This window comes from Nuphar pumila, chromosome 11, assembly GCF_984573655.1.
Source record: "Nuphar pumila chromosome 11, dmNupPumi1.hap1.1, whole genome shotgun sequence".
Taxonomy (NCBI): domain Eukaryota; kingdom Viridiplantae; phylum Streptophyta; class Magnoliopsida; order Nymphaeales; family Nymphaeaceae; genus Nuphar; species Nuphar pumila.
Genome location: NC_143259.1, coordinates 19524062 through 19668240, shown reverse-complemented (window position 1 = coordinate 19668240; position 144179 = coordinate 19524062). Strand labels below are relative to the sequence as shown.

At 37.8% G+C, this 144179-nt stretch overlaps 3 protein-coding genes across 4 annotated transcripts; 1 reads left to right on the top strand and 2 right to left on the bottom strand.

The window, feature by feature from the left end:
* The first annotated feature begins 24509 nt into the window (after positions 1 to 24509).
* On the top strand, positions 24510 to 68296 carry LOC149822151 (dihydroorotate dehydrogenase (DUF3598)). Its single transcript, XM_089980137.1, has 5 exons — positions 24510 to 24930; positions 25718 to 26161; positions 27128 to 27220; positions 67173 to 67312; positions 67701 to 68296. Exons 1-5 carry the CDS (start codon positions 24538 to 24540, stop codon positions 68155 to 68157), a joined length of 1527 nt encoding a protein of 508 aa, XP_089836263.1. The 5' UTR covers positions 24510 to 24537; the 3' UTR covers positions 68158 to 68296.
* An 11502-nt stretch (positions 68297 to 79798) lies between these two features.
* LOC149822150 (vesicle-associated protein 2-1-like) lies at positions 79799 to 104030 on the bottom strand. Of its 2 annotated transcripts, XM_089980136.1 has the most exons (8): positions 103543 to 104030; positions 101919 to 101989; positions 98828 to 98909; positions 98599 to 98714; positions 98363 to 98512; positions 98243 to 98272; positions 80423 to 80497; positions 79799 to 80235 (listed from the first exon to the last, which is right to left on the bottom strand). In XM_089980136.1, the coding sequence occupies exons 1-8, from the start codon at positions 103589 to 103591 to the stop codon at positions 80083 to 80085; spliced, it is 726 nt and encodes a 241-aa protein (XP_089836262.1). In that variant the 5' UTR covers positions 103592 to 104030; the 3' UTR covers positions 79799 to 80082. The 2 variants fall into 2 exon arrangements, with proteins under 2 accessions (XP_089836262.1, XP_089836261.1); XM_089980135.1 differs by lacking the exon at positions 103543 to 104030 and having other exon boundaries at positions 101919 to 102357.
* Positions 104031 to 107932: 3902 nt separating this feature from the next.
* On the bottom strand, positions 107933 to 127448 carry LOC149822149 (large ribosomal subunit protein bL19cz-like). Its single transcript, XM_089980050.1, has 5 exons — positions 127237 to 127448; positions 126491 to 126838; positions 126253 to 126339; positions 126002 to 126135; positions 107933 to 108324 (listed from the first exon to the last, which is right to left on the bottom strand). Exons 1-5 carry the CDS (start codon positions 127258 to 127260, stop codon positions 108216 to 108218), a joined length of 702 nt encoding a protein of 233 aa, XP_089836176.1. The 5' UTR covers positions 127261 to 127448; the 3' UTR covers positions 107933 to 108215.
* Positions 127449 to 144179: the final 16731 nt, after the last annotated feature.

Below are 144179 nucleotides of genomic sequence, written 5' to 3'. Positions count from 1 at the left end.
CTTATCTGGTAGGAGCAGCTAGTGCATGTTACCTTGTGTTGGGACGTTGTAGGTTCAAAACCCAATGGTATAGTTGTATAACTGGTAGGGTATGACTAACCCCAGCTTGCCTTTAAAAAAAAAAGGAAAAAACACCATTTCTGACCAACTGGGGGCTCTACTTTTTTGGTAGGAGCTGTTAGTGCATGTCACCATGTGGTGTGAGGTTGCAAGTTTAAAACCCAGTGGTATGTTGTCTTACTGGTGGGGGTCTCCCTACCCCAGCTTGCCTATAAAAAAAAAACACCATTTGTGTTGAAGATGAGAGTTATGGAAAAATCTTGTTGTGAAAGGTATTAAAATGTGTTGGGGCTGTCAATTCCATTCTCAATGAAGTGTTTTGGCAACACCACTTCTCCCAAAGAGCCGAGAAAGATGAAAAAAATGGCCACTCTCTTTGGTCTGCCTAACCCCAGCTTGCCTTTCCAATAAAAAAATGGTCACTCTCTTTGGTTCTTCACAGACAAAAAGTTTGGATTTTGATTTGTGATTCGGAAAATTTATACGATGTTGGAGATAGCCATTTTTACATTTATGCCCTTCAGTTTCGCTGAAAAAGAAGCCTCAGTGAGTATCATACATGAATGAGAGGGAAATTGCTATACTGCCACCGAATCTGTCGCAGAGGAGCAGGGGTAATGATTGGGATCCGGTCCGGATCATGGCTGATCCATACTTAGCAAAACTCCATTTAATGCTCCCATTTTTCGCTAACCAAAAGAGTGATGGGGTCCAAACCCATACTCTGGTGCATTGTGTAAGAGGTAGGGTCCAAACCTGGTAAATTGAGCTCATTGAAATGGTGCCTTTGCATAAAAAAAAGGGGTGCGTGCGATGGGTTATCTCACACTCTTAATTAAACATGTGAGATAAGATCCAAACAAGTAAATGAATATAAAACGATCCTCTTATCGATTCAAATCCCATTAATTTGGATCCCAGTAATATGGAACCTACTAGAGTGGACTTGGTTATAATACCAGATCATTTCTACTTCCTTTCATGAGCCCCCTCTGCTTTGGTGCTTGTGATAATTGTGTAATTTCTCTTTGGACGATGGGCTCCCTCAGCTAACAATGGGTTCAATTCGGGATGCAATTGGATCAGATGTAGGATGGAGGTTTTGCAATTTTTGGCGGTCTTGAATCCAATCTGAATCTGACTCTCCATGTATTTAGCTGTTCTCAATCCCAACAGTTGCATTCCCAGGTTCAATGGGTAAAAGGATTGAGACTGGGATGTTTTTTTAGGCGTGTGTTTGCCTGATGCAGACACGGCATGGATGCCGTAGAGAGTGTCGGCCAAAAGCAAATGGGAAACATTTTTGCTGAAAGGGGGGTATGACATTGATTTTGGGGCTCCCTTTTTGCAAGAAAAGGAAGACCTAGGTTTGCGTTGCTGCGGTGGGTCTAGTGAAAATGCGTGGAATGCTGCATTTTCACTGCAGCATGCAATCGGGCCCTTAGATCCACTCACAGTTTCATTTTTTAGGGCACGTTTGGAAGAGATAAAAACTCTCGTAGGAAAAGAAAGTTTTGGTTACGAGTGCTTTTTATATGAGAAGTTTTTCAAAAGAAAGCTTTTCGCTTGTTTGTGTAGCACGAGAAAAATAGAGTGAGAAAATATGAAAAAATAAGAGAGGAGGAGGAGGATGGTGTTGATGATGGTGAGATGGATGGTGGTGGTAGTAGTGAGATGGCGGTGGTGGTGGTGGTGAGATGGGTCATGGTGGTGGGAGTGTAAAATTAAATTTTCTCTTGGTAGGAAACATTCCTCCATCACCCCCATGTAAGAATGTTTTATATCTACTTTTCAGAAAAACTCGTAAAAAAAGTCTCTCTTGTTTGGAAGGGTCAGAAAATTCATAAATTTTTTTTTATTTTGCATCACTTTTCCTACATCTTTCTCTCTTCCAAATATGCCCTTAGTGAGCGTGGTGCTTATTTTGGTTCAATCTATTTTCTTCAAGTGAAAGGGAGAAACATGCTACTGTTTTATGGGATTCGAAACGTCGAGACTCTGGATACCAGTTATACAACTATACAATTGGGTTTTGAACTTGCAACGTCCCACTAGCTGCTCCTACCAGACAAGCCCCATTGGTGGATGACATCCAAAACTTGGTTAACTAAAAGAAGCCCCCAAGTTTGCAACATGATTCACTCTCTCTTTCTTTCTCTCCTCCCCCTACCTCCTTGCACACTTGCTCCAAGTCTTTCTGTAACAACTCCAACTGACCCTCATAAAAATAGTAAATTTTTTATTTAAACAATTGTGGAAACTCACCCAAGGATTCGGGGCATCACAGATTTAATATACCAAACCACAAACCAATATCGTGCATTGAATGAACTGAAGAAATAAATCAAACTGTATTAATTTAATCAAAAGTCGAAGAGTCTAGAAACACAAAAATTGACTATATCTAATCAAGTCATCATGTCAGAAACCAGAACACCAGTCACACAACTCACAATCTTCAGTCTGCTAGTCCAAGACATTACTAAGCATTTGTGCCTGTAAAACAGTTTTAAGAAAACAGATAAGAACCGAAGTACTTTGTACGAATTCTTCTAAAAATTCAAATAGTAAAGGAAATAACATAAACAAATTCATGCATAAATTTTAGAGTAATCACAAACAATAACTTACCACAATTATTCTACTATTCAAGCAATTAACCAAATATCATGTAGAAACAAATATAATGCGAAACCAAATAAGCATGAATGCATGAATTAATGCTGAAAAATAAAATATGCATGATTCAATGCACATGCATGAATAACTTATTAAGTTATTTATCAGAGTTTTTTTTGCATGCACGTCCCTATTAAATTCACATAAGTTTAATGTTTATTTTTTTTAAAGTTGCGGATACTCAAAATAGGCATAAATTTTTAAAATCTAAGTTAGGTTCTCAGTTGTAGCTTAACACACAATTTGTATTTTATTACTAGGCTCTACACTTGTTCATCGACTGATATTAAGAATCAACATTATCCATCGAAACATTAAAAATCAACATCTAATGTCAAAATATCAGAAAAATCAACATCCACTAACACCACTTTCTTATTATACCAATAACTACAGTTAAGTCAACAACACCACCCCCAGGCAAAATGACTGCATCTCTTTAAAATCGTGGCTGAGAGGTGAACTACCATATCAGGTTTAAGAGCATAATTATACACAAAGTTTCAGTATCCTCATGGTCTCCCATAATTGCCATCAAAGATTCTCACATTATGAAAGGGACATCAATGAAGAGATTAATTACATGGTTTGGTATCTTTTACCATTCAAATAAATTTTTAAGTTTTTTAACTGTTTTGCAAATCAATATGCAAAAATAACTTTGAGCCCTAACCCTCACAATTTAACAGTATAATTAAATTTAGAAAATCAATATTTTTCAAAAATATATTTTTGCAATGCATAAATAAAATTAATAATAGTTGAAGCAACACACGCTCCTGGCCTACACGGCCCGCAGTAGTTCACATATGACCACCAATACAATCTTAAAATTAATTTATGTAACTTGCGAAATTTCAGTGAACATGCAATAAACACATTGGTTTTAAACATGTTCATAATGCACATTCAAAACACAAAAATATGAATGCACATTAAGCTAAGTACATACACATGCAAATAGATACTTGTAGAGTACACCATTCATGATAAATTCCATGCATAATCAATCAAACATGCATGTGATCACAGTTATGCAAACATTAAATGAATTTCAAGTTCATGCGTATGACATACATAATTGCAAATTGACCAAATCAAGATCAGGTTTATGCATCATCTAAAAAAGAATACATATATCAATCTTACACGTATATATGACTAATTTCATGTACTCAATCAACTATGCAGAAATTTTACCTATGCTAGTCTGATTAACATGCTAACAGTTGGGTTGATCTATGTATATGATCAAAATCATGTATATGGGTCGGCTAAGATGAAAAATACATATTTTCAGTATGCTGGCTGATCTATGTACATGATCATAATCATGTACATGGGTCGGTCAGACCATAAGTAACTATGTACCAGCTTGTTGGCTGGGTCGACTAGATCAAAGATATACATTTAATAGCTTGTTGGGTGATCCATGTACATGTTCATAAACATATACATGGGTCGGCCAAACCTGTGTACACTCATAGATAGCATGTCTGCTCCATGTACATGATAGTAATCATGTACATGGGTCGGCCAGACCTGTGTATACAACTATACATGTGGGTCTGCATACATATATATTTGCTAAACTCGATAAAATTGAACATAAAACATATGCAAATGCATGATCATATAATTTGACTAATATAAATCAAAACAATGCATTCAAAAGCATGAGCATATAATTGGACATATCTGAATCAAAATAAAGCATTCATATGCATAAACATGCCACTTGACAGATCTGAACCAAAACAATACGTATATTCAAATATATAAGCATGCAACCAAACAAGTCTGAATTAAAATGATATGAGCGTGAACTCGACAGATCTGATCCAAATCAACATATATATATATATATATATATATATATATATATATATTCGACAGATCTGAATTAAAATGATATGAGCACTAACTCGACAGATCTGATCCAAATCAGCATGTATATATGCTCTGCAGATCTGGACCAAATTAGCACACACACACACACACACACACACACACACACACACACACACATATATATATATATATATATATTCGACAGATTTGAACTAGATCTACATAAGCATATACTTGGTAGATCTGCGTGAGCATATACTCGGCAGATCTGATCCAAATCTGTATGCATGCAACTTGATAACTCTGAATCAAGATAAAATATTTTGATGCATAAACATGTAATTGGACAGATCTGAAATCAAAATAATATGTACATATGTAAATCTGATTCAAAGAATATATTTTTAGATGCATATTTTTTGATGCATGTGTATGCAACTCGTTAAGTCTGAAATAGTAAAACATATTTAGATGCTTGCATACTAACTTGTTAATTTTGAATCACACGTATATATCTAGATTTATGGAAATCGACCAACCTAAAATATATATGTATATACATATATATCCAAGTTTGCGTGAACAAGAAAACTCGTCATGCCTGAATATATATATATATATATATATATATATATATATATATATATATATATATATATATATATATATATATATATATATTGAAATTTGCATGAGCTTGACAAATAAAATTGATAATCTGACAACATGCATATTCAAATGCGAATAAAAAAATTGATGACCTGATTTACATGTATATGAGCATGAAGAGTCGATAATCAATCTACATGCATCTTTTCATGTGCACAATCATTAAATCGATAAATCCGGAATATGTTTACATATATATTTCAGATTTGTATATATAAGGAAAATTGACAAACACAAAGAAATAAACATATATATATATATATATATATATATATATTAGAATCAGATTTTCTTTTTCGGAAAAAGATAAGAAATCATGAATGTTTAGAAAAAAACTATTTTCTTCTTCTTCTCCTTCTTCTTCTTTTCTTTTCTTTCTTTTTGGTTTTTCCCTATCTCACTCTCTCACTCTCTAGAACACGAGTTCTAAAGAGAGGAAGACCATGGCTCCTTTTTATATTGTTTTAATGTCTCTAGAATAGGGGGTGACATCCCCTCTAGAATTCCTTAGTTGGGTAGAGTTCTACTTCATGTAGAACTCTACTCTATCTTTTAGATATTTTAATTAAAAAATTATTTTAACTAATATTCTAAAGAATATTCTAGAGGGTTATGCCCCCTCTAGAAGACACTTTATGGGGTAGAGTTCTACCCTAGGTAGAACTCTACCTCATCCTATCTTTAATTTAAAAATTGATTTTAAAGTTTTAAAATGGCCATGGATGGATTTCGAATCCAGATCTAGATCCAAGATCTAAATTAATATCCAAATCTACATGGATCCTACCTGGGTCAAATCCTAGTCAATATGGATCTTAGACTGGGTCCAAATCTATATTAACTTGGATCAAATGGAGTGGATGCAGTCCGATCCAATCTAGAAAAATGTTGAAAATAGAAGACAGTCATTTTTGAAAAATGCAATTTTCAGGCCAACTGCAATCTGATTTTGGAAAAACAGATCGCTAACGCGATCTACATTTCAAAGCAGATCTAACGATGGTCATACTTGATTTTTGCCTCAGAATTTTGCCTGAATTTAACCTGAATTTTGCTCGATTTTGTTCAAATTTAAAGGTTAAAAATGATTTTTTTAAAATCATAAATAGCTTAAATAACTTATGTCAAAGGGCTTTGGGCCATGCTTAGACCTTGCTAATGTCACCTATAGTTTACATATTTTCCCATGATTTTATCAATTTTAAATAATATATAATTTAAAATAATATTTTTTGGCTTTAAAAATCATAGAAAAATACACAATGTTACACTTTCATCATTGGTGGCTGGTTGACTGGCCAACTCCTTTTTATTTTTTATTTTACTTGGTTGGTCATTTTTTGGTCAACCACCTGCTGAGAAATGAAAAGCCAAACTAGGTTTTGGTTACTCAAATAACCCATGTTGGGTTAGTTTTTGACAAACCAACATTGCTGAAAATTTGGTTTGATGTGAAACCTGACCAGGTTTTGCTCCCCTGTCATCCAAACAAGACCTTAGTCCTCATTTGAATGCACAAAGCAAAACTAAGTTTTTAAAACCAAGTTTAGTTCAAGGCAAATGTGTTGGTGCTGAACAGATAATGTAACAACTGCAATTTTTGTACCTTTTTCAATAAATAAATAAAGTTTTTTTTCAGAATAAGGTGGACACTCCTAGTTAAATTTTTATGCATGGCATGTCTACTATGACTAGTTGCAAAGATAGAAAGATGGTTAAATGAAAAATCATAATTTTAAGGCCTATTTTTAAAATTTTGACCACATGGTTGTGTTTGTATCAAAATTTTGAGAAGAACGGTTTTTATTTTCTCAAAAACAGAGTTAAAACACATTCAAAATGTGACTGACATGTATTAGAGGCAAATTGGTTATTTTCGAGAAAGTTTCAGAGACAATTATGACCTAAGGGTCATAATCGTTCAAGATGGTGTTGACCGACTTAGGGCTAGGCTTGTCGTCACCTTTTTTTACTTAAGAGCATGTTGGTACATTCTTATTTTAGTTAGGATTTAATTAAACTAAAGTAACTAGATGTGACTTGGTTACATTAACTAGATTAGGGTCTAGTTAATGCAGCTAAAGACCTTAACCATAACCATAACTAGCTGGATTTGAATTTGATCACTTAGGACCCAAATCAGATCCAAAACCCCACACCCCAAAAGCAAAATACATATTCAACCTTCTTTTGCACTTGAAAATTCATTTTTACCAAGTGTTTAGATCCCCTTTCCATGTGTTAGCTTGACCGCATCCACGTGTGGGTCTCCCTAAACCCTCTCTCCTCCTATAAATACCCATTTTCCTTCCCTTTGTTTCACTCATCTTTTCCTCACTAACTTCTAATCTTTCAGTCCTGCTCCACCACTACTGGTGGTGTTGCCTAACACACACTCCAACTCATTATCTAGGTCGAACCACCACCACCATCAACTTGATGTTGCTCTACTACCACAACCTGCACTAGATGTTTTCAGCCAACACACATGCACTAATTACCATCATTGCACACACAAGGTAGGATTTTGTACCAAATGCTCATAAATTTGCATGTTATTTTATGAACTATCTTAATTTACATTTGCAAAATAACTAGACTTTGCCTTGCTCGAGGGTCGACTCATGCTTTGCAATGGGTTGACTCCTGTTTGTAGCAAGGGTCAACCCCTACTAAGTATGTTTTTTTCCTTGTATGCTCTGGCAAGGTTGACTCATATTCTGATGAGTTGACCCCTGCATTTATTTCTTGTAGTCTGGGAGGGTTGGCTCATGTTCTGCAGAGACTCGATCCCCGCCTGTGTGCAGCCATTGATATGGCATGCAGGGTAGACTTCTGGAAAGAAGACATCGACCCTTGCTTACTCAGATGCTGCAAGGGTTGACCCTTGGATAAAAGAGTTGACCCCTGCTTATTTTTAAATGGTGCAAGGATCGACTCCTAGAAAGATGAGTTGACTCCTGCTCAAATAATGCATAGCAAGGGCCGACTCTTGGCTAAGTAAGTCGATTCATGCTATGGTTGGGTTTGGATTATGGACAAGGTCGACTCATGTCATGCTAGGGTCGACTCTTGAGACCTCAGGGTCGACTCTTGCACTGCAAGAGTCAACTCCTGACTTTGGCAAGTGACTTTGTTTAGTAAGGGTCTCATGTTTGTAAAAGTTAACTCATACTTATTTGACCTCATTTTTGGAGAATTTATGTGAATGAAATATTAGTGCTGCATATTTTTTTTTTCTAAAAATCTAGCATAGTGACTCATATGTCTTATTTTATGCATGCATGTGATAGCCTACATAAAATCATGAATTCACATGTAATATCCCATGCTTGCATGCAATCATTTACAAGTTTCATACGTATGATTTTATGCTTGTATAAATGATTAGATCAACCATAGAGCTAGGGTTCGTGAAACCCTATGGGCCATATGAATGCGTAAATACGTAAAGCCCAAGAATTTTGATGTGCATTCATAAGTTCAGCTCAAGACAGAGCCAAGGTTCAAGAAAACCACAGTGATGTAAATAGAATATCATATTGTGTGTAGCATGTGATCTTTATTTTGTAATGTTCACTCGTATGCATGATATGTGTGATACTTGGATCTGCCTTCATAGGCAAAGTGCTTATAAAAGCCTAATGACGTCAGGGCAATTTTGAAGAATGATGCATGCATACATACACACACTTAAAGGAATCTGCCTTCACAGGCGAAGTGCTCATAAGTGCCAGAATAATTATTGAATGGGTAGGTACAAATATCATAAAACTTTTGTCTACCTATAAGGAGTACACGACAATCCATCCATGGATGCTCACAGAAGATACATACATTGATAAATCTCCTTTAATAAAGAAAATCCACGTTACCCATTTAGAACTATGCTTACTTTGGAGAGGGTAAATGATACACCTTCGATGAACATTGTTGTTAATGAAACATGCTCTTCGAGTGGTAATAACTCGACATCCCTGGTCATCAAAGGTAGGGATTAGATCTATCACAAGTTTGTCCTAAGTTGATAGTTTTCACACTTCTGCAGAAGAATGGGGTGCATCTTTACTAAAACACGCACTGGAGAAAGCTCTTTGTCATTATACCATTCCATGTTGGCTTTTGTGGCTGGCTAGTCATATGTGTTACTAAAATCCATAAAATAATAAACCCTCGTGCGGTCTCGGTCCTGTCTCACAGCTGCCCCTGTGAGTACCTAAAAGAAGTTAAATATCAAAACAAAGACCTTCATGCTCACACTGATTGCATGAAAAAACACCTTAATAATAATACCACATAATCTTTTGTATATACTTGAAAGCATGTGTTTTCTACTAAATAATGTGACATTTGAATTGCACATTCATAGCTGGACTGTAACATCTAGCCTTACACATTCATGCTATAAATTTGAATATCTAGTTCTATGTAATCATGCTTGTGAGTTATATAATTATATTTTGTGTTATCATGCATTTACCTCGAATTGGGATAATGATATACTAGGCTTTAAGTCTGATCCTTTAAAGAAAATTTCAGGTGATTAGTATACAGATAGTGGATGGTGTGAGACAGTGGCAACAGACTTCCACATATCAGGGACCAACTTAGGGGTGTTTTGTTCATATATTGTTTTGATCCTAAATTTTTGTATCATGATCTCTGATATAAATACAATTGTTTTGGCTTTTATACTTCTCTATTTTTTTGTGGATGATTCTCACTTGTGACTCGTTTGGAGTTTGTTTAACCACAAGGTTAGAAAAATCATTTTTCATTGTTATATATATATATATATATATATGATAAATTTTCATGTTAGAAATTTCAGGACGTCACATATAATGAGCATAAATAGTCGAGATGTATACACTTGATGTTATAGCCATATTATTCACATTGTACTTTTCTAAAAATATATATTTACATTTAACAAAGCAATGAAAGTAATGTGAACATGAAAATAAAACAATTGAATAAGAACAGTTCCTTGAATTTTATGACATAAAATTTGATGATGACATTCATGAACAAAATCCAACTCTCAAAATGAATCTAGTGATTGACACAATCTAAAAAATGGTTGAAATCTTGCCAACAAAAATTTAAAAGGAAAAGGTTTTGGGAGTTTATGAAGCAAAGCTTTAAATTCATATAAGTCTGACACTTGTTTGGCCACATAACCATTGAAAAAAGAGTTAACCATGAACAACTTTTTTCTGTATGTTGTGTGTAGTTTATTCAACAGATTTGCCAATTGTGGAAGGAAAGCTTGACCATATGTAAATAGTGAGTTTTTTTCTTGCAATTGATGAGTTTGCCATCAACTCTTGAAACTGATGAACAAACATTTTTTTTCAATATTTACATGATAATTACCAACCCTAGGCATGACTTGTGTCTTTTCATACGATCATTAGAGAGATTTGAGAACAAAGGAATCATATCATATTTAATGATTCTCAAGTTCTCAACCTTCTGAACAACACATTTCTATAAATGCCATTCGACAACTTTTGGCCCTGTTTGGAAACTAGTAGCTAGGATGGAAAGTGACGTTTTAGGAAGTGGCAGCAGCCAAATCCTGGATTTGGCAGTTACCACCATGTGATAACTGTCAATTCCATGCTTTAGTGTAAATACAATGTCACTTCCCATTCCAAATGCATTAACTCCCATCCCAACTACCAGTTTCCAAACAGCCACCCGGTGGTAGTTTGACCAACTTTTTGCCAAATGCAATAAGTCCTATCCCAGTTTCTAGATTTCAAACAGGCCCTTAATATCTTTGGTAACTCCACTTGTCCATTTGCACTCAGTTGGTTATATGCTGACAGATGGAGAAATCCCCCACTAAGGGTCTGTTTGCATAGCGTAGGAAGTTGGGGGTTTCTTCAAAAATGCAAGGTGCAAGGTATCCCATGTGTGTTTCACGGAGCCCACATTAGCTATGCAAATGGGGGAACCTCCTTCCGCGCAGAAGGAAGCCCCAAATTCAATGCCCCCTCTCTCTTTCCACGGTAACGCTTCCTGTGGGGGAGGAGGGGTCGAACTCTATTTCCGCATATGAGAAATCCACAGTAACGGCAGGGGTGGAGGACATGGGAAATGAGAGATTGAATTGATGGTTGGGCTGAAGGGCAAAATCACTCTAGTAAAACATGTCTTGGCCACAATTGTACAATACCTTATGATGGTCTTTTCCATGCCAAAAAAGACAGCAAGAAGATTGCAAGGATTCTTTAAATCATTTCTTTGGGCAGGCAAGAAGGAAAGAACCTCTCATAATATCGTATGTTGGGAGACAATCACTATGCCTTTGGAATGTGGGGGTTTGCGTATTAGAGACATACATCATAATGGTGGTGGATCATAGGTACAAAGGACAACATGGTAGCAAGGTGCCTTTGGGAGAAATATGGTTTGCAAAGATGGCCATTACAATGGATATATGACTCCAAGTAGAAGAACGATTAGGGTTTTAGGAAAGACCTCTCCATAGTTCAATCAGTTTTCTTATATTTTATCAAAGTAGAGTTGGGAGATGGAAGCACAAGTTTTTGGTGAGATATTGGGGGGGGGACAACCTTTAAGGCATAGATTCCTGAACTTATTTCACATTGTGGCTAGTTTTAACTGTACTGTGGCTACCATGTGGTAGGATGATATAGGATGGTGTTTTGATTTCCAAAGAACTCCCTATGTTGAGGCTGCCTGCAAACACCAAGTTTTTCTCTCTCTTTCCCAGCCCACCATTCAGCCAAAGGGAGGGCATTAAGTTGGAGGCTCTCGTCAGATGGTAAGTTCTCGGTGAGGTCTTGCTATCAGGCCCTCTGCCCAGCCGCCGTTGGTCCCTTCCCACACGGCCACCCTTTGGAGAGGGGGCATACCTCCATGAGGATCTTCCTTTGCTTGGCTTTTGCTTCAAGGAAAAATTAAAACAGACTCATTTTTTAAAACCAAGGGGTTTTATTTAACGAGCAAATGTTGAATGTGCGGGCTTGTAGAAAAGACCAATGCACACTTATTTTAATGTTTGTGGTTTTATGAGTAATTTAATCTTCTTGTATGGGGTGCTCAGAATCAGCACTTGGATTCAACCTTCACGTTCAGGGATGTACTTTTGGCATCCAAGTTGCAAAGGAAAGGTAGCAAATGGGCTTTTGTGAGGTGGTGTTGACTTCTTATCGCTTGGCGATCTGTTTGGCTGGAACGAAATGCGATAAATGCAAAAGCTTGGGCATCATTCTCGACATGATTTTGTGGGAGCTTCATCAAAGATGCAAATTAAAATGGCCAGATTCAGAACTATCTTGGATCGACATTCCATAGTTCCAAGGTCGATGATTTTCATGTTTGGACTATATTTTTCCTATCTTGTATTCCCTCTTTCTTTTGCATTAGGGTGACACCTCATCCCTGCTCAGATGTTTCATTCTATTTCAATGCCAATGATTATTGTTTAAAAAAAAGAAAAAGAAATCCACAGTAATGATTTCAATTGAACCCTCTTCCATAACACATGCATGCCCTAAAGATTGATTTAAAATCTCTATTTACAACCTTTGTAGGTAATGGTTTAGTGTAAACTGACACACATGTTACTTGGGTCAAGTTAGAGTCAACCCAAATGATATTCCGGTCGACATTTTTTATGTGAAAAAATGATCGTACTGTACGACAAAAATGACACATTTCTTGAAAAGCCATAAAAAATTTTAAATTTGTTTGTTGTCCAAAATCGTAAATATTTTTATTTTTATGACCTTTTTAGCCCTCACACATATCATTTTCGGTGCAAATTTCTTTCATATGCGATATTTTGATGTTCAAGTTTAAAAGAAATTTCACAAATTTTTTATGCGAAGTTATTACATTTTTTATGCAAAGTAACTCAAGTATTTGCACAATTTGTTGAATCAAGTTTGAAAGAAATTTTGCATGTTTTTTATGTGTTTTTTTGGAATCTTTAATGTGAAGTAACTCAAGTATTTTCAAGGTTTTGAAGTTCGAGTTTAAAATAAATTTTACAAATTTTTTATGTGATGTTATTATATTTTTTATGCAAAGTAACTTAGGTATTTGTGTAGTTTATCGGTTTGAGTTTAAAAGAAAATTCATAGATTTTTTATGTGAATTTAAGAAATTTTTATGTGAAGTAACTATGGTATTTGGGATGTTTGAGTTTTAAAGTTTTAAAGTTTATCAAACAGATCTAGGTTAAGTATTTTCAAAGGAATCTTCAATGCCCTAGGTGAACGTGCACAAGGAGATTGAGCCTCTTGGGACTTTGCAATGCCCTAACCAAAATTAGGGTTGAACCTCTTGGGACTTTACAATTTCATTTACGAAATATTTTATAATTTGTGAAGCTTTTATGGAGCCTCTCTTGGCCTATAAAAGGGGCTCTTATTGTTAGCATAAGACAAGAAATTAAAACGATTGGAATGCTCGTCGTTCTCTCTCTAGTTGGATGTCACCTGTATACAAGTTTGTGAGGAGGATGAAGGGGAGGCTACCATGTATTGGAGTGAAGGGCGGTGTCAAATACTGGGAGTGATGTGCTTGTGAGGTGTTGCTGCCACCTTTGAACTTGCATCGACAAGTTTAGAAGAAGTTAAGTTGTCATGCGACTCTTCTTATACACTGTTTGATTTTCAAAGTGCATTAGAGTGAATACTCCCCCAATTTTCAGAGTGAGTTAGTTTGAACTATGTAGACGGTCTGCGGCAAAAGAAGAAGAAGAAAGGTAACAAAAACGCACCAACACATTACAAGCAAAGGGCTAGTTTGAGTAGTTAGTTTCATTACAACTATTCTCAAACTAGGCCTTTGCCTGGAATATGTTGGTATTTTTTTGTTAACTTTCTTCTTTTACCACAGACCGTTTACACAGTTCAAAGCAACTCGCTCTAAAAATTGGAGGAGTATCTAATGCTAACGCACTGTGAAAATAAAACTTTGTATGAGAAAAGTCCAGGACAACGCAAGTCGATGCAAGTTCAAAGGAGACAACATCACCTCACTAGGTCATTGGAATGAATGATTGTTTGAGCATGTTCATTTGTTAATGAATGGAATCAATTTGATTCATTGTAAATTTGGTTCATTGACAAATTAATGGAATGAATGATTATATGAGCAAGTTCATTTGTTAATGAATGAAATCAATTTGATTCACTATGAATTTTTTGATTCATTATAAATTTGATTCATTGTCATTTTTTTATTCATTATAAATTTGATTCACTGTTAATTCGATCCATTTGTAAATTGGATTCATTGTCATTTTTTTATTCGCATAAACTATTAAAAGGTAAAAATTGCAAACCTACAAAGTCTACATAAACTGTGTAAATACGTAATTTACTTCGTGAATAAAATTTATGAAATTTGCATAAAAAATATGCGAACTTGCATAAAAAAGTAGTGAACTTTCTTTTAAACTCAAACTTCAAAACTTTGCAAATATTTGAGTTACTTTGCATAAAAAATTTACTAAATTTGCATAAATAATCTACGAACTTTCTTTTAAACTCGAACCTCAAAACATCACAAATACCTAAGTTACTTTATATAAAAAATTTACTAAATTCACATAATAAATCTGCAAACTTTCTTTTAAACTCGAACCATGAAACTTTGCAAATGTCTGAGTTACTTCGCATAAAAAAGATACTAAATTCACATAAATAATCTGTGAACTTTCTTTTAAACTTGAACCTTGAAACATCGAAAATACTTGAGTTATTTTGCATAAAAAAAATACTAAATTCACATAATAAATCTGCAAACTTTATTTTAAACTTAAATAGAAAAATAACCCAAATACCTGAGTTACTTCGCATAAAAAATATAATAACATCATATAAAAAATCTATCAAATGTCTTTCAAACTCAAACCTCCAAACTATGCAAATACCTTAGTTGGCATAAAAAATTAAAAAATACACATTACGAAATTTCTTTTAAACTTGAACCTCCAAACCTTGCAAATAGTTGAGTTACCTCGCATAAAAATTTACTAAATTTGCATAAAATATATGCGAGAAAACTTTTTTTTATTCTTTTAAACTCAAACCTCCCAACATCACAAATACCTATTTGACTTCACATAAAAATATATATGCAATTTACATAAAAATTATGTGAGCTGTCATTTAAACTCGAACCGACTCTTGGGCTCCTCCATGTTATATAAATAGTATCTGAGCTGTCATTTAAACTTCCAATTTGGAGATATGGAGATGGCCATAACGTTGAAGGATGTGGCACAAATTGCTGGATTAAAGTGTCACAGAGTGCTAGTGAGTGGTCAAAAGTGAAGAAATCACAAGTAGTTGGCTACCATGGTTTTAGGATCAACAGATGATGCCTTCGAAGGAGAAAGGCTGAAGTTAGCATGGTTGAGGAATTATCATGACCCCACAACAGCGAGGAGGATGAAGGACAAACTACTGTGTGTTGGAGGGAAGGCCGGTAGTAACTGGGAGAAGGATCTGAGAGCATTCTTGCTTTACTTCTTTGGTACATACCTATTCATTGACGGTGGTGGAAAGTCGATCCATAGTTCCTATATTAATCTGGTGACAATCTTGGATCACGTCGACAAATACACATGGGGCCTAGCTGCGCTTGCACACCTTTATGCCTCTTTGACTAGCGTGAAGGCTAAAAAAGTAAACTTGACCAGCATGTTGGTCTTGTTGGAGGTAGTTACTCCTTCATTGCACTTAAATTATTGATTTAAGCTAAAATATTAATTATTTAGTTATATTTTGTATTTTTATGCAATTTATTGTGTTTTTATGTGTTAATCCTTGTAGGTTTAGTTATGGGAAGGCCCCTAAAAGGTTAGGTTGTCCATGAATTTCCACTTTTCGCAATGTGAAGACAAAATATCAACGAAGGTGCACCTCGTGGAAGAAAGTCTGGTCATCATATTGGGTTGTGACCAGTACTTCAAGAAATTGCAAAAGTTGACCAGAGTAGATATAAGTATATTTTTTTGTTAACATGTCATACATGTTTTTAAATAATGCAATATAAGACTAACCATGAATAAAACTTCATTATGTAGGTAAAGTGGTACCCCTATGAAGATGTGGGTGAAGAGGAGAAGAACTGGGATGCCATTGTACAAGCAAAGGCTATGGCAAGGATGAACATTTGGTTGCACAACATAAATGAAGTGGAACGCCAAATGGTCAACCGAGTAGTACAACAATTTGGCTATGTTCAACAACAAATTGATCGCCCTGCCACTGTTAGCAAAATTGTCCTGATGACAATCAAGGATAAGTCAAAGAATTACCCCACCCTATTCTAATTGGAACTTGCAGACTGGTGCAAGTGCAGCCAAGACATCTGCTTGTCCTCCATGGTAGTTGCTGGTGATGACGAAGATATAGCTTTTCATCATGATGCAGGTAGTCCCTCTGAAAGGAGAGTCGAGGAGGAGGAGGAGTATGGCCAAAAGCACAGAAAAAATGCAAGTGGAGTAGATACTTAGTTGGCTCTTGCGCTGGCAAATATCAGGCAACTAAAGGATACACTAGCTGCAAAGGGGGCCGAAATGAGTGTGCTGAAGGAAACACTTACTGCAATGGAAACCAAAATGAGTGTGCTAAAAGAAACAATTATTAAAATATCTTTTGCCATTATACAACATCAAGTTCTGCTCATAGAAAACTATGCTAAGGTGAACTAGTAGCTACAAGCATGACTGAGGGATCTAGGGCAGTAATTTATGTTTTTAATTATTTTGTAAATCATTAAAATGAAGTTATAATTGATCTCTCGCACCTATTATTTTGAGGTTCGAGTTAAAAAAAAATTATAGTTTACATTTTATGCGAAGTTGTTATATTTTTCATGCAAAGTAACTCAAGTATTTGTGAGGTTTTGATGTTCAAGTTTAAAAGAAATTTCATAGTTTTTTATGCAAAGTTATTATATTTTTTATGCGAAGTAGTTTTTTTTTATGCGAAGTAACTCAAGTATTTGCAAGGTTTTGAGGTTCAAGTTTAAAAAAAGCTTCACAATTTTTATGCGGAGTAACTCAAGTATTTGCAAGGTTTTGAGATTCGAGTCAAAAAAAATTTGTAGCTTTTTTATGCGAAGTAATTCAAATATTTGTGAAGTTTTGAGGTTTGAGTTTAAAAGAAAGTTCACATATTTTTTATGCAAATTTTATAGTTTTTTTTATGCGAAGTAACTCAAGTATTTGTAAGGTTTTGAGGTTCGAGTTTAAAAGAAACTTCATAATTTTTTTATGCAAAGTTATTATATTTTTTATGCGAAGTAACTCAAGTATTTGTGAGGTTTTGATGTTCAAGTCCAAAAGAAATTTTGTAGCTTTTTTATGTGAAGTTATTATGGTTTTTATGCCAAGTAACTCAAGTATTTGCAAAGTTTTGACGTTCAAGTTTGAAAGAAAGTTCACACTTTCTTTATGCAAATTTCACAGTTTTTTTATGCGAAGTAACTCAAGTATTTACGAGGCTTTGAGGTTTGAGTTTAAAAGAAACTTCATTGTTTCTTTATACAAAATTATTATATTTTTTATGCGGAATAACTCAAGTATTTGCGAGGTTTTGAGGTTTAAGTTTAAAAAAAAAATACAATTTTTTTTATGTGAAGTTATTACATTTTTATGCGAACTAACTCAAGTATTTGTGAGGTTTTGAGATTCAAGTTTAAAAGAAGTTTCACAGTTTTTTTATGCGAAGTAACTTAAGTATTTACAAAGTTTTGAGGTTCGAGTATGATAAAAGTTCACATTTTTATGTAAATTTTGTCATTTTTTTATGCAAAGTAACTCAAGTATTTGCAAGGTTTTGAGGTTCCAGTCTAAAAGAAAATTTTGTAGATTTATCATAAAATTTGTCAAATTTAAATTTAAAACATCATCGAGAAATTAAATAACATCCATACATTCATCTCAATATCCCCATATGAAAATATTATCAAATTTTCCCCACAGTTCATCATTATCCTCCTCCTTAGTCGTCAGCTTTTTCTTTTTTCTTTTTTTTTTGAACATTGTCGCTCCCTTTTATATGAATATTACTATTGGAGCATCAAATTTTACTTTCTTTGCCTTTGCTGATCGCGGAGCTTTCGTTCGCACTGCCTTTGCTACCAGTGAAGTATGTTCTTTTAGTGATGCCAATAGCCCTACCTTTCTCGCTGGTTGCTCTATTGTGGTTTCCTATAGTGAAGCAATGTTCAATCCTGCTAGCTGCATTATTTTGGTTCACACTGTATTTTTTGCTTCAGCTACCTTTGCCAACTCAATTTTTTTAACTTGCTTATAGTAAGCGATCATTTATTTTTTGTCATCCATAATATCAACCTAACAAAAGAGTTTATGTTCGTTATAAAAATAACTACTAGCCTTCTGATGCTCATCATAAAAAAGAACATTTAAACACGCACTTAGGTGAAATTCTCTCATGCTCTTGCCCTAAGAGTGACATGTAGGCGATCACAAAAAGACCATAGTCTTTCCTATAATAATCATAATCCAAGTCAACATGTAAAAAAACTTTATTGAATTAACAAACATATAAGCAAGTACTTACTCGTTATCATGCCGAGGGATATCATACACAAGTGTGACCATCCAATTAGTGAAACAGTTGTAGCCTATACATCCTGTAAAAAAATGGCCTTGCAACAAAATATTAAACCTACTGAGTACGAGAAAGCAATCTTATTATTGTTAACTAGGTAACAATAACTTACTATTCTGATAACGTTATCAACTGTGCAAGTTGTGGTGTAAAGTGAATTGTACAGTGTAAAGTCCTTCGCCAAAGAACCCAATGATTGTTGTTTCAGTTGGCAAAAAATAAGAATGGTAAAATAAATCGAGATTAAAAAACAACTTGGTCCCCTAGAATTTCAGTTTAGAGATACCCTGTCAGCTTCAAACCAAATATAAGGCAAAGATTCATCATCCAAGCATGTAATTGCCCCCTTTTCATGCTCAGGAGTTGTGAGCAATTGTTGTGACCAGTCAACGTATACAAATTAGTTTTTTTTTTCAATAGTAATACAACAGAAACAAAAGGTTGCGCTTACTCACAAAGAAATAAGGAGTAAGGTAAATCACCGTTGGCAGATTTTCGCCCTTTCTCATGAGGCAATTGTGTTTTACTTGAAGTCTTTATATGAATCTTACTAAATACAACATGTATGGTACATGCATGTTATATTCAAAAGAATACACGTACAAATGAACATAAAAACTTCACACTTACATACTTGCCATCCAAGTTTCTTCGTCAAAAACAAATTATTTTTTCTCCCTGCTAGTTTCCTGCACATCTTGTACCTCAGGCACAATAGTTGTCGCTAGGGATGGGGCTTTGTAGGGTTGATGTCCACTACATCTTCATTTTCCTTTTGTTGTCCTTGTACTCATTGTAAACTACCTAAGATATACATACAACACATAAGACATTTGAGTTGTTCATTAAGAAAGACTACATAAATACAAAGAAACAAAATTCATTAAAAAAAATTTAACGACTACAGATGATACAATAAACTAATGAATAAACATAAGATTTAATATGATTCTGCCTGTTATGGCCAAGTTCACCATAAATACTGCACTTGTATGACATAACATCCTTGTTTGTTATCCATTTCTTCTTTTTAAGGCACTCTGGTTAGGACCCATATTTAGTGGTAAGAGGGGAGTAGGGTTCAGAGGAGTGACGTGTGACATATTATCTGTCATCGGCATGAATGGATAGCTATTATATGCAACATAATACGAATCAACAATGTATCACTTCTCGCAATATTCATCTGGTTTGTTGTCATCATACATAATGCACGTGATTGCATGTTTGCACATAATCTAGCTAACTTGCCACTCTTTACAATTGCACTCTTAACCCTCGAGATTAACAACATAACCACAATCTCAGTTGCGAGCTTCATATCAACGCTCGAGGCAATACACTATTTGCACATGTAGCCTTTGTGCATCTTTCTTACATTTCTCAAGCTTTTCTTTTACGTTGGGCACCACAATAATTCTTAACATGTTCTGCCCATCATTCCTTCTTTGCTCGTAAAGTTTTATCAACATGAGATAAAACTTTTCAATAAGAAGAATCAGAGGCTTGTCAAGTATTATGAGAATCTATGTATTGAAGCTCTCCTCTACATTAGAGGTTAAGCACTCATACCTCTTAGCTGGAAACTCATTGTTAGCCTAATATTTTTTTGCAACATCTTTTGTGACATATATGTATGTGTCTCCACGATGCTCATTGATCTTGTCAAGAAAGTATGTGCATTGAGTTGTTGTGGCTGCACTCTACCAATGTGATACAAGTGATAGACCAAAAGCAATTTTAAAGTTGTTTGTCAAGTATTTCATGCAATATCTAACATGACAATTAGGCCATATGAGGGGGATACCATATTGTAGCCCTAGGTGCCTATCTGAGCTGACTGCTAATCGTTGTTTAGCTCTAGGGTTCTCAACGTCGTAGTGATCCAATTATCGCTTTACGTGTGACAAAAACCATGCCCATGAATCCTTTGACTCCTTATCCACAACTGTAAAGGCAACCGAAAACATCTAATTGCAAAGATCAATATTATGGACCGACAACAATATACACATGTATATTTTTTTTTTAGGAATGAGTCATCTAGTAGAAGAATTGGAAGGCATCCTTTAATAAACCTATCAATTCATGGATGAAAAGATAAGAACGAGTACATATCGGTTTCTATGACTGCCCTCGATCCTTGTTTAATCATCTTTAAATGATGGCAATAGGCGAAAATCAACCTGAAGGAGTCTTCGAATGAACCATATATCTCCACCCTACCTACTTTCAGTATACGCCATGCTTGTTTGTAACTAAGCTCCACACCTTCCTCGTGACTTATGTCATTCATGATTTTTTATGGAGTCATCTTCGGGTTATCGTGCAATTGTCCATGAATAACACGTGAAACCCACTGGGAATATGTTTTTCGCTACTAGGTTGTCAAATGATCCACTGTATGTATGCTTGCTTTGATACTTCTTCACTTGAAAGAACGTTGCTCCCTGCACCTTTGTGCAATGGATCCTCCAGGTGCAATCAATCTTAGTGTATAGGTTCTTTTGTGTGCATGCGGCAATTAATCTGTTGTTGCAACTCGTCTTGAATTTTGTTTTATAATTGTTTATGATCACATGATCTTTCAGAAATTTACGACAATGATCGACATCATTAAACCTTTTGTCGATAGCAACCTCTCGATCATTGGACTCTGTTGATAGCCATTGGAATTGTTTGCAATTGTCAAGTCTTTCCTTACACAGTTGTTCATTTAACTGAGATGCCTCCACATCAAAGATTGCCAATTGTTCTTCCACGAAAGAGAGTCCATCCAACGAGAACCTAGTAAACAATAAACATTAGCGTATAAACCTAAAATATTTCTAAAGCCCAATAAATGCTCATAAAACTCACACAACATACCAACGTTTAGGCTTCTGAGAGGTCATTTATGCATCATTGTTGGGATGCAGATTACTATAACTGGGGTACCCAAGTGGGTCTACATCCTTTCTAGTGATCCTCTATTGATGTATACCATCAATTATTTGTGGAATTTCTTCGTTGTCTATAGGTCCAACATCTATATTCCTAATTGGTTCATGCAACTGCATGTTCTCAACTTGTACAACATTACTATCATTTATTATTTGAGACAGCTGCATATTTTGTTCATCAACATCATTTACTACTTGAGACAGTTTGATGTTCGACAACACACTGACCTCGATAGATTGTTTTACATCCCTTTCAACTGCTTCTTGTTGCACTATGCAAAACACTAAGTAAACGTCACCACTAAATAACATTCCTTCTACATCATCGTCGTCAAAAACATCTGCCCACCCTGGCTCATCACATATGAATAACAAATATGTATACTGGAGGCTGATTAACTCTTCACTCAGTCCTATTTTTTAAGACAACCTAGATATTAATTCATTAAAGCTAATACTTTTTTTGGACTACTAAACAACTCCAACTATGATCATCAACAACACAATAGTGCATTTTAGTAGATACTAAAGACATCTTAACTACCTACACCAACCACATAAAATATACAATATCTATTGAGAATAGAATATATACAACAACTATTCTGCAAAACCAACTAACTACATTAACACCTTGTGCACAGTCAACCCAAGCTCCATTATGATACACAAAAAAATAAAAATTTATATAATAATGGGCAAGCATCTTCAAAGAAGCGAAAATATTAATTTATTTATGTGATAAAGCATCTTTAAAGCAAACACAAATCTTCAAAATAAACATATTATATTCTTTTCGAAAAAAATCTTAAACTATATATGCAAAAGGGATTTTGGGATCCACAGAACTCACCTTTCAATCTAACAAAAGAAGTCAATGGGAAGAATGTCATAGCCTTGTCAGAATCATCGAAAAAGTCATTAGAGAAACTCAAAAATTATGCAGAGGTGATTTTGGGAACCACAGGTTGAGGATTACGAAAAACCCAAGATTTTGTTTTTAAAAAGAAGCAAAAATTTTGAGATGCTGGTACCGGGTCGAAAATAACCCTAAGCAAAAACAACCCTGATCTAGACCCGGTATCAGCATCTCAAACATAGAAAAAAGGTGCGCATTTTAAATTTTAAAAGACATTCACAAATTTTTTATGTGACATTATTTCATTTTTTATGCGAAGTAGTTCAGGTATTTGAGTAGTTTCTCGAAATTTTGCAATTTTTTTATGCAAATTTAAGAAATTTTATGTAAAGTAACTCATGTATGTGTGAAGTTTCAAAGTTCGAGTTTGAAAGAAAGTTTGCGCACACATAATTTATTTGACATTATTACATTTCTTATGCGAGGTAACTCAATTATTTATGATGTTTGTCAGTTAAAAAAAACTACAGAATTTTTATGCGATATTATTATATTTTTTATGCGAGGTAACTCATTTATTTGCAATGTTTGTTAGTTAGAGTTAAAAAAAAATTGCATATTTTTTATGTAACATTATTATATTTTTTATGCATGGTAATTCAATTATTTACAATGTTTGTCGGCTAGAGTTAAAAAAAAAATTTGCATATTTTTTTATGCGATGTTATTACATTTTTTATGCGAGGTAACTCAAATATTTGCAATGTTTGTCGGTTTGAGTTAAAAAAAATCATAGATTTTTTATGCGATGTTATTACATTTTTTATGCGAGGTAACTCAAGTATTTGCGATGTTTGTTTGTTCAAATTAAAAAAAATAACAGATTTTTTATGCTAATTTAGAAAAAAATTATGCAAAGTAACTCAAGTATTTGCTATGTTTGTCAGCTTCGGTTTAAAAGAAAATTCTATCGCACTTATTTTATGCAAATTTGGTAAATTTTTAATGCGAGGTTGGAGTTTTCGGTGAAGACTAAGAAATTTTGCATATGGAGGAAATTTGCATTGAAAACGATAGGTGCGAGAGCTAAAAATATCATAAAAATAACAGTATTTACTATTTTAGACAGAAGACAGATTTGAAAATTTTTAAGGCTTTTCAAGAAACATGTCATTTTTGTTCTACATTACGATCATTTTTCATTTTTTATGCTCATACTCAGAATTTTGAGTTTCGATCAAATTGACTACTTAAATACAAATAGGATCCGTTGAAAGCTTAGTATAAAACCATTAATCAAATTCAGATTCAATCTCAATTGAGTGTTTCTCCATCCCAATCCAAATTTGATACCTACTTAAAAGGTATGTCACAGGGACACGCCATTTTGGTGGCAATGTCCTTAGTGATAAGAGTGGAACGTGCTCAGACAATATTTTAATGTTTTAAGGTTTTATTTCAATAAAAATATATTTTTTAACATTAAAATATCAAAAGATTAGTTTTAATCATTTTTTTTTTTAAATATTATGAACTCGTATCTTATTTTCCAAAAAAATAAAAAATCTGACTTGCAAGTTGAACCCGTGTCGTCGTGTCTACGTGTCTTTGTGACATAGTTATAAGGTATAAATCCAGGTTTCGTAGGGCACCTTGCATCGAGTTCGAGTCCGAAATAGCATAAATCCGATCATATCCGACCCGTTTACATCCTGCATCACACGTGTGGTGGATGTAGCACGTGCGAGCAGAGAAGGCAGGGAGAGGGATTACACAAACGAGAAGTGAGAACAGAAACCCAACGTTCATATTCGAGGGAGAGAGAGAGTGAGAGAGAGAGATGCAGGCCCAGCAGCAGAGCCTCTGCAGAGGGTTGAGGGATCTCCGACCCTTCTCGAACCCCAACCAACAGTTGGCTCTCTTCTCCCCATGGAAGACGTCTCCGGAGTCGTTCAGGTGCGTCGCCGGCGGCAGCTCGCGCGGCGGGAGGGCGGCAAGGGGCAGCAGAGGCCGGACGGTAGGTGGCGGCGCTGCCGCCCGGACCCCGAGGCTCAGGAGAAAGGACAACGTCTGGAGCGTCGACAACGAGCTCGCCGAACGGACGGCGAAGAACGGGGCGGGCTCGCCGCGGCGGAGGAGAATTAACAAGAGAGTTCGGAAGAGGAGCAAGAACTCGAGAGTGATTGTCTCTGGTTCGATGCTCATGGAGATCGAAACCGTTCTACAGACGCAGGTGGGTCGATCTCCTTTTAGCTCCCCACTTGAAATTTTGATGGGTTTCTGTATGTGGGGTGTGTCAGAAACCTGTCTTCCGTGATTGCCGTTTCGTTTGGTCTTGAAGAAAATGCTTTAGCATCGGTGGTATGGAAGATTTGAGCTTAACTAGAAGGATTTTCGCGAAGAAAATGATGAGAAAGTCGTTAATGAGAGTTTCCATTTGCTAAAACTGCACGAAGCTTCTTGTTTTTTGAATGCCTTGCGTGTATCTTAATAAAAAATTGAAAAGGTGATACCAATTTTACTGCACTTTGGGTTTATGACATTCTTGTGTTTTATATTGCTAAGATTGAGTGGTTAACATTGCAAGAACTGCATGTTTCTTCTTTAGTTGGTTTATTTACGGAAAGATTGGAGAGTGCCTAATTAATTGTGCCATACATTTGTTTTTTACCCAAGCAATTGCTATTTCCACCAAACTTAAGCGTGCCCAATAAATTCCATCAGCTTACAGTAAAGCTTCTTTTATAGCTTGTTGCAATAAAACAAAAGAAATTGTGTGGATACATTTTCGCCTAACAATCATGTGTGTGAAGCGTTCCTTTTTATAAGGAAAAATAGGACTGGTAGTAATTGGTACATAGCTGCAACACACAACTAAGTGACTTGATTAATAGATGAGCCTTTTCAAAGTGAGCATTAGTTTTTTTTTTTCTCCATCTGTGCTATGGGTGGTTTTTCTTGGTGAACATCTGTATGATTCTGATTTTTCCCATCTTCAACTTTCATTTTTTGATTTTCAGGAACCTGTTATAAAACCAGCATGGAATACATTTCTAAGCAGTGTCAGTGGGATATGGAAAGGTGTTGGTGCAGTATTCTCACCACTTACTGCTGAGATGGAGCCTATTGGAATCGGAAACAAAAACGAGAGTCTTTATGACTGCTATACTCTTTCCCACCTTGAGAAGGTTTCATCTTATGATGGCATTAGCTCTCAACTACAGAGAAAAATAAGTTGGGTGACTTTAAATCCTTATGGTGAGATGCGTCAGCCGATGCATGGCAACGACCAGAAAAAGGAAGATTCAGCGACAAATAGAGATGGATTTTTACATGAAAGCAGTAGTCATCACTCCACTGATAAAAATCAAACGGTACCTAGTTTTGAATCTTTTGACCTTACAACAAGTGAGGTTATGGACGAAGATCTTATGGCCATGGAGCCGGGGCTTGTTTTCTTTGAGGTAAATAGCTCTTCTTATATCCTCTGTGTGTTCAAAATTTACTTTTCTGGTATCTTTTGTCATCTTAATTTTTTTACTATCTCTATTCTTCTTGGGCTGTGGGACGTAGAAAAGGGATGATGATGATGATGATAATGATTTTAATCTTATCTATCATGGCGGTTCCGTTGTCAATAATTGCTTCAATTGCTTTGTGTAATTTGAAGAACAATGTTCTGGTAGTCATCTTATCATTATTGTCTCTGCTTACATTAGTCATGATTGAAAAGGTAGTACCTGTAGTAAGAGGCTTCCCTGGGCAATATTTTGAGTACATAGGTTAAACTTCATTGCCATTTTTAGTATTATATTCAAGAAAACTGAATATATGATGGAATAATGTCTTCCATAAGTAAATGAATTCCACCCATTGTGAGTTTGTGAAATAATTCTGTCAGCTTTCTTCTGCCACCTGTATGAATCAAAGCTTTTTATGTATAGTAGGTTCTCCAGTTTTCTCATTAACTTCAAATATGTCTATCATTTTGTATCACTAGCAGCATGACAAGTTGGTTGCATGACCTGGTTGACCTTTGAGCTCTGTTTTGGGTCAATGTATCCCTACTCTGTGGAGTTCTCCAACACCAGGATTGGGGTACTCTATTCAATCAAGCAACATTGTGTTTAGGGTGTTCTCAATTTCCATTTATCATTAGAACAGAATTCTAAATAATTATGTTCTTCAAATTTAAAATAGCTGTCTCGGCTATTTATGCTTGGATGTCAAACAGTTGCTAGTATTGGTCGTTGCCATATTCTGCTTTTAAATATTATTGAATTAATAATGTAATGATTTGAAGTCTGATAACTATGGTTGTGTATAGAGCATTTCATGATACATTACATTTTAGTTCCTTTTGGTGGCATAAAATTTGATGTCATATTTATATCTACCACCAATATACATGCAAGTTTATGTATTTTCAGGATGGATCATACTCTAGAGGACCGGTTAATATACCAGTTGGAGCAGTTGATGGTTCAGAGTATTTTCTTTCTCCAACTTTCAAGTTTGAACAGGTAAGATATATACATATCGGTTTTTGGATGCTTCTACATTCTTTTCAAAGTATTCTTGCTGCACCAGGAACACAATATTGTTTCTTGGCTAATTATTTAGGTCAAAGGTTCTTTTGACTTTAATTGAATGGTGGATCTTGATAGAATAGTGATGCTTCTCCTGTGATTCTATCCATGACTTTGATGTATTTGTTAAAATATATATGTTGTCACATATATATATATACTTATATATATATGTGTGAAATACCCGATAGGGGTATTTTTGTTATTTTACATAGTTGTTTTTAGAAACAACTATTTTATGTAAATAATTTTTTTTAGTTTTTTTATTTTTTCCTTTTTTTTAAATAAGGGATCCACGCATAAGGGGCCCCACATACAGTCGTTGGGGCCCCAACAACGGTCACAAATGTGACCGTTGGGGCTCTCAACGACTCTATGGGGAGCTCCCAATGGCTCCCCTTTTTCAGCCCTCTTTCTTGTATAAATAGGAGTCTCTACCCCATGTATTTCTATGGCCTTTTAGGCCTTCATTCAATGAAGTATGTGCAACTTATGCCTCTTCGTAGGCTTCTTGTGGTGTCCCTTAGTAGACCATTTTGTTATTCCCCATTATGGGGTTGTGTTTGTCCAATATTGGACCTTATGAATGCATTATGCATTCTTGTAATTCATTTCTGCATACTTTATAACAATATTTAGCTTAAGGCTTAATGCCATGTTGGGTGGACAATTTTCATGAATTATCTTCAAGTTATCTTTCTCAAGATAAAGTAATTTTTAGAAAGTTAAGGAAAAGTGAAGCAAGATGAAAATGAAATCGTACAAAGTTGGTAATGTGTTTGACACTTTTGCAAGAAAACAACGATAAGAAAATCTTGAGAATCACTAGACATTTAGCATGAAAAATATTGTTATGCCAGGCAAAAAAGAATTCAGAGAACTATCACTACAGTTTAAATTCATAGAGCTATCACTACAATTTAAAGTGAATACTGGACTGTATGTGTTCCTTTGTTAAGTCTTCTTCCCTTTTCATCTCTATACGGTAAAATGGTGATGATTTTCTAGAACTTTGCAGCTCAAGTTATCAAATCCATGGGGGATTGATCAATGTAAAGGTTAGATGACATAAACATGGCTAAACTTGCTCCTGTAAGAATTTAACTGTAACGCTCCAAAATTTCAAACTTGCGAACCTTTCAGAAAACATGCAAGAGACTAGAAAAAATCTCTTTCCTCCAGAGTTTGTTCATAAAATCAGCGAAAGAGTATTCTTTTGTTAATTCAGAAGGCAAGCTAACAACTTTGGGCACGTTAGCTAAAAGAACCAAAACTCACAAAATTTGGATATCCCAAGGAAAATCCGTTACAAACCCAAAACGTCAAGGATGCGAGATAAGAGCAGGAAGAAGAAGTCTTGAAGTCATCTTGCAATCGCGCCATCGCCCGTAGTGTACCTAATCATCACCTGTACCCATAGAATGAGTTAGTTTCGCGAAAAACTAGTAGGTGTACAAGAGAGACTACATGATACTGAATTAAGTACATTTAATTCAGTATGCTAAGCAATTTAAAGCAGATATACAGTTAAACAGGGAAACAATGTAACAGGGTAAGCAGTGCAATAAGGTAAGCGGTTCAAAGCAAGCAAGCAGTGCAAGCGGTAAGCGGTGCAAGTGGGTAAGTAAGCAGTGCAAATGCGTAAGTAGTGCAAACGCGTAAGTATTGCAAGCGAGTAAGTAAGCAGTGCAAATGCGCAAGTAGTGCAAACGCGCAAGTAATGCAATCGAGTAAGTAAGCAGTGCAAATGGCAAAACGTAGCAAGACGATTCATTTGATCATAGGTTGTGAACCACCATGCAACTAGCTTGTTCTCGTTTCTAGAACGGGGTCTCTACATTTAATCATTATCAGGACATCGTTTGTCGCTCTCACTATTTCTAACAAACTCAACGGGGTCTCTACATTTAATCATTATCAGGACATCGTTTGTCGCTCTCACTATTTCTAACAAACTCTTTGTCCTGAACAACCTTAAACTATTCTCATCTCTCAAGGCCTTACGTGGCCACCTGTCACCGGTTATGACTCACTAAGGCGTCATACTTTCTCAGAAAAGCCCACCCTTTCGTAGAAGGTCCAAAACATGATCATTATCTCAAATCGATAATGATTTGATTCTCACATCTGAGTCCTGCTTGTAATCATGATAAAAAAGAAAGCCGAAACTATAAATTCATAAGTGGCTATCTCAAACAATCTCAGAAGATCATCACAGCTCACCATAACTTTTTATGGTAAGCAAAAACACAAGATCCACGTCGGATCGCTCGGTCCGGGAGATATACGACCTGACAAGGAATTACCGCCCTAGAGGGTATACCTGGTCTTGGACCATACACTTCCTCACAGGAGTTCACCGTCTTTGCGGCTACCCGTTCGTGGACAATGTACATCCTCACAGAGATTCTACCGCTTTAACCGGATTACCCGATCTGGGAAATGTACAACCTCACAAGGAATTCTGACCTAGATGGTATACCTGGTCTTGGACCATACACTTTCTCACAGGAGTTCATCGTCTTTGCGGCTACTCGTTCGTGGACAGTGTACATCCTCACAGAGATTCTACCACTCTAGCCGGGTCACCTGGTCTTGATCATATATACCCTCACAGTGAAACCTTTAGGAAGCCGGTCCCCAACAAATGTCATATACAATGAAAATCATTGTAATACACACATCAACACAAACGACTGCTTTTAGGGTCGATAGCCACTATAATAATCAACAAGATCAACGCCAGATCACCTGGTCTGGGAAATGTATAACCTCAGAAGGAATTCTGCCCTAGATGGTATACCTGGTCTTGGACCATACACCTCCTCACAGGAGTTCACCGTCTTTGCGGCTACCCGTTGGTGGACAATGTACATCCTCACAGAGAATCTACCACTCTAGCCGGTTACCTGGTCTTGATCATACACGCCCTCGCAGATAATCCTTTGGAGATCAGGTCCTCAACAAACACCCACTCAGTGATACATGCATCAATACAATCGACTGCTCTGAAGAATTGACCGCCTTTGAGGTCAGCAACCACCAATATGGGCACAAGCATGTATATCAGCAATATGCATCGTATCACTCCACATGATAAAACAAAAGACACGATCACCCATTCCTCTAATAAGGTTCCATGAACCATGAACATATTATCGAATACTTTCAACATTTCTTATCACGTGGCATATCAAATAGAAGCATATAATACTACGCATCGTATTATTGCCACAAGGAACATTGCAATCCTCAAATAGAATCTCAAAGTATGCGTAAACGATACATAAGAACACACAAATATGGCAATCCAGCTGATTCTATAGGCGGAGAGTAACTAACTCTATCTGTCAGCCAAACAAAACAACTGAATACGACAAATACTTATAACAATGCTCGCGATATATACAATTACCATCAAATGGCTCAGTCCATCAGCAAGTAATTAAATTAATCGTAAGCCATAAACCATTGCATCACAAGCCATTCATAAGCTATACATGATAAGCAATCATCCAACAACAATTATATCACAATATGTAAGCAGCTTATAAGACAAGCAGCCACATCAATCCTAGTTGCCACCAGTTCGTAGATTACGAGTTGTATGCAATCACATCAATCATAAGAGATACAAGCCAACAAGTGCTACGTTACAACAAGCACCAAGCAGTTCGACCAAGGGGTAAAGCAAGTCACATGCTAATATGTAGCAAGTGACATAATGTTATTATTATAAGCACTTAACTAGTATGAGAAACTAGTTATTACTCAGCAAAGAACTGCGTAAGCAGTTTAACAAACTGGAGTAACGCCTCGACAAGTGGGTACAACTCAACGAGTAACATACTAAACTACCGAGTAAGCAAGCAATCAACCAGTGTGAATAAACTTTATGTTTCGATATTATTGGCCTGCGGGTACGCGCAGGCAAAACGTAAAAACAACTGAGACTAGTTCGAGCGTCTGTTATTCTATGTATTTTCAATAACTCGAATAGCTAGTTGAGTCCACTCCTAAAGGGACGACTTTAGCCGAGAGAGGATTCCCCAAAAGCTCATAAGCAGTGCCACCGATGCATCCAACTTCTGCAGAAGTGTTGAGCTAACTATTGTAGCCCCTTTCCCCTAACTCCAATGACTGGGGAGGCCGGATCAATGCTCGTGGGGTGGTTGTTAACAACCTGTCCATTGGAGTTTTGTACCGCTATGTCCTCTCTCTTGACAGACAACAAGAAGCGAATGTGTGTGTTAGGGGTTGCTTAACTAACGACCCATCCTATGCTGTGGTCTTTAAACCACTCGAGCATCTTGCCCGTGAAGGCGAATGTGAGGCCATTTTATGTGATTACAACATTGTGCATTTAACACTATTTGACGTCGCACGACCGACTCATCCGATCATCGCAGTACTAGCGTTTAGTGCACGACTACAAGTACTCTAGAATGAAAGAGGTATAGTTCCTCAATAGGAACCTCAACAAGAGTGTTTCACAAAGATGTAATATTTCTCAAGCTTTACTTTGAATATTATTTATCTTTTGAAACAGTCAGCAGCTTGTGCCAACATTTGGCATGTGATTATCTCGAATCTCATCTGCTATCGGGGTATCTATATGCCTCGCATGACTCGATACCGACCTCGATAGACAAGATACAGGTTTTTCAACAGAACCAACCAATCACCTCCTTCCAAATGCTTTGATTTGGGCAGTCTTTGATGCTTTTGTGCAGCTCCCTAAAATTTCAAGTCGACTCTGTAGGACTGCGCACACGAAGAGCCAGGATCCTTGCGAGGTATCCCTCTCCTTCGACGAGGATGTATCGCTCGCTCCCGACTGAACTCTTGTCGCAAGAGTGAGAGTGGTAGATGTCTCTTGCATCCTTCACGAGGATGCCTTAAAAGCCTATGCAATGAGCGAGAACCTCAGTGTCTTCTGCAATAGCAAGGCAGTAACAACACATACAAAAGCAAGAGCCTGGGCGCAAAGCGCGACGGCAAAGTAAAGACTGTGAGCAGGGGTGCAACGCAAAACCTTTGTGCGATATGCGACGACAAAGTAAAGACTGTAAGCAGGAGTGCAACGCAAAACCTTTGCGCAATGCGCGATGGCAAAATAAAGGTTATAAGCAGGAGTGCAACGCAAAACCTTTGCGCGATGCGCGACGTCAAAGTAAAGGACTGTAAGCATGAGTGCAACGCAAAACCCTTTCCGCGATGCGCGACGGCAAAGTAAAGGACTGTAAGCAGTAGTGCAACGCAAAACCTTTGCAGGATGCGCAACGATAAAGTAAAGGACAAGGATCGCAAAACCGTGTCCTTAAGTTAAATGCGTACTCGTATAAATATATATATTTATTTAATGGTCCCTTTTTAGTTAATTGAACTTAATTCAATTGTCCAAGTCTTCCGTGCAATCTTCCCCTACCTTTGGGAGTTGCAAGCTTGCTGGCGTCTGTGAGTGTAAGCGATGGACGGCTCGGGTCGCGGAGCGCGAGCAAGATCCATCGCACGAGCTGCAAAAGCGGCAATCTTAGCAAGCTAACGCAAAAAACAGAAGGTCGGGGGCACTGCCACTGACCTAACGCGAAGGAAGCAAAGGCAAGGGCATCGCACCCTTGCGCACTTGCTATAGCGCAAGAAGTAGGGGCAGGGGCTGCGAGCCCTTGCTGACCTGCTATCAGCAAACTACGATGAGGCATGGGGCTGCACCCCTACCTGAAGAAGGCAACGAGGGAGGCCTTGACATCGCCCTGCCTGCCAAAAGAGCAAAGAAAGGCGACCAAGCCCCTACCCGTTACCATAAAGGGGGAGGCAGGAGGCTTCGCCCCTGCCTGCTGAATACGCAAAGAGGCAGGGGCTTGGCCCCTGCTTGCCGAACACGTAAACAAGCAGGGGGCAAAGCCTCTGCCTGACGCCCAAAAAGAGGGAGCAGGGAGGGGGCTTGCCCCCTCCTCTGAACAACGGGGGTGCAGGGAGGTGGCAGGGGGTGAGAGAGAACGAGAGAGGAAGAAGGGGACAGAGGTTCTCTTTGAAACCCCTGCCTCGCTGTCTTCAAAAGACAGGGGAGGCGGTGCCTACTATGTCACATGGGTGCGGGTGCGGGGATTCGACATTTCCAAAAAACCTGGGTGCGGGGGTGCGGCAGGGGCAAAAGTGTAAAAATATATATATATATATATATATATATATATATATATATCATGTATAGTGTATATGTATGAGGTCCATGACATTTATGCCCAACTTACTTTTTACCATTTTTTTATCTTATATGGTTGTCCCCAAAGATGATTGTGGAGCCTGATTTATTGTTTTTGCCCTTGTAGGAAGGGGGGTCTGGGGGCTCCCCCCGGCGGTCCAGGGGGGGCCGCCCCTGGCGGGGGGTTATAGGGGGGCAGCCCCCCCCCCCCCAAAGATTTTTTTTAAAAATTTTGCAGCCCATTTCATAGGGCAAAAAAAAAAAAATCCAAAAAAAGGGACAAAAATGACACTGGGTGAGGTCAACGCACCCAGGGTCGGGTTGACCGCACCCGGTGCCACACACGCGTTGAGTCGCGTCGATGCGGGTGCGGCACCCTGCTAGCCGAATCCCTGTGACATAGTGCCTATATTGGGTTCGGGTCGGGTCTGGGTTCGGATCCGACCCGAATCCAAGCTTAATTTTTTTTTTCGATTATTACATCCTACCCTCCATAAAAAAATTTCGTCCATGAAATTTCTATTGCATATATTGGTCAAAACATAAGTCAGAGTATTTTTTCCTGACATTTGACCATACTTCAGCAGAATATTCGTTTTTTCCTGACATTTGACCATACTTCAGCAGAATCTTCGTTCGAGTTCCTTACCATCCTTGAAGTAAACAAAGGATACCCAAGATAAAAAATCTCAGAAAGCTCGAAAAAGAAGCCAAAAACATATGTACTATTCATGCGTAACATGAATAGTTTACAAAAAACCCAGCAATGCTGGTACATAAGTAGAACGTGTCAAGCCACATAGCTTAACAATGCTAAAAACATCTATAAAACAAGAAAAAGTGTATACTTACAGTGCGATGCGGATGCTCAATGGTTAAGAATCCTTACTTCCCTTAGCTTTGATACCAAAACTATAACGCCCCAAAATTTCAAACTTGCGAACCTTTCAGAAAACAGGCAGGAGACTAGAAAAAATCTCTTTCCTCCGGAGTTTGTTCATAAAATCAGCGGAAGACTATTCTTTTGTTAATTCAGAAGGCAAGCTGACGACTTTGGGCACGTTAGCTAAAAGAACCAAAACTCACAAAATTTGGATATCCCAAAGAAAATCCGTTACAAACCCAAAACGTCCAGGACGCGAGCTAAGAGCAGGAAGAAGTCTTGAAGCCATCTTGCAATCGCGCCATCGCCCGTAATGTACCTAATCATCACCTGTACCTATAGAATGGGTTAGTTTCGCGACAAACTAGTAGGTGCACAAGAGAGACTACAGGAAACTGAATTAAGTACATTTAATTAAGTATGCTAAGCAGTTTAAAGCAGATATGCAGTGCAACAGGGTAAGTAGTGCAACAAGGTAAGCGGTTCAAAGCAAGCAAGCAGTATAAGCGGTGCAAGCGGGTAAGTAAGCAGTGCAAATGCGTAAGTAGTGCAAACGCGTAAGTAATGCAAGCGAGTAAGTAAGCAGTGCAAATGCGCAAGTAGTGCAAGCGAGTAAGTAAGCAGTGCAAATGGCAAAACGTAGCAAGACGATTCATTTGATCGTAGGTTGTGAACCACTACGCAACTAGCTTGTTCTCGTTCCTAGAACGGGGTCTCTACATTTAATCATTATCAGGACATCGTTTGATTCTCACATCTGAGTCCTGCTTGTAATCATGATAAAAAAGAAAGCCGAAACTATAAATTCATAAGTGGCTATCTCAAACAATCTCAGAAGATCATCACAGCTCACCATAACTTTTTATGGTAAGCAAAAACACAAGATCCACGTCGGATCGCTCGGTCCGGGAGATATACGACCTGACAAGGAATTACCGCCCTAGAGGGTATACCTGGTCTTGGACCATACACTTCCTCACAGGAGTTCACCGTCTTTGCGGCTACCCGTTCGTGGACAATGTACATCCTCACAGAGATTCTACCGCTTTAACCGGATTACCCGATCTGGGAAATGTACAACCTCACAAGGAATTCTGACCTAGATGGTATACCTGGTCTTGGACCATACACTTTCTCACAGGAGTTCGTCTTTGCGGCTACCCGTTCGTGGACAATGTACATCCTCACAGAGATTCTACCACTCTAGCCGGGTCACTTGGTCTTGATCATACATACCCTCACAGTGAAACCTTTAGGAAGCCGGTCCCCAACAAATGTCATATACTGTAAAACCCCATTTAAAAAAAAAAAATCTGTTTGGACCCGGGCCGGGTCGGGTCCGGACCCGACCCGGCCCCCTTTTTATTTTAGGGTTTTCAAAAACCCGAGCATTCGGGCGCCGCAACCCCCCCTTTCTTTCCCCTTCGCGTGCGGGCAAGTTTGGGAAACCCACTAGGGGTTTCCCCTTTCGATTGCCCCCTGCGCCTTTATGAGGGAGGTTGGAGGGCGAGGGGAGTCACGCCTCCCTCTCGCAGCCCTCGCTCCCCCCTCTGCGCCGGTCTCCTCCCTGCTGCGCACGCCGCCGACGCCGGCCACCACTCCCAGGTACGCCGCTCTCTTCTCCTCTCTCTTCTCTTCTCCTCCCTCTTCTCTTCTTCACCCCCCCTTCTGTCACCTCGCCGGGAGGCCGACAGGCGGCGCACGGCCCCTGCCGCGCCCTCCCACGTCCCCTGATGCCTTTCGGAGGGTCGGCAGGGGTCCAGTCACCCCTGCGGCACCCCTTTTTTTGCCTGTCATCTTTGGGATCGCCGTGGCTCGGTCTGGCAGTGGCTGGGGCCCCTGCCATTCGTTGACTCTTTCGGGCAGGGGCCGAGGCCCTGCCACCTCACCGCCATCGGCAGGGGCTCAGCCCCTGCCGATTCGATGTTTCTGGCAGGGGCTCAGCCCCTGCCACTTGACGTTTCTGGCAGGGGCTCAACCCCTGCCACTCTTCTTTTGCCGGCAGGGGCTCAACCTCTGCCACATAATTGTTGCTGGCAGGGGCTGAGCCCCTGCCACTTTCATTTTTGCCGGCAGGGGCTCAGCCCCTGCCACCTTCATTTTCGCAGGCAGGGGCCCAGCCCCTGCCACCTAATCGGTTCTGGCAGGGGCTCAGCCCCTGCCACTTTCATTTTCGCAGGCAGGGGCCCAGCCCCTGCCACCTAATCGGTTCTGGCAGGGGCTCAGCCCCTGCCACCTTCATTTTCGCAGGCAGTGGCCCAGCCCCTGCCACCTAATCGGTTCTGGCAGGGGCTCAGCCCCTGCCACCTAATCGGTTCTGGCAGGGGCTCAGCCCCTGCCACTTTCATTTTCGCAGGCAGGGGCTGAGCCCCTGCCACTTGGTTGCTGCTGGAGCCCCTGCCACTTGATTGTTTCTGGCAGGGGCTCAGCCCCTGCCGCTTCTTTGCGTTTGGCAGGGGCTGACCCCCCTGCCGCCTCAGTAGTTTTTCGACAGGGGCTCATCCCCTGTCGCCCCGCTGCCGTCTGCAGGCAAAAAGGCTTGTCCTTAACGTTCTTCTGATTTCGGCCAGCAGGGGCACACCCCTGCTGCCTCTCTTTTTTTCCTATAGGCAGGCTTGTTTTTCTATTTCTCCGCATTATAATTAACATAGCACTGTTGCAGACCTCGCATCGGACCCCCGCTCTGGCTCCGCGGCCCGAGCCTCGTATCATCTACACGCGTAGACGCACGCAGCTGCACGACATCCCGAGGTAGGGGAAAGTCGCACGAATAGTGTGTATGAACAAAATAAAATAAGACTTCTGAGATAGAATAATTATTTTGCATATTTGCGTATCTGAAGAAGTATTGGTTCATCAATGTTTTACTCTTTGTGATTCTTTTGAAATTGCATAATGTAAATTCTTTGGGTAGACTCATTCTAGAAAGAATCAAGTAGTTTACTTGGCATGCCTGTTTACGTGTACGATTACTTAACTCATAATTGTCTATTATGCATGCTTATTCCTTTGAAACTGCATACTTAAGATAGACTTTGTGAAGAGACTCAAAACCACTGCAATTGCTATTATAACCGAACCTTAAGGCAGGTACGGTATGAATTTTATGTAAGATCATGGAGGGTATTGAAGTGTGAAATCTATACTTTACTGATTTTGATGTGGTAATATCGGCCTCTACAGGCCAATTGCTCAGAAAAGCAAAACATGTCATGTAGGAACCAAAAGAATCATAAACCATTATGTTGCCCTCTCATCGTAGTTGTACTTTTAGGAAGGTACGATCGTACTTTTGGACAAGTACGTCCCATGTGGGTTACGATGGTGGGATGATGAGGTTGTGGCAACCTCGATGAGTGCAATTAGCAAAATGCTGAGATCACATAAAAATGTGACCATTCGCCTTCACAGGCAAGATGCTCGAGTGGGTCTAATGGACCAGAGCCTGTAGGATGGGGCGGCGGTTAAGAAACCCCCGTCGTACCCATCCGATCTTCACGGTTCATCAAGGGAGAGGATGGATGGTACAAAGACTCCGATGGACAGGTTGTTAACAACCACCCCACGGGCAAAAGACTCGGTTTTCCCTAGTCATCGGAGTTAGGGGAATTGGGATTACCATAAATTATTCTAGGTGGTAACTCCCAGGCACTTCTGCAGAAGTTGGATGCATCCATGGGCCACGAATGCCTTTGGGGATTTACTCTCTTGGTCACTGACCGTCCCCTTAGGAGCGGACTCAGTCAGCAATCCGGGTTAATGAAAACACCTGACATAATAAACCCTCGGATCGGTCTCGGCTGTTTCTACGTTTCGCGTCTGTGCGTACCCACAGGCCAGCTAATATCAGAACTTAAAGAATATATTCATGAATAGATGTAGATGACTGAGACTTACACTGCTTCAACTAACCACTCTTTGCACTTATTACATTTGTTAGAATAGACTACAACTGCTTTAATTGCTTAAATATCATAACTGCTTATCTCATGAATGTCCTGTTTTATTTTCATTCTACTTATCTGTTCGTGCACCTACTGGTTTGTTATGAAACTGACCCATTTCATGGGCAGGTGAGGAGTAGGACTTCACTGGCGGCCGATGGCGTGGTGCAACGTGGATCAAGATTCATCTTCTTTCTGCTGGCGGCTTGGCTCTGGGACTTTTTGGAGTTTTCTTAGATTTATTGAACTTTGGAATAAAATGCTCATTTTGTAATAAACTGCAGATTTTAATCGATTGCCTTAGTTCTTAAATTCCTTTAAGTTGTTGTACATGTGAATGATGGTTTTTCAGCTAACGTACCCAGAATTGTTGACTTGTGTTCCTTTCTAAATGTCTTCCGCTGTCATTTTTAAAAGTTAAAACTTTAAATCTTTGAAAGGTTTTTCGATAAAGTTTTCGAAATCACAAGTCGAAATTTTCGGGCGTTACATATACAATGAAAATCATTGTAATACACGCATCAACACAAAAGACCGCTTTTAGGGTCGATAGCCACTCTAATAATCAACAAGATCAACGCCGGATCACCTGGTCTGGGAAATGTATAACCTCAGACGGAATTCTGCCCTAGATGGTATACCTGGTCTTGGACCATACACCTCCTCACAGGAGTTCACCATCTTTGCGGTTACCCGTTCGTAGACAGTGTACATCGTCACATAGAATCTACCACTCTAGCCGGTTACCTGGTCTTGATCATACAGGCTCTCACATATAATCCTTTAGAGATCAGGTCCTCAACAAACACCCCACTCAGTGATACATGCATCAATACAATCGACTGCTCCGAATAATTGACTGCCTTTGGGGTCAGTAGCCACCAATATGGGCACAAGCATGCATATCAACAATATGCATCGTATCACTCCACATGGTAAAACAAAACACACGATCACCCATTCCTCTAATAATGTTCCATGAACGATGAACATATTATCGCATACTTCCAACATTTCTTATCACGTGGCATATCAATCACATCACACAGAAGCATATAATACTACGCATCGTGTTATTGCCACAAGAAACATTGCAATCCTCAAATAGAACCTCAAAGTATGCGTAAACGATACATAAGAACACACAAATATGGCAATCCAGCTGATTCTATAGGCGAAGAGTAACTAACTTTATCTGTCAGCCAAATAAAACAACTGAATAAGACAAATACTTATAACAATGCTCACGATACATACAATTACCATCAAATGACTCAGTCCATCAGCAAGTAATTAAATTAATCGTAAGGCATAAACCATTGCATCGCAAGCCATTCATAAGCTATACATGATAAGCAATCATACAACAACAATTATATCACATTCACAATATGTAAGCAGCTTATAAGACAAGCGGCCACATCAATCCTAGTTGCCACCAGTTCGTAGATTACGAGCTGTATGCAATCACATCAATCATAAGGGACGACTTTAGCCGAGAGAGGATTCCCCAAAAGCTCATAAGCAGTGCCACCGATGCATCCAACTTCTGCAGAAGTGTTGAGCTAACTATTGTAGCCCCTTTCCCCTAACTCCAATGACTGGGGAGGCCAGATCAATGCTCGTGGGGTGATTGTTAACAACCTGTCCATTAGAGTTTTGTACCGCTATGTCCTCTCTCTTGACAGACAACAAGAAGCGAATGTGTGCGTTAGGGGTTGCTTAAGTAACGACCCATCCTATGCTGTGGTCTTTAAACCACTCGAGCATCTTGCCTGTGAAGGCGAATGTGAGGCCATTTTATGTGATTACAACATTGTGCATTTAACACTATTCGAGGTCGCACGACCGACTCATCCGATCATCGCAGTACTAGCGTTTAGTGCACGACTACAAGTACTCTAGAATGAAAGGGGTATAGTTCCTCAATAGGAACCTCAACAGGAGTGTTTCATAAAGATGTAATGTTTCTCAAGCTTTACTTCGGATATTATTTATCTTTTGAAACAGTCAGCAGCTTGTGCCAACATTTGGCATGTGATTATCTCGAATCTCATCTGCTATCGGGGTATCTATATGCCTCGCATGACTCGATACCGACCTCGATAGACGAGATACGGGTTTTTCAACAGAACCAGCCAATCACCTCCTTCCAAATGCTTTGATTTGGGCAGTCTTTGTTGCTTTTGCGCAGCTTCCTAAAATCTCAAGTCAGCTCTGCAGGACTGCGCACACGAACAGTCAGGATCCTTGCGAGGTATCCCTCTCCTTAGACGAGGATGTATCGCTCGCTCCCGACTGAACTCTTGTCGCAAGAGGGAGAGTGATAGATGTCTCTTGCATCCTCCACGAGGATGCCTCAAAAGCTTATGAAATGAGCAATAACCTGAGCGTCATTTGCAATAGCAAGACAGTAACAATACATGTAAAAGCAAGAGCCTGGACGCAAAGCGCGACGACAAAGTAAAGACTGTGAGCAGGGATGCAACACAAAACCTTTGTGCGATGCGCGACGGCAAAGTAAGGACTGTAAGCAGGAGTGCAACGCAAAACCTTTACGCGATGCGCGACGACAAAGTAAAGGACTGTAAGCAGGAGTACAACGCAAAACCTTTGCACAATGCGCGACAACAAAGTAAATGTTATAAGCATGAGTGCAACGCAAAACCCTTTGCGCGATGCGCGACGACAAAGTAAAGGACTGTAAGCAGGAGTGCAACGCAAAACCTTTGCGGGATGCGCAACGACAAAGTAAAGGACTGTAAGCAGGAGTGCAACGCAAAACCTTTGCAGGATGCGCAATGACAAAGTAAAGGACAAGGATCGCAAAACCGCGTCCTTGAGTTAAATGCGTACTCGTATTAATATATATATTTCTATATATATATTTATTTAATGGTCCATTTTTAGTTAATTGAACTTAATTCAATTGTCCAAGTCTTCCGTGCAATCTTCCCCTACCTTTGGGAGTTGCAAGCTTGCTGGCGTTTGCAATTGACCTAACGCAAAGGAAGCAGAGGCAAGGGCATCGCACCCTTGCGCACTTGCTATAGCGCAAGAAGTAGGGGCAGGGGCTGCGAGCCCCTGCTGACCTGATGTCAGCAAACTACGACGAGGCAGGGGGCTGCACCCCTACTTGAAGAAGGCAACGAGGGAGGCCGAGGCGTCGCCCTGCCTGCCAGAAGAGCAACGAGACAGGGGACCAAGCCCCTACCCGTTACCATAAAGGGGGAGGCAGGAGGCTTCGCCCTTGCCTGCTGAATACGCAAAGAGGCAGGGGCTTGGCCCCTGCTTGTCGAACACGTAAACAAGCAGGGGGCAAAGCCCCTGCCTGACGCCCAAAAAGAGGGAGCAGGGAGGGGGCTTGGCCCCTCCTCTGAACAACGGGGGTGCAGGGAGGTGGCAGGGGCTCAACCCCTGCCCACCCAATCAAGAAAAAGAGAGGGAGACATGTGAGGAGGGGTGCTCGGCACCACCCTCCTGGTAGACCCAGAGAGAGAGGCAAGGGGGGAGTCCCCCTACCGACGAGAGGCGATGACAGGGGGCTCTGCCCCCCTGTCAGTCGACCCAAAGAGAGAGGCAGGGGGTAACCCCCTGTCGATGAAAGGCGACGGCTGGGGGGTCTGCCCCTCTGTCGGTCGACCCCTCACGGAGAAGAAGAAGAGGAGGCAGAAGGAAAAGAAAAGAAGAGGGGAGGTGGGTGCGTACCTGGGGGTCGCCGGAGCGAAAGGCGGTGGCGGTGGGTCGCCGGCGCCTTCGCAGCAGAGAGAAGGAGGTGGCCGACAGCAGGGCGAGAATGAGGGTGCCGGCCGAGAGGCCATTGACGAGCCCTCAGGATGTTGGTGGCAAAGGTTGGCGAGGCGCAACCGACAGCGAGTTTGGGGGGTCGTCGGGTAGAGAGGCGTCGCCGGTGAGGTCCCAGAGGGGAGGCTGTCGCCGGCGAGGGTGGGCTCCGGTGGTGCTGTCGCCGGTGGCGGCGGCTTGACATAATTTTCCGACAAATCACAGAAGACGAGAGAGAGTCGAGGGGGTATCGGGGAGAGAGAAGGAGAGAGGAAGAAGGGGGCGGGGATTCTCTTTGAAACCCCTGCCTCGCTGTCTTCAAAAGACACGGGAGGCGGTGCCTCTATTTTGTCCGGGTCGGGTCCGGCTCCGGATCCGACCCGAATCCAAGCTTAAATTTTTTTCCCAGTTATTACATTAACAGTACACTAAATGTACAGATAAAGTATAGCTCTCTCTCTCTCTCTCTCTCTCCTTAAACACTAGATAAGGGAATAGATAGCACCGTGAGTGCATCCGTCCTGCTACTTCTGCTAAACATAATTACTGCCCACTTTCAATATCTTTGTTTTTTTTTGGAACAGGGCTTTTTTAGATAATGATGCTCAAAGAAACTTCCATCATCATATCATGAAATATGCTAGGTGCAAACACCCAAATCTTACCAAGTAATGGAGTGGCAGTGCTGCTTAATATTCAACTTTGGTACTAGTCCTTTTACTTCAGTTACTTTTCCAATGAATTAGGGGGTTCCAAGAAAGATAGAGATGCTTGTGATTGATTGATCCTGAAATATACTTACCTAACCAAACATAATGCACGTACCATGTGTAATCAAATACAAAAAGAATAAAAGAGTGCCTCTTATGGGCTTACAAACACACTAGAATGTGTGCAACCAAGGACCACTTATGGGTCAAATACAAAAGCACAAGTACAAGAGCCACTTTGGGGCTAGAACATATCAAGCAGCACAAGAGCCTCTTAGAGGCAAGAACACAACATAAAAAAATATATGCTTTATTGAGGTTAAATTGCTTGAGACAAGCATAACCCATCTAAGGAAAAGCACCCCTATATATACACAAAGGAGAGCCAATATAGTCATTGGGATCTCCCAAAACTTATATTTGGGCAATAACAATATTTCTCATCACAAAAATAGGAATTTACAAAACATAAAAAAATAAAATAAAATATACAAAGACACTAGTGGCCCTACTTAGCACATCCTATATAGTGAAAAGACTGAAATACCCCTATTAGGTATTACCTATTATATATATATACACAACTTAACACTCTTCCTCAAATTTGCGGTGTAATCACTGAAAGTTTGTCAAACAAAAAATGAAATCGAGGAGAAAGAAGAGCTTTATGTCGGTCAACAGAAATTTCAATGCTACACAAGGCAGGATGATGTTCTTCATGTACTCTTCACGAACATAGTGGCAATCCATCTCAATATGCTTGGTGCACTCATGAAACGTGTGATTGCCAGTTATGTAGATGACGCTTTTATTATCACAATATAACCTTGATGAGGGCGATTGCATATGCACCTTCATGTCTTCCAATAGTCTTCTCAACCACACAATTTCAGATGTTGTTTTGGTCATGGCGCGATACTCAGCTTTGGTTGATGATAACAACACTTTCTACTACTTCTTGCATTTTCAGGACACCAACGAGTCACCTATAAACACTAGTTGAGCGTCTATTATTAGGATCTCCTCCCTAGTCAAAGTCAGTATAAGCAATTAATTTAAGTGGGGAGGAGGAAGATAAAATGATCTCTTTAGAAACAAAATTTTGTAAATATCTAATAATGCTCATAACGACACTCATGTGCACAGTGGTAGGGGAATGCTAGAATTGATTGACTATGTGGATTGCATGAGTGATGTCTGGTTTGGTGATGGTCAAATATGTGATGGCCCCAATCATTTGGTGGTAAGGAGTAGGATCGTCTAGAGGTGTGCCATCATCTATTTTCATTTTGACATTTATCACTTCAGGAGTGTCCACCCTTTTCTCATTTGTAATTTTAGACCTATCAATGATGTGAGAAACAAACTTGGATTGAGTTAAAAAATAGGCACAAGCAGATTATACAACCTCAATTCTTAAAAAATATCTAAGAATACCTAAATCTGTCATTTTAAAACTTTGTTTTAAAACATTTTTAATGAAACTAACTCCCTGTTTGTCTCCCCTAGTGATGATCTTATCGTCAACATAGAGAAAAAGAATAACAGTACATGCATCAGATCTCTTAACAAACATACCGATATCAGTATAACAGGGAGTAAAACTAAGTTTAACCATAACATAACTAAATCGACCATACTAGGTTTTAGGCGCCTGTTTAAGACCATAAAGTGCTTTCCTTAAGTGAAACACTTTTTCAACAAGAACCTCATATTCAGGTGGTAGATCCATATAAACTTCTTCCTTTAATTCACTATTGAGGAAGGCATTCTTGACATACATTTGATAGATAGGCCAACATATAACAACTACAACTAAAGAGTTTTAACGGAAGTCATCCTAGCTAATGAAACAAAAGTTTTATCATAATATATTTCATACTATTGTATATAATCTTTGGCCACTAATCTAGCCTTAAGCCTTTCTAAAGTTTCATGATTTTAAACACCCATCTACAACCTATGGTTTTATTTTCATGATGAAGACTTTTTATATCCTAAGTTTTAGACTTTTCTAAGGCTTGTATTTCATCATTCATAGCACTCATTCATTCAGGATAATTCTTGACATGGTTGTATGAGGAGAGTTCAAAGTAAAAAAAATTCTTGGCTAGACAAACTCTATATTGAGGAGTAAAATTTTCGTAGGATACAAATCTATCTGGAGGCCTATGTATTCTTTCTGATTTTAGAGTGTTTGATTCTTGATTTTTTGTGCTAGAATATTGTTCTAGGGCATTTGGATGTCTATCACCAGTTCTTCTATATTGGATAACTAGAGGTCCACTATCAATGTCATTAGACTCACCACTCTAGATGTTGGATTGAAGTTCAACATTAACAACATCATTATTGTTAAATACATCATTACATTTAGGAAATAATTCAAGAAAAGAATAATCATCATTTTCTTTAATAGGTACATTTAAATCAAAGAAACTTTCTTGCTTTGTAAAGGTGACATTACTTGATATATAAAGCTTGTCATGTTTGAAATTATAACATCTAAATCCTTTTTTGCTTTCTCCATAACCAAGAAAAACACAATGAATGACTTTGGGTGAAAGTTTGTCATTTTTATTTGAAGGCACAAAATATTTACATCCCAAGGTTCTTATATAAAGTTTCTCGTAGGGCAAAATATTTTAAAGTTTGGTCGAAGGAAGTCTGTTTATAAGGTGTACCGAAGTAAACGCAACTTCAACCAAAAATGTTTTGGAACATGTTTGGAAATAAGAAAGGTTCTAGTTGTTTCTACTATAGGCGTGTTTCCTTTCAGCCAAACCATTTTGTTGAGGCGTGTTTGCACAAGATTTTTTATGCAAAATGTTGTGATTTTTCAAATAATTTTCAAGTTATTTGACATATATTCTCCTCTTGAATCAGAACGAAATATAGAAATATTAGTTTTAAGAAGATTTCTAACAAGGCTATGAAAGGTTTTGAAAGTTTCAAAAACTTCATATTTGTGCCTAAGAAAGGAAATCCAAGTGAAACGAGAATAATCATCCACAAAAATCACATAATAAGTAAATCCTCTTTTAGAGGCAACATGAGCAGGACCCCAAACATCTAAGTGTATTAATTCAAGTGGTTTGGAAGCAAAAAAAATTCTCTTGATAATGAGTGACTTTCATTTTCCCAAGAATACAAGTACATTGAATTTTTCATTACAATTTTTTCTAAAATGAGATACATTGGATAATTTATAAATACTAGGATGACCTAGTCTTTGATGCAAAAAAAAGCATTCAATTTTTGTATATTGAAACAAAAAGTATCTTTGGGAATGATCATCCGGTCTATGTAGTAGAGATATCCTTCTCTATGCCCTTCCCCAATCTGCTTGCCTTAATGGAAATCCTGTATTAAACAATGATTACATGCGAAGGAGATATTATAACCATGGTTGATAATTTGGGAAACCGAAAGAAGATTTAAATTAAGTTTTGAAACAATTTTGACTTTTGGAATAGAAAAGTTTGAAGAATTTATAAAATTTTCAGTTCCTTTAATTTCAAGAGAGGATTCATCCACAGTAAAAACATTAGATTTACTTGAATTAATACTACAACCGGAGAGTATAATATTATTAGGGGTCATATGAAATGAATCACCAGAATCTATGAGCCAAAAAATCTTTTTGAGAGGTGAGGAACAGGAGACCACGACACCGGTTAAGGTGAATGAACCTTTGAGGAGCGGTTGTAGAGCTTCTGCGAGTTGGGACAAAAACATGTTTTTGTAACTGGAATTGGTGATATCTTGTCTTCTTGAGAAGCTTCTAAGATATCTATTATTTTTCTTATCCTTTTTGAATTCTGAGCAATATGGGTTTGATGTGCCTTGGTTCTCTATAGTTATGACAAATAATTTTCTCTTTTCTACCATTGTTTATCCTATCATATTTTTCATCATTGCCTCTTGGCCTCCCAAAATTATTCGTGTTGAAATGAGGAGGCTTATATAAGTATTGGCACCGGGTCTAAATACCGCCAATACATTGTCTTTGGTCTCCTTGGATTCGGTCATGGATTTTAGCCTTGTTTCTTTCGTGCATACTTGGGCTAAATGTAAAAATTAGGGCATCAATATGTATTGAACCCTAACTCAATCATCCAAGAGAGAAAGAGGTTTTTAGAGAGAAGAGGGGAACTTTTCCTTCAAAAGAATAGAGGCTACACCCAATGAAAGTTGTGCCCTCTTAACATTTTGTTTATTCATAATAAAGATTTACAAAATCCACGCCGGATCACCTGGTCTGGGAAATGTACAACCTCACAAGGAGTTACCGCCCTAGACGGATGGTCTTTTTGGTATTGGACAATGCACTTTCTCACAGGAATATACTGTCTTTGCGGGCTACCCGCTCTTGGACAATGCACTCCCTCACAGAGACTTACCGCTCTAGCGGGATTACCTGATCTGGTCATGCACACCCCCACAGAGAATCCTTTGGGAACAGTTCCTCAACGGGTACCATATCCAGTGAAAACTATTGTGATACATGCATAAATACAATTGACCACTCTTATGGTCGATAGCCATCAACACGGGCATAAGCATGTATACAATCAAAGCATCACACCATACATTACTTCATATGACATTAAAATTATAAACTCACACATTTAACCAATAAGGCTTCATGAACCAAAGTTACTATTGAACTTAAACATTTATCGCATGCATTCATAATTTCATTTCACGTGGCATTTAAATCATATCATACATAAGCATACTATCATACACATCATATCATCACCACAAAGAACATAGCCCTTCGTAAATTGAACCTTGAAGCATGCGTAAACAAAACATCAGTTCTATGCATGTATACGTGAACATGCACATTTCATAATACGAAGCAACTAAACCTCAACATCCATAACTGTAACGCCTCGAAATTTTAACCCAAAATTTGAAGATTTTTTTTTTATAACAGCGGAAACAAGAAATAAAATAAGGTTAAGCATTTCGAGACATTACGGTGGAGAGAAACCCAAGACATTTATTTCATTTCAATATTAATGAAAATCATCAGAGTTTAAATGATATGAACTGTTAAAATTTACAATAAACTCAAGCGATCCCTGGAACAATAAATCCAAAAATCTCGATTCGATGCCTCATCCCGCAGCCGCTCATAAACCCTATTCTTTACCTGAAAAATAGTAAATTGATTGGAATTAGACTACCACGTCTAAGTAGGAATTACTGTAAATTTGGCAAATATACTAAGTAACAAGTATGCAAGGGATTTGTTTAATTACGGACAATAAAACATAGCATGAGAATATGAACATTATTAAACTACTGCGCATTGTTAATTTAAGTTTCTAGCTAGAATATATGAACACTACCAAGACCAAATCAACCATTTCAGGAGTACAGAATTCATTTCAGGATGAGGTAATATCATTGGCAACATTTAAATATAACATGGCCACTGATTCCATTGAATGCTTAAAAGTGAAGCAGACTATGCAACAACTATAATAGACATATACATAAGCAAGTAAAGTGGATTATGCAACAGCAACAACATGCATAACAGTCATGTAACAACCACAATATGAATTCAATTATCTCATATCTACACCTTTCAGTATTTCATTTCATCACAAGCTCAGAACATGCTGGAAGAATATAAACATGCCTCCCTAGAACTTCACTTACTGTGATACCTAGAATGTTCTAATTGATGTTTATCTTTTCTTATCCTGCGGGTACACACGGGCCGAGGCAACCATCACAGAAGAGAGCGTTCGGGGGTATATTATTCAAAGTTATTTTATTAACCCGAATATTCTAACTGTGACTGAAATCCCAAGGAAGCGGCCAGTGACCGAGAGAAACTCCCAAAGGCCAAACCAAAACAGGATGCATCCCTAACTGTTCTAGTTGATGTTTATCTTTTCTTATCCCGCGGGTACACACAGGCCAAGGCAACCATCACAGAAGAGAACATTCGGGGGTATATTATTCAAAGTTGTTTTATTAACCCGAACATTCTAACTGTGACTGAAATCCCAAGGGAGCGGCCAGTGACCGAGAGAACCTCCCAAAGGCCTAAACCAAAACAGGATGCATCCTTAACTTCTGCAGAAGAACAAAAGAGCTACCACCTAGGATATATTGGTAGTCTGGGTCCCCCAACTCTGAGGACTGGGACCAACGAGTCGCTTTACGCTCGAAACCAAAACACGAGTCCCCAGAGTTTTGTACCACCTACCCTCTCCAAGGTAAGCCCGAAATTTGAGTGGGTTAATCTTTTCATTTAATAAATTTCCCGAAGTACAAGGCATTTCCCCAACTTCCTTCTACTACCTCAGCAGTAGAATTCCCAACCTTAGTCATTTTACCAAGGGTATAGAACAGTTCCCATCCTTTGTCGTATTGATTGCATAACCCACTCAAAGTGCTCTGGTGCCTTTAAACCAGTCAAGCAATAATATTTTATTTTCATTTTCATGTGGATTCACATCATAACTTCGATGGCCTATGCAAGACCCTCAATACCCTAGCTAGACATCCATATGTCCACAACAAACCGACCCATATGTTCGGTTATCAAATCCTCATTTATCATCCTTATTATCATTTATTTATTCTTTAATAGCAAATTGCTACAACGCCTCCATGTATTATGAAGGGTGGCATGTAATAAAAACTCTGCCAACAAGCAAAAACACGGTTGGTGTCCTTTATTGAACGTGCAGTATAGTCCTAGAGATTTGGTAATACTACTATATGCATTTCTCCCAACATCCTCTCATTCTAACATTCCACAAGATATGCAGCTTAGTTGGCATTTGATACTTTCAGCAATTATGTAGTGTTAGACAATAGTACTTCAGAAAATATACAATTTAACATGCCTATGAACATTGGAGAATAAACATCTTAATGGCCATTTGAATCTTCTAGATGATGTACACGTAATGAACATTGAAACCTTTTAAGGAATATGCAGTTGACCCACATAAATTAGGCAGCTTAATATGCAGCTAAACATCAATTTAAATTGCTAGTTACTATGCAGTGAACACCAAATTTACATGCAGCCTAATATACAACTAATCATCTATTTAAATTTACAAGTTACTATGCAGTTTAATATGCAACTAACTAAGCATTTAAACATAAAGTGAATACGAAATTAAATACTAGATTGAATCTCAACCTAATATGCAACTAAATCGACATTGAGCAACAGTTTAATATGTTATTTCATATGAACCGAATATGATCATAGCATGCAACTAACTAGGCATCTAGCAGTTGAATAACATGCAACTTCATATAACATGGAAGACCATTATAACAGACAGCTAATTAGTCATTGCACCCTTTGGAATACATACAACTAACTTTGATTAATTAGGTAACAATCATTATCACTAGACAGATACAAGACTCAAATATTGGCAGTACCTTGGTTTATCATAAGTAATTCAAACTAAAAACATAGAAATTAAACATGCATTCACATTGATTAATCATATGAAAAACAAAAGTCCAGACCTTTACAACACTCAAGCATGGTCATACGTGCACAGACTCTGTGTCAGTCTACTAGAATGCATCAATTCTGTTACAGGAAATTTTCCAAAAACATAAAGCACCAAATCGCAGGAGCTTAATATGCTACTAACTACCACTTCAATATACAAGGTACACAATCTATCGTTTTAGTTCTTTAGTTGGCACACAGTCCCTAAAACCCAAAGCCGCAGGTAAATCATAGATCAACCTCTCACGAGTTAGATCAGCCTCTCACGAGTTTGGTATAGACACTTTCATATTCAGCACAAAAGATTTGCACAGAGTAAATCCTAAATTCAAGAGAATATAGTCCCAGCCAAGTCATGCAGTCCCAAAGGTTATATACGATGCTAAATCATAAAATTTACAGGAATGTATATATATTTATAGGTATATATACATACATAAGAAATTTCAGAGGAAGGTGTATACAACTTAAATCACAAATTTCAATAAAGTAGATCAAATTAAATCATGAAATCCAAAGAGACATACACAGGTATAACCCATAAATGACAAATTTTGGGACAGGAATCAGATCATGATTTCAAAAAAAAAAGAGAAGCATCCGAAACCCCAAATCGTTGATTTGGAGTTTTCGGTTTGGGATGGACAGACAACCCCAAACTGGAGATTTTTCCCCCATTGCAACTCGACCGTTTGGGTTTTGGACAACCCACATCCCACCCGATCCATGATCGACCTGAAATTTTTTTTACAGAAACCCTACCATTATCCGGCGAGGGTGTTGCGGCATCCACGAGAGTGCAGGAGGAGAAGGAAGACTAAGAGAGAGAAAAAGAATGGGATAGTGAGAGAGAGGAAGGAGGGTTCGGGGGTTCCTCCCTTTGTAGGAGAATGGCCATCCGAAAAGGAAGGAAGCCGCAACTCCTACGTAGTTCGAGATTTGCACACGCGATAAAAGTCATATGCATTTTTCGCCACATGAATCGATATATCACCTTAGATATAATTGTGTAAGGGTTGGTCAAAATCTCATTGACCATCCTACCGTACATTATACATATATATTTCTCAAGCAAACAAGACATACAAGTTCAAAACAATTTATAACATTCGCATGCTTTCTTCTATACAAGAATAAATGAATCCATCATATGACAAGACAATATATATAACATTCACAATATGCATTGAACACGACTTATACATATCCATAGTAGTTATATGTGCACCATGTATCAAATTCATACAAACACACAAAGCAACATAGTATGCGCAAACCAAAGTATGATGACACACATTGCGTATATATTATACATTCATAAGTGCACAAACATTAAAACCCACACACGGGTGTACCTACAGCAAACACACTCCATATTCTGCTAACTACAATAATGACAAGCATGATCTCCGAACCACAATCACAAGAGTCCTAGATATCCACAACTAAGTGAAGTGTATGAGCATAACTTGTATTTGCAATTCATTTAGATATTCAGTGCAACATCATGCTTACACAATTAATGCCTAAACATGCTCTCTATAAGTTCAGTTAAGGTATCTTACCTTAATAATGTGAAGAACAATGAATCGAAACTCAAAAGATCGAGGAGTTTCGAAGTCCGCAAATACCACTACTCGAGCAATACAACGAACCCTTATTGTGCGATCGCAAATGCCAAAAACTCAAAAAATGTCAATTCTAATAAGATTAGCCAAAAATAGTAAATTACCCTATAAATCATTACCAAGAGCCAAATAACACACAAATACACTACAATAATTTAAAAACTCCATCAAAAATATATTTAAATATATATATATATATATATATATATATATAAATAGTGATTTATAGCCCAAAATAGTTCTATAAATGCAAATTATACCCTGATTGGCTTCAATGAACAAATTAATATGTAATAAATAAATAAATGAACTTCAAAAGTTAGAAATACATTTCTAATTTAAAGATAAAAAAATGAGTTTTTTATTTATTAATAATCCTTAAAAATTACAGGTTTTACATCCTACCACCCTTAAAAGAAATTTCGTCCTTGAAATTTATACAATCATTTAAAAAGGTGAGAGTATTCATCAGGTCATTGACCCTTCTTACCCAAACCATCTGGCGAAGAAAAGATCACAAAATAAATATTAGTCTTAAGCATATTTAACATCAACAACATTTCAAACATCACAAATCATACAGGTCTTTCACATTTAATATTGACACCTTTCATACATGTGCATCTAAAGGATTTAGAAACGAATACCTTACTTGCGACGGTCGTCTTACTCGCATCTCGTGGCCACTGTTACCAAACTGCTCTGATACCATTTATAACGCCTCAAAATTTTTAACCTTAATTATAGTTCAAATATTGAAATTTCGAGACCATATTTTTTTATAAGTATAAGTAAATCGGATCTTATAATGCAGAAATTATTTTTAAAAACGGTTAAGACTTTGGACGCGGTTACAGTAAAGATAACAATTAAATAAAAATGTTCAGGATATACACATTTCAAACCACGTACAATATAAGACTGAAATATGAAGAGTTTTAATTTCATTTTAAATCAGAGTATGAAAACAATACTTCAGTCTCTATATGATCAAGTACTTAAAACAAAAAGATCATGAATATCAAGATCGCAAGGTAAGAGTGGACCATCGAGGATGCGGCTCGACCAACCCTTCGCTCCAACTACTCATCATATTTCACTAAAGTCTGGTAGAGCAACCCAAACTCAAACTTAAAGAAAACATATCAAGCATTTAAAGGTAAAGATATATTATTCATCCATCGTCAAGTGACAGATAAGGGAACGTCCTATGAGTCATTCATTTCAAGCATTCGAACATAAAACATTTAAAAACATTTCATCACTTAATATTCTATTCAACCTTAACTCATGTAATAAAGCATAATCTATATGCATCTAAGACATTCAGATCATTGCATCATTTTCATATGCATTCATAATTCTTATAAACAATAAGTTAAATCACATTTGACCATTCCAACGTGAAACACTCGCACAAACCTATAAGTAATTTAGTTTGATATTTATGATACACATCAATCATGATACACATGTGTGATATATTTACTCAGACAATCATTTGCAATGAAACTATGTAGGCGTGATGTATTATTCACCTAATAAGTCAAAACTAGTCATTTGTAGGCATGATGTGTCATTCACCTATACGCTAACATAAGCGTCACAATCATAACCTCATATAAAGATCTAAAATCAATAATGATCTGATTATCATATCTGAGTTCAATATATAATCATGCTATAATAGAAAAGTGAAATCTATAGATTCATAACTGGCTATCTCAATCAACTCAGAAGATCATCACAATTCATTATAACATTTCATTTATTCATAATAAAGATTTACAAAATCCACGCCGGATCACCTGGTCTGAGAAATGTACAACCTCACAAGGAGTTACCGCCCTAGACAAATGGTTTGCCTGGTCTTGGATAATGCACTTTCTCACAGGAATATACCGTCTTCGCGGGCTACTTGCTCTTGAACAATGCCCTTCCTCACAGAGACTTACCGCTCTAGTCGGATTACCTGATCTGGTCATGCACACCTCCATAGAGAATCCTTTGGAAACAGTTCCTCAACGGGTACCATATCCAGTGAAAACTATTGTGATACATGCATAAATACAATTGACCACTCTCAGGGTCGATAGCCATCAACACAGGCATAAACATGTATACAATCAAAGCATCACACCATACATCACTTTATATGGCATTAAAATTATACATTCACACATTTAACCAATAAGGCTTCATAAACCAAAGTTCATTATTGAACTTAAACATTTATCGCATGCATTCATAATTTCATTTCACTTGATATTTAAATCATATCATACATAAGCGTATTATCCTACGCATCATATCATCGCCACAAAGAACATAGCCCTTCGTCAATTAAACCTTAAAGAATGCGTAAACAAAACATGAGTTCTATGCATGCATACGGGAACATGCACATTCCATAATACGAAGCAACTAAACCTCAACATACATAACTCCTACGTAGTTCGAGATTTGCACACACGATAAAAGTCGTATGCATTTTTCGCCACATGAATCAATATATCACCTTAGATATAATTGTGTAAGGGTTGGTCAAAATCTCATTGACCATCCTATCGTACATCATACACATATATTTCTCAAGCAAACAAGACATACAAGTTCAAAACAATTTATAACATTCACATGCTTTCTTCTATACAAGAATAAATAAATCCATCATATGACAAGACAATATATATAACATTCATAATATGCATTGAACACGACTTATACATATCCATAGTAGTTATATGTGCACCATGTATCAAATTCATACAAACACACAAAGCAACATAGTATGCACAAACCAAAGTATGATGACACACATTGCGTACATTTTATACATTCATAAGTGCACAGGCATTCAAACCTACACACAGGTGTACCTACAACAAACACACTCCATATTTCGCTAACTACAATAATGACAAGTATGATCTCCGAACTACAATCACAAGAGTTCTAGATATCCACAACTAAGTGAAGTGTGTGAGCATAACTTGTATTTGCAATTCATTTAGATATTCAGTGCAACATCATGCTTACACAATTAATGCCTAAACATGCTCTCTATAAATTCAGTTAAGGTATCTTACCTTAATAATGTGAAGAACAATGAATCGAAACTCAAAAGATCGAGGAGTTTCGAAGTCCGCAAATACCACTACTCGAGCAATACAACGAACCCTTATTGTGCGATCGCAAATGCCAAAAACTCAAAAAATGTCAATTCTAATAAGATTAGCCAAAAATAGTAAATTACCCTATAAATCATTACCAAGAGCCAAATAACACACAAATACACTACAATAATTTAAAAACTCCATCAAAAATATATTTAAATATATATATATATATATATATATATAAATAGTGATTTATAGCCCAAAATAGTTCTATAAATGCAAATTATACCCTGATTGGCTTCAATGAACAAATTAATATGTAATAAATAAATAAATAAATGAAATTCAAAAGCTAGAAACACATTTCTAATTTGGAGATAAAAAAATAAGTTCTTTATTTATTAATAATCTTTAAAAATTATGGGTTTTACATAAATAGAAAGGAACTTGTCCTGTATGCATCATAGACAAGGCGCTCTCAACAATGTGCCGATGCTTTCTCTCTACAATGCCATTTTGTTGGGGCGTATGAGGATAAGATAATCTACGTTTAATTTCATTTTCTTGCAAGAAATCAGAAAATTCTTTTGACGTATACTCACCACCCCTATCACTTTGGAACTTAACTATCGAGGATGAAAATTGAGTTTGAACCATGATATGGAAATTTGAGAATAACCCAAAGACTTCAGATTTATTTTTCATAAAATAAATCAAAGTGTATCGAGAGTAATCATCAATGAAAGAAACATAATATCGACTTCCAGATAACGAAGGTACAGGCGCAAACCCCAGACATTAGAATGAATAATCTCAAAGTGTTTGAAAGCTTTGTTATTCCAAGAAATGAAAAGCAATACATTACTCTTGCAGACTTGACAACATGGACATAAGGCCGAATCCGTATTTAATTTGGATATCAAGCCTTCAAACTCTAGATGACGAAGAAAATTTTGATTACAATGACCAAGTCTAAGATGCCACAAACTTGGCTTATTACAACCCAAAACATTATGATCACTATGAAGCAAAGACTGACTCTGAAAGACTAGATGATGACTCTTCATATGGAGCTTCTTGGTTCCCTCGAGTAGCAGCCGACGGATCCTCATTGAAGACATACATCCTCTCACATCACTCACCCTTAGCAAATGTCTTCTTCATATGAAGATCCTTCACAAAAACAAAAGCAAGTGTAAATACAACGTAGGAGTTCATGTCATCAATAAGTTGAGAGACAAAAATAAGATTTTTCTTGATATTGGGAACACATAGAACATTGTTCAAATTTAGTGATAGAATTTGACAAGGGAACAAAAACAATCCTAGTGTGAGATATAGGGTGATGAGCACCATCTCCACTAATGATCCGACTTTGCCCAGACTATGGAATCAAAATAGAAAACTTACCTGCATCACCTTTATTATGGTTGGCTACCCCTGAGTCCACATACCACGTGCCATCTTCAGTTTTTTCAAAACTCAAATTGGATAATGCAACAAGCAATAATTCATTTTCATCTGATCCTTTAGATGAGCTGGCTGGATTCTTCGCCTAATTGGTGTTCTTGGCATCTGAATTATATCTGGGATCGTCCTTAAACCATCAGTTCAACTTGATGTGCCCTTTCTTTTACAAATGAAACAGGTGGGCACATTCCAATTTCCAACCTTAAAGGACTAAGCATTAGAGGAAAGAAGAAAAATGCCTCTCTCCTCTACCTCTACCATAGGTACCACTGTTATTCCCACGATAATTTCGTGCAATCAATACCTGCTGATTTTCTCTAGAACTATCTCCAATATTCTCAGTTAGACCCTTGATGTTCATCTCATACTTAAGCAGTTTAGGCCTGTGTAATATTGTGTATTTTTTTATAATGTTAAATTCTGATATTTCAGAAAATTTGGCTAAGTGTTTTGGTAAAGTTGATAAAATCCTCGATTTTAGGTGGCGTTAGCTGAGTCTAGGCATGGCCCAGGACCCATTGACAAGGCCTAAACATGCCAATTAAGATTTAGTAAAACTTTTTATTTGTGACCTTTAAAATCAAGCAAAATTAAAGCAAAATTTGGAGGCGAAATTCAGGTAATATATCATTAGATGCGTCTCAAAATTCTAAAAATATTGATATTTTGTTTTTCTGAATTCGAGCTACAGTTGGCCCAAAAATCACATTTTTTCAAAAATGACCCGCCTCGATGTGACCAGTTCTGGATTGGATCCATTTGATCCAAGTTGATATGGATTTGGACCCAGTCCAAGACCCATATTAATTAGGATCTAGCCCAGTTTGTGATCCATATGAATATGAATTTTGGATCCAGATCTAGATCCAAAATCCAAGTCCAACTAATTTAAAGTTTTAAATTCAATATAAATGTTAGATTGAGTGAAATTCCATGTTAAGAAGACTCCCAGAGGGGGGAGATACCCTCTAGAACATTCTGGAAATTTGTTATTTAATAAATAAATAATAAATTATTAATTATTAATAAATTACGAATTTTAATTATTCGGATAAGAGGGGAATTCCACATTTGGTAGAACTCTACCTAGATAGAAGTTCTAGATAGATCCCAAATTAGTTAAAAAACAAAATAAAATAAGCGATAATAAAAGAATAAATAGTAGTAGTTATAGAGAGATAGAATTCTACATTTTGCAGAACTCTGTCCTCTATAGAAGGACTTTAGAAGGGACGTCACCCTATCTCTAAAAGACCCCAAAAAAAAAAATTATAAAGGGGTCTAACTCACCCCTCTCTCTAGATTTTGTTTTCTAGAGACAGAGAGAGAGGGAGAGAGAGAAGGAAGAAGGGAAAAGAAAGAAAAGAAAGAGAGAAAAAAAGAGAGGAAAAGGAAAGGAAACGAGGATCCATTTTCGTTCTGATCGTCCGATGAACACTTTTTCGATCTTTTTTTATCTCCGATCGAAGGTACGGGTTTCTCTCTTGATTCGAACGGGGAGAAATAGTCTAAATACAGTTTATGTGAGATTTTAGTGGACAAAGGGGGAAATCTGAACTGGAATACATATATATATATATGTGTGTGTGTGTGTGTGTATATATACATAACGTTGTTTATGTATATATATACATATACGTGGGTTAATTTTCTCTTTCTTTTTTTTCAGCCTGTGTGTGTGTCTATATATATATATATATATTGTTAAATCAGCCATTGATTTCCTTTAGCATGTACACGATTTCTGATTTCGTGCTTATAGTTTTCATGTTTTAAAGCTGAATCTGTCCTGAGTTATTTTTCTGCATAGTTCTTAGTTGTAAATATGTTCTGCATATTTTAAAAACTCTAAAATCTGATCTGCCACTATACCTGTGGACAGATCTGTCCGACTGTGCATATGGACAGATCTGCCGATTTTCATAGGTGCGGAGATCTGGTCCAGATCTGCTGAAAATCTGTCTTATGCAAATCAAACCAAACCTGTCGCAGGTTCCTGTATGCTGTTTTATAAACTATTGTATTGACTGTGTTATAAAACCACCATTAAGGCATATGTACATGCGCTGAAATTTCTGAAGTTAATGCAATTTTTGTTGTATGTATATTCTTGTTATGTATGAATGAATGTTCATTGTGGACATGTTTGAATAATTGTGTGGTTACATGTTCACTGAGGATTTTTGCATAAGATGCATCGGTGGTTAGATATGAACCATTGTAGGCCATGTGGGCTAGGAGCATGTGTTGCTCTAAGATTTGTGTATGCATTGCAAAATTCATTCTGAAATTATTGGTTTTCTAATTTAATTGCATTGTTAAATTTGTAACGGGCAAGGTCCCGTGTTGGGTTTTGCATATTGATTTGAAAAACGGTTCTTCTGTAAAGAACTTACTTTTGTTAAAATGATAAAAGAGATAAAGAGTGTAATTATTTTTTTTTTCTTTCTGGATGTTCCTTCCACAATGTAGGAATCCTAGATGACAGTTTTGGGAAAACTGTGATGATACTAAAACTCCGTGTGCGATTGTGCCCTTGAACCCGATATGGTGGTTCGCCTCCCGGTCATGGTTTTAGGGAGTTTTTAGTCACTTTTTTTCTTCCTTGATGTTCCTTCCACAATGTGGAAATCGTAGATGGTGGTTTTGGAAAAACTGTGTGGATACTAAAACTCCGTGTGCGATTGTGCCCCTGAATCTGATACGGTGGTTTGCCTTTCAGCCACGATTTTAGGGAATTTTCAGTCACTTTGCCTGGAAGTGATGTAATACAACTGTTGTTATTGGTATACCAAGAAAGTGACATTAGTAGATGTTGATTTCTCTAGGGTCCCGACATTAGATGTTGATTTCTAATATTCTGATGGATGGTGTTGATTCCTGATATCGATCGAGGAACAAACATGAAATTCAGTAATAAAATACAAATTGTGTGTTAATATACAACTGAGAACCTATCTTGGACTTCGAAAATTGTGGTGCCCGTTTTGAGTATCCGCGGTTTTAATGAAAAAGTGGAACTAAACTTGTGTGCATTTAATAGGAACATACATGTAAAAGAAAACTTTAATAATAACTTAATAAATTGTTTATGCATGTACATTGTAATCATGCATATTTACTGTTCTGCATTAGTTTTCTGTTTCATGTGAGAAATTGTCATTGCATGATAATTGTTTTCAATGCTTGAATAGTAAATGGTTTATGAGATTGTTGTTATTATATTTTCCTCTGAATACTGTGAATATTTGCATGAATTTGATTTATGTTTTTTCTTGCCTATTTGGATTTTTAGAGGAATTTGTACAAAAAGATTTTGATTCTTACCCAGTACTTCGTATGTTTTTCACAGGACCTGGGGCTCAGTGATGAGGATGACTGCATTAGGGAGTCTAGTGTGACTCTGGGATTTTATGCTTTAATTTAATTATGTTCTCAGACTTTAAATTTTTATTAATAAAGTTAGTTATTTTGATTGGTTGGTTCAATGTAGAGATTCCTTGTGGTTTGGAATCTTGTTAAGTATGTGAGGCCCCGAATCCTTGGGTTTTGATTTCCGCAATTGTAAAAAAAAAATCTACTTTTCAACGTGGATGAGTTGGGGTCGTTACAACCTGAGTGCATCAAAAGTAAGAAGCTTAGACTGACATGAAAGAGTAGTAGTTAAAACATGGAACTTGGCACCCAACCCATTCAGAGTATGCAATACTTTATCCTTACCAAACACTTCATGCCCGATCATGGCCAGTTGATCCGTCATATTCTTCTTCTTGTTAAGATACTACATTACACTTAGGGCCCCTTTCTTCAGATTTTGGTACTCTCTCTTCAAAAACAACTATTGACTCGTAAATATGAGAGTATGTGAGTGCAAGCTAGTTCCACAGTTGACTGGTGGTGGAGATAACGTACGCCACCAAGGCTTGGTCGCGTCGCATCCAAGACACATAATCCGGATTCTTGACTATAGAAGAAGTTATCACCCCTTTATCATCTTTTTGTTCATGGACAGTGAGTTCAGGAGGGATAGAAATTGTCTAGATGTCCTTCAAGGTCTTGACTCCTCATAAAAGGTATAATTTGTCTTTTCCAAATCAGATAATTGGAGTTAGAAAGCTTTTCAGACACTAATTGGGGGAAGAAAGCTGGAAGATAAGGTTGGATTTGCATTAGGATCCATCTATTGAATGTTAATTTTAATGCAAAAGGGAAAGATGCCAAAGTGGAAGTAGGTTCAAAATGAAAAGAATGCTTTGATTTTTTAAGATCAGCGATTTTTGGAAGGTAAGATGAAAATTAACTCTGCAATATAAACAAATTTTTTTTGCAGACTGAGTACTTTTAGCCGATCTGATGGAACGTGTCAGATCTGAGATCTGAACTCAATATCACGTTTTTAAGGAAAACAATGGCCCAAAATATGTTCAGGTCAATTAGGATGCATTTCCCAAGGTGGTAAAGAAAAGATGCAGACTAGGTGTTTCTGCAGTAAATCAGGATTTTACTACAGATAAGGAAATATTTTCAGAAACTAAGATTGGGTTTTCAAGAAATAAATATTGGGGGAGAAAGATTATCTAGAAAACAAGGGGCAGAAATAGATAGAGGAAAGAAATAGGTGCATATCTGATTTAAAGAAATACTTTTAGATTGGAGAAGAAGATCTTGAGTGTAACGCCCCAAAATTTCGACTTGTGATTTCGAAAACCTTATCGAAAAACCTTTCAAAGATTTAAAGTTTAATATTTAAAAACAACAGCGGAAGACATTTAGAAAGGGACACAAGTCAACAATCCTGGGTACGTTAGCTGAAAAACCATCATTCACATGTACAACATCTTAAAGGAATTTAAGAAATAAGGCAATCGATTAAAATCTGCAGTTTATTACAAAATGGGTCTTTTATTCCAAAGTTCAATAAATCTAAGAAAAACTCCAAAAAGTCCCAGAGCCAAGCCGCCAGCAGAAAGAAGATGAATCTTGATCCATGTTGCACCACGCCATCGGCTGCCCGTAAGGTCCTACTCCTCACCTGCCCATGAAGTGGGTCAGTTTTACAACAAACCAGTAGGTGCACGAACAGATAAGTAGAATGAAAATAAAACAAGATATTCATTAGATAAGCAGTTATGATATTTAAGCAATTAAAACAATTGTAGTCTATTCTAACAAATGTAATAAGTGCAAAGAGAAGCAGTGTGAGTCTCAGTCATCTATATCTATTCATGAATATATTATTTAAGTTCTGATATTAACTGGCCTGTGGGTACGCACAGACGCGAAACGTAGAAACAGCCGAGACCGATCCGGGGGTTTATTATGTCAGGTGTTTTCATTAACCCGGATGGCTGACTGAGTCCGCTCCTAAGGGGACGGTCAGTGACCAAGAGAGTAAATCCCCAAAGGCATTCGTGGCCCAAGGATGCATCCAACTTCTGCAGAAGTGCCTGGGAATTACCACCTAGGATAATTTATGGTAATCCCAATTCCCCTAACTCCGATGACTGGGGAAAACCGAGTCTTTTGCTCGTGGGGTGGTTGTTAACAACCTGTTCATCGGAGTCTTTGTACCATCCATCCTTTCCCTTGATGAACCGTGAAGATCAGATGGGTACGACGGGGGTTTCTTAACCGCCGCCCCATCCTATATGCTCTGGTCCATTAGACCCACTCGAGCATCTTGCCTGTGAAGGCGAAAATGGTCATCGGAGTCTTTGTACCATCCATCCTTTCCCTTGATGAACCGTGAAGATCAGATGGGTACGACGGGGGTTTCTTAACCGCCGCCCCATCCTATATGCTCTGGTCCATTAGACCCACTCGAGCATCTTGCCTGTGAAGGCGAAAATGGTCATCTTTTATGTGATCTCAGCAATGTGCTAATTGCACTCATCGAGGTTGCTACAACCTCCTTAACCTACCATCGTAACCCACATGGGACGTACTTGTCCAAAAGTACGATCATACCTTCCTAGAGGTACAACTACGATAAGGTTTTATGATTTCTTTGGTTCCTACATGACATGTTTTGCTTTTCTGAGCATTTGGCCCGTGGAGGCCGATATTATTACATCCAAAACAATAAAGTGCAAATTTCACACTTCAATACACTCCATGATCTTACATAAAATTCATACCGTACTTGCCTTAAGGTTCGATTACAATAGCAATTGCAGTGCATTCGGAATCTATTCACAAAGTCTACCTTAAGTATGCAGTTCCAGAGGAGTAATCATGCAAGATAGACAATCATCAGTTAAGTAATCTTGCACGTAAACAGGCATGCCAATTAAACTACTTGATGAGTCTACTAAAAGAATTTACATTATGCAATTTCAAATGAATCACAAAGAGTAAACTTTGACCAGTCAATATTTCTTCAGATACACAAGTATGCAAATTAACTATTCTACCTCAGAAGTCTTATTTTATTTTGTTCATACATACTATTCGTGCGACTTTCCCCTACCTCGGGATGTCTTGCAGCTGCGTGCGTCTACGCGTGTAGATGATACGAGGCTCGGGCCGCGGAGCCAGAGCGAGGGTCCGATGCGAGGTCTGCAACAGTGCTATGTTAATAATAATGCGGAGCAAAAGAAAGACAAACCTGCCTATAGGAAAAAGAGAGGCAGCCGGAGTGTGCCCCTACTGGCCGAAAACCGAAAAACGACAAGGGGCGGGCCCTTGCCTGCAGACAGCAACGGGGCGACAAGGAATGAGCCCCTGTCGACAACTACAGAGGCGGCAGGGGGGTCAGCCCCTGCCAATCGCAAAGAAGCGGCAGGAGCTGAGCCCCTGCCGGCAAAATAAATGTGGCAGGGGCTGAGCCCCTGCCAGAAACAAACAAGTGACAGGGGCTGAGCCCCTGCCAGCAACAGCTAAGTGGCAGGGGCTGAGCCCCTGCCTGAAATAATGAAAGTGGCAGGGGCTGAGCCCCTGCCTGCGAAAATGAAAGTGGCAGGGGCTTAGCCCCTGCCAGCAACAATGAAAGTGGCAGGGGCTCAGCCCCTACCATCAACAATGAAAGTGGCAGGGGCTGAGCCCCTGCCAGAATCGATTAGGTGGCAGGGGCTGAGCCCCTGCCTGCGCAAATGAAAGTGGCAGGGGCTCAGCCCCTGCCAGAACCGATTAGGTGGCAGGAGCTGAGCCCCTGCCTGCGCAAATGAAAGTGGCAGGGGCTCAGCCCCTGCCAGCAACAATGAAAGTGGCAGGGGCTGAGCCCCTGCCAGAACCGATTAGGTGGCAGGGGCTGGGCCCCTGCCTGCGCGAATGAAAGTGGCAGGGGTTGAGCCCCTGCCAGAAACGTCAAGTGGCAGGGGCTGAGCCCCTGCCGACTGATACGAGACGGCAGGCAAAGAGGTGCCGCAGGGGGTGACTGGACCCCCCCGCCGGCCCTTCGACAGCCCTACAAGAAAAAAAAAGGGTGAAGAAAGGTGACAGGGGCCTGAGGGCACCCTGTCGACCCTCCGAAGGGCACAGGGGACGTGGGAGGGCACGACAGGGGCCATGCGCCGCCTGTCGGCCTCCCGGCGAGGAGACAGAGGGGGGGGGGGAAAGGAAGGAGAAGAGAAGAGGGAGGAGCGTACCTGGGAGCGGTGGCCGGCGTCGGCGACAGGGCGCAGCGAGGGAGGTGACCGGCGCGGAGGGGGGGAAAGCTCGAGAGGGCTGCGAGAGGGGGGCGAGACTCCCCTCGTCCTCCAACCTCTCTCTTAAAGGCGAAGGGGGGCACCGGAAGGGGAAACCCCTGGTGGGTTTCCCAAATCTTCCCGCAAGAGAAGGGGGAGAAGGGGGGTGGGTAGCGGCGCCCGAATGCTCGGGTTTTTCTTAAAACCCTAACATAAAAAGGGGCCCGGGTCGGGTCCGGACCCGACCCGGCCCGGGTCCAAACAGATTTTTTTTTATCTGATTTTACATTGAGGGACACTCGTGGCTGAATCAATCCCTTAACCGGCTTTGATACCATGTAAAAATTAAAGCATCAATATGTATTGAACCCTAACTCATCCAAGAGAGAAGAAGGGAATTTTTTCTTCAATAGAATAGAGGCTACACCCAATGAGAGTGGTGCCCTCTTGTTTTTATAATTCTTTACTTTATATTGAACAAATATGCCCCTCATTGGTTACAACAATATTACAGATAAAAGGTAAAAAGGGCAAGAAATTTTACAACTTAAAAACATAACATAACATGTGGATCTTGGATCCTAATGATGCAAAATCCATTGTCTTAACACTAAAATCTCATGCAAAGAAGGAAGCTCTTCTTGCTCACAGTGGATGATACAAACCCAAACATGTTCAAATTCAAGCCTAAACCCTCTTATAAATTGAAAAAATTGCTCACTAAGGATTTATTTTTTTCTATGACTAGCATTATCAAGGGTATCCCAAATAGGCTCCATTTTAGCTATTTGGTTCCAAGGTCTTTTTGAGAGTTTCATAATACTAACACTTTTTTCTTCTTGCTTGCAATTATGAATCTTATCTTGCAATTCTCATTTGTGAGCGACATCACTTTGGGTGTAGGTTTGTTTGATAAAAACTCACGCTTCATCGGTCCTCTCAAATTCCAATATATTTTCACAAGGTTCTTCACACATGCTTCTCATAAATAGGGACAAAACCTTGACATGTCCAACATCTCATGCTTTAATGACCTTTTTATATTCTAAAAGAGCATTTTCTCTCTCATTGTCTTTAAAAGATTCCTCTTTGGTTATTCTGCAAATAGATTTAGTGAGAATAGGTTGAGGTTTCGATATGGAACCATAAACATAGTCTCACAAGTCTTTGCCAACTAAGATTCTTTTCATAGTGGTGGCCCACATGTTATAGTTTTTTCCATCAAACTTAACGGGAACAATCGTAACTACTTTATTTTCAACCATCATACAAAGAGAAGATAAAGTAAGAGAAGAGAATAGATAGAGAGGGAGGAGAGAAAAATTGTTGATGATGAGCTTTTTTCGAAATGATGAAGTTCATGAACACTCGTTCCTCCTTCGTGCACCTTGGAATGAATGCTTCTTCACTTCAACGTCACCTCACGCTCTAATACCATATAATCAAATACAAAAAATAAAAGAGTGCCTCTTATGGGCTTTTATAAACACAATAGAATGTGTGCAACCGAGGACCCCTTATGGGTCAAATACAGGAACACAATTACAATAGCCACTTAGGGGCTAGAACATAACAAGCACAAGCACGAGTCTCTTAAGTGGCAAAAAGATAATATAAAATTGTATTGAGGTTAAATTGCTTGAGACAAGCATAACCCCTCTAAGGGAAAGCACCCCTATATATACACAAAGGAGAGCCAATATAGTTGTTGGTCCCAACAACTATATTTGGGCAATGACAATATTGCCCATTACAAAAATAAGAATTTACAAAACAGAATAAAATAAAACTAAAAAAATACAAAGACACTAATGACCCTAGTGAGCACAGTCTATACAGTGAAAAGACTGAAATACCCCCTTTGGGTATTACCTATATATATATATATATATATATTATATGTACAACTTAACAATTGGACCCATGAAGTTCTTGTTTTTTTCTTTTTTTGGGGTTAAATTAGGCAATGAACTAGTGTGTATGACGTCCTTGTGAACACATTTGAGGCAATTCCTCTTGTTCACAGGGAGAGGCATTCCACATATACTGCCAGGCAGATAATCTTCCTCGGTATATTTCAATTCAAGACAACTTCCCAATGCGATTCGTTACATAACCTAGATGGATGTGGCCATTTGATAGAAAACAGGACACATTTTGGTTAAAATAGGCCATAAACTAAGGTGTATGACGTCCTTGTGAAGGCACTTGAGGCAATTCCTCTTGTCCATCGATTGAGGCATTCTACATATGTGCCACCCAAATAATCTTCCTCTGTATCTTGCAATTCAAGACAAGTTCCCAATGAGACTCGTTACATAACCTGGATGTAGCCAAGTGATAGAAAACAAGACACACATACACACAAGCCCATTATGAGGAATAGGTCCTCTTTTGCTTAAAGGCTCTGAGAGTGTGGTTAACACAATTTATACAAGGTTTCAGCCAGTGTATGCATTAACCTGTGGTTAGCCCAATTTATATATCAAGGCCATTCCTAGATGGTTGTGTTCATAACTTCTAGTCTATATAAAGGCGTTGACCCCTTTGGACCATGTTCATCTTTCTGCTTTGATGGCAATGAGATATTGGTTAGTAGAACTCCTTTGATATTGATGGCTGAAATCGATTATGCCATGTCCTGATGTGTCATTTCCAATCGCACAAAGTTTACCGTAAAACATCTGGTACTAATGAGAGTTGTATTTGGTGCTACTGTGAATCTGTGTGTGTGTGTGTGAAGGAAAGAGGTGTACATTCCACAAATCTCACTGCTGAAAGCCCATTAAATGTATACCACAACTTAGACATTTGCTATGTAACCGCAATAGTATGACTTGACTTTGATCTCTCATTTACTAGCTCCTTGTTTGTCTTAATCATAAAAGGACTTATTTTTCTTTATCTATTCTTTAGTTGTCTATTCAAGTTATTTCCTTATGCACAGTGTTTTGGACAGTGGGATGGCCAGCATAATTCTCTATTGCCTTTTTTTTCTTGTCTTAGTGTCTAGTGAAGGGATGTCACAAGAGGCTACGCATTCTGCACACAGTAGAGTTCAAGGATGGAGGTTCAGATATACAGATAATCAGGGTTGCTGTGTATGAAGAACAATGGGTTAGTCCTACCAATGTGCAAGATGAAAGGTAAATCTACATCTGATTTCTTCTTAAGATATGTTAAGGATTTCTGTTAGCATGCTTCTGGTACTTGCGTATTCCAATGGCCGTCCTTTTCTATCCTCGAGTGCTAGACAACTTGCCAGTATCTCCACCGGAAAATACCTGACATCTAAAACACGGACTCAGTACTGGTTAATGAACAATATAGTAATTTACTTGGTAAAATAGAAGAGAAGTTTATGTTTGAATATATTTTTTTATTTCTTTAGGTGCACAACGAATGAATAGAAAAAACTCTTTCCCCAACATTATCTTTCTTGCTGTCCTTGTCAATTCCATCTCATTCACAACTCTTGCTTGATGTCAGCTAATTATCAAACTGCAAGTAAATCTCTTTCCTTGTTCCATTCAGCTTTGGTGAATTCGATTTGAAGCCATTTTCTCAACGCAAGCGCATTAAACCATCGGATCTCACCGGATCTTGGAAGGTCTTTGAGACTAGTGCCACTGTCATATCTGAGGAATCAACAAACGAAGTAAATTCTATAGCAGATGAAGGCCGGCCACCATATGTATATCTGTGCATGGAGACCTTGAAGAACAGAAGCTTGCCCGAGAACCCTGTCTACTTTGGTGAGGAAGAGCTACTGGACATGGAAGAAGTGGCCATTCTCTGGTTGCCAGGTGGTGTTACAGGGTACGTCGATGTGAATGATGGGATTCTGTGCATTGGTGTTGGATGGTATTCTGAGGAAGGGATTAATCTGGTCATGGAAAGAGATTATGGAGTTGATGGGAAGCTAAAAGAGGTTCGATGGAAAACCGAGGTAAAGAGAAGGTGGTCTGACTCTGACGCCATTACTTCGTAATTATGTGTTTCTGTTTTTTTTTTCCTTTTTCTATGTAACAACCAGATGTCTACATTTGGTTCAACCAAAAAAAAAAACAAAAAGAGGAGTTGGGTTAAGACCAGGCAGTGATTCAAATCAAGATAGTAGATTTCCTAAACCAGTTGGATGTTGCATCATGCTTCACAACTTCACCGAGGTGGAATTTGGACTCATAACGAAAGTTCAAAATATTCTTGTTCACAAGGCTTCACATAATATGCAGCGTCGCTGCACGGTGGGCGTGCAGCGACCTGCTTGACAGCCACCCATACTGTCCTTTCTGGAGATGGGTGTGGTGCCCATCTTGAGAAATGTTGAGGTGGATGGTCATCAGCATCGGTGCTGCTGCATAAAAAATGACTACCTTTTTGTGATACGTTCCCTTTTTTTTTTTACTTTCTGAAGTTATGAGAAAATCTTGCGAAAATAAATTATTTTAAAATGAAATTTCAAAAATTCAAATTGAAAAAACTTGTACACCTTAAAGCGTTTTATGGGCAAACCGGACCGAAACTTGTATATAGGTCCATCACTGATACTTGGGTATGTGTATGTGGCTGCAATTGTTTGATCAGTTAGTATATGACATTTTTTATTTGTTCTACGTTGGACCATACTATCACGTGAGCAGGACATTTATGACAAATTGTCCCTCAACCTCTAAACCGTTGTTGTAAGAATCGTTGTGAATCGGCCGATTCATAACGGGATCAAAATCGATTTTCTAAAGGGCTGGTTTGGTTTAATGTTTTGTCGTTTTAAAGGGTTTTAAGTAATTTCTTAAATATTTTTATTGCTTTATTCGTCTGATGGTTTAAAATTGACTGACTCTGATCTATTCGGTTTGATTCTGAACCGGCCAGCTCCCTGAATCGTTTTCAAAATCGATTCAGACCGGAAACCGATTAACTTTGCTCTTAACTTTTCCTTTAAAATCTCCAAGACTCACCGCCAATGAAAATAATGCATTAATACTTTTTATTTTTAGGGAATTGAAGGAAATAAACATTCTGAGCATTGTTTTAATTTTCTCGTCATCTTCCGTCTGGCCAAGTGCATGAAGAGTGCAAAGGATGGTTTTGTGGGACTCTCTCTCTCTCTCGTGTAAGCCAGAGCAAGCGAGTTCCTTTCAGATTACTAATGCTCGCGGCTGGAGCAGCTGTCTGGGTTAAGACTGCGAAAACAAAGAAAAAGAACAGGAAAACTGCATCATTAATACATTTTCCTAAATATTAATCTTGGGTGGAGAGTCAGCCAACATGAAAAAAAATGCCAAACTCTGGTAAGCTTGGTCTGATAGAGATGCTTACAAACATTTTAATGTGGGACAGGTGCATATACAGACTCAAAAACCTTACCCACCGATCATCAATTTTCAAGAGTGGTCATAATGTTAAGTTAGCAAACAACAAGAAACAACTAAAATATTCCTCAAGAAAGGAAAGATACACATAATGATTTAGAACTTTTTGGCCTTCCAACAAATTCCAGTAGAAACTGCAAAGCTAAAGAGCCCTTAAGTGCACCTGCAATTTTGAGTGAATGAAGCAACTATGGGACCCACTCATTCCTTTCTTTAGAGTTGTCAATCCGCGTCCGGGTGAGATTTCTGAGCATGTAAACAGCCTTATTCTGGATGTTGAAACCAATCGATACAAATATGGTGCATCTTTTTGCGCCTGTATTCTAAATAGGTTATAAAATACATCACATGGAAGCTACAAGCTGAAGCTAACCTCCACATGCCACACATTAGAGAGAAAAGGAGGAGGAAGAGAACTGCTTATTGATGATACATTCAATCGGAACAACACATAGGAATGGCACAGCATGACCAGCACAAGAGGGTAGAACTGTGTCAACTTGTGAGGGGTACAATGGGAGCTGAGCTTTTGAAAGCTCAGATATGTAGTCCAAACAAGGCGCACTTCTCCATTCATCAGCTATTGATACTGTTAGATGTTGATATTGTGGCTTCTGATACCAGTCCCCGTTGGCGCATCCTGTTCTTCCTAAGGGCCTCGCAACAAGGAGCAAAGAATTCGTGCTCAAGAGCTTCCTCTGCATCAATCCTAACCCTCGGATTCACTGTCAAGCATCTATCAATAAGATCAAGAAGTGAATCAGGTATAACCCTGAGGAAGTCAGGCCTCCTGGTGTGCAGCTCACACCACTTGCGGAGCTTCATTGAAGGTGCAGCTCGTATGTCCAACAAGTCCTGTAATAACTGAATGCTCAGGCTCAAAACTCTTCATCACAAAAGTCATGATGCATGCATAATTGAGAAAGTAGTAGTACCGCAGGAAAGGATGAGTCTCGGTTATGCAATTTTGCTAGCTCCCATAGTTCCTCGCTGCCTCTGAGCTTTGCAATATCTCTTATATTTCTGCAAATGCAAATTATTCATTTTAACATATAAGAAGATGCGATTAATTTTTCAAGCTAAGCTGTTTTTATATGAGGAACAGATGCTCACTGTTCAGGATCACCAACAAAAGGTGATTTCCCGATCATCAAGTAAAGTAATGTAACTCCAGCGGACCAGATGTCAATCTTGTAACCTTGATGGATAGATTTGAACAAAACCTGCATGAATCAATCATATCAAGTAAACATGAAAAAATGGAAAACAGAGCTTAATAAATGAAGTTTGCGTGTGCCTATATATATACCCATGCTGGTATGAGGTGCTCCTAAATACAGGCCATCTAGGTTTTGAAATGTGTAGCCTATGCTCGACATAAAAAATGTCCACTATTAAATTATAAATTTGGTGATCATTATTTGTTACTTTAACAACACACCTTTGATATACTGTACACTTTCAGTTTGTAATTTCATATATAAAGCATCTTGCAAAATGTAGCACAATTGTGCATTTTTGCATGTATATATACATATGTGTGCATGCACATACATGCGTTCACGTACTGACATGCCCATCTTTTAAGAAATTTCCATGCCATACCCTTTGTATCAATGTCATATCTCATACCCACACCCATACCTTTGTGACAGTATATTCTCCATACTTTTGAAGTATAACTAATAAATAACATGAATCACTTCATAAAATTATGAAAATATTATAGAGAATGGTGTTTAATACAAAGTGCCAACGTGGGATTTCATAACTTGTTAGGCACCAAAAAATTTGGATGTGTGTGTGTGTGTGTGCATGCATGTGGATGAGTGCAATGGCAAACCTCTGGAGCTCGAAACCCCTTTGTCCCAACACAAGGGCCTTCTCTTTTGCGCTTTCCTTCCCCTGGAAACAAGAATACATGCACTTAGCCTTGTAGAAAAAAATAACTACATTGACACTAGACCAATCTGATCCAGGAAGAGGCTCTTTCTGGGAACTGATTATCCACACGGTGGATGGCCCCACCAGCCCATCAAGCTTGTGACTTTTGGTTTCCAGCCCATGCCACAATTCCGCTTTCCCCCGGGTTAAGATGGAATATGTTGCAGGCATGATCACAAATCTGGATATCAGGATTTTCTTGGTAAGGGAAGGTCTTGTTATAAACAAAAAAAAATTTGCTTATTTCTTGGAAAAATACTTGCAAAATCCTGCCACAGTTAAAATTATAAATTAAAAAGGTATAAGAATAAAAATATGAAAACTGAAAGAAAATTAAGTAGTTAGTAATTAAATCATGATATATTGAACAAAAGCAATATCTTGATTTTATTACTGTATGAATTTATCGCAAAAAAGACAGAAATTTGAAAATATCAGCACCATTTCTGACAAAAGGTTACAAGATATAATGAATACCTTTACTTTTCAACGGAGCTAAGCTAGAAACAGCAAAACTGTTCGAGTTCACAGGCATGGGAGTTAGGAAAACAAGTCCTCTGTCCATTTTACTAATGGGTGCAGGTATCCTTTTCCGTTGAGAGGCTGGAACTGTTGTTAACTCATGGTGAGGACCCTGTATTACCTCTTGCACCAAATTGATCAACTCTTTCCTTCCTTGGCATGGTAAAGGCTGCCTCATTCTTTCAGCAGAAGGAGTTCTAGTGCTTGACGCTTCTTTTGTTGGAGTAACACCAGAAGCATCAGCACTGCTTCTGTATTTACTGTTATTGCAGAGATCAAGGAATAATTTCCTTTGAGATGTGTGGAATCGCTTCATCTTGTTTGCTTCCTTAGACAATGAATTTTCTTTTGTTGATCCTCTGAGACTACTGATTGTTTCTAGTAATCTTCCATTGACAACAGAGCTAATGTTTGTAGCAGGTACCTCTTTGTTATTAGAAGGCTGATGATGGATAGATTGCAACTTTCCATCTGAATTCAACTTTGTATTTCCTGCCAAAGTCATAAGTAAGCAACAACAACCAGGGTGACTCACCTTCATTGCAAGGGGAAAGCCCATATAAATCAAAGTAATAATTAGAGGGAGTCTATCATTTTAGGAACCTTTTCTGAAATAACACTTCATAATTAGCCTTACATGGGAAGAGAATTTTATTCCTATAGACTGTTCTTGAGCACTAACTGCAGTCTTAGCAATGCTCTCATTAATGTCAACTTTAGAAAAAGAAAATTTTGGAGCTTCAGTATTTATATTTTGCTGGAAGTAGGCCCAACAGGGATGCTAGCTAGTTTGAGTAGACAATACTTATAGTAAGTCAGTGACCAGATTTATTCCAAGGGAATAAAGCAAAACTCTTGAAGGAGCAACCAATACAAAAAGACGGGAAAAGGATTCAGTAATGCCAATCGTTTCAACAAAACCATCAGATTTAGTGTATGAAGATTCCTCATTCTAATTGGTTAGTTAAACCATTCAATTGCCTATTGTCATACAAAGCAAGCAATAAGGAACCAAAATACAAAATGCATGAAAACTTGATTGTGAGAGAGAACTTACTATTAGTGCAGAAATTCTGATGAAGATCCTGTTAAAGTGAAAACCATCACTTAGAATCGCAACAACATACAGGATGAATTTATAAAAACCTAATGAGGAAAGAAACACCACCTGGGCTAGGTTGAAGTCAATGAGATAACCCTTGCTCAGTTTACGTGAGAACAGAAAATTCCCTGGCTTAACATCTCTATGGACTGTTCCCTGCAAAAAGGAAAAGTCAGTAATATACAGAGAAATAGAGGCGTTATTTCAGTGGAAGGTCATTTACCTGCTTATGCAAACTTGCAAGGGCTTTGAACATGCAATAGCCATACCACTGGAGCTCAAACATATCTATTTCTCTTTTTAACACCTAAATGAGGCACTAAAGTTATTGCAGAAAATAATGAGCAACAGATTTAAACAAGAAAACATGGATTGTGGAAGAATATATGACCTCTGGCCGATCATGCTCAACATACTCCAGAACCAAACATTCTGAATTGCCACTCTTGAAAGAACCTTCATACTTTATCACAAAGTTCCTACCTCTGAGGAAATGATCATCCTTAGAAATGATAAAATTATAGGTAAACAATGCTTTGAACTGCAAGAAAATATACATGCTCATAATGCTTACCCAAATCTCTCAAGCATCTTTAACTCATTGTTGACATGGTGTATGTGGGCATTAGCATGAGGGCCTAAGAAAATGAGAGAAAAAATGCAGATCAGATAATGCAAACATCCTGCATAGGCATCAATGCATTCAGAAAGGTGTAGAATCTTGGCTCCTTTCTTCATTTTCTTATCTTCTAAATCTTGACTCTGCATTGTATAGCTTTATCAAACAATCATCAGCTTGTATTAATGACGGCATCTCTCAAAAAGAAAAATCAGCAATGGATCCACTAAGACATTAAAGTTTTATCAGCTCATGACAACATCATAGTTCTGTGTGCTCAATACAGCAATATAGTTCGTAACAATGAGAACGATCTTCCTGATTCAACATTTGTGAATCCACACCCATGAACAATATGGTTGGGGTAAAAAGTATTCAAGAGAAGATTAGGCTTGCTAGTTTTGAAAAAAATTCCATAATTTAGAAGAGTTAATAGTACACATGCAGATGAACCTTCACAACAGGACTTGTAAAGCAGTTATATAAATCTAAGAAAACGGTAACAATATTGGACATACACTTAACAGCAAATATCTTTCCGTCATGCTTTCTTCGAACCCTATAGACTGTGCCATAACCACCTGCATGAACAAGATGAAATTCATAACGTACACAATGAGGGAATATGAGTGAACAGGTAGATAACCACCAGTCTGTAAAATATCATAGAGTAACTACCTGAACCTTCCTCTTCCTCTACTATGAAACCTTCAAAGCTTGGTACTGCTTTACGCTCCAGGCGATTCTGCAAGACAAGCATCAAGCATCCTCAAAACTTCCAGTAGACTATTAAGCATTCCATCCACTCATATCATACAAGAATTTCAGAGATTGACTAGAAAGTAATTGAAAACAGACAAGCATGTACCAACTAAAGAAATATACCTTGATCAGTTTTTGTGTAGGATCTGGACCATTGTTTTTGACAGGAATGCTATGTTTACGGCTTCGCTTTTGCTTATTCATAAAGGGATATTTCTCTTCCTGATTTATTTGCCTAAGTTTGGAAGGGCTAGGAACATCATTTTCTCCTAAAAAATCATGTTGCAGTTGCACTTCTATATTCAATGGTTCCTTGTGCATGCCTTCCATGACATCCATTTGGCCATTTGTCTCCCTCTGGATAAAAGTAGGCCTCGATTCTGGAGGTTCAGGTGTTTTCTTTTCATGCCCAGCAAGTTTATGATCCATAAATTCATTGTTTGACTGCAGACTTTTGTGAGCAACATCTTTTAGCTTTACAAAGCTTCCTATAATGGCTTTACTACTCCCACACAATTTACCAGATGTACAAGCCACATTCTGTCTACTGCTTCCCTCTGTGTAGCCATCAAAACTATCTGGAACTTCCGCCACTATTTGTGCATCATTACACCTTTTTTCTGTTTCCGGTGCAGTTTGAGCATGCACATTCTTAGCTTCAACAGAACTAATCCCATGACGCATTGGACTTCCCACTCTATTCTCCGATATATCTTGGTTGTCAGGGTTTGCAACTTCCCCCGAAACCCCAGGTGCATAGTTGCAGTCAATAAACTCATTGAGGGAAGATATATGAAGATGAGCACCATCTCTCTCCACGGGGTCCCAAGTGCCCAGCACTTGCATGGTTTTTGTTGGACAAACAGCTTCTACCTTCTTACATTCCCACGGTCTTCCATCAGAAATAGTGTTAGAATTTTTTATTTCTGCCATGGTTCCTCCTAGCATATCACACTCGTGTGATGGTAACTGTACAGATACCACTTGTTCTACAACTGCATTTACTGCTTCTATCACATTGCCTTTATCAATAGTATATTCTACATAGTTAAAAGAATCTACTCTAAGACTTGATGAGAGAACATGAGAATCACAGAGTAGGGGAAGTGCCATCACTGCTTGTTCTGTGATGTGAGAGTTAGTCTTCGCGTTAACCTCATCCACTGGCACAGAAAATACTTCGTTGTGCATGTTATTAACTGATCCAAAAACCTGCAAGTAAGTTAATTCAGAAATGGGAAATAAAATAATCCATATATTTATGCAAATTGTAGGATGATTAACTGCAGTGCTAGTTAACAACTTTAAAAAGTTGATTTTTAGATATGCAAATCTTCGCAATTTGTTTGTAATTATAAGATCATTGAAACATTAGCAAATGCATTAGGAGAAAAAGCAGAGCATAACTTGAAATAACAAAATGAGTGAACAACATAGGGCTGCAGGAAGCATGAACATCAAAACTCTCAAGAGTCTATTTTTTTGTAATGTGCAGTTTCTTTGTAATAAAGAAGAGTATCCAACAGATAAATCACTTGAGAGCATCCCATAGTTAAAAATCACTTTGTTAGCCAGTATATGCAAAAGAACTAAAAGGTACCTTTGGAGCAGTAGACACGAGCTCACTTCCAATGTAAGAATCTAAGAAAACTGGATCCTTTACATCCATTAGCAACTGCTCTTCAGAAAAGTTATCCAGCTTAGCTAAAGGAGGAAAAAAGGGTAAATAACCATCAGAACATGTGAAAGCAAACCAAAATATTCTCTTGAATAAAAAACCAATTTTTATGCAATAAAGATGCTCAACAAAATTACAATCTCTACAATGGATCACTCCAAATTTTAAAAGGAAGTAGGTAAACAATCTACCGAATTTGATGACAATAAAACCAAACTCAAGGAATATATTTGCCCCTAAATTTCCTTCCATTTTCTTTTTCAAAAAACACAATTTAGATAGGGAAAAGTACTAGCATGAAAGCTCTTAGGGAGAACAAATGACCCCTAACGAGCTAACAAACATCAGATGGATTTTTTTTCTATCTATTAAAGAACACCAACTAAATAGAATGTTTAGGCCCAACAATTCTGGATCAGCAAGGGAGCCAAAAAAAAAAGAAAATAAATTATCTGCATAGTTCCATTACGTATATTCATGTACAGAGTTCTTTACGGGAAAAACAGTCCAACATACAGCCACAAATTCCATGGAAAATAACAAACTAAACTAATATGGCAATCAAACAAGAACGGAACAGAAAATCCAAGAAATACATTAAGCCCTGTATTTTTCAAGTACGGCAAAGAAAGGAACGAATCACCATCATCGCGATTCCAGATTCAAAACAGTCAGAAAAGTATCAGCTTTTTCACAATTTAAAGTTTCATAGCAAATCTAAGAAACGTGAAAATTAAGACAGCATGTTTTAAATTACACAATGAAAACTCACCATATCATTACAATTTAATTAAAGTAAATCAAGATCCGTGAGTTGAAGATTTACAATAAAAGCTAGCCGAGGCAAGTACACAGTGAAGATGGCGTAGAACAATCGTTTTTATATTAAAATGAAGAGTTTCCAAAAAATTACAAAGGAAATTATATAATAAACTGGAAGACTGAAGAAGAAATGCATAAACTCCAAATTTCCAAACGGAAAAAAATCTAAATGATCGGAATAGTTCATAGAGCACTTTCGAACATGAGCAAAACACAGAATTCACAATTAATAGATAAGCATGAAATTTTCCCCTCACCGTTTCCTGAGTGAAACAGTATCCGTTTCGGAACACTGACACAAACGCTTCTTCGCTTCCTCGAATACGTCCTCACGACTTCATCCCAAAGCCGTTTCCGGCCGTTCAACGTGGCCGTAACCCTTATCCTAGGCCACAGGCACGAGCTTTCCACCTTCGCCCTGAAATTTCCCAAGGCAGATGTAGCGATCCATGATGGAACGACGAACAAATCGCCCGTAAGGGACAGCGGAGAATCCCGAAGAAAGCAACCGCGGGCGACGGTTTCCGGTGGAATGCGGAAGAGCGAGCAGTTGGCAGAGATCTCCTCGGGGCGGCAAGGCCGGCCGATCCGCAGCAAGACCGTGAGGAGGTACCAGGACCGCTCAACTTCGAGATTTGCAGCGCTAGAAGGAGGGAATTCGGAGGAAATGGCGGACGATCCCATGGAAGATCAGGGCGCTTTGTTTTCTGAACTAAGAGGAGAAAGGGGGCTGAATACGACGGTGAAAAGATGAAACGCGTGAGATGGAGGGAAATTGTGAAGTAAAGCGCGGAGATCTCTTCATTTAGGGTTCTGCAACGAATTACGGTTCGGTCTCACTCCGCCATTACTGGTAATCTAGGGTTTTGGAGGAGAGAAAGAGAGGGAGAAGGAGGGAAACTTTTGAGGGTGGAGGCGCCAATTTCGCACGTATGGAGTTCGAGGTTCGCACGTGTAGTTTCCCGCCTAGGAAATATTGGATGTGGTTGGTTGTCATTAGCTAATTTATTATTTTACCCTTCAAGAAGTTCATTATCACTGCATGACCCCTACTGTAGCTTTTTTTTTATGACGAGGAACCCTCGCCGAAGTGAGGCTGAGTGGGCCTCACGTACATGGCCCACCTCTGAAAGCAAGGTTCGATAAGATACGAATTGGCCAATTCAGGCTGGTACATACAATATTGTTTGCACGGGAAATGAAAACCTACTAAATGAAACATGCTATTGGATTTTTATGAATTGTTGGTGTTTTTCAAAATTTTGACAGTACAAATGTATATGCTTGTTTTTATATGAATTACTTATTGGAACATTTGATTCAGATGCATTGATAGGTTTTTATAAGGTTTTAAAAATCAACATCCAACAATTTCCATAAATTTTTTAGGCTCCAAATACCATTTTTTTCATCCAAAATGCATGATCCAATTGTCGATTTCTATTAAATCAATCTTGCTGAACACGTCTATGGGATTGAAATTTCGAAAAAAACACCAAAAATCGACTATCATGTTTCATTTAGTAAGTTTTGTATTTTGTAGGTTTTCATTTCATTTGTTTGCATACACAACAAAAAAGAGAAACCTACCCTAGGGGAGTTGGGCGACCAGTCACGAGGTGGCTGATCTGAATTTTACCCCAAAGTCCTGCTTTTCAAGGCATTGAGTTGAGCTGAGCCAAGCCAAGCACTAGTTTAGCTCCAGTCATCTGTTTTTTGGATGAGCCAAGCTCGTCAAACCTAGGCTTGAGCTCGGCTGGGCGCTTGTGCAGGGCTATCATTGAGTTCTTGAAAGATTTGCCTCAAACTCTTTGCTTCTCTTAAACGTAACGTGCTTCTTTGAATTTTTAATGAACCTTGACAAGCCTTTGCCTCAAGCTCGTTAATGAACAGGTCATTTTCATTAAAGTTTCCATGGTCATGAAACATATAAAAAAATTATAATAAAGCGATGATAAGTGAACTAATACTTCCAACATGAGCTCCGCCTTCTGGTTACGGGTGACAGCCGTTTGTTACATCACATGAGGCAACCATGGTTCGAAATCCACAAGCGCAAGGTTGAAGTTGGGTGCACTCCATGTACCTCAAGGATTTTACCAATCAAAGGTCTGACAATGTGCGGTTGGTGATGGTAGGTTTTTCTCTTGGCCCAGCCAAAAAAGTACAAGCACAATTCCAGTTCTCAGTGATGCAGAGAACCTGCTTTTATGGGACAATCTAGTCTCAGAATCTGGTCACAACAACCGGCACTACACAGGCTAGTCTGGGTGAAAATAGGCCTAACCTTCCGACTAAGTTGGCCAGCATGAAGCTAAACTATTGCACAAACTTAACCAGAGTCAATAACAGGGAAGGAACAGAAATAACTAATGTATTGACATGCTACGGGTTAACAATAGGGATGACAAATGGATCGGATATATCCAATCTCTGACCCAATCCTGAATCTGACTAGTCGGATTTGGTTAAGAAAACTGAACCGGTTAGTAATCAGATTCGGATTCCATTTAAGATTTCACAACTGAACGCGATGGATAAGTCCGAGTACATGCACTTTTTGGGATTCACTATTAGCTTTTTACCATTTGGATCCAAATACAGATTCGAGTCTTGTTAGTCGGATTTGGTATTGGCCACATCCCACATGAATCCGAACCATTTACTAACTTACTTAACAATTCACTTCAATGAATCATCCACGCTTGATGCACTCAAGCGCCCCCAAGAGTTCCAAAATTGCCAGAACAGTTCTAGCAGCCACTCATACAGCCCAGAGAGTCCAGTGGAATGGACAGAGACAGAAAGGAAGACTTGTCAAGAGGTTTTTCATAACAAAATCTCATAATTTTTACTACAAAATCTAACTTGTACGTAATACAGATTATTTGGCATTCAGGTTGCATGACCTGAAGCTAGTTTAATCAATCAGATACAACACAAATGTACACCTAACAAAATTTTTAATTCTGCTCACAAGAACAAAAAAAGGCAAAATGGGAGGATGGAAAAAACAATTGAAGATACATAGATAGGAGGGGAAAGAAAGATCCGCCATTTCATGGAGATGGGCTTACAAACTAGAGAAAAAATCATAGTTCAGCTTGGAGTTTTGCACGGGAAGGTACAGAGAATGCCAGGTTTAGTATATACCCAAGAAGAATACCCACAAGGCCAACGATGGCCACGAACTTTAACGAGAAACCAGTGTTATCCTTCTGCATTTTTCTTTTCCTCAAGATCTCCTGAAATGACGATCACAAACAAATCAAATGTCACAGAAAAAACAGAAATTCAAGTACTATGCAATTAGATGTTGGCACATACATATATGTTGGATCTGGTTTAAGGGAATTTGATATCTCAATATCAATATCCAAAGTTTAATTACAAGAAAAAAAATGAAAAAGAAAAAATGGCAATGCAGTATACCAGCTCTTGTTGCAAATTTTTATGTTGCGTGCGAGCAGCATCCCTTTCCTCCTTTAAGCGCACCACAACCGGGCTCTGCAACAGAAACGTTTAACATGGTACTTAAAAAGAAAAAAGAAAAAAGTCAAGAAGAAAATTAAGACAAATGTTATAACTACATGAAACAAATATGATAGACCAATGAACCACGCTTGAAAAGACTAGTTTCAATGTTTCTTTGTATGGTTAAACCACCACCACGGCCGCCCAACAGTCAAATTACATCATTTACTGGTTTTACCAGAACATGCAAAGTATTATTTTCTAATTCACTTTCAAATAAAAAGTCATGGAGTTACTATATTAAAGTGATAGCTACAAAACATCATTTTAATAGATAAAAAATTTGGTGGCAAACAGGACCTTGTCTTAATAGCTAAAATAGAATGATGACAAACAACTTATTGCCAAAAGGTGTTGATTGTTGGCATTCTACAAAACAAAACCGGAATGCAAGAATACATACCGGTAGACGCCATTGATGAAACGAGCGTACGTGGGTGCTTGGCGTTCTCCTCAGCCTATCGATGCCCACGATGAGCCCATGCCGTCAAGTCGATGGTAAGCATGACCCTGAACCCAATTGAGAAAAAAGAGGACACACTTTGGTTGTTCTCATCAAGCAACCAGGCCTCTTTTTATAGACTTATAAGAGAAACTTGTAATGGAAGGTTACTACTATCGGTGGTTACCCTGCATGGGCAGTTGTAGTAACTACCCTGTAACTCCCATGTGTCATGTCAACCCATGATGTACCCATGTCAAACTGGGTTACATCAGGTTAGATCCCATCCATATTCCTATTAGAGCACGTGTGTATTTAATTATTAAAGTTATAGATGGATATTGGATCTGGTTTTGGATCCATTGTTATACAATATCTTAAATGTATACCATGTTGTAAATACCCATTAGATATAAGAGTATTCTTGTAAAGCGTATTAGGGCACTCCTTTTATTTTAATAACATTGATTCACGTCCTGCTGTGTGTGGGCGATTTTCTCCAAGGCAATTTCACTTTCTCCTCTACTTTTTCTTCTTTCTGATTGCAGCAGGCACCGGTGGTTATCTCCCTCAATTTTTGACATGGTATCAGAGTGGGATCTGATCCCAAGGGCTGATTTTATTCCAAAAGGTGTGTCCCCAGAGACTTTCGTCTTCCAAGTCATCTTTCTCTGCCCTAATCTTTCTTTTTTTCCAGTTTTCTTTTCTCTATCTCAAATCTTCTTTTTTCGTCTCTAATCTCATATTGGAAATCTATTTCTACTTCATCTGCTCTTCTTGTTTTCCTGGCATCATCCTTTCTACACGTGCATATCTTTCGCACATTTCGTTTTTCTTTCTTTCTGCCCCTGACATAAAAAAAAATGTTTAATTGATCAGATCTGGAATCCTTCTGAAGTCTGCATATTGATCAGTGCCTGCCCTTCTTTTCTCTTTAATCTACAATTGATAGATCTGTTTGTTTTATTGTATTATAATCAAATCGAATCATATTCAGATATGTGTTCTTATTCCTTTTGATTTTCGCTCTTTTCTTCTTGACTCTGTTCCTCTTCCTTATACATTCTTTTATTGATTTTGCTGCAAGCAGTGTTTTAAAACTCGCCGAGTCAACTCGTTGACTCGGCTCGGCTCGGCCCTCCAGCAAGTCAACCCGGCAAGGCAAACTCAGTTAGCCAAAACTCGGGCTTGACTCGGCCTGACTCAGGCGAGTTTTGGGATGTTTGAAATTTGTTTTTTGAGTTTCAAATTACAGTTTCGAAATATATAAGTACATATATTTTAACAAGGGTTACCCCCAGATTTTGTATAAAAAAGAAAATAAAAATCATTTAAAGATAAAAAAGCATTTAAATCCATAGAATAAAATCGCCATGTTATTCGAACTACTGTTCACCCTGTGTTATCAACTTATTCTAGCAAAATATTTTAAAGAAATGATTCTCACTATATATGGAGGGTCAACTGTGCCTATGGGAAGTCACATTTAGGTTTCATCATCCATTTATTATGTGAACAAGCATTGTACATATTCAAATATTAGTAGTCTTTTTATAGTTGTGCCATTAATATATTTTCTGCATAGTTTTATACATGAGAAAATTGCTTATTTATGTTGATATTAGGCATTTTGTAAACTTTCAATATGCACATATATCCCTATTTTACATTTATGGATTTGTTAGAGAGGGAATTAAAACTTTTAAAACAAGCTAGCATATATGATTGGCCATTTTAGGAACCTTAGGTAGTAGCAGACTGAACTCATGGTGACCAAATCCTCTAATTCAAGTCATGAATTAGTCAAAGTGCTTGTATAGATATCAAATTCAATTATTCAAGCAAACCTCTATAGCTCTTTGCAGCTGTTTTTATATTCTTACAGACATTTGGAGACTTTGTTTACTCAAAAACATGGTTTCAGACAAATTATATATTGTTTTTCTTTTAAAATCAAAAGTTAACAAAACCCGGTCCGAGTCACCGAGTTGACCCGCCGAGTCATGAGTCAATAAAGAACGAGTTGAGTTCCGAGTCACGGGTTTTAAAACCTTGGCTGCAAGTCGACAGCATCATAAAGTGCCTTCCACGCCATATTGCATTTGCTGTGTGTGTCTCTCATTTTGAATCCTATTGCAGCCTTACAGTCTGAATTTGCTTATACAAATCAGATTTAATATTTTATCCCAAAAAAAAAGGTATTAATATCAAGAGGGAAAGTTAAAGTCTCTTGAGAACAGCAACTGCATAGAACTATACACACAGCCTGCCTCTTTTGGTTGATTTACTATACACATAGTCTGCCACCTTTGGTTGATTTTTCTTTACTTTTTTTTTTCCTTTTTGTCAATCATGGATTCTTCCTCTCAAAACTGTATTTCCTCTAATTTACCTGGTCAACTCGTTTCTTAAAAACTTACCGCTTCCAACTTCTTGACTTGGAAAAGACAGATTCTACTTTTCATTAAGAGTCAAAGTCTCTCTGGACACCAGAATGGATTAATTTTAGCCCCACCAGAGTATGTTGCACAGGAAATTAAGGATGGAAATGGAGTTGTCACTACAGGGCAAGTGCCAAATTGAGCTATTTGCATTGACTCCTTATTTTGGTAAAAGTAGCGTTGTTACTGGAGATGGATCTCACACCCTATCACTCATGTTGGAAATGTTATTGTTCCTTTGTCTAGTTCTTCAAGTCTTCAACTTTCTAATGTCCTACATGCTCCAAATATCAAGAAAAATATTGTCTCAGTTTCCAAACTTGTTGACCATACAAATTCTTCTCTTGAATTCACTCTATCTTCTGTTTATGTCAAGGACCTACAAACGAAGGAGGTGTTCCCTAAGGGAGAATGACGTGAAAACATGTACGTCTTCCAAGAGGATCCTTTTACTCATGTTCGTTCAGCCTTGAAGCAACCTTCTCAGTTTATATCGTCTCAAAATGTTCGTGTCTTGAGTTTGGATGAATGTAATAAGCCAAATCTTTGGCATTCACGCCTTGGTCATTGTAGTCGGGTTTTTGTTGAAAGGCTTGTGTCTAATGGTCTTCTTCTTGAGTCTGTTTTAAATTTCAAGTAGGATAATAAAAAATGTTCAAGTTGTCAATTATGTAAGAGTCATGTTCTTCATTTTTATTCAATAAATGAAAGAGATTCAAGGCCTTTTGAAATTGTTTGTTCCGATGTGTGGGGACCTGCTGCCGAATCCTCTCATTCTGGCAGAAGATATTATGTTATTTTCATTGATAATTTCTCGCGTTTCACATGAATATACTTCATGAAAAATAAATCTGAAGTCTTTCGGATTTTCTGTCATTTTCATAGTTTTGTTAGAAATCATTTCTCTTGTAATATTTTACATTTTCAATGTGATAGTGGGGGAGAATATTCCTCTCGAGACTTTGTCAACTATTTCCAAGATAATGGAATTAAGCGTAGAGTGTCTTGCCCACATACGCCTCAGCAAAATGGCATTGCAGAAAGAAAGCATTGCCATATTGTTGAAAGCGCTATGAGCACAATACATGAAAGTCGTCTCCCAATGAGCCTATGGATTGAAGCTTTTCATTCAGTTGTTAATATTATAAACTGCTTGCCCATGACTATTTTGGACAACAAATCTCCACATTTTGTTTTATTTGGAAAGCATCCTATCTATGATGATCTACGGGCATTTGGTTGTGTATGCTATGTTCATATTGATGTCCCTTTGCGTAATAAGTTTTAGACTAAAGCAACAAAGTGCCGGTTTGTTGGATATGCGGATGATTACAAGGGCTACCAGTGCTATGATCCTGCCAATAGACAAATTAAAGTATCCAAAAACATTATTTTTTATGAAAATGATTTTGAAAATGAAGAAGATGCTTTTACTAAGCCCGAGACCAACACACTCTTATATGATCCGTGGCTCAACATGAGTATTTTTTCTGGAGTTGGCGGTGAAAGCTCTCACTCTTGTGTACAGGAGCCACCACAACATCTTGAGGCAGAAAATCTGACTTTCACAAATGTCAATAAGTTTACTTGTCATGTTTATACAAGAGAAAAAAGAGACACGTTTTTCTCTGAAGATACAGGACAAGGTCTTTCTTCTTCTTTTTCAGCCGACTCTGACCCAATCAATCCCATCCCAGAAGCACCATCTGTCAGACGATCAGAAAGAGTTTGTCATCCCATCGAGAGATGGGCCAGCTATGAGAATTTTACTTTGGACTTTCAATTATTTTTATCTCAAATTGAGAAGGAACGTGAGCCTATCAATTTTCATCGAGCTATCAACTCTAAAAAATGGATTCAGGCCATGAATGAAGAAATAGAGGCATTGTATCAATGTCAGACTTGGACGATAGTTCCTAAACCTTGAGATAAGAATGTTGTCGGGTCTCGATGGGTATACAAAATCAAATACAAACCAGATGGGAGTGTGGAACGATACATAGCGTGCCTTGTAGCAAAGGGATTCGCACAAGAGTTTGGGCAGGACTACGATGAAACTTTTAGTCCCGTTGTGAAGATGGGAACGATTCGTATTATGCTATCATTGACTGTCCATCATGGATGGGGGATGAATCAATTAGACGTAAAGAATGCCTTTCTTCATGGACACTTGAAGAAGTTTACATGGAGCAACCGCCAGAATTTACTGAGGGAAATCCTAAAGATTATGTTTGCAAATTGGAGAGAGCTCTCTATGGCCTGAAACAAGCATCTCAGTCTTGGTTTAAAAGCTTCTCTTTAGAGATTCAAAAGCATGACTTCTATCAATCTCAGTTGGACCATTTCCTTTTTATCTTCCAAGGTATGGGAATTACTACATTTTTGTTGATATATGTTGATGATATAGTCATTACAGGGAGTAGTGCAAGTCATATTCAGCAAATTAAAGATCTCTTGAGTCAGAGATTCAAAATGAAGGATCTTGGGCACCTTCACTATTTCCTTGGAGTAGAAGTGGATAAACGAGGGGGAGGGGCTGACCTTGACTCAACACAAATACACGATGGATTTGTTGGAAAAGGCTGGGATGAAGGACTGTAAACCCTTAGCCACCCCGAGTGTGCTTAATCAAAAATTAAGTACGCAGGATGGAGAGTTGTATCATGATCCAACAAAGTATCCGAGTCTAGTGGGAATGTTACAATACATGACTTTCACTAGACCTGATATCACGTATTCAGTTAATCAAGTCTCTCAATTCATGCATGAGCCAAGAACGAGACATATGGAAGCAGTGAAACGAATATTAAGATACCTAAAGGGCACTATTGAGGATGAGCTCTTATATTCCAAAAGTCACTATCAGAAGCCCTTCCATGACATTTATGTTTATAAAGATGCAGACTGGGCAGGGGATCCAGATGATAGAAGGTCAGTTTCATGACATTGTGTCTTTATTGGACCTAATCTTGTCTCTTGGAGTAGCAGAAAGCATAAGGCAGTGGCTCGGTCTAATACAGAGGCTGAATACAGGGCAATGGCTGCTGCTACAACAGAGGTAACATGGATTAGGCATATGTTGACAAAGCTACAAGAGCCGATTTCTAATTGTATGCTTTTATGTGACAATCAAAGTGCCATTCGGATTTCCCTCAATCCCATACATCATGGCAAAACCAAGCACATTGAAATTGATCAACATTTCATTCGACAAAAGATTGAAGATGGAGAAATTGAGCCCCATTGTGTCAGAACAGAAGATCAAATTGCAGATTTGCTTACTATAGGGCTCACGAAATGTCGGTTTTGGTTTTTGAAAAGCAAGTTGTCCATGATACAACACCATGCACAACTTGAGGGGGGGTTATTAGAGCAAGTGTGTATTTAATTATTAAAGTTATAGATGGATATTGGATCTGGTTTTGGATCCATTGTTATACTATATCTTAAATGTATCCCATGTTGTAAATACCCATTAGATATAAGGGTATTCCTATAAAGCGTATTAGGGCACTCCTTTTATTTTAATAACATTGATTCACGTCCTGTTGTGTGTGGGCGATTTTCTCCAAGGCAGTTTCACTTTCTCCTCTATTTTTTCTTCTTTTTGATTGCAGCAGGTGCAGATGGTTGTCTCCCTCAATTTCTGACAATTTCAACATTCTCCCACTTGACCCATTGACATGGAAAAAACACTTCACTGTTATCTTAATTCAATTTCCATGTGGGTTCAGATGTTATCCTATATCACAAAAATGAATCATACAAATCATGAAGATGAACACTTCTTTATGAAATGTCATATTTTCATGCACTACAATATAATTCATTTCCAGTGTTTTAACAAGTTAAGAATACCTTTGTGAATATGTTGGTCTCTAACTCATTCTATTGGTCATTTAATATTGTTATTCTGCTATTCTCACTAACCAAACGAGAGATCCTTTATGAAGAATCAACAATACACAAAGTCATAGAAAATCAATTTAACTTAACAAATATGATCACATATAACCATAATGTATTGTCATACATCAGAACGAATCAAATACACACATCCCCTTTACATGTTGGGAATATAATCCCGATGCTAGCCATTTAGTAAGATGAACCGTAGTAATTTCCTTCATACTAATTATATCAATAGATACTAGATGATTCTCAGTCCTTTCTTTAACAACAAAATACTTTAACTCTATGTGTCGACACAAGGTTGAGCTTTTGTTGTTATTCAAGAAGGACACAGTAACTTCATTATCACATAAGATCTTTAGTGGCCTCCCAATAGAGTCCACTATACCAAGATCCACAATGAAGCTTCTAATCCATATGGCCTGAGATAAAATCTCGTATAGATCAATAATTTTTGCCCCCAATGGCTTTCAGAAATTTCTTCATTGTCCTGCAGTGAGAGATGGTACCTCGAATATTCTTAGCCACTCGCGATTATAAAGGCAACATACTAAGATTATTCGAGCACTCCCACTTCTCATAGACATCCTTTTAAGCGCTCTCACTTTTCATAGACAGCCTTCTGAGCGACTGTTTTATTTTCCATACGGGTAAAAGATTAAGCTCTATGAGAGATTCATATTGAAAAGGTAAATATGAGATCCCTTATTATTTATCATTTTTTAGACAAACATAATTGAGCCATTATCGTTCCACTTTAGTGGAAACGACAATACTCATAGTTACTCCGTCTCCTCAATTCACAAGAAATTGATTTCAATTGGTGAAACTAGTAGATCATGTAACTAGGGACAATTCAACACTATATATTTAGGTACGAACATGCTTCATGGGTTGGTATACACATCTACTATTACACCCAATGTGAATTTGGAACACAATGACTTACTTTTGGATAAAATCATTGTTTCATAAAATCACACATAATCATAATACCGAATCTTAACACGGTCCAAAGAATCCTCAATTAACACAACTCAGATTACTTTGGTGATTGCATGAGTCAGGTGATCGAGATCTTTTACTACAAACATATTCGTATTATGGAGCATGCCCATGCACACATGATAATGCATGTATATTCATGACAAAATATGTATTATATCATAAAAAATATAGGTTCATGCTTCAACTTATATGCATAAATAAATTTTGATTAAAACACATTACAAATATCATGAATTGAGTCATAATTCATGCTTAAATATCATGCATGACTTTAAATAATCATCAAATGCATGTAAAAAGTCATGTTTTCATGATAATAAACACTTATAAAGCAAGAAAAAATAACAAATACATGCTCTTTTGGGTAAAACCCGAGGTCTTCATGCTAGAACCGGCCTGAAACGGCCCTAAACCGGTCAACTAAGGTCTGAACCGATTCCGAAATTGTCGAAACAATCTGAAACATGTACAAAAGCCTATAAATCCTTAAAACTGAATGAAAAGATCCATATTCATTCACTGATTCATGAAAACATGGTCTCTAAAAAGGGCTTTGAACTGGTCCCAGAATGCCCCGTATCGGTCACAGAACTGGTTCATGTGTAAATAGTACATGGACCCTATTTCAGACTTGATTCAATTCAATCTGGATCCAGATCCAGTTTCAATGGATCCTAGGTCGGATCTCCCTGGTTCGGATCCAGTCTGAATCCAAACCCATAATGACCGAGTCCCGGGTCGAATCCCACGATCCAAACCCGATCTGGATCTAGATCCATAAATATTCTAGGTCAGATCCAGATCTTGGGTCTGGTCTGTCCAGATCTTGGGTCTGGTCTGTCCAGATCAGACCCAAACCCGAAACCATTTATGGTTTTGGGTCGGATCCGAATCCTCAAACTGATTCAGATTTGAACCTAATCCAAACAACACCCGGGTTGGATCCAGGAACTCAACCCGGTCCAAAACCAAACTCGATCCATAATGGATTCGGGTCATATCCGAATCCTGGGTTCGGTTTGTCCCAATCAGAGCCAAAACCACAAATGGGTTTGGGTCAGATCCAAATCCTCAAACCGATCCAGACGTGGACCCGATCCAAACAGGACCCGGATCGGATCCAAGTTCTTGTCTCGGTCCAGACCCAAAACCAATACATAATGGATCCAAGGTCAGATTTGTCTGGATCAGACCCATAACCCAAATGGGTCTGAGTCCAGTACAGGGATTAGGTAACCGATCGACCAGGAAACGGATCTGGTTCTCTAGGTACGGGTCTGACCCATACAACAGGTCCAAACCTGATCCACCCAATCCATAACGGATCCGGCTCCGCTCCAGGATGAGCGGAGACCCGATCCACACAAATCGGGTCACCCGTTAGGTCAGGTTCCACTGTACATTGCTATAGTGGAACCCGACAGGCATTCAGTTTTCTAGATAAACTGAAGGGCACGTCGCCCCACAATGCCCCGCACTCTGGGCGACCACCGGCACCAGTGGTTCTGTCGGCGAAGGCCACCCCACGGCGACTGTGTGTCGCCGAAGTGTCCTCCTCACAGGCGCTGGCAAAAGGTAAGGGAAAGGGTTTCAGTTTTCTTTTTTTTATACAGGAGTCGTTGAGGCTGCCGTCGCCACCGACGGCTGGCCAAAGCAGTTGGTGACTACGATGGGTGGATAGTGACCAGTCACCGTCTTCCACCGCCGTTAGTTGGTGATTGCAATGGTCGGAAGCTTGCAAAAAACAAAAAAAGCCCCTTTTCCTGCTTGCAGTCACAGCAACTGTTGCCGGCCTCCAGTAGCGGTCCTGGATGCCATCGGCGACAGCGTCCCACCATCGGCATCAAAGCGTCTACCTGGAGGTCGGTGGTAGTAGCTTCTGCAGTAATGCCTCCAACCGCCGGCTGCCTGCAGCGGCCAGACTTGGATGTCGCCGGCAACAACGTCTTAATGTCGACGGCGACCTACACCGCCCAGACAGAGGCGTCCACAACCTCCGACGGCTAGCTGTGGACAACCACAACCCACTGCCAGTTCTTATGTAAGGTGGGCCCAGATGGGGTTGACCCCCTCCCACCTCAAACCAAAACAGTGGCAACCGCCCGGCGGCCGACTTGCTCGGGCGATGGCGAGGGCCAACTTCCGACGATCTGCTGTCAACCATCATGACCAACCTCACATGGGCAGTTGCAATAAATGCCCTGTAACTCCCATGAGTCATGCCATCCCATAATGTACCCATGTCAAACCGGGTTACATCAGGTTGGATCCGATCCATATTCCAACATTGATTACTATTCTCTCAAACCTAAAGATTGTGATGCCACGAAAGAAGAGCAGATTGATATTTCATATCAGATGAGAATGCATGGGACCAAATGCTTAACCTTATGAATGACCAAATTACAGAATTATGCATGGTTGCCAGTTGAGGAAGCGGGAGCGGGAAGCGATACGGGAAGCGGGAGCGGGAAGCGAGGCACTTTCAAAATTTTAGGAAGCGGGGAAGCGTGGGACCACTTAGGAGCGATTCGGGAAGTGTCTCGGAAGCGTCTCGGAAGCGACCTAGGAAGCGTCTCGGAAGCGAGGGGGAAGCGAAAAAAATAAAAATAAAAAATAAAAAATACAAAAAAATTGAAAAAAACAGGGGAAGCGAGGGGGAAGCGTGGGGGAAGCGAGGGGGAAGCGTGGGGGAAGCGTGATGGGAAGCGCGCTTCCCATTAAAGGGAAGCGCGTCCCCCCATTAAAGGGAAGCGCGTCCCCCATTAAAGGGAAACGCGCTTCCCAAAAAAGGGGGACGCTTCCCCCCACGCTTCGGAAGCGCGACGTTTCGCGCTTCCGAAGCGCGCTTCGGGGAAGCGCGCTTCCCCTTTTAGCTAGGCGCTTCCGGTAACTCTGGAATTATGTGATGTATATATACTTATAGTATATAACTTCCCCAACATTTAAGCACCCCACAACCAAAAAGAATCCAGGATTTCAGATGTTCAAAACTGCAGAATTGTGCGTTTGATCAAAGAATCACTGACACTATAAGCAGTAGAATAAATGGCTAGCAAGATGATTGACCCAGCCAAATATTCTTCTCAGACAACAAGACAATCTACCTCAATATGGTTACTGGCTTGTAAAATCAACATCTATGCAATTTCCCTTTTGTTGTGCATGAGTGCATGGGTACTTTAATGAATTACAGAAGGATGGGAACCAGGAAGGGGTTGGAGCACGGCATTGTTGTCAAACGCAACACAGTGGGAATGAAAAGAAAATCTCATTAAACTAGCAACCAGAAAATCTGTACAACTTCCATGGTAGTGTGAGCCTTATAAAATACTTTGCATCTGATAGATTGGTCAAATCCCTTATTCATTTTAGTCTTCCAACAAAACAGCAATGGCCAGTTTCTATACCATTGTGGGAAAAGAAATCCACCAGTCTTAGTTCAAATGGAAAAGGGGGAGATATAACTGCTATAAATTTCATTAGAATAGATTGAGGTAAAATATCCTGTGCATACAACTTAGGATTGGAACATTGACCACAATAATATCCATAAAAGATCTTTGGCACATAGTATATACGTATGCTTACAATGTACAGAACAACAGAGGTTCACCCAGAATTATCGTTTACAGTTCCACAAATTTTAAGATGCATAGTTAATCTTAACTCTCGTTTAAAAGGTGACCCGATAGGAAGTTTTATCAAAAGACTATTCTGATCATCAAGTAAAATGGTGAAATCTGCAAGTGACTAGCTTGCATAAATGACTCAAATAAATGATGCACACGGGGGTTGAAAATGGTTCAGATAAGGAGCTGATTGACAATTTTGGTCTCTCTGTGGACTTGATCAAATGCAACAGATGTGTGGAAAATAGGATAGAACTAAGATTCAGGTCTTAATCGTTTCCAATCATATGCAAGTCATATCTTTACCTAAAAGCTTATACGAAGTAGGATCAGAATGAATCTGACCCACATTTATCATGGTTGGTTCAATTTGGTCAAGGTGAATGCCTAGATCACCTTTTCATGATTCACTATGTTGATAGGGAGAAATTAGCTTATTTGACTACAAAGTTAGGCTTTTCACGTTTCTCTATGGCAAGATATACCCCTACATTTTATTCCATATATTACAGTTTTCATCATGAAAGTCCTCTAAAATTTGGTTTCAAAGTAGGAAGTACCTCTCAAGAGAAAAAACCTCCATGCAAAGTTGCAAACATCCCAGTGGAAAAGGCCATGTAGTAAGATCATATAGATCTGGACAATGAATCATTAATGACAATTGCACTGAAAGGTTAAGGGTAAAACAGTAAGTGGCCATATACATGATATGCTCAAAATAAGAAAATCAACCTGATTGTAATGCCTCAAGTTTGTTGGAACGTGATATATATGGTTGTTGGATCTTGTTGGGTCTGCGATTCAGATCCAATCCAGAGTGTATTTTAATGACTGATTTAATTTCCATTATTGCCCTTTTATTGTATATGGATGATGTTATTTTATTAAGGGCATTTATGTAACATTACTGATTGTAACAGATCCCTGTTATAAAGCAAAGAAAGACTCATGAGTATCAGAATTGGGAATCATGAGATTGCACCTCTATTCTCTGTCTCTAAGTTCTGCAAAATATTATGGTATCAGAGCATCTAAGGAATCAACTTGTGGTCATCGAGATCGGCTTGAAAAGTAAGTCAACTATATTTTTCTAAATCTTCTCGGCTTGAAAAGTAAGTCAACTATATTTTTCTAAATCTTCTCCTATCTCTTTCTTCTGTTTTGATTCCCAATCAGATTAGATCTGATCACATCAAATCTAATTTGTGTTCCATGTGCTTCTTAATCAGATCAGATCTGGTCACGTCAGATATGTTCTTCTTTTTTTTGTCTTTCCTTCTTTTTCTTTCTTCTTAATCAAATCAGATCATGTCGGATATGATTTGGCTTCTTGGTTTCTTCCTGGTTTTCAATCAAATCAGATCACGTCAGATCTGATTTGTAATCTTTTCTTCCTGTTACTTTCTTACTTATTCAGATCATGTTGGATCTGATTTCTCTGTTCAATTCATACTGCCTCGACCTTTAATCCATTCAGATATCATTGTGTTTCTTTAGGTCTATCTTATTGCCTTTTGTATTTGGATCTGTTTTGTTTTCATGAAAATAATCTGTTTAGTCTCTGTAAGCTTGCATACATACTTTTGATACAAGTTGTCTGGAGCCCAATTTTGCTGTTGTAGTCACTGTTATTCGTTATCAGCCAAAAAAAAAAACATGGCTGAACATTATAGAGTTATTTGCAGTGTATATTGCTCCTTTTAAAATATAGATGCAAACTATTCTCAATCCATTTTGTCCTCAAATTTTCTTAATCAGCTTGTGTCTGAAAAATTGACCAACTCCAATTTTCTGACATGGAAACGTCAAATTATCCCTTTTATTCGGAATCATTACCTCTCAGGCCATCTCGATGGGTCTGATTTGATTCCTCCAGAACACCTTATGCAGGACCAGAAAGATGACAATGGGGTTGTACTGACACCACCACAATAAAAAATCCAGAATATGTTACTTGGATGAGAAGGGATCAAGCCCTAATTGCATACATTACATCTACTCTGTCCCAAGAGGTTTTTCTTGCTATACTTGACAACTGTACTTCTGGGCAATTATGGTCACATCTATCGCACACTTACTCGCAGATTTCAGAGTTCAAAATTATGTTGTTGAAAACGGAGTTTTATAGCCTCAAGAAGGGAACCATGAGTATTATGGAATATCTTAATAAAGTAAAGTTTGTTACCGATCAACTTCCTCTAGTTGGTTCAGAAGTTCAGGAGAAGGAGATTGTGCAAAAAAAAATTCTCAGGTTGGGACCTGAATATGATGTGTTGTCCACTACTTTACAAAATCTCCAAGCATCTCCTCTTGATGATACAAGGGCAAAACTTCTCAATTATGAGAACACTCTTAAAAACTTGGCAGAGGAGACAAATGCAAGAGACTCGCATAAGGTATTCTCTATTGGTATGAGTGGTGGTAGGGAGAGGGGAAGCCAAAGGAGTGGCAGAGGACGTGGTCGTGGAGGAAATTAGGGAGGTCGTGGATTATTGCCCTTGCCAAATGCTCTTTCAATCAATCAAAGTAGAGGTACTCCCACTTGCTACATCTGTAAGAAACCTGGACATATTAAAGCGAGTTGTTGGTTTAAGAATGACCCAAGGTATCAATCATAAATGTCCTCTCAGAACAAAAATCAGAATAAGACCCATACTTCCGGACAGATAGGTGAATGATAAACTTCGGGAGGGCAAGGCACAATGGACAAGTAGTTATTGTTGACAAACTTTAGGTCTTAATCTCAAGCAAAATGATCAAGAGATGTGGTACATAGATTTAGGTGTTGCTAGCCACATCATTGGAGATTAAGGTAAGCTCCTAAAATTAATTTCTTATTCTGGTAATTCAAATATTATAACTGGTGATGGAACTCATCATCTCATTTCACAAATTGGAAGTGCTTCAATTCCTTTGTCAAATTCTATTCCTCTTAATCTCTCCAATGTATTCTGATCATGATTTAAATTTTTCATTATAAATTCAAAAACATGAGTTTTACATCACATAACTGTTGCATGAAGCTCTGAGAAACATATTGAAGAAATCAAAGGCATGCTAGGGAAAGTTTTAAGATAAAGGATCTTGACAAGCTGAAATATTTTCATGGTGTAGAAGTTGATAGAAAGGGGGATGAAATGACCTTAACACAACAGAAATATACTCTTGATATTCTGAAGAAAACATGTATGGTTGATTGCATGCAAGTCTCTATTAACTCCTACTCCAATTCATCAGAATCCGAGAATGGAAGATGGTGAATTATATGAGAATCCAACAGAATATCGCAGCATTGTGAGAATGTTACAATATTTAACTTTCACCAGACCTGATGTATATGCAGTTAATCAAGTATCTCAATTAATGCATCAACCAAGAGTCACTCACAAGTATCTCAATTTATGCATCAACCAAGAGCTATGTCACATGGGTGCGGGTGCGGGTGCGGGCACGGGTGCGGGTGCGGGTGCGGGGATTCGGCACTTCCAAAAAACCCGGGTGCGGGGGTGCGGCAGGGGCAAAAATGTAAATATATATATATATATATATATATATATATATATATATATATATATATATATATATATATATATATATATATATATATATATATATATATATATAAAAGGGAAGTGTATCACTTTGATCATCTTATCACAAGAGAAGGTGGTGATGTGGTCTTCCCAGATAATAAAATCATGCCACTGATGGAGTTTCCCGCTTATACAAAGTTAGGCCATATTTTGACATTTAGGGTAAAATGAGGGTTTTTATAATGCATCGTATCTCTCAAAGATAGTATTTCTCAAAGATGAATGTCATTCATGATATACCACTTCTAGCATGCTTGCACTGACAAATACTATTATTAGAGCAAAATGGTCTCTATACGAGCTGGAAAAGCTTCCAGTACAGTTCTGGGCTGTCAGCTGCTGTCAGCCCCTGACAGCAGATTTTTTTTAAAGATAAACAGCAGCTGCCTGTCAGCCCTGACAGACAGCAGCTGCCTGTCAGCCCTGACAGACAGCAGATTTTTTTTAAAGATAGACAGCAGCTGCCTGTCAGCCCTGACAGACAGCAGCTGTCTGTCAGCCCTGACAGACAGCAGCTGCCTGTCAGCCCTGACAGCAGATTTTTTTTTAAAAAAATTCAAATTCGCAAGCCCATTTCACAGGGAATTTTTTTTTTTTTTTAAATCCAAAAAACAAATGGACCTAAATGATCCTGGGTGCGGTCAACGCACCCAGGATCGGGTTGACCGCACCCGGTGCGACACCCGAACCCGCACCCGCGTCGAGTCGCGTCGACGCGGGTGCGGCACCCTGCTAGCCGAATCCCTGTGACATAGACCAAGAGTCACTCACAATGAAGCTGTGAAGAGAAACTTGAGATATCGCAAAGGCACGTTGGGAGATAGATTACATTATAAGAGGCGAAGTCAAAGGGAAGATATGTTTACGGTTATGGCCTTTTTTTATGCAGATTGGGCAGGAGCTCCAAATGAGAGAAGATCAATTCAAGGCTATGTCACATAGGTGTGGGTGTGGGTGCGGGGATGCGGCACTTTAAAAACCTTGGGTGCGGGTGCGAGAGGGAAAATATATATATATATATATATATATATATATATATATATATATATATATATAATGAGCTTGAGCTAAATGAGATAAATACGACCTGTTTTTCTTTTCCAAAAATGAAGAGAGACCACTATTTTTGTTTCAAAACTGAAAGTAATAGCATTTGAACTCTGGACCTATTGAGCCAAATTCAAGCTAACTCGTTTACAGAAAAATTACATCATTTTAATACTGCAAATAATATTTAAACTCTAAACCTATTTTGCAAGCCAAAAAATTGTTGCACGCATAATGATTTTCTATGTTTGTGTTTCATGCAGAAAATCACTGCACGCATAATCACGGAAGAGACGGAGAGCGAGTGAGAGTGAGAGACAAAGGTCGAGTGAGAGAGACAGAAAGAAGAGACAGTGAGAGACAGAGAGCGAGTGAGATTGAGAGATAGAGGTCGAGTGAGAGAGACAGAGAGAAGAGAGGCTGTGAGAATGACGGAGAGCGAGTGAGAGTGAGAGAGAGAGCGAGTACTTGAGGAGTGAGGAGGAGAGGTCGGAAGACGGCGGCAGCGGGAGAAAAACTCGGGCAAGAGAAAAATTAGGGCAAAAAAAGTTCCCCTAATCCTCCTCCCCTAAGCCATTTTCATCAGGCATTTTTTTGTCCGAAAATTGGACACAAATGACCCTAGGTGTGTTGACCGCACCCATGGTCCGGTTGACCACACCGGGTGCTACACCCGCGTCGCATCGCGTCGATGCGGGTGCAGCACCCGGTTGGCCGAGTCCCTGTGACATAGATTTAAGGATATTGTGTTTTTATTGGTGGAAATTTAGTCTCTTGGTCCAATAGAAAACAAAAGGCAATAGTGAGATCAAACACTGAAGCGGAATACAAAGCCATGGTTGAAGCATCTTCGGAATTTGCGTGAATTAGTTATTTGTTGTGTGATTTAAGTGAAAGGATTCCAAAATCAGTATTGTTTTGCGACAATCAAAGTGCTATCAAAATATCTTTTAATCTTGTCTATCATGGAAAGACACAACACAGAGATAGATCAACATTTTATTAGAAGCAAGATTGAAAATGGGAAATTAGAAGCTAAGTTTGTTGGGGCAGAAAATCAAATTTCTGATTTGTTTACGAAAGGGTTGACAAAGCAAAGGTTTTGGTATCTTAAATCCAAGTTGTCTATGGTTATCACCACACAACTTGAGGGAGGCTGTGGAACGTGATATATATGGTTGTTGAATCTTGTTAGGTTTGTGATTCAGATCCAATCCAGAGTGTATTTTAATGACTGATTTAATTCCCCTAATTGCCCTTTTATTGTATATGTCTGATGTTATTTTATTAAGGGCATTTATGTAACATTACTGATTGTAATTGATCTTTGTTATATTGCAAAGAAAGACTCACGAGCTGCATTGGGAATCCTGAGATTGCAGCCCTATTCTCTGTCTCTAAGTTCTGCAAAATATACTGGTATAAAAATGATATCTAAGTCAAGCAATAGGCATCAAATTAACCATGGAAATCATTAGATCAATCTATATATATATTCTAATATTCAGAGTAACATTGAACAATCTATGGTAGCTTCAAACATATAGCTAAACAACTCTAGTAGTTCAGTAACATATCATGATCTTATACCGCACACAAGTTTCTGTATGAGAAAAGAAATGCAAGAAAATGTTGCAGCTCACCTCCTCAAAGCTGCTTCCAGCACTGTGCATCTGCAATAAAAAAAATTATCTTCAGAAATTCAGGAGATCAATTCAAAAGCTATGAATATCAAAGGAAAAAAAAATATAAGCAGGTCTCACCGAGTAGCTATCACTACCATACTTTGAGCTCCTTGATGAGTGGAATAACAAATGGTCTTCTAAGATTCCTGGACCATTAGATGCATGTGGTGCAGTATAAACAACCCTAAGTTTGCGTTCTTCTATTTTCCTTTCACCATCTTTGTTGAACTGTAGAAAAAGAATACAATCACTAAATGCAAAATGACAAATATCAACACAAAGAAAGAAATTGATCAAAGAACAGTTTGTCATACTGTGTCAGGGGGAATATCATCTGGGTCTACACAAGGAGGCACAATGGCACTCTGCACAAGAAATTTATCCTTGCATTGCATATCAGGTGGATACTCCGGCTGTGCTTGAAGGGTAACTAGAATTTCAGAACCACAAGCAAGAAAAAACAAAAGATCAAAGAAAGTAGTGAAATATTAAAAACCATATTACAAGAAGTTTAAATACAATTGCTACAAGCCAATTCATTACCTAAAATAACAACCGAGTCCCATGGTTGTATAACGGCAGTATTAGGACGTACAAAGTACTTTTTTGGTGCAGTCGTCTTGACCTATCCAAGAAAAAAAAGGTTTATGAAGTTCCATTAGTTTCCTAGTAAACTTAGCTAAAGGACAACCATCATAAAGAATCAGCGGGTGATCACAGGCTGAACAATGATAACAAGATAACGATGCACCCCTATCCTAGCAACGTTACATGCATACTTTGCATGGTATCATCACTCTTTGCATGTAGGGGGTTGTGTTGAGTCCATCAACATGGTGGATCAGGACCACATGGGCCCCATCCTGGAGTTTGTCTCATAGCTGGAGTGACCATGATCAAATCTCACTCTTAACAGAAAAACCAGGAGATGACAATAAACACTTCTTTAATTTGCTTTTAATGGTATCCGACCTGTCCATTCCCCACCCTCACGGAGTAAGGAGCTCCTCACTTATCCCATTTACTATAAATATTGAGTCTTGAGTCTCATGCCACCTCCCTTTTTGAGAAGCTTGGCTGATTGAGATCCAAGTCTCCCTCTCCTCAAGAATCTTGACTAATTGAACCTTGAGCCTCTCTCTCTCTCTCTCTCTCTCTCTCTCTCTCTCTCTCTCTCTTCTTGGTCAATGGTCGCCTTATCTTCTGTGATGAGCCACTCCTTTCCCTCTCCCATAAGAAACCCAAGGTTTTCTTTTCTTCCTGCCTAACCTATTCCACGAAAGCTCACCTTTTCATGGTGCTTAATCCATGAGGAAGAAAAAACCTTTTGATTTTCTTCCAAATCATCTTCTTCTCCCTTCTTTCTGCAGAGCAAACCTTCTCCTTTGCTAACTGAATTTAGAAGTTAAAATATGAGGAGCCATTTCAGTGAAAGTTGAGAAAATGGTCATAGTCAAAATAAGCATTGTTTGTTATGTTAAGCAAATAAAATTCTTTTTATGATCAAGTGTGCTGCTGCAGATGTAGTGCAGGTAGTATCATATTTCTTCATTTTTATTTATTCTATTTCTGTATATGCTATCTTGTAAGAAAAGAAGATGGCCTTTGGTTGGAACACATGGAGTTCTTATGCCCTTCACGCCCTATGTTAATTAATGATCAATTTCAGTTTTAAGCAAAGTCACGGATATAGGTGATATTTTCAAATATTGTGATATTATCACTGTAATTTCAGCAAAATGATATTAAAAGGTAAAATATCACCAATTTAATTATATTGCGATATTCTCATGATATTATCAATTATTTTTACTTATTTATTTTCTACGTCTTAGATATATTTTTCTTCTTTCTTTTAATTTTTTTCCTTGTTTCTTTTATTTTATATGTAATTTATTGTCTAAAATGTTACTTTCTTATTTTTGTTATTCTTATTTTTTTTTAAGCCCCAAGATTTATCAACCTAACCTATAATATCACGAGAAGTTGCCTCACCAAGATATATCCGAGACCGATAATTGTGACAATAGTTTTAAGTACATTTTATTTCATTGCCATCCAGGATATCTCTATTACCAGGCAGTTATTTTTCTCCTCTTATCTTGTTCAGGGTCTGCTACTTTTCTATGGAAAATGGACTGTTAAGCTATTGTTTTCATTAGCTGGCAACTGTTGAGAGAATATCTTGTTAATATGTGTAGCTTGTTACTAGTGTAGCATTTTTATCTGATTTATGTAGAAAGCACACCTAGCAGTTTCTTCTGATTTGCCTTCTAACTTTTTTCCCATTATTCTGATTTTTACATATTCAGTTATGAATCTTTTACTTCTTTCAGCATGTTTCTATTAGTTACTTTGCAACTTTTTTCTTTGGTTGGCTCCTAAGTAGCAACTTTAATATGAATGGTGTTTGCTATGCCTGGGATTAATTAAGATATGGCAATAACATTAGGCATTCTATCAAAAGGTGAGCATTGATATTAAACTGTTCTTTTTTTCATGTGTGCTTGGCTGAGTTTGTCATATGATACCAAGCTGTTCATACTTGCTTTCTCTTGTCCATTCTCCATGCTTAAACACATAATAGCTTGAACACTCCATGGGGATGTCCTTGCACTATAATTATCAAACAGTTTTGTAGTCCTACACAAGGTTGCCAGACTAGAAAGTGAAAGTGGGAAACGATACGGGAAGCGGAAGCGAGAAGCGATGCATTTTAAAATGTATAGGAAGCGGGAAGCGAGAAATAAAAAAAAAAGCAATATAAGAATTGAATGGGAATTGGAATGGAATGCAAATAAAAACTAAAATAAATGTGATTATTCTTAAATTTCATGATTTTTTAGTGTAAGAATTAATTTTTTAACAAAATCTAAAAATAACGATTGCCAATTTAGAGAAAGCACATGGAGGTGAGTGAGAAGCGTGAGAGGAAACACATAAAAACATGAAAAGTAGAGTGAGAAAACATATAAGAAGAATGGATGAAGCGTCTGGAAAGCATAAGAGAAGCGTGGGAGAATCAAGTTTTCCATCAAATTTCGGAAGCGAGGAGTATCGCGCTTTCGAAGCGAGTTTCCTGGAAGCGGGCTTCCCACCTATCTAAGAAGCTTCTGGTAACTCTTGTCCTACAGCCTGCCATATCAACATCATTCTATTACAATAACACAGAGATTGTCAGATTTCTTTTTCAATGTGTAAATGTTTGCCAGACTATTTGTGAGTAGTTCTTCAACAATTTGTTCAAATTATGCAAAGTTTTTTTTTCTTTTTTGATGATTAGTGAGAATAGATGATTTGTATGTGCTTACTCAGAGATAGAAGCCTTAGATGCACTGGACCAATTATTGTTACAGTGAGTTTATCTGTATCCCGATGCTTTATATGGCTGTTGCACTTGCACTTGTGTGTGTGTGATTAAACCCATGCATGAATGTATGTATGTATTGCATAATTTTAGTCTCCTTTTAATTTCTAAAATCTCATAAAAAAGCATGACATTTTTGAAATAACATGGGGTGAGGGTGTGCCTGCACACACATGTTGCAGCAGGATGAGGCACATAGAGGAACTTTTGTCATTCAGATAAATTGCAAATAATAAACGACCAATACATTTAGAACTGTTATAATACCTTAAAAGCAACATGATATTCACTGTTGTTCACTAGTTTGAGATTGCAAAAACTTGGCTTGTCCAGCTCAACTGTCAACATCCATGCAGAGATTGAGATTAGTATACCATGGATATATGAATTCCGTATGATTTTGATGAAATGATCCAAATTATACCCCCATAAAAAATATAACATGAATAACTCTTGGAAAGGTATTTTGCCTTTGCTGAATTTAGTTAGCACATTTGTTAGCAATAAATACAACACCAAGAACTGAATCCTAAATCTTCCACAAACTTTGCATCAAAGAAAATGTAAATGATAATGTATTTCTCCAATAATTACAGAAAATATTAATACACCCACTTATAACAAACGTTTAATATATTTACTGTAACACAGATTAAAAGAAAAGTTTTATATTCCTAACCCCAAATGTGAAATACATACTGTAAGTTGCCTAATATCATACACTAAGATTTTTTTAATGGTTAAATTTTTTATCATAAACCAAGCTAAAATTCCTCGTCTTAAAGGTAACCTCATAAATAAATAATAAATCAAACTGTAAAATCAGCCACAATTAACCCCACATCTTACATCACAATGAAGTCAAAGTTACGAACTCACAATCATCGAAACAAATGAATCCCTGCATAGTTAAATCCTAAAATCGCTAGGTTTTACAACAATGTGCACGAAATCACACCTTTGTCCAAAGACTCCAAACAAACATCATAATAAACCCCTCATAAGTGCAATCACAATTAGGCAAAGAAACCTATATCTTACACAAACTTGTTTTAAGAAAAGACAATTACAATAGATCATATGCATCGATCTATGTCCTTTAGTTAACCTCAAATCTGCAATATACGTTAACCACTAGCTAAACTCACAAACTCACGATATATCAAATTCAGCCCTCTAGACGATACATAACCCCTATTCGATAATAACAAATGCAGAATCAGGGGGAAGTATTTGCTACTAATGAAGGTAAGGAACTAATGAGCTAGAAATCATGGGTGCAAGTTGTATCGACCCAATCTAACCACATAGATGTGTTCAGCATGGTTTGTTTGCCAAAGATCAAGCCTTGGATCATGCTTTTCTGACGTAAAAACGTGATTTTTTTTAGTTGATGAAATTTTGGCACATTGTGGGCCGTTGATTTTTTAACCTCTTTAAAAACCTAATTACTTGTCATAATCACATGATTCAAAACAAGTTTCCTACTAAATAAACCATGTAGATCACATCCGTAACATTTGATCTACAAAAAATTGGATTTTTTTTTGAAGAAAAGAGTGATTTCTACTCATTAGTTCTTTAAATTCTTCAGTAGCCAATATTTACCCCAGAATCAGTGGATCAACATATCAGATTAACCCTAAATTAGCTAGCTCTAGAAAAAAGACGATAAATCAACGTCATAAATACTTGATCCATAACAAAACCAGAAAAAAGGGTACTTCTTTCCCGAGCCTTAGAAATTTCTACATTCCACAAAATGAGCAGCAGATCAACCTCATGAATCAAAATCCAAAGCATAAAATCACAAAATCCTTGACAACTCGGAATGTATTATTCATGGAAATGAAGAGGGAAAAGAAAGAGAGCGTGGAAGATCAAGGCTTACACGGAAAGCTAAGCTCTTCAGGATGAACAGAGATCATCTGGCTCCCCATCGCTAAGATCTACGCGAAAGCCCTAATCTAATCCAAAATCTTCGTTTGATCCATCAATTTTAGGTTTCAAGATCCCGTCTGATAGAGAAATCGACGATTTCCCACGAGAAAAAACGAAAAAAAGGGAGAAAAAATAATGCCTTACGATGAGGGAGAAGAGGATGCCGTTTACGTGGTGTTAGTTCCAGAATTCACGGAGACTTCGCCCATTTATCAGAACCTTAAAAAGAACCCCCATCGGGCCTTCTCTCTCCTTCTACCGGAGGGAAAAAAATGGATTTTTTTTTTGTGTGAATTTTTTGTTTTCCCAGAATAGGGGAGGAGGAGGAGGAAATGCTACCCCATCTCCTGGTAGGGTACGGTGCGGGAAAGGAGAGCTGAACGTCTGGCCACGAATGACGGTCACAACACAAGACTCGCGTGAATCCCGTGCGAGGCGCCAAGAAGCCGAAATGGACATGGATATGGGAAGCAATCCTCCACGGAAGTGGATTAAAAGTTAGCACGAAGGGTGATGCGATTGTGAAAGCGTAATGAAAACGCCAAAAAGTAAAATGTGAAGAAAATGAAGAGAAAGACAAGGAGCAACCCGAGTGGAAAACAAAGAAAAAACTTGAGAAAATCAAAAGACAAGGATAAGGAAGCGAGCTTTCCCACGCTTAGGGGGCATTTGTTTCATGTCCTTTCCTATGAAAGAGGCTCTCTTTTTCCTAAAAATAGGGCTTCTTTCCTACCAAAGGGAAAACACATGTTTATGAGAAACATATAGTGAGACCCGTATAATAAATGCAAAAAAACAATTTTCCTGTAGAATTGGGTTCTTGTGCCTTCTCTCACGAGAAAGAACTTTTCCTCCAAAGTGGCTGTTCCAAAGAAAAGAGGCTTGGCTTGAGTGGGTGGAAGTGTAACACACACCCTTAAGGGATGGGTTCTCAGGTTCGAATCTGAACCGTTGGAATTGTGTTGGCAGTAAGGCAGGGGCTCCGACTTGTCTGGTAGGAGTAGCTAGTGCATGTCACCTTGTGTTGAGACGTTGCAGGTTCAAAACCCAATGGTATAGTTGTATAAGGGTCTGCCTAAGCCCAGCTTGGCCTTTAAAAAAAATAAAAACAGGTCAAGTATGGGGTAGGCTCATTCGGCAGAGGGCTATGTCACAGGGACACTATTTTGAATGTGTCCCTTGTGACATAAGCAGCTACAGACACCACACATACACTGTTAGTTTATTTTTTACTGATATTTTAATTATATTTTTAATGAAAATATACTTTTACTAATTAAAAATATTTAAAAATAGTTTTGTATTAATTTGAAATTTAAAAAGTCTATATCCTCCTGTCCTATTTTTTGAAAATTGCTGGAACTTGTGAGTCGAACGTGTCCTCGTGTCTATGAATCTTTGTGACAGCCACAGAGACGTCAACAACAACAACATGTGTCACATGGATACATCGATTTTTGTCCATGTCGTGTCTCTTTATATATTATATTCCCAATTGAAAGCTAAAAAATTAGCATGCCCCGTGTCCTTCTGAGCGTGTCCATGAGACACGAAACTGTAGCCTTGCATGATAATAGCACTTATGCAAGTGAATGCAAACAGGTCGGATTTGGTTTAGACGTAGACGATACTGAATCTGACTTAATTGGATCTAGTTTGAGTCGTAGGAAGAAAAGGCAAATCCGATTAGCTAATTGGGTATTATTCATGTAATCTGGTTGGAATAATTAATGAGTTCAGGTTCAGGCGCAGAATTGCATACTGAATCAGACTCCGATTATAACTAGATTCTACTATCTTTACCGATTTCGGTTAGTTGAAATCGGATTTGATCAAATATCTGACTTGAATCCAAGCCTTTTTGCATCCCTAGGTTCAACCATTTTCAGAAAAAAAAACATGTAGATATTTATTTCATTGGAAATAAAGAAAAAAACATTTGAATCCAGCTTCTGACAATGATTCTTAGGAGTATAATAAAATGGAATTAGGATCTAAGCCCAGGCTTTGGTTCAATGTAGCAGTATAAATGGATCGGATATGGCAGGATCAGTCTAAACAATATATCCAGACTTGAATAAGATACAATAAAATAGGGATGAATGTGATTCAAATTCTAGTTGGTAGGACTAGATCCGGAAAAAAAGAGTGTCAATGGATTGGATTTCATTTGCACCAAAGATAATCAAACAGAAATTTGTAATATGAATCTGAATCTGAAAACATCGAATTGAATGGCTCAAAATCCGATCTGACTAATACAGAATCGGATCTAGATTCTGAAATAAGGTCCCAAGTCTCTTTACTTGGGGCATTGCAGAGTTGGACAGAGGCAACACACAAGTTGGAGCCGAGCCTAGGCTCTGTTCGAATTCAGCTCTGTTCAAAATCACTTTGTCCAAGCTCAGTTCGTTTCTGAGCTCGAGCCGAGCTTAAACAAGATTTATTAAAAAATATTTTTGCGGAGGAGGAATTTGATCCTCAATCTCCTTAACATTAACCAAGGGACCTACCATTGAGCCAAAACATGTCTTTTTATTATTATTATTGTGGAAAAAGTTCTATGCATACTAAAAATTCTCAACTATAAAAGGATTATGCCCAAACCATTACAGTAACAATGCAGTTCTGATTTTTTTTGCAAAGATATTATATATATGGGGTTTGTAATGAATAGAGCCTTATCTAGTTTGTCGAGCCTTATCGAGCTCGACAGGTTGTTCAAGCTCAGCTCGATAGCTTGTTCGAGATTTATACACCGATTCAAGCTCGGCTCGATAGCTCGTCTGAGATTCTGGTTCATGCTTGGCTCATTTACGAAGCGGACGAGCCCGAGCCAGCTCGGTTCGGTGTGCATCCATAGAGGCAAGGGTCCAACCTTAAAGGCATGTTTAGAAGAGAAAAAATACTGTGAAAAGTGCTAGTGGGAAAGGGAAAATTTTCATTCATTGCAAACAATAAAAAAAAATCTGAAAAGGAAATTTTTTCTAGTTTGCCCTGTTTTTGTCATGAAAATTCTCGTCTCAGAGATGGAGAAAATTTTCCTATAAAAAAAGTTCAGTTTTGAGGGCAGCGTTCACCCTAATCAAAACACTAGCATTTTTCCTGCCTGATTTTCTCATGTCACACAAACAAGAGAAAATGCTCATACACAAAAGTTTTCATGAAAACTTCTCATAGGCAAAATTTCCTTTTTCTATGAGATTTTTTCCCACATCCAAAGGAACTGTTTGCATCCACAGAAAACTTCTGGTTTCCAGCAAGACACCCAAAAAAAGGCATTTGCTACTTTCCACAAGGAAAGAGACTGCAAGCTAACCATAATCTCCCTTTTCCGGGAACTCATTCCCGTGGGTCGGGGTCGGATTTGAGTTTCGTGGAAAGGAGCTCCGTGCAGAAGCCTGTTCTCCGTGGACAGGCAGACACGGCTAATAGGATACAACAATGTCAGATTCAAATTCAGGTTTGATGCAAATTACCAGACCTGAATTTGATTATCAGATTGCAAATGGATATGCAAAATAGCTTAATCAGATTTCATCGCTATCGTTTCTTGTTTGGAATTGTAATCAAATTTCCATTTACTCTCTTACTGGGTCAAATTGGATATTTGGATCTGATAAAGAAATATGGATATTATCATGGTTGCCCTGGGATGCCCGTTCATCTCATGATGGATATCACCCAAAAACCTCATAAACAAAATCCTGCAGAAGTTTTGCAGACTCCAATTACTGCATTGTCTTGTCCGAAAAGCTCGTTTCTCGGGTAATAAGGTGCATAGGGCTATGTTTGGGAACTGGTAGTCGAGATGAGAGTTGAAGATTTGGATTGGGGATTGGTCAAACTATTCCAGTGATGGCTGTTTGGACAAAAAGAAAAACAATAAAAAAAGAAATGAGATGTCTCGCTTGTATCTGCACTGAATTGAAATTGACAACTACTAGAAGATTCTAAAGCTCTGTCAATGGAGTCTTGCATTGAGATGGAAACACCATTTCCATGTGTCACAAAAATATGGTTTTGCCAAAATGTGGTGTTGAGGATGGAGTTGCCAAAATCATCTCTATCCTCATGTCAATGGTGTTGAAATGTATTGGGGTTTCCAACACAATTCCCAATGCAGTGTTTGGCCAAAATGTGGTGTTGAGGATGGAGCCAAAAACATCCTCTTGTGAATGGAATTGAAATGTTGGTATCGGGGTTGCCAAAACCATTCTGATGCAATGTTTTGGCAACACCACTGCTCCCAAACCGCAGAGAGCATGAGAACTCTGGGGAAACCACAACACACCTCCGATTCAAGGCTCCCAAACAGAGCCTTGTTGTAGGAAAACCAGAGTTTGAACACATCACTTCATTAAGAAACTACAATCCTTACAAGTAAAAGACCATATTGACAAAACATAGTGACTCTAGTGAAAGAGCTTTAAGAAGAAAAAATTCAGAAAAAAAACCCAAAAATAAATGAGTGACAATGGCAACGGATATCACTGTTGATGCAGACAGAGTGGAGAAAGTTGAAGTTGTAGCAACTGGTTGTCACTAAGCAGAAACCATCCAAAGCAACAACTGCAGTTAAAAATTCTCACAAGATGGTATTCCATTTCTGGACCAACAGACCTACTTGAAGGTTGAGAGCCTAGGCAACTTGTCCCTTAAGTAGTACAACCTTGCCCTTCGAACCTTCCTATGACTCACAACCTTAATCTCTTTGATGTTTGGTGAGTACCTGAAAAATAGTAACCAACATAGCTAAATTAGAGACTTGCTGCATATCAAGATAGCAAAAAACCATACATGTCACATTTTGTGTAGCCACGTGTGCATGACAGACAGAGAGATTCAAAATGTAAAATGATGATGCTGAATAATCTTATTAATATGCAACTATGTAAGATAGTTCACATAAGGGAAAGCTTTCACGACTTCAACACAGCTGAGAAGAATAAGACCAAGTTTGAAAACAGTACAATAAGTTTTTATCCACAAACATCATCAACTTTGCAGGTGGGAGAAAGATGAAGTTGTGATATTGGTTTAATGTTTTAAGGGGAAGATCACACTGAATCTTTATTTTATCCCAACCAAGAAACCTTGCTAGAATGCAACTGGTGCATTCTTGCACCAGACATTTCGCCATTGTGGGTTGTTTGTTTCATTCCCACCAATAAGAAAAGACTTCATGGGAAAGGCATCCCATGGAGGTGATATTGGTTTAATCTAATGTTTCAAGGGGAAGATCACAATGGATCTTTATTTTATCCCAACCAAGAAACCTTGCTAGAATGCAACTGGTGCATTCTTGCACCAGACATTTCGCCATTGTGGGTTGTTTGTTTCATTCCCACCAATAAGAAAAGACTTAATGGGAAAGGCATCCCATAATGGAGTTTATATTGGTTTAATGTTTCAAAGGGAAGATCACAATGGACCTTTATTTTATCCCAACCAAGAAACCTTGCTAGAATGCAACTGGTGCATTCTTGCACCAGACATTTCGCCATTGTGGGTTGTTTGTTTCATTCCCACCAATAAGAAAAAACTCCATGGAAAAGGCATCCCATGACAGGAAGGCCATCCCATGTGTGAAAAATACATATGTAAATCCATCCACAGGTGTGTGTGTGTGTGTGTGTGTGTGTGGATTTACATAGTAAAAGCATGGTCAACGTGAAAAGAAATCCATGATGACTGTAGGTCCCATAGGAAAATGGAGTTGGGATGTTTGTTTCACCTGCACACGAAAATGGAGGGTTATTATGTAAACCCCTATTTTCAAGTGTAAATTAGGTGAAACTAACTGTTAAAAATATATATACAATGTATATGTATTTTGTACATACATATATGATTATGTATATATATATAACTAGATTAGTAACTAGGTTAGTTTAGATTTTTAATTTTTTATTTTTTAGTTCAGTTCCAACTAGTCAACTAATGTTGACTAGTCAAAAGTATGAGATGTTGGGAGGGTCCAACAACTCTATTTAGAGTCGTTGGGCCTCTCCCAATGTCTCTATTGAGGCCCTTTGGAATGTGTATATAAAGGGGTGAATCCCCCCACTTATGTAATGCTTTCTGCATGTGTTGAGATAATAAAAACATTATTTTTATTTCTTGTTCTTGTTTCCCTTTAGTGGGTGTTTGTGAGTGAACCCATTTGTGGTTTATTGAGTTCATTTTAGTATTTTGGTGGAACTCTCCTCGAGTATCCACTTTTGATTTTTTTATTTTTATTTTTATTGTTTTGAAAGGCAAGCTCAGGTTAGGCGGACCCCTACCAAAACAACAACCGCCCCATGTGGCAGAGGGATTTGATTATGGGCCTTCAGCTTGACACAGGACCCCGCTTACCACATGGGATACCACCTCGGTGGTGTCCACTTTTGGTTATTTAGTGAACTTTGAAAAACTCATTTTTTTTCATGGTATCAGAGCTTGGTGATCAAGATGAAATTGTTTTCGTTATATTGGAAAGTGTACCACTCCAAATTTGAAAGTATTGAAGCTCTCTTGCAATTCCTATTCAAGTGCTAATAAGATTGTGATTGTTCTTCAAGTAATAGATTGGTGGTGCTTGCTTGGCAAAGGAGTGTTCGTGCTCTTGATCTGTGGCATTTACTTGGTGGTGGATTGCTTGTGATTTTTACCCTTGCTCTTGTTCTTCCCTCTATTCTTTCTCTCCTCTCTAATCTTTTTTCCTTGTTTACCCTTTAAGAATGGATGACAATGAAAGTGTTACCATAAAACCTATCAAGCTCAATGATTCAAACTATGTAACATGAGCTTTAATTATAAAGCTATTGAGAAAAGGGTTGTTAGGACATGTGGATGGGACCGATCCGAAACCCAAACTAATCCTTACCAAACTAGAATGTGAGTAAAAGGTGCTGCTTAAGTAGGTTTAGACAAATAAGGCAATGACCACTTATGAGAAGAAGTAAAAGAAATAGAGAATGGGGTATACCAAGATTATATCTTGGCTCACTAGTGGTGTTGACATTAACAAGTGTTCAAGTCTTGCTAAATTTAAACATGCAAACAATGCATGGGATTATCTTAAGAGTGTATTCTCTTAAAGATTGTTGAAGCCCGCTAGGGTTTCTAGCAAATCAGAGAAAAGAGAGAGAGAGAGAGAGAGGAAGAATCGTTTATACTCATTAGGTCTAATCTCACTTAAATAGAGAGATTAGACTAAAACATCTTGTTTACAATAATGCCCCTGACCTCTTAAGTAGTTACCAAACTACCCATATGCATATGCATATGTACGGTGACTGCTTCTCACCACTCCCCCTCAAGCTGGAGCATATATATCAATAATGCTTAGTTTGTCACAGCATTTTGAAAAATTTGAACTCGCTAGGGGTTTTGTAAAGACATTATCAATTTGGCTCTATGAAGATATGTGCCTTGTGCAAATGTACCCAGTCTGGACCAAGTCACGTACATAGTGACAATCCACCTCAATATGCTTTGTTCGTTCATGAAACACTGGGTTATTTGCAATATAAGTAGCAGCTCTATTATCACATATCATCTCTATAGGTAATGAGACTTTCACTTGGAGATCAGTCAACACAGATTTAACCCATATCATCTCAGCAGCAGTTTGTGCCATAGCCCAATACTCTAACTCAGCGCTCGACCTGGCAACGACAGTTTGTTTCTTACTTCTCCAAGTAATCAGATTTCCTCCAACAAACACACAAAATCCAGTTGTGGACTTTCTATCAACAATCGACCCTGCATAATCTACATCTGAATAGGCAGTAACATCTAAAGAAGGGTTTTGTTTAAACCATAGTCCTTTACCAGGGGAGAACTTTAGATATCTGAGAATCATCATTGCAGCCTCCCAGTGAGCCTTTGTAGGTTTGTTCATAAATTGACTTATCTTACTCACGGCTAAAGATATGTCAGGTCTGGTCACAGTCACATATAATAGCTTGCCAACCAAGGAGCGATAACGGCTACAGTCCACATACTCGGATGATTCATCAAACAGATGAGACTTGGGATCCATAAGAATTCTTGCAGGTTTGGCACCTAACATCCCTGTCTCCTTCAGTAGGCCCAAAACATATTTCCGCTGTGACAGAATTAATCCTTCTTTACTCCTTGCAACCTCTATGCCTAAGAAATATCTGAGTGATCCTTAGTCACAAAGTGTTTCTGAAGATGAGACTTTGTCTCAGAAATGTCTTTTTCACTGCTTCCTGTGACTATAATGTCATCAACATATACTATCATGACCACAATCCTTGTGCAAGTCGTTTTAATAAAAAGAGAGTGGTAAGAGGCAGATCAGACAAACCCAAATACTGACATGACCTCAGCCATCTTGGAGAACCATGCATGGGGACTCTGTTTGAGACCATAGATTGCGTTGTTCAACTTGCATACCTTCTGAAACTCCCCCTAAACCTCAAACCCCAGAGGTTGCTGCATGTAAACTGTCTCCTCCAAGTCTCCACATAGAAAGGCATTTTTCACATCAAGCTGACATAGAGACCAACCATGGTGCACTGCGATGGACAAAACAAGACTAATAGTCCCAAGACGAGCAACAGAAGAGAATGTTTCAAAGAAGTCCACCCCATAAGTTTGAGTATAGCCTTTCGCAACCAGGCGAGCTTTAAACCTTTCAATCGATCCATCTGAGTTATACTTAATAGTATAGACCCATTTACAACCAACAATATCAGCCTCAGGTGGAGGATCAACTAAGTCTCATGTTCTCCGAGAAAGCAGTGCATCCATTTCATCCTGCATGGCATGTGCCCATTTGGGGTCCAGACGAGCGTGATGATGATTGAGAGGAACTGATGCAGCAGATAATGCTAATACAAAATTCTTTATATTTTCACCAAGTCTTGCCTCGAAAACAAATTGAGAAATAGGATGAAGTGTACATTGCCTTTTTCCCTTCCGAAGAGGGAAAGGTAAATCACCATCAACAAGAGGATTGTCAGTAGGGTCAGGAACACTCACCTCTGGAGAAGCTGATGAAACAGGAATAGAGTTGGGTGGAGCTCGATGTGTGTACACCACATGAGGATTTTTGTAACGAGACAAAGTCGAACTGGGAACAAGAGGCTCAAGACTGACAGACTCTAATGGAAAATGAGGAACAGGAAGAGAGAATGAATCACCTTGACTAGCATGTATTCTTGGAGAAGTACTAGAAAAATATGGGATAGACTAAAAAAAGGAAACATCTGCACTGAGACACTCTCTCTGGGATATGGGATCATAACAACGATATCATTTTTGGTGCTTGGGATACCCAACAAAAACACATTTTATAGATTGAAATGACAATTTATCTCGGTTGGGACTAAGTTTATGAACAAAGCACACACAACCAAACACCTTTGGAGAGATAGGGAAAAGAGGAGCTTCATGTCTGAGAATTTGAATGGGAATATGATCCCCCACAGAGGTTGAAGGCATACGGTTTATTAGGTATCCTGCAGTTAGAACCACATCTCCCCAGTAAGACGCAGGCATAGTTTTTATTTCAATAATCAAGGATTTGAGAATAACGGGGGCTTCAGCTCTATCTTTTAACAAGAATACCCAAGATAATCTGAAAAAATCATCTACAATGACTAAATGATAACGACACTTAGAACGACTAGGAATTCTACTCGGACCCCAAACATCAATACGAAGAAGATCAAACAAATTTTGACTTGAACTCTGACTAGACGGAAATGAACTCCTATGATGATTTCCAAGATGACATGCTTCATACAACAGAGTAGTGGACGACGAGATATGAGGAATAACTCTACGCAATTTAAGCAACAGAAGATGACCAAGACGATGATGCCAAAGAATCGGACTAGAAGAGGACTCAACTACCGAACCCATCGGCAAGAACAACCTTTTTATGATTAGCAACATTATGAAAATTTGAAAAATCACATTTATTTTCACATAAATGGCTAGATGCCCCTGAATCAATAATCCACCTACTACCTTGGCAAGATAATTCATCACCTGCAGAGCATGCAATAACAGCCACGGGGGAACTAGATGGAAGATGTGTCAACAAATCATCATACTCAGCACGAGTGAGTGTGACCGAATCACTAGGAGGAACAGTGGGGGACTCGGGTTTGGCCACTTGTGTTGTAGGAACAACTTTAGCAGAAGATGTGGGAGGTTGTCCATTCTTGTCAAAAGTCTATCTTCTAAATGCCCAAATCTCCCGCAGTAGGTACACTGGAGCTTGCCTCGTGCTCCCGTGCCTCGACCACGTCCACGACCTCTAGAATTAGGAAGAAAACCTCGACCTCGACCATAGAAGACAGACAGAGCAGAGGTTTGTGATTTCGATTGAGATGAAGGAAGGGACATGGCAAGCCTGCTCAGTCGATTATATGCCTCAGCAAGAGTGGGAACATCTGAGCCTATCAACATCTGAACTTTGGCAACTGAGAATTCAGCTGACAAGCCAGTCAGGAACCGTGCTACCATGGTATGCTCCTGGTGTAGTTTTTGTTTGTCACAACATAATGGTCTATGAGCATTTAGTCTCTCAAAAGTTGCCTTCACGAAGGCATAATACTGGGCTAGAGTTTGCTCTCCTTGCTGCAATTTATATATCTCCTGTTCTACTTGAAGAATAGGACTAACGTTAGTTTCTTGAAAATAAGTATCTTGCAAATTATCCCACATTTGTTTTGCAGAGGTGTAATAAATAAACCCATATGAGGTTGCACACTATTCATAATCCAAGACACGACAATATCATTGTCCTCTTCCCATGTAGCATACTTTCCAGTTTTGTCCGTAGGCTCATTTTTCAACAAAATATGTTTTCTACGATGCCCTGAAACAGACATCATGAACGTACGCAACCATCTAGCATAGTTAGTCTTATCCAACTTTCCAGATGATCCATATGAAAATGGGTTTGCAAAGGCTTTATAATCGGACACAGTTTCGGTCTTCATGTCTGACTTCTGCATTTCAGCCATGGAAATACAACCACACGCAACTACCAACTGCTGAAAACTTGGATCTGACATGCACACCAACTACCAATTGAGAAGCCGAACTCTACCAGATTTTAATCATACTGATAAAATTTGATATATACAAAAAAAACTGTAATACGCTGTTCAGATCCAAAACTAACGTGCGCACCAACTACCAACTGGAAGCCGACTCTACCAGATTTTAATCCCCTTGATAAAATCTGAACTATTCACCAAAAAAAACTGCAACAAGATGCATACCACGACTGCAAAAAAAAAATCTGACAACCTGCATACCACAATTGCATTATGATGGAGACTGCAAGCCTTTTTGACATCCACACAACCATCATCAGCCACCATCGACACGGTCGGGGTCTCCCTGCTACTACACGCACAACGCACGCCTGATCAGCGTTCCTGCTGGAGAGGTTGATCACTGCTCACGTTGTTCAGATCGTGGTTCATGCTGGCACACAGTGCCACCCGATCATATTCCTGCTGACTGGAGAAGTTCCAGATCGCGGTACACTCTGTACACAGCGATCGCTGTAGTCGCTGCACACAACGATCAGCTTTGTTGTTGTTCAGATCGCTCTTCACGATGTACACAGCGTCACCCGATCAACGTGTGGATCGATCAAGTAAGACGCCCAGAGCTACGTCCTACTTTGATAGCATGTTGAAGCCGGCTAGGGTTTCTAGCAAATCAGAGAGAGAGAATCGTTTATGCTCATTAGGTCTAATCTCACTTAAATAGAGAGATTAAACTAAAACACCTTGTTTACAATAATGCCCCTGACCTCTTAAGTAGTTACCAAACTACTCATATGCATATGTACGGTGACTGCTTCTCAACAAAGATATTGCGAAATATGACTCAAGAAGACACTATAGAAGAATTAAGTATGGAAGAAAATAGGCTTAAAAAGTGAATATCTAAGAGTGATGATGACTAGGCTCTAGCCGTATCTAAACCGGGAAACTATGTTCGAATCTACAAACCACCACACTAAGGAAGGCCAAATGATAAAAAGCAAGACAATGAGTATAAAAGAAAAAAAGTTATTTGTTACTGGTGTCATGAACCGGGACATGTGAAAACATATTGTCCTAAATTGAAGAAACCTTATGAGAAGAAGGTTGCCTCTGTTAGACCTTCACAAGAGTCAAGTGATGTAAAAATCATATAAGATTCATCTATTGTAAATATGTCCTTGACACAATTACTAGAGGTTCTTCAACTTTTAAACAAAAGAGCATCATCGTCAACTGGAGTCGCGGTATCTCCTTCGGCTTCTTTGATCCCGGTAAATTTGTTTGGCTTCTTGACTCAGGTGCCTCTTTTCATACGACACCAAATAGTGATATGTTATCCGAATGTTATAACTCAAGTGGGTCAAATGTTTTTATTGATGATGAAACATCTCTTGAGATAAAAAGAATAAAAAATTTTGAAAACATTTCTTAAAATTCAAAAAGATTTTCTATTTAAAAAATTAGATATATTCTTAAATTGAACTTAAATCTTTCATTTGTTTATCAATTATCTGACCATGTGTGTAATGTTTCCTTCTCCTTTTGTGGTTGTCTAGTGCAAGATCGTCAGCCAGAGAAGCTGATTGGGGAAAGCCATAGAGAGGGGCTTGTACTACATGAATTTTTTGAAAATGCCCAATAATACATTTTGTTGTAATGTCCAAAAATTATATTTAGATTTATAACATAAAAGACTTGGCCATCCTAGTATATCCAAGATTAAGTATTTTACAAAGATGAATTTTTTTTGTAATTCTAAAAACTTTACATGTGAAAATTATATTCTTGGCAAAATGAAGAGATTATCATTTCAAGAAAGAACTTTTGTTTTTTCCTAACCACTTGAGTTAGTACATTCAGATGTGTGGGTACGGGTACCAACACCTGCTATATCAAAGGTAAGTTTTATGTATTATATAATTTTTGTGGATGATTTTACAAGACACAATTGGATTTATTTCCTTAAACACAAGTTTGAAGTTTTCTCACATTTTCAAATATTTCACAATTTGGTCAAAAAACCAATTCAAGAATGATATTTTCATCTTTCGCACTGATTCAGGTGGAGAGTTTTTATTAAAAGAATTTAAAAACTACATAGATTTATATGGTGTCACACACATAAAAAATTCTTGTCCTTACACTCCTCAACAAAATGGCTTAGCTAAAAAAAACAGACATATTATAGAAACAACAAAAACTTTGTTTATTACAAACCAAGTACCTAAAGAATTTTGAGCTGAAACCATATTAACTACAATTTATTTTATTAACAGAATGCCATCTTCTTCTTTGAAAAACGTATCTCCTATTGAAAAACTTTTCAAACAAGTCCCAAATTACTCTAGATTGAGAGTTTTTTGGTGTAAATGTTTTGTTCTTACTGACAAAAATAACAAATTCTCTCCCCATGTTATTCCTTGTGTCTTTTTAGGACATGCAAATAAACAAAAAGGCTATAGATGTTTTGACTTTAAAAATAAAATGATATATGCTTCAAGGAATGTATCCTTTTTAGAAAAAGATTTTTTTGAAATTGAAAAAACTAAGGAAATAAATTAGTATTCTTTTCTATTGGATCTAATTTCAAAGATTGGTGATTGTGCTATTGATGAAGATCAGGAACATAAAAGTGATGTAATGAGTGAAAAACAATCTGATAAGAATCAAGGTTGTATCCAATATTCCAGGTGGAGTAATTTTGAGCATCCATGTGCTTTATGCCAATGATGAAAACCATAAAGAACAAGGATTTGGCTAGCAGGGTGCCACACCCACGTCGACGCGACGCGATACAACACGAGTGCGGGTGCGGCACCCGGTGGGGTCAAGCCAACACTAGGTGCGGTCAACACACCTAGGGTCATAACAGTCCAAATCTGGACTTAAAAAAAACCAATGAAATAGGGCTAGCGGGGGATTAGAGCAAAAAAAATTTAACCCGATGCCTCCTCTTCTCATCTGAGTCGTCTTCAACCTCCTTCAATCTCTCTTACTCCCCCGTCACCCTCTTATCTTCCTCTTTGCCTCTGCCGAAGGCAGAGAAGGCACGCTCGACCACTTACGATGGTGGTGACCGGGTTCGCCGCCTCTTGGCCACGCCACCAGTGACAGGCAAGGCCTCGAGCCCTGCTCTTTCGGCTGACTGCGGGTTATGGTCTTCTCGAACTCTGCTATGCCCCTCCCCCCTGCTCTTATTGGTGGCCTGAGCGAGCTTGGTCCTGTCCCCTTCCTCTTGTTGGTGGACCGAGCCAGCTCGCCCCTGTCTCAGTTTGGGACCGAGCACGGCTCGACCTGACCATCGAGCCACCCTCGTTGTGCTCGAGCAGCAACAACTTTTGTTGTTGCTGTCTCTAGTCGAGCCAAAGCGAATTAGGCCCGGCTAAGGCCGAGCTCAATGAGATTCGGTCCAGCACCCCGGGCCGACTCGACCTGACCATCGAGCCATCTCCCCTTCTTGTGCTTGAGGGGCAGCAACTTTTGTTGTTGTTGTCTCGAGTCGGGCCGAATTGAGTTGGGCCCGGCTAATGCCGAGCTCAGCCCGATTCGGTTTAGCACCCCGAGCCAGCTCGAGTGTACCGAGTCTGACTCAGGATGAAGACAACTCTGTCAGACCCTGCCAACCCTCCCTTTGCCTGCTCTGTTAGGCATAGCCGAGCTGAGCTCGGCTAGCACCGAGCCCAGCTTGGTTCTCCTTGCCCCGACTCTGCCAACCCTCCCTCTGCCTACTTTGTCAAGCACAACCGAGCTGAGCTCGACTAGCACCGAGTCCAGCTCAATTCTCCTTGCCCTGACCCTACCAGCCCTCCCTCTACCTGCTCTGTCATGCACAGTCGAGCTGAGCTCGGCTAGCATTGAGCCCAGCTTGGTTCTCCATGCCCCGACCCAGCTACCCGTCGAGATCGACACGGTTGAATTCGACTCCCAGCACCTTGGGCGGTCAAAACCAATCCTTCTAATATGAATTTTATTTTAATATAATATATTTTTTTGTTTTAAGGACAAAAATGACGGATAAAGGGAAAGGACTTGCGTCATCCTCACAGGTAAGTTTTGTTGCTAGTGTTGTTGGTAGTGGTAATGAAAGTGTTCATTCAAGTTTGTTAGCCCCAACATGTAATGATGGGGGCCACTATGGGGACATGTGGATAAGCTTGAAAAAGTTTGAGGAGGTGGTGGAAATAAGAAATTTTAATGCAAGCTTTGTGAGAGATTATGTTGAGTCTAATACAAGAGTTAAGGCTCATTTGTCGAAAATATCAGGACATGGCATTTCATGATGCAAAAGAGTTTATAAGGCAATGCGAAGACAATACAAGAAAATAGAAGATGAATATTAGAAGAGAAAGACAATGAGTAATTCTTGTGAAATTAGTGTACTATTTTTAAGCCACTAAGAAGATGCTAAAAAAAAGTTGATGTAGGAGGTAGAGAAAGAAGAACAATACAAGCATCATTCAATACATATGAAAAAGAAGATATTGATAGAAAAGTAGGAAGGTATTTTTATTCTAGTTCACTTCCATTTAATGCAGTTAGAAATCCTTATTAAAAAGATTTATTTACTTCACTGGCAAATTGTAACTTGAGTGGCTATGTACCTCCAAGTTAAAAAAAAAAACTTCGAGAGATTAAAAATTTTTCATGGAAACAAAATGGAGTTTCTATTGAGTATGATGGTTGGAGAGATATTCAAAGGCTCATTACATCTTCGCTTAGTGACCCAGTATTCTTGAAAGCAGTTGATGCATCTGGGCAACATAAAAATGTTGAGTATTTGAAGGAGTTGTTTATAGAAGTAATAAAAGAAGTGGGTGATCAGAAAATAGTGCAAATCATAACAGACAATGCTCCAATTTGTAAAAGTTCAGCATTGAGTTTGGAGAGTGAGTATCTTCATATTTTTTAGACTCTCTGTATAGCACACAGCTTGAATCTGACCCTCAAGAACACCTGTAACTCTAAAGAAGAAGAAAATTCATCAGAATATGCTCTATATTCATGGATTGAGGAATTAAAAAAAAATGTCAAAAGCATTAGAAATTTTTTTGTCAACCACAATCATGTTAATGCTATATTTAATAGGCATTTTGATATGAAATTGTTAAAGATTGTTGAAACACGTTTTGCGTCCATCATTGTGACGGTGAAAAGGATTAAGGAAGTGAATAATGCTTTGGTTAACATGGTGATTGATGAGAATTTGACATTCTATCGCGCTGATGATGTTGTCAAAGCTCAAAAAATTAAGAAATTAATTGTTGATTATGAGTTTTGGGACAGAGTTGTATACTTCCTTCAGTTTATGCGACTTATTTGAGAAATGTTGAGAGAAGTTGATAAGGATGAGCCCATACTTCACAAAGTTTATGAAATGTGAAATGATATGATTGAAAAAATACAAGTTGTAGTTTTCAAGCATGAGAAAAAAAATCCTGCATTGGATGATTCATAATTTTTTTAATCATATTTATTCAATTTTAGTTAGAAGATGAGATAAGAGCAACATTTTTTTGCATTGCATGGCACATTCTCTCAATCCTAAATATTATGCAAATAAGTGGCAGAAAGGTGGTGTTGGTTGTGTCCCTCCAAATTTAGACACAGAGCTATCAAAGCATAGAAATATATGCATGGCAAAACTTTATCGAGAATCACATATTATAAATCAAGTCACACAAGAGTATAAAAAATTTTCAGCTTCGAGATTATATAAACAAACATTAATAGCGAGAGAGGAGGAAAATATAGATCCTATCAGATAGTGGTCAACATATGGATCAGAAACACCTCTTCTCCAATGTCTTGCATTGAGATTGTTATACCAGCTTGCTAATTCATCTTGTTGTGAATGAAATTAGAGCACATATTCTCAAATCCTAAACATGAAGAGAAACAAACTCACCAGCAAGCGTGCAGAGTATTTAGTCTATGTTCATTCTAATATTCGACTACTTTCGCAAATCAATGATGAATACATGTATTAATTGCTCTCTTAGTTATTTGGCTATTTCTTAGTTTCTTCATTTAAATATGCAATTATTTAACATTTTCAAATTGAGTTTGTAATGCAGACAAGGATCATTTAAATTTTGGGATGTAAACTCAAAAGAGTGTGACTTATAAGGAGAGCATGATTTCAACATTACAAACATGAACTTATCTGAGCGTAGCCTTCCTTCTTATGATGCATTTGATGATGAATCAAAAAATTATTAAGATCAATTACCTCATCTTTATAGATATGGAGTTTGTAATGCATTGTTTGCTTATTTTATTAGTATAATGTATAATTTACTTCTTTTCTGCTTTACTTGTTTGATTGTTTCTATAATATATTTAGGTTGATTTAATTGTGGGGTTAGTTTTTATGATAAAGAATAGAATTATAAATTGTTAATTTGATTTATTGCATGCATGATGAATTGATTTGATGATATTATGATAATTATTTTTTATTTCATTAGTGTTATTGTTAATTGTTAAAATATATATATATATATATATATATATATATATATATATATACCCTCCCGCACCTCCACACCCAAGTTTTTTTAAAGTGTTGCATCGTTGCACCCGCACCTATGTAACATATCATTGAATTAATACATTTCTATATAGAACCCACCAACTATGCTGACGCAAAGAAACATCTTGAATGGGTAGAAGTCATGACAATAGAATTAGATGTCTTAGAAAATACGAATACTTGGATTGTCCAAAATATTCCCCAGGAAAAAAACCTATAGGTTGTCGATGGGTATATAAAGTTAAAACCAAGAGTGATGGAACCCTTCAAAAGGTACAAAGCCAGATTAGTTGCCAAGATATTCCCAAGAATATAGAATAGATTATGAGGAAAATTTTGCTCTAATTGCTAAGATGATCACAGTGAGGACCTTAGTAGCCCTTACCTCTGTGAAAATATGACATATATATCAAATGGATGTTAAGAATGCATTCTTTAATGGACAATTGCTTGAAAACGTTTATATGGAAGCACTACCTGGTATAATTATTTCTAAATGAATGACTTTTCATTTAGATAAAGCCTTATATGGTCTTAAACAAGCACCAAAGGCTTGATATGCCTGATTTAGTCAAGTTATACTTGATGTTGAATTTCAATCTTGTCTTACTGATATAACTTTGTTTGTTAAGGTTTTTGATGTAGGTATTATTATTCTCCTTATCTACGTGGACGATATGATCATCACTGGAGGGGACAAACAAAGAGTTCAACGCATTAAAAAACTTCTCAAAACACATTTTGAAATGACTGATTTGGGTTTTTTAAGATATTTTCTTAGTATTGAAGTTGCTTATTCTTCTAGAGGTTATTTGTTGACTCAATCTAAATTTGTTCTATATATTGTTGCCAAGTCTGAAATCTCAGATGATAAGAAGGTTGATGATACTCCTGAAGTTGTCAACACTAAAATGAGAGAGAACCACTTGAAAATCCAACACCAAATAGACAATTTATTGAGGCACTTCTTATCTCTCAATTACGAGACCTGACATAGAGCATTCAATTCATACATCAAGTCAGTTTCAGCATGCTCCCACTTCTATTTATATAGAAGAGTTGTGTTTATTATTAGATATATTAAAACATCTACTTTTAGAGGTCTCTTCTTATCTATTTCATTTTTAGATTTAACAGATTACATTAATGTTGACTAGGGAGATGATTCCAATAACCGACACTCAACCACTAGTTTTTGTGTGTTTTTAGGTGATTCGTTGATCTTATGGAGGTGTAAAAAGCAGCAGAAGGTCTCTCTTTCTTCAACTGAAGCAGAATACCGAGTCATAACTACAACCACTATAAAAGTAGTAATTGTTGGCTGATATAGGAGTCAAGATTCAAGGAGCATCAAAAATGTGTTGTGACAACAAAAGTTTCATCTATATTAGCAGCAACTAGACCTTTCATAAACGTACCAAGCATATTGAGATGGACTGTCATTATGTTCGAGAGGAGTATCTACATGGCACAATTCATCTTCCATATGTTACTTTTAAATATTAGTTGATGGATTTCTTCACCAAACCTCTTGTTGCTCTTAGATTTAACTTTCTCTTGGACAAACTTTTGGTTATCCAACCGTAAGTTTGAGAGGAAGTGTTAAAAATATATATACAATATATATGTATTTTGTATATGTATCTTGTACATATATAAATATGTAACTAGATTAGTAACTAGGTTAGTTTAGATTTTTTATTTTTTACTTTTTTATTTAATTTCAACTAGTCAACTAATGTTGACTATTTAAAAGTAAGAGACGTTGGACCCTCTCAACGACTCTATTTAGAGTTGTTGGGCCTATCCCAACCTCTCTATTGAGGCCCTTTGGAATGTATATATAAAGGGGTGAATCTCCCTCACTTATACAATGCTTCTTACATGTGTTGAGATAAATAAAAACATTATTTTTATTTCTTGTTCTTGTCCACCTTTAGTGGACGTTTGTGAGTGAACCCATTCGTGGTTATTTGAGTGTTCATTTTGGTATTTTGGTGGAACTCGCTTTGAGTGCCCACTTTTGGTTATTTAGTGAACATCTTTGAAGGAACTCATTTTCTTTCACAAATGACCCCTAACAAAAAAAGTCATACGAACACATGTTTTACAATTCACCAACAAAGAAGAAACAATAATAGGCCTAGTAAGCCACTTGCCTACACTATTTAGTTTAGCAACATGTCATCATTTTTGTTCATATTTTTCTTCAAAATTTAATTTGAGATGCAGTGACAACAGTGTCCAAGATGATGTTGATATTATGGTAATGTCTAAAACAATGAGATGTAATCCTAATATGCACCATTATATTATTTCAGGATACATTGAGAATGACGCATTGTGCAGCAACTAAAAACATGGGGACTGGCAACATGCCTTGCTTCTGGAAGCAGCAAATTAAGGTTCTACAGTCAGTCAGATGACTAACCACATGAAAGTGCACACAATCGGCAAACCACAAGGGCAGCTGATCGTATAAAGACATCATCTCAAAGGTCAAAATCTACAGAGTTCAGGTGTGATTCGAAGTCATTCACCCAACTCCAAGTTTAAACACCATAAGCTTATCTCTCTCAGTGATTGGCATGGTTGACTTAGTTTAATCCTTAAAAGGTCGGACCGTCAGAGTACTTTGGGAGAACCTTAATTTCAAACAAGTCCCAGTTCTGTCTTGCCTATTAAATTTAAATCTTGATTTGGGAATATCCCAATGAAAGAAATGGATTGGGCCAAGCATGACTAGCTCAAAAACATTAATTCACTTAGACAAATCGATCAAGACAGCCCAAGCTAATTGCTTCGGCAAATTTTAAGACTAGTCAACCATACAGGTATTTATACCAATGATACAGATTGCTTTGCATATCAGAAATCAGACCAGCCCAAATCAATTTAACCCGTAACATGGTTACATCAATTCAGATCTGATATCCCCTTCAGCCATTTTTCATGCAAACTAATTCTTTTGATTCCCCTCTCTCTCAAGTCAATTTGCCCTTGCTTACTGAAGATCCTGTACTAGCTTCTTTTTAGAGTGGAGATGGCTGTAGGTTCTTAAATACAGACTCCTCGCTAAAGGGCCCAGATGAAGGGATTCGAAACACAGCAATGGACCAGGGATAAGGGAACTTGAAAAAATACCATCTCAATGGCTCAAAAAAACTTGGATGGGCCCCCAACCATTAGCACGTTCTAAGATTCGGATGACTAATTGGCCGCTAGGAATAATCAATTATCATGTGTTGACAGTCAGAATCCCTACCCCAATCAAAAGGGAGCTAGAGCAGATCTTCAAACTGTCATCTGATTAAGGTAAAGAAAAAAATCAGATACCAATCTGGTAAAGGTTCACCCAATTCAACATGAAAATGGAATCTGGGTCTAATAATTCAAGTCCTGACAGGTTGGATGTGGTTATTACCTACATATGACCAAATCCTATCCACATCCCTATAAATGACCAAAGAGAAGGGAAGGGCGTAAAAAAAATCAAGAAATTGGAGCAAAAAACAAAAGAACACACACAAGGCATCAAATTTGTACAATGCTTATCAAAGGTATCGTTAGGAGATTAAGGCAAGAATACAACAATTTTCTGATCAGTTTCTAGATGGCCACTTGTGTTAGAAAAACTAATTAATGCAAATGAGCAGAATAATTTGCCCAAAACAAACACATCTTTCATTGGGGCAAGTTCGAAATTAGATAGGTTGCATGGCAGATTGTTAAATCCACATTCTAACCTTACCTCTCATACCATGTACACAAGTGACAGAAGAAAAGGTGAGACCACAAGTATGGAATCCCATTGAAGCAATTAAATGGATAAAGATACCAACAAATACTTGACATTAATATAAGCATCACAACGGTCATACAAATTCAGCACACATGAGAGAAGAGAGTATGTGGAACAACATGAAAGCACCAACTAGTTCAATGCTTATCCTATCTGATTATTTTTTTCTCTCTAAGAGTGTGTTTGAGTGGTCCATGGAAGAAAGAATCTGGGATAAAATGTACAATAATGGAAGAAATAGTCAACGTGTTTGATTGAGATGTGGGGCCAGACCAAAAGCAGAATTAATAATCTAGCAGGATTATTTCTTCTGCTATTCAAACACCTCCTGAACTAATCATTTGGAATGTATTGAAGTAAAAGATATTTAAATTTGGAGCTAATAGTTTACAATTTTATCTTTATTTCCATTCACCAGGGCCTACATGTTTGTACTTCCGTGGATTAATTCTTCACATGCCACCTCTTCAATTGATAATTGATGTAATAGATTCAGCATTTGCAGTTTTTCTAGAGGACAAAAATAAAAGAGAGACAAGGAGCAAAAATGAAGAGAAATCATGCACATGCTTATACAACATTAACATTTTGCTCACACTGTTCACCACTTCACCTACTACACCCGTTTTTTTTTCAGAGGATAGAAGAGATGACAAGCAGTCACCCAAAAGGAAGAAAGTACATATAAGGAGAAAAACAGATTTAGTCATAGAAAAAGTGCCAATCCAAGATATATCACAGATCGGCCACTTCTTGATTGCACAGGCCAGAATATCTATGTGCATAGCATGATAATGGTATTGCTCTTCAAAATCCTGTTGTTTCTTTCTAACCATATGGAACACCATACTGAAAGATCCACTATGTTAAAGTGAACTTTGAAAGTATCCACCAGGCAAACATCTCAATGCATGCATATCACCTTCCAATAGAAAATAAAAGAAAGAAACACGAAGCTAGCAGAAGGAAAAGTGCACCCTATGTCAAGTTAAAGCAAGCGCTATTCACTTCTGATGTATGGTAAGTGCTCAGTGCTTACAACGGGAAAACAATTTCAACACCAACACCAGCGATTATCCTCCGAATTCTGATTGTTGTATGGATCCCAGCATTTTGCCTTGACATGACAATGCCTTTATAAATAGAAGCCCGGCGCCTATTCTCTGGTACCTCCTGAAATTATGACAACAATACCATGTGCTTCAGATCAATTTTGAAATACACCATCACACTTATACAAGCATCCACCCATTAAACTATATTTGTTATGCTCCAAATCTCGGAAATTACCAGCTTGATCTCTACAATATCTCCAGTCCTGATGTCAGGAACGGGTCTTTCCTTCTCTGAAGCCTCGATAGCTCGTTTGTTCAGAATCTATATACCGAAAAGATTAAGATCAAATTTCTACAAAAATCCCAACAAATGTCTCTAACCCAAGAAACAAGGATCAACCAACAAGTAAAGCTACATGCTGCATAAAAGCAGAAATTGTGAATTCGAGTCCTATAGGATGAAATCTGAATACCCCCATTATGTCTCCCAGCTTAATTCTGAGTTTTTTCTGCACATGTTGGACTTCTTGCTCCGGAGCTTCCAAGGTTGCGACGGCGATTCCCGACGAAGAAGACTCATCCTGCGAGTCGCCCTCCTCTTCAGGCACCGGTTGTTCTTCCGGTTCTTCTTGTGCGCGAACCACAAATCTCTTGTTTCTCAAAGTTGGTTGGAATCTTGAACTAAATGCCTTCAATGAAGCAGGTTTTGCTAGGAAGGTTGTCTTACATGGTATTACTCGACAGTTCAACGAAGATGGCACCGAGAAAATGCCCGGTTTTGAGAGGTATGGAGAAAAACTCTTGTAAAGCAAACCATTAACCTACAAAGAAGAACAAAACCAAATGAATAGACTCCACATACACTTTTTTATTCACACATACATATAATTCCTCTAAACTAAACCATTAGCGCAAGCATGTAGAAACAAAAACAACCAATTAATGAAGAACACTAACCATTCCTTTTTTCCAATTATATGAAAACTCCTCTACACTACACAATTAACCACAAAAAAACACTACAAATACCGAAATCAAACGAAAAAGAAGCACCCTTCACTTCAAAACATGTATATGGGGAACTCCTTGAGGATTGAATCATCAAGCAAGATAACAAAACCAACCAAGAAAAAGCAAACCCATCTGTTATTTTAGCACCATATGAACAAAAAATGGAGCCCAAAATCCATGGTTGAAGCAAAAGAAGAGAAGCAAGCACCTGGTTTAACATCTGGGTCCCCATTTGAGGGTTTTCTCCCTATCACAATGACACTGGCAAGGAGAAATGTATAGATCAAAGAGAGCTAATTTGGTCGAGAAATGGAATCCCTGAAATGGGTTCTCCTCGTTATCATCTGTGCACTAGTGGAGACGGAAAAGGAAGAATGGTGAAGGGGAAACTTAGCCGTTTGAAGGATTATGGGCAACGGCAGAAGAGCGTGAAGTTGAGGCGACCTTATCCACAGAGCCACACACAGCACAAGCTTGAAACTTTGGCTTGCCTACTGAACCGCCTTGAGTCATTCTGGGTTCGAGCCGACTTGTCACAAAGTTCAGGGCTGAGTCTGTCACATGATTGACCAAGGTCAGAGCCCAGACAGACCACTGGGTACAAGCCACCGGGGCCTTCAGGTTCAAAGTGGTTGCGCTAAACTGGTCTTGCTGAGTTTGAGAGGACGTTTGGTTGCGCGTGTAGAACAGGTCTGTGTGGACATTGCTGACCCAGCACGTAGGTGTTCTCCGAGTTGAATTTTGTCCCAGCCATTCTGTCTCTTTTTGTAAAGTTGTTATTATTATTATTAATATTATTATTTTGTTTTTTTGCCTCAAGTGTCCTAAACACCACTACTCCAGGAAAAGTGGTGGAACAGCGTTGAGACACCTAAAAGGTGTCCTGCTGGATGCGTGGACACCGTGTTTCAGGTGTCCCATACGTCCACCGCTAGTGTTGGATGCATGGGGTGCGGACAGCATCAACCCGCGAACATTTCTGTACGAACAGTTCAACTTAAATGCCCGAGTTGTTCTACGATCAATCAAGCTCATTCGGTTTCTTGGGCTAAGGCAAGTTGAAGCCAGCACTGCCATGCTTATGTACTGTTTGGATCCAGAACAGCTAAATACACAGGAGTTGGATTGGAATCATATCCGAAACAGCCAAAATTGCAAGACCGCCATCTTGGATCTGACCCATTTGCATCTCTACTCATGCACTTTGGTTTAATGTTGAGAAACAAACCTAGTAGCTCGTGGCTAGGCTCAATACGGCTTACGAGAGAGCTGGTTTAGGCTCATAAAACTACCTTATGTAAGTTAAGCACAAGCAATTTGTTCTAAGCCGAGCATGAATAAAAGGTGCCAAGTTCAGCTCCACCTGCGTATGCTCATTAAAAATAGTGTCCATGTCCATTAGTGTAAACAAATCTCAGTTTATGTAAATTAGGTCAAGATAATTAAACCGGATAGCCCTTGTTCCAGTTCCTCTGGTTTGGCATTCCGAGCCCCCATTTTTTCCGAGTCTGATCAAGTTAATCATGGAGCCAAGTTGGGTTACTTACATACACTGTACATAGTGTTACAGACCTATTTCTTCAATAAGACAGTTTCTTTCTTACCGTCACAAGCCTTTTGATTGCTCGCTTGTCACAGCAGAAGCTTTGGTAATAAAGAGTGCAAGAGAGCAAAAGAGTGAGCAATCGAAAGGCCTGCAGCGGCAAGAAAGGACCATCGCTGCGCACTGGCCTATTGAAGAAATAGACCCATGACACATAGAATATCGTTTTTTTAAGGCAAGCTGTTGCTGAAAAGACCCCACCAGTTACGCAACATACCATTGGGTTTTGAACTTGCAACGTCCAACACATGATGACTTGCACTAACAGCTCCTACCAAACAAGCCAGACCCAGTTGGTACCACATATAGAATATCAAGCCATTGGTTTACCCTAACAAATACATTTCAAGCTCATTTTGACGAGCTGCCAAAAACCAAACAAAATTGGTAAAAGCTTGCACGACTCAACGTTCATACATTTTTTGCAATATGGGTGCTTCTGTTGTGGTCCTAATGTGTACACCAGTAGGTGTCTGGTAATATATATTAAGTTTGCCAAAAATCAGGTTGGTTTTAGGTTTTCCCCCTGTTATCAAATCGGTTCTATAGTTTCTATAAGCAAAAACTAACCTTTAAACTGTATTTCGTTTATTATTTTGATGTATACTAAAAAATTGACTACAGTATGATGTTTTATACCAAGACCACCGTATCATCATAACTTTTGATCACTTTTCAATGTCCCAAAAGTAAAATTTTTGGCTGGAGACATGACAGAACCTTGTAAGATAATAAATCACGTGTTAAAAGCATTTATAGTAGTACATGAGGATGACTCTTTGCATAGAGGGTGTTGTGTGTTCTCTCCCGAACACAAATTGCGTGTTCCGGTGTGTACGGAGGATTATTTTGGGACCCACGATAATTCATATGCCAATGTAAAAAAGGTAGATATGCTTTTGACTGAAATGACCTCTCGTAAGATAGATATGCATTGGACGAAAATGTCTTCCTGCTCCCCGTAAATAGATTTGCATGTTCCGCATTTGTTTTTAACTTTTGTTACAACACATGGCCGTCTTCTTGTTCCTGCCTTGTGTTAGATAGAAAACTTTTTCGGGTCTGTTCCTACCTCGTGGAGATAACTATAAATCAAATGACTGGTTCGATCATTGGTGGGCATCATAGGGAGATTTGTCGGCCATTTCTTTTTACAGTCTTCTCTTCTTCTTCATTTTCGTTAGGTAGTATGAAAAAAAGCAATGACGTACAAACATTCCAACAAGTGCCATTAAGGTCACATCATGAGTATCTTTCCATGTCATCATGCTATTGTTGAAGAACGCATGTCGTGGTGAGTGTCATTAAGGCGTTGTTTTGTTATTGCAGGACCTGTTGACAAGAATGCTTGGTTACAGATGCGAGCAAGGGCCTCTACCCCATCCGGTATCGTTCATTCACTCAGTATATTCATTGTAACACAAATCACGGTTGTAGTAACACATATATCGATTTGTGAGATATTTTTTTTTATTAATATTGATTTGTAATATATTATGCTGAAATATCGTATATCGATTTGTAATATATTATGTGTTTTCTAGTGTCGATTTGTGAGATTTTTTTTTTCTTGATAATATCGATTTGTAATATATTATGCTGAATTGCCGTATATGAATTTGTAAGATATTATGTATTTTGTAGATTCATTTATGAGATATTGTTTCGATTGAAAATCTTGATTTGTAATATATTTTGTTGAATTTCTGTATATCGATTTGTAAGATGTTATGTGTTTTCCAGTGTCGATTTTTGAGATATTGTTTTGTTTGTTAATATTGATTTGTAATATATTATGTTGAATTGCCATATATCGATCTGTAAGATATTATGTGTTTTCTAGTGTCGATTTGTGAGATATTGTTTTGTTTATTAATCTTGATTTGTAATATATTATGTTGAATTTTCGTAAATTGATTTGTAAGATGTTATTTATTTTTCAGTGTCGATTTTTGAGATATTGTTTTGATTGTTATTATCGATTTGTAATATATTTTGCTAAATTGTTGTAAACGTATGTGTTGGCTAACACAAATTGATGTTTTGCTCATGACAGTGTTGAGCATATCAACTAGTTGCAGTGAACATGATGTGTCTCAATCATTGGAAAGTCATGGAGCAACGAACATCCATACTATCGACGCACCTCAAGAAGTGAATATGTGCACTATTGATGCATATGATAATAAGGGTGCAAGCATTGGATTCACTCTAGACTTGAATATTCCGGTAGACGAAATGCAATTCGATAATGATATTTTATCAGACGAAATGTAATTCGATAATGAGATGGACAATCATGACAATGCACTTGACAAAGGTGCAGGCACCTCAAGTCTATATGATATTATACTTGACTCTGTTCCCGTAGAGGGAATGCAGTTTAATAATGAGAAAACTACATACAAATTTTATAATGATTATGCCTTAAAACTTGGATTCAATGCTAGAAGGTATTCTTGGGCAAAAAATGCACAAAGTGTTGTGGTGAGAAAGACATGTTTGTTCTAAGCAAGGTTGGAAGAAGTCAACTGGAAATCCAACAAGGAGCAAACCAAATTCAAGATGTGGCTGTCCAGCGAGAATGATGTTAAGAAGAGTTCCGAATGAGAAATATGTAGTTTGTACCTTAATCAATGATCATAACCATGAATTAGCCCCTTCTTTTATGACTCCTATGTTAAGGTCACATCGTAAAGTAACCGAAGTGCATACTGCAGTTGCTGAAATAGCTTATAGTGTCAGGATTGCACCAAGGAAGACATACAATTTATGCACGCGCATAGATGGTGGTCGCGAGAATGTACCATTCACACTTATGGATCTAAGAAACCACTTGAGAAGGAAGAGGTCAGACAATATAAAGAATGGAGGAATATGTTCTTTGGTTGATTACCTACAGAAGAATTCAAGCAATGACCCTATTTTTTTAGTGCAATGCAACTGAATGAAGATGGGTATGTTGTGAATATGTTTTGGGTAGATTCAAAGTCAAGAGTAGATTATGAATGCTTCAATGATGTGTTTATTTTTTATATGAAAGTGAAAATTAATATGGAACTATGGCCATTTGTGCAGTTTGTCAGAGTGAACCATCACTCACAGAGTTGCATACTAGGTGGCGCTTTTTTGTATGACCAGACCAAGAAAACCTTTGAGTGGTTGTTCAGAGTATTTACACAGGCAATGAATGGGAAGCACCTTGGAGCTGTACTTACAGATAGTGATCATGCAATTGTGGCTGCAGTGTCTCATGCATGCCCATATACACATCATCACATATGTTTGTGGCATATATTTCAAAATGCAGCAAAGAACATATGATACATTTTTAATCAGAAGACATGGTTTGATAAAATGTTTAGATAGTGTGTACTTGAGAGCATAAACGATGTCACTTTTATGTTTGATTGGGAGCAAATGATTCAGATGTACAACCTTGAAGATTGTGTGTGGTTACAACATTTATATGCAGACAAAGAGAAGTGACATTAGCATATGGAAGACAATATTTTTGTGCAGGTATGATAAGCACACAAAGAGTTGAATCTATGCATGCCACACTGAAAAAAATCTTGTATTCATGTTTAACAATGTTTCACTTCATGGAACAATATGAATTATTTATAAACGGTCTTAGACAGAATGAGCTTGAACAAGATGTGAAATGCTTCAACACCCGCCCTATAACTTTGGGCATGAAAATATTGACGCTACCTGCAGATCTATATACACTAACTATATTTGAATGAATTAAGAAGGTTATACAGGTCATGAATTGCAACATAGAAGGACGTGTGCAATATGAGAATATGCATAAATACCATATTATATGAGAGGGCAAAGAGCATCTAAAAAGGCAAGAAGTACATGTTACATACAATGTTGACAACAGAATAGTTGAATATACGTGCAAAATGTTCGAATTCAAAGGTATTTTATGTCGTCATGTATTAAATGCACTTAATCAAGAGAAGATACAAGAAATACCTGAGTCATATATAATGCGAAGATGGATGAGACAAACAAAGATTGAACTGCTGAATAGAAATAATGTCAGTCCATCTGGTGTTGATGAGAAGTATCACATAGCCTCCTGTTACCAACAACTATGTAGGTCACTTATGCATGTTGCAAATTTGGCATCGAAAAGCATAGAAGCCTATATATGTATGAGAAAAGTGTCAAGAAAATTGCTTGAAAAAATGCAGTTAATTCACCATGAGTCTATTGTAGCTCGTGAAGACCAATCTAAGATAACAGGATCGAACAACGTAGGTGAAAATCACATTTCTCCTAACCCTTGTGAGAAGTTGCGCTGAAGTGTAAACATCATTTTCGACAAGTCAGGAGTAAACCTTGTAGATTATGATGGAAATATTCACCTAACGAAGGGTATTAAAAGGAAACCCGCCTCTGATCACAGTCGTAAGAGGATAAAGGATTCACTGGAATTAGTTTGCAAGAAAATGTCTAAGAAACAACCAACCTTTAAGCAACCAAGCCCTTCACATGAACAGGTATGTAATACAGTATATTGCTTCCCATGTAAATTGTATTACGTGCAACCTGTCAACATCTAACTTGTATAATTTTCAACATGCAGCAATACCCTACAGACGTACATTACAACGTTGGAACCTGTAATCCACCCGACCTGTTTGAGTGGAACGATGTCATGAGTTTGACAAGTCTTTTAGTATGTAACAAAAACAGTAATCATACTGACATTAAGAAGTCAAAGATTGAACCCATTGATGAACCTTTCCTTATTTCATCAATTAATAACCTAAAAGTGACCATTTCAAAGAAAGCTCATAATTCTCTTTGGCTTGATATCTTACAAATCGATTTACGACAATTCAGCATAATATCTTCCAAATCGATATACGACTAATCAACATAATATATTACAAATTGATATTCACAAACAAAACAATATCACTAAATCGACATTTGAAAACACATAATATCTTACAAATCGATATACCGCAATTCAGCATAATAGCTTACAAATCCATATTAACAAACAAAACAATATCTCACAAATCGATACTAGAAAACACATAATAGCTTACAAATCGATATACGATAATTCACCATAATAGCCTACTAATCGATATTAACAAACAAAACAATATCTTATAAATCGACACTAGAAAACACATAACATTTTACAAATCGATATACGATAATTCAACATAATATTACAAATCGATATTAACAAACATAATAATATCAACAAATCGACACTATATCGGAAAGCTTCATTCTAAAAAAGATGTGTTACGGATGCGGTTTCACCTCATTAATTTCCTCGAGAGAAGAGAAGGTGTGCTGACAAAAACAGTAATCAGACTGACATTAAGAAGCCAAAGATTGAACCCACTAATGAATTTTTCCCTATTTCATCAATTAATGACCTAAAAGTGACCATTTCTAAGAAAGCTCGTAATTCTCTTTGACTTGATATCTTACAAATCGGTATACCGTAATTCAGCATAATAGCTTACAAATTGATATTAACAAACAGAACAATATCTCACAAATCGACACTAGAAAACACATAATATCTTACAAATCGATATACGGCAATTCACCATAATAGCTTACTAATCAATATTAACAAACAAAACAATATCTCACAAATCAACACTATATCAGCATAATAACTTACTAATCGATATTAACAAGTGTCAGTTGCGTAATTTTGTAAGATATTTCAATTTTTAAGATATTTGGATTATGATTTTGAAACGTGTGCCTGCATAATTGACATTGTTGTGATTTGCACGCTTGAAGTGGCAATTTGCGTATTCAACACACATGTGTCAGTGCGTAATATTGGTTTATGAATCAATGTGAATTTTGAATAGTCTTACAAAATTTGTATACACAGTCTACAAAATCCGTTACAAATGTCTGTACATAAAAAAATTCTCCTTTTCAGAAAATTGAATGTTGAACGAAAAATTGCTCTCTCTCTCTCTCTCAGCAGTAGAACATAACCCTCTTCATGTTATCCTTGAGAATAGGTAGACGTTTAAAATGACTTCCTCTTACTCCTTGGGGGCTCGCGTTCTTCGTTGCATTCTAGGTATTCCTGCAGTTTGGGGTTTTGTATGCATCGCAATTAGAAAATTCATTAGTTTTATGCATAGTTCAGTGCAGAATCCAAGAATATCATTCTAAAAAAATAAAAACCGATAGTCAGACCAATATAGAAATGTAGTCAGCAATAATATAGGATAATAAAATATGTTTAAGTGTACAACATACAACAGTGAATTCTAGTACTCGTCCATAGTATATTGCTTCAATATACTTCATTACAAAGACGCCACAATCGATGCCATTATTTTGTAAAGGAGCATCCTCGGCGACGTGAATCCTCTACGAGCCAATGTCGATACCCAACATGTCTCTGAAAAATCCAACCTGTGGTTTATGCAAAAGCAAGTAAATTTTGGGTCACGGTAGAAGATACAATAATCTTATAGATAGAAAATTACCAAATGCACAATGTCACGGTCTAAACCAATGTTATAGTCCAAGGAGTTGTATAACCATATTTTTTGTTTTTGTACATCCAACACGTATAAGACCTAATACTTTTCTGATTGCCATAATGTAGGAATCAATATCTGAAAATCGATGTTAAGAATCAACATAGAAATCGATATTAAGAAAAAAAACAATATCTGAAATCAATATTATGATTCAATATATAAATCGATATTAAGAATAAAAAAAATATCTTAAATCGATATGTAAATCCATATTGATAGCATAAAATAAACATTAAGAATCAACATATAAATCAATATTAATAATCAAAACAATATCTTAAATCGATATTAGGATCCAACATATAAATCGATATTAAGAATCAGAACAATATCTTAAATGGATATGTAAATTCCTATTGATAGCTTATTGATTGCAAATCGATATGATCATAAACCTTTTCACTCGACAAAAAGTCTGCCATTTGGTCATCGTCACCCTAGTATTGTAGTCCATCTAGAAATCCAGCCACGTATGGCATTCGACGGATGATACTCTGTCAAACAAAACAGTAATAATAATAAGTTTAAAACACGCAGGTACATTAGTAAATCAAAAAAGAAAATGACCATATAAGATAACCAATATACCATAAAATAAGAGGTGATGATGCGTACCGACATAGATAATCCCTTGCTTTGAATATACATGATGAAATCGTGTATAGTCTGTTTACAACAAATATGCACTTGTTAATATACATGACCACGACATACGTAAATGTATAACGAATAGTGCTTTCATACGTACAAAATTACTAGTAGTGCGTCCTACAAATTCATCTCGCATCCGGTCTATGTTCTCTTCGAGCATTTTTTTGAGTTTTTGGGCACCTTGTTTTGTGGATGTTGCACTGAAATTAGCTGAATATTCAGTAAAAGAACTCTTGAATTGTATTTAGTAAGTGAAATGTAAACTACATAAAAAAGATAAGGCAAATTAAAGCAATTGAAGGTACACTTTTTTGTGGACGGTCGACTGAATCACAACTTTCTTCTTCGACATCGATACAGTTTTTGCGACGACGGTGATTAACTAAAATGTTGAGTTTTCTGTTCGTTGTTCATGAAGCAGAAAAATGAAACGTCGTTTGTTCCTTGCTCTTAAAAGAAATGTTGTGTGTTCCTTGCGGAACACACTACCGAAGTTAATCATTTCACATTGTTTCACTTCCCGTCCATTTTTAAAAATACCGCCTCCAAAGATTATATTAAGTTAATTAATTAAATTATGCATTACATAAAAGACGTTGTTCCATTTGCTAGTATCATCGCAACGACGTTAGTACGTGTAAATGAATGACACATCGCTTAACATCAGTAGTGTGTTAGATGACGTTTACCTAAACTCTAGACCCTAAACCCAAAACTAATCTTATGTGACGTTCCTTGCACTTAAAGGAAACACTACAAATAATAAACCTTAAACCAAAAATCGTTTAACGGTTGAGCAAACCTATGCACAAATTGTGGTAACTTCATAATTTCTCTACCTAGTAATCGCTATTATAGGAATCACTATACATAATAAACTCAAAACTAGTAATCTCTATATGATTTAGCAAACGTAAGCACAATTAATGGTAACTTCATAATCTCTATACTTATTAATCGTTATACTAAGTAATCACTATCACAGGAAACACTATAAATAATAAACCGTAAACCAGTAATCGTTGTACGATTTAGCAAACATAAGTACAAATCATGCTAACTTCAGAATCGTTGTACTAACTTATCGCTATTACAAGAATCGCTATAAATAATAAATCATAAACCAGCAATCGCTATATGAATTAACTTCTTTTAAGTAGTAATCACTAACTTCATAATCGCTATACTGAGTAATCATTATTACAAGATTCACTATACATAATAAATTCAAAACTAGTAATCGTTATACGATTGACCAAACATAAGTACAAATCATGGTAACTTCATAATCGCTATACATAGTAATCACATAAAGAGTAATCACTATCACAAGAATCGCTACAGAGTAATCGCTATCACAGCAAACGTAAGAAAAGAATTAAATAATTACACTTATTAATCGCTATCTGTGTCACACTTATTAATAAAAGAATTATATAATTACAACAAAGAATGAATAAATTACAACATAGAATTATCGGGATACACAAATCACATAATATGTTTATTCACTGGCACTTGACGACTCAGATGGACCTACAAATCATATCTTTCTTTTCCTTGGTGGAGTTTCTTTATTCAGTGGCCTCTTTGTTCCCTTGATCTCATTAAACCCACTGGTAATCATCTCAACCAGCGACCCAATTTATCTCTCCAAATTCTATACGTCCTTCTGTAACTCTTTATTCTCCCTTTTCAGCATCGTGAATCTTTTGTCGGGCGATACATTCTCCTTTCAGAGCAGTGTTTGCTCCCTTTCGTGTACTGCAACAGAGGGAATCGCAGGAAGTGCCAAATAAACACAAGGGATATTACGTCTATGCTGAAAGACGACATGATCGGGGACAAGATCATCCTTACTTTCAGGTTGCTTCTTTTCAATCTGTCTATTTGGATGCATAGGTTACCAATATTGTTTGAAATAGTTGGGGTCATATTGTCATTCTTTATAATCATATGGTATGACACAAACACCTCCTTTATTTCAGTTATCTAATTGTTTCCTCAAGCGTTTGTGCCAATTCATGTTTTTGCCCCCACCACTATTCATTTTCATTCTAAATAGCACAAGCTCTTTTGGTACTGACTATCCCAAGCCAGCTTGTAGGAGTACTCGACTGCCATGCTGCAACTCGACTTCACATTTGCTAAAGAGCCAAATATTGAAGACAGAAAATCTCGCAACCACATCAACAACCTCTTTGTCCTTGTCCTCCACATCTATATAGGGTCTCCAAATAACCTGTGCATTCAAGATTGTGGTTTAGATATAGACATAATTATTCATGCAAAATGCTGAATGCTATAACGATTTGTACTAAGGAAGACAAAATCCTAAAGCGATTATTACTAAAGAATACTAAACATTATAACGATTTACGCTAATGAAAGTAGATGTTAAAGATATAATGATTTGTACTAAGACAAAATCCTAAGGCAATTATTACTTAAGAATACTAAATATTATAACAATTTACGATAATGAAAGTTAGATGCTAAGGAGATAACGATTTGTATAAAGGAAGACAAAATCCTAAAGCGATTATTACTTAAGAATACTAAACATTATAACGATTTACGCTGATGAAAGTTAGATGCTAAAAAGATAATGATTTGTACAAAGGAAGACAAAATCCTAAAGCAATTATTACTTAAGAATGCTAAATATTATAACGATTTACGCTGATGAAAGTTAGATGCTAAGGAGATAACAATTTGTATAAAGAAAGACATAATCCTAAAGCGATTATTACTTAAGAATACTAAACATTATAACAATTTACGCTGATGAAAGTAAGATGCTAAAGAGATAATAATTTGTACAGAGGAAGACAAAATCCTAAAGCGATTATTACTTAAGAATGCTAAACATTATAACGATTTATGCTGATGAAAGTTAGATGCTAAGGAGATAACAATTTGTACTAAGGAATACAAAATTTTAAAGTGATTATTAATTAAGAATGCTAAACATAACAAACATTTTAAACCATTTACCTCATTTAATTGCAATCCATCTAAAATGAACTGAGCATTTTTCTCCTTGACATTTATTGAATCCCACTGGCCGATCCTAAGAAAACCACAAACCGCAGAGCCACACAAAGGACGCAAGGCGAAAATATGCTCCTACGTCCAGGCCTACAAAATCAATATATTAGTAAGACTACAATATTCAACGACCTTAGTCTACAAGTACTAAATATTTAATAAACAAATGGCCAAAACCCACCGACGATTTTTGTACCATTACTCACACGGTAAAGTTGATTGTATAAGTGTGCGAGCATAGAAGCACCCCATGCCCAGTTGTCGACTTCATCTAAGTCTTCCAGGAACTGCAGCTACAAGTAACTTATTCTCGAACCAGAACAATCAGATAATAAAATAAGCCCAAAAAAATAAAAAAGGAAACCGCGCAACTCTTGGTCAGCTGCTTCAGATGCATATGCAGCAGACCGGCCTTCCCATTTATTACGGAAAAAATAAACTTTCATCTTTGAGGAATTGCCTCCACCAAAAATACACTCACGCCATTTCTCCATCGACATTCCTAGAAGGGCCGTGCAATTGGTCTTGGGTTATAGTTTGAATCCCTTGTTAGGACAACACTTCTATGGCACTTGAGACTCATAATTCGTGCCACATCTTTTAAGGTCACGGTCATCTCAAAAACCCCAAACTGAAACGTGTTTGTCATATGGTTCCACTTATTGACAAGGTGGGTCATGGTGTTCCAGTAATTTTCAAAATAATGTTGGTCCAGAGGGCCGCCAAAGTGCATAATTCGTAATTGGTCATTCTGATATTTACTCAGCTTTCTGTACCACGACAGAACTACAGGCCACTGACACCACCCTTTCATTTTTTCACCTGCTGCTCTGTTTCTCTTCCGACCAACCTGTAACACAAAATATCAAATCATAATTAATCACTATACATAGTAATCATTATCACATTAATCGCTATGCATAGTAATCACTATAACAATAATTAGTATATAGAGTAATCGCTATTCATAGTAATCGCTATACAAAGTCATCACTATATATAATAATACCTACATCATTACATCACTACATCCAGTAGTGATTAACGTACCTTGGTCACACTTGTCTCCTCTTCATCCCCTCCCTTCAATAGCTTTTATACTTCTTCATTTCTTCTCACTTTCGCATCTATCCTCTTCTTTTTTCCTGTCCCTTTCCCTTTCTCTTTCTCCTTCTGCTTCTTCCTTTCTCTTTCCTTCTCTTCCTCGTCCTCCTTATCCTTCTTTTGTCTTTCCTTCTCTTCTTCGTCTTCCTTTTTCTTTCCTTCTCTTCCTCGTCCTCCATCTCCTTCCTTCGTCTTTTCTTCTCTTCCTCGTCCTCCTTCTCCTTACTTTGTCTTTCCTTCTCTTTCTCGTCCTCCTTCTCTTTCCTTTGCCTTTCCTTCTCTTCCTTATCCTGAATCTGCTTCCTTTGCCTTTCCTCTTCCTTCTTCTTCAATTGTCTTTTCTTCTCTTCCTCCTCCTCTTTATTTTTAAACTGTCTTTGCTTATCTTCCTCCTCCTTCCTCTTCTTCAAATTCTTTCGCTTTTCTTCCTCTTCCTTATTCTTCCTTTAATTTTCTTTCTCCTCCTCCTCCTCCTTCTTCTGCCTTCGTTTTTCTTCCTCCTCTTTATTCTTTCGTTGCTTTTCCCTCTCCTCCTCCTTCTTCTACATTTGCTTCTCTTCCTCCTTCTCTTTATTCTTCCTTTGTTTTTCTCTCATCTCTTCCTCCTCCTTTTGCTTTCGCTTCTCTTCCTTCTTATTATTCTTCCTTTGCTTTTTTCTATCGTCCACCTCCTCCTTTTGCCTTGATTTCCTTTGCTTTTTTGTTTTATCCTCCTCCTTCCTTTCCTTTTGCTTCTCTTCGTCATCAATCTTCTTCTTTTCCATCTGTACTTCTTCCTCAACATTCTTTGTTAGATAATCATCTTCAATATCTGACGGATTAGGCTCCGCTCTATACTTATGCAACAATTGCTCCCTTTCTTTGTCATTCTCAATCGTCAATATTTTGTAGTATGCTTTTAATTGCTCATACAAAGCATATTGTTCGACAATTTCGGTTGCAGATTTTTCCTCGAACGACAAAGTGTTTCTTCTTTTACGAATGTAAGCCATTGGTAACCTGCACAACACAAAAAGTCACCGAGACGGCAAAGGGAGCTCCGGGGAAGAAGACAAAGCATTAGATTTTTTGTGGATCGTTTATGGGGTAATATTACGAGGATCTTATTTTATAGCAGAGGAGAGAGGAGTTCAATGCTTATGGGACCCACCAAAGATTTTATAATAAAATAACATATACCTTTTAGCGGTTCACGTTTTAGGCGGTTTACACAATGATGTCTTTGTCGGCCACAAGGCGATATGGGAATTTTTGTTGATAGTTTATAAATCGATATACAGAATCACGCTAGAAATCAATATTACAAATCAAAACAATATCTTAAATCGATATTAAGAATATTATGCTGAATTACCGTATTGATGATTAATATATTATGCAATATGTATATCGATGTGTAAGATATTAGGTATTTTCTAGTATCGATTTGTAAGATGTTATACCATGTATTGTCCTATCACGATCTACATAATGACGTCTATGTTGGCCACAACTGGATAAAAATCGCAATTTGCATGAGTACAAATCGCGATACAAGTACACAGACAAATCGTTGTCTCATCTAGCCTTCAAATTTACACATCGTTATACACATCATTTAGGGTTTAGGGTTTAGGTATAATGCTTAGGATTTAGGTTTAGGGTTTAGTAAGATATGACACAATTTGTAATATATTTTGTCATATGTATATCGATTTGTAAGATTTTATGTGTTTTGTAGTGTCGATTTGTAAGCTATTAGGCTGAACTTTCGTATCGATTTGTAATATTTTATGCGATATATATATATATCGATGTGTAAAATATTATGTGTTGTCTATTATCGATTTCGTTCATAAAGGAAGAGTTTTGGGATGAATCCATTTTCATGAATCGTGAGCCACAAAAATAGAATTGTTAATATTTTTTTGCATCACCATTCATGAAAATGGCTTCATCCAAAAAGCACGTGAATTCTGTTTAATAATGTATCATTCACATGTACAAATCGTTATAATAGGTATCATTCACATGTATAAATTGTTGTCTCATCTAGCCTACAGAGCTACAATTTTGAAAGTCCTGTGGATAGCATCATACAAATCGATATGGAAAGTCTTGTTGATAGCTGATAAATTGATATACAGAATCGGCATGTAACTCGATATTTAGAATCATAACAATAACATATAAATTGATATTAAGAATCAAAATAATAACTTAAATCTATATAAAAAATCAACACAGAAATCGATATTAAGATTCAGAAAAATATCTTAAATTGATTTGGAACCCTAGTATAGATATATATAAAACCCTACCTGACCCGTTGTCGAGGTGTAAAACCCTAGTCTATTTAACCTCTCTTCCTCTTTTCTGCGGCAACGCAACTTCTTCTTCTTCTTCTCCTTCTTCGACATTTCCGTCAAACACATATCTATCTTGTAGAGACTCCCGTTTTTACAAAAGAGATCACCAAAACATTCATAGCGTTCATCATCGAGTTCATTTACTGCTGCAAAGCGATTCTATGTGCAGCTGCGAATACATCATCTCCAAGAAAATGAGCTCGTTAGTAATGGCAGCCCACTGCACCATTTTTCTCAAACTGAGGCTGATAGAAACTCCAGCAGTGGCGCACTCTTAAAAATATGTTTCACAGACTTTAGTTCAGACACTGAACCCTTGAAGGAGCCGATGGGCTGCATCATAAGTCGCTTTTACATATTTGTCTTCGATATACTTTATGACAAATACGTAAAAGAGATTTATGATGTAGCTCATCGGCTCTTCAAGGAGAGAGTGCCTGAGCTGAAGTTTATGAAGCATATTCTTAAGGTGCACCATTGCTCGAGTCTCTATCCGCCTCAACCCGAGAGAAATGGTACAATGGCATGCTATTACTAATGAGCTCGTTTTATTGGAGAGGATGTATCCGCAACTGCAAATAGAATCGCTTTGCAGCAGGAAATGAACTCGACGATGAACAATACAGATGTTTTGGTGATCACTTCTGTAAAAATGAGTCTCATGAAGATAGATATGTGTTTAATGAAAATGTTATCCCATAAATAGCTTTCCACATTCCCGCAGCTGGATTGCATTAGAAGCTCATCACTAATTTGGACATGGGTTTCATACTTGTGATGATGTCTGTTTTCTTTCTTGATGATGGTCATGTATTGTATTTAAGCCAAACCATTGGTCATGATGCATTATATCTAAATTCTAATATTTTTTGTATATGAATGTGGTTTTAAATAATGTAGATTTGTAGTTACGAAATCACGGCGAGAACGATATGTGTTTGTAAATGCAAATCGCGATAGCACGTGGCCTTCATACATCATTGTGTAAATCGCGATGGTACGTGTCATTCACTTAGACAAAACTCATTGTCTAAAAGACACACGTCATTGTGTAAATCATGATGGTATAACGATTTACACAATGACGTCTATGTCGGCCACATCTAGATAAAAATCGCGATGCATGAGTACAATGCGCGTTTGTGCAAATCATTTCAACCGTTTATCAAAATTTATGCAAAGCAATTCATTAATAGTAGATTGCTTTTACATTTCATAATTCACCATTTCAGACGTTTATTAACTCAACAATGTAAATTGCGATATGAACAACTTGTAAAAGCAAATCAGTGGCATTTTCACTGTACACAACGCTAAATGATTGTTTGATTTTTATTTACGAACGCCGATCATTACAACGATTTGTTCAGTGAACGGTTTAGTCCATTTTCCTTTGTTACAAAAATATTGTCATAGCATCATACAAATCGATATGAAAATTCTTGTTGATAGCTTATAAATCGATATACAGAATTAACATATAACTCGATATTTAGAATCATAACAATAACATATAAATCAATATTAAGAATCAAAACAATAACTTAAATCGATATCAAGAATCAACACAAAAATCAATATTAAGATTCAGAACAATATCTTAAATCGATTTAAAAATTTGTTTTGATATCTTAAAAATCGATACTTAGAATCAGAACAAGATCTTAAATTGATATTAAGAATCAAAACATTTTCTTAAATCGATATGGCAAATCCTATTGATATCTTAAAAATTGTTGTAATGTTTAGTCAATTTGCCTTTGTTACGAAAATATTGTCATAGTATAACCCAAATCGATGATCAAATATCATACAACTCGATATG

Coding starts and splice junctions, on each gene's coding strand:
- LOC149822149 (XM_089980050.1), bottom strand. CDS start 127,260: ATGGGGACCCAGATGTTAAACCAG. Junction 126,839..127,236: donor GGACCCAGATGTTAAACCAG/GTGCTTGCTTCT, acceptor TCTTCTTTGTAG/GTTAATGGTTTGCTTTACAA. Junction 126,340..126,490: donor AGCTGGGAGACATAATGGGG/GTATTCAGATTT, acceptor TTCGGTATATAG/ATTCTGAACAAACGAGCTAT.
- LOC149822150 (XM_089980135.1), bottom strand. CDS start 102,095: ATGTTATATTTTTTATGGGGGTATAATTTGGATCATTTCATCAAAATC. Junction 80,498..98,242: donor CTGGAAGCAGCTTTGAGGAG/GTGAGCTGCAAC, acceptor TTTCTGTTGCAG/AGCCCGGTTGTGGTGCGCTT. Junction 80,236..80,422: donor AAAATTTGCAACAAGAGCTG/GTATACTGCATT, acceptor TCGTCATTTCAG/GAGATCTTGAGGAAAAGAAA.
- LOC149822151 (XM_089980137.1), top strand. CDS start 24,538: ATGCAGGCCCAGCAGCAGAGCCTCTGCAGAGGGTTGAGGGATCTCCGA. Junction 24,931..25,717: donor AAACCGTTCTACAGACGCAG/GTGGGTCGATCT, acceptor TTTGATTTTCAG/GAACCTGTTATAAAACCAGC. Junction 26,162..27,127: donor CGGGGCTTGTTTTCTTTGAG/GTAAATAGCTCT, acceptor ATGTATTTTCAG/GATGGATCATACTCTAGAGG.